General features: G+C 41.7%; 3 protein-coding genes across 6 annotated transcripts in view; 2 read left to right on the forward strand and 1 right to left on the reverse strand.

Annotated features, from left to right (window-relative positions):
• Positions 1 to 2,302: 2,302 nt before the first annotated feature.
• On the forward strand, positions 2,303 to 61,061 carry mims2 (mitochondrial inner membrane scaffold 2). The gene is made up of 3 exons (XM_080205021.1): positions 2,303 to 2,650; positions 47,165 to 47,346; positions 56,470 to 61,061. Exons 1-3 carry the CDS (start codon positions 2,438 to 2,440, stop codon positions 56,696 to 56,698), a joined length of 624 nt encoding a protein of 207 aa, XP_080061147.1. The 5' UTR covers positions 2,303 to 2,437; the 3' UTR covers positions 56,699 to 61,061.
• Positions 61,062 to 61,532: 471 nt separating this feature from the next.
• Positions 61,533 to 85,212, reverse strand: aurka (aurora kinase A). The gene is made up of 8 exons (XM_080205020.1): positions 85,151 to 85,212; positions 82,709 to 83,018; positions 79,678 to 79,735; positions 76,889 to 77,080; positions 71,488 to 71,626; positions 70,701 to 70,849; positions 63,284 to 63,458; positions 61,533 to 62,493 (listed from the first exon to the last, which is right to left on the reverse strand). Exons 1-8 carry the CDS (start codon positions 85,190 to 85,192, stop codon positions 62,305 to 62,307), a joined length of 1,254 nt encoding a protein of 417 aa, XP_080061146.1. The 5' UTR covers positions 85,193 to 85,212; the 3' UTR covers positions 61,533 to 62,304.
• Positions 85,213 to 93,563: 8,351 nt separating this feature from the next.
• znfx1 (zinc finger, NFX1-type containing 1) overlaps positions 93,564 to 144,179 on the forward strand; it is a 51,272-nt gene continuing 656 nt past the window's right edge. Inside the window, exons 1-14 of one of the 4 annotated variants that reach the window (XM_080205022.1) lie at positions 93,564 to 93,969; positions 101,989 to 102,127; positions 105,202 to 107,109; positions 109,493 to 109,624; positions 117,363 to 117,511; positions 117,601 to 117,744; positions 119,115 to 119,226; positions 123,186 to 123,418; positions 124,519 to 124,658; positions 126,986 to 127,140; positions 128,604 to 128,749; positions 135,561 to 135,671; positions 138,089 to 138,184; positions 139,666 to 144,179. The exon at positions 139,666 to 144,179 is cut by the window's right edge and continues 656 nt beyond it. In XM_080205022.1, the coding sequence (XP_080061148.1) occupies positions 102,004 to 102,127; positions 105,202 to 107,109; positions 109,493 to 109,624; positions 117,363 to 117,511; positions 117,601 to 117,744; positions 119,115 to 119,226; positions 123,186 to 123,418; positions 124,519 to 124,658; positions 126,986 to 127,140; positions 128,604 to 128,749; positions 135,561 to 135,671; positions 138,089 to 138,184; positions 139,666 to 142,098 (5,883 nt within the window). In that variant the 5' untranslated portion in view covers positions 93,564 to 93,969; positions 101,989 to 102,003 and the 3' untranslated portion in view covers positions 142,099 to 144,179. Of the gene's footprint in view, positions 93,970 to 94,243; positions 94,326 to 94,408; positions 94,660 to 94,928; positions 95,102 to 101,988; positions 102,128 to 105,201; positions 107,110 to 109,492; positions 109,625 to 117,362; positions 117,512 to 117,600; positions 117,745 to 119,114; positions 119,227 to 123,185; positions 123,419 to 124,518; positions 124,659 to 126,985; positions 127,141 to 128,603; positions 128,750 to 135,560; positions 135,672 to 138,088; positions 138,185 to 139,665 lie in introns of those variants that run through there. The other 3 variants (XM_080205024.1, XM_080205023.1, XM_080205025.1) reach the window with 3 other exon arrangements.

Here is a 144,179-nt window from a genome sequence, read left to right on the forward strand (position 1 = left end):
AATACAGGGATGTAGCTTTCTTTGATCTTTATGCCGCATTTGATTGAGGAGGTAGCAGAGAGTTTTGATTAGGGCAATGTGGTGGATTGACTTCTAAAAGTGTTACGTCAAGTAATGGGCTTGTCAGCAAAGTTAAAACCCATGATGGCTTTGGCATTGGCAGCACGGATACAAATTGGTTAATGGGAACCAGAAATTGTGGTGAAAGGTTTACGTTTGGACTGGAGGAAAGTTCCCCAGGGGTCAGGACTAGGTCACTGCTCTTCATGATTATATGTTAATATATATAGATTTGGGTGTACAGAGAACTATTCCAAAATTTGCAGATGACCCAAAACTTGAAAGTGCAATGAACAGTGAGAAGAATTGAGATAGACTTCCAGAGAAATTGGAGACTGGTGGAATGGATGGATGCATAGCTGAGGAAATTTACTGCAGAAAAGTGTGAATTGATACATTTTAAAAGGAAAAATTAGGATACAGATTTATGGTAATTGGTATAAGAATCAACAGCGGTGCAAGAAAAAATGTTTTTCACACAACCAGTGGTCAGTATTTGAAATGTACTGTCTGAAAGAGAGATTCAGTCAAGGTTTTCAGAAGGGAATGCTGTATGAAGGTAAAATAATTGTAGTAGTAAATGGAAAGGGCAGGTGAGTTGGACTAATTGGATTGTTCTTGTGGAGACTCCAGGAGTTGGATGACATCCTTCTGTGTTGTCCCATGTTATAATCCCAGCACTAAACCACATGTTGCAATTTCCTACTAAGCTATCAGGAAGCTGCCATAGCAAAGTTTCTTCTACGAAAGTCAAACATTTGACACTGAATTTAGTTGTTCTGAATTAATGGGGGCCAATGCTCAGGCATCAGGACTCATGCCGTCTCACTGTTATGTAATGATGTTTGCAGACATGACATGCTCAGATGCCTTTCCAAGGTGAGAAACCATGCACTGCATCTTGTCAGTTAGCCAATTTTTTTCTACATGATTTCTAGACAGTTTTCCTGCACTAACCTATTTCTAAAAGAAAGATATGGTATGGTCACATTTGACCTTCCCTTTCATTTTATAAGATCCACTTTGTTTATGACCCTTCATTCCATTTCTTAATTTAATAAAAACAAACATAATTCAGGAAAAGAAGCTTTCTTGAGACTTGGAAAGGCATGCCTAATGCGCCACATATAATTTATGCCCAAGGGGCAGGATTCTAACATACACAATTGCCCCCCTGCCTCCCAGTAGCTATGGGAAGTAACTGCCCTCCCTGGTGCACATCATCTAGGACTGTGGGGAAAAACAAGGCATAAGGTAAGAAAAGCAGTAGATGTCATTGAGTTCCTGGCTGTCCCCACACAATTGTTTTTGTTTGTTTTTAAATCACAGATGTTATCCAACTCACCCGCCCTTTCCAGTTAACCATTGTTTTCCCTACATGTGCCATATCACCTCAGCTGTTTCTGTAGTGTAGTGTTTGTCACGTTCGCCTCCCATGCGATAAGCCACCGGTTCAAAACTGAGTAAAAAACATTCAGGAGCAGCATGTTGGCAGAGTGGTTAGCACTGCTGAATTTCAGCATCAGGGACCAGGATTCAATTCCAGGCTTGGGTCACTGTCTGTGTGGAGTTTGGACCTTGCCCCATGTCTATGTGGGTTTCCTCTGGATACTCTCCTTTCCTATCACACTCAAAAGACGTGCCTTATCTAATTCCCTTCTGAAAGGAGCCATTGTTCAGTATCCTCAAAGGTAAACACAGCGATTAACTTGAGCCTTCCTTTTTGCTGTTGTTGCAATCTCAGAATATTTTCTGGAAGGCAATTCAAAGAAAGGGGATATTTTCTTCCGTCAGGAAAAAGTACCAATAGATCAAGAACAACTTCTTCCCTGCTGCCATCAGACTTTTGAATGGATCTACTAAATGCTAAGCTGATCTTTCTCTATATTCCAACTATGACTGTAATATATATTCTGCATCCTCCTTCTTTCTTTCTCTATGAGGGGCATGCTTTGTCTAGCACATAAAAGACACTACTTTTCACTGTATACTAATACACGTGACCATAATAAATCAAATCAAATGCCTTTCAGTCTCAAATAGACAGCAAAAAGACAGTAACTTTGAGCACATTTGTTATTTCTATCTGTTTTTTCTTGTTGTTTGTGCCTGGCTGGCAGTTTGCGATCTCATGCTGGGCTAGGACTATAAGCGTGTGCAGGATCGCGGGTGTCAATCAGCAGAGGTGCTGGCCAATGGGATAGCGAGAGGGAGGGGTTGGTGTGAAACTGACAACAGCTGAATCACGAGGAGTGCACAGACAGCAGGAGTGAGGATCAGTGTGAAAGCAGTGCTCTATTCCTGGCTGAGAGAAGGCAGGAGAACATTGCTGCTCAGAAGTGGGGACAGACGGAGAAGGAACACAGCCCCCCTGCAAATGCTCTCACCCTTTCTCCAGCAGTCCAGGCAAGGCTGCGTCTTGCTGCTGCTGCACGGATGCCTCGGGAGAGGAGCCAGCCGCGCCTGCCGGCTCGCAACAGCTGTCAGGACGGGAGCCCGCACCGGCGGAGGGGACCGCAGCTTCGGGGAGCCGGTTCGGGAGCGGTGGCCGGACCGCCGCCGCCTCGGCGCCTTAAGAGGGCAGTGCACGGTGAGCGAAGCGCTGACGGTCACACCGCACCACATTCAGTCACACTCACTCATTCACAGTTATTTACACATTCACACTTACAACATACACACAATATACGATACTGATTTACAAAACATATAAACTCACACAATACTCATTCACACTTGCAACGTACTCACAACACGTTCATACTTACAGCGTACTCAATCCTGGCAACACAACAAAACAGGAGGGGTAGAAACAACTCCTTGTTTGCTTGACATGTGAACCTGCGAAGGGTAGAAAGTTAATGTTTGTGTTAAACGTTAACAGCTGGTCATTTTTATTTTCTTTGATGGAGAGGGGGGCCAAAAGAAGAAAAAGTCAAATCTCTTCCCTCCCAATAATTTTCAGCCTATATGGATTTTCCTTTACTCCAGCTACAGCTATTTCTTTAACCAAAAAGTGTTTTTTTTAAAAAAAACAACAACGGCTGGAGAAGAGCCCTGGGAAAATGGTACAGCTGACTTTTGGTAAGCGATACTTAAGAGTTGTCAGCTATGGCCCGGCTGGTCAGGGAGGTTGAGCGGATTGGGAAGAGGATGAGAAGTAAAACCCCGAGGACATCTCCAGCAGCCTATAAGTGAAGATTACCCTAAGGGAGGGTGGAGAATGCTTTCCAGATTTGGGACCACGTTTAAGGTGTGGCTTAGTTTACTGTGTTTCCTTCTTCGAAAGCAGAGTATAAACTGTTTGTAATGGGGATTGGGGGCTGGTAGAGAAAACAAATGTTAAAATTGCAACGAAATCCTTGATTACTTTTCTAATTTGCTGGAAAATGATGCAGAATTAATAGAGTATTACAGTTTTGACATCCAGGATTGTGTTTTTTTTTAATACAAGATCATCTGAAGTCACCATTTGCTTTATGTTGAAAAGAATGTCTGCAGTGCATAAAAAAAATTATATACTTTGCATTGGTTACTTGCAACAGGAAAGTGAGGTGTATTTTCTTGGCAAATTGCACTCCAATCTGTATGAAACTTTGCAACAACAGCCTAGTGCTTGTCCTGTTTATGGTGGAAACATTGTGCTTTTAGAGAGAGATAGGCTTATTGGAAACATTCAAGGCCCTGGAGGTTTGTAAATGACAGGATACGAAGGGAGCATTGACTGAACAAAATGGTAATGAAGTCTATCACTGAGAGATGACAGATGGAACATATAACCAGAGTAAGTGAGAACAGACTGATGAAGATTGTTATCTCATTATATGTAAAATGACCAAGGGCGAGGTTATGAAAACGCTGGTTTGTATTATGAGGTTTAAGAGTCCATTTGTTTTAATTGTATGGAAACTGAACGGTTCAGCCCTGATAGAGGGGATTGATGTGATTTATTTGGCAATCTGAAGGCAAAAAAATCCATAAACCTTGGCTTGAGATAAGAATCAAATGATTTGGTGTGGTTGCCAATTTTACTGTTTCATGATGTGATAGCAGTGATCACACGGAATACTGACTGCAGAATTTCAAATGAGGTTCATGGATAAGATCACAGGGAATAGGAATCATCATAGAATCCCTTCAGTGCAGAAGGAGGTCACTCGACTGAGTCTACACTGACCACGATCCCACCTAGGCTTTGTTCTCATAACCCCACATATTTATCCTGCCTAGGGTCAATTTAGAATTGCCAATCCACCTAACCCACACATCTTTGGACTAGGGGAGGAAGTCAGAGCACCCAGAGGAAACCCACTCAGATACAGGAGATTGTGCAAATTCCACACAGACAGTGACTTGAGGCTGTAATTGAACTGGAGCAGAGGTAATCTTGTGTATAGTCTGTCAAAGCTGCTCCTCTATTTCGTACAGTCATGGCTAATCTTTGGTTTGGACCTGTATTTTGTATTCAGTAGTAAAAACAGAAAATGATGGATAACTTCAGCAGTATCTGCAGAGAGAGAAAGACAATGAACATTTTGAGTTTATCCAGCACTTGTTTTATTTTGGGTTTTCCAGCATCTGCTGGAAATAAAAGCATTTGCAACCCTTTGGAGTCAAATTCCAAAGATTCACAAAGTGAAGATATGTTTCTTCAATCCTAAACGATCATCTTATTATCCTAAGATTGTGCCCCTGTGTTCTGGATTCCCTAACCAGAGAAAACAACCTCTTGGGCTCTCTCCTACCAAACCCTTTCAGAATCTTGTATGTTGCATAATAACCCAGAAATAACTTGATACAAGTTCTTGATTTGAACTAATTCATCTCAACACAGACTGTTCCCAGTTAATGTCTAACCAGAATGTTTTCAGGCATGAAACAGTAGTACGGTAGATCCAAAACAATTCAGACTAAAGTACTGAATCAATTACAGCTTTTAATATAATATAAAACAAATTTGCAATCAGTTTATCAATTTACTATAAAAGGAGTATCTTAAGGTTATTCAATAACTGTATATTTGTATTATGTACTCTAAAAGACAAAAAACAACAATGACTCACAGGCATTAAAACTGTAGGAGAAAGAAATAAAATCATGTTCCATTGAGTCACAATAAATTACTTATCACATTTTGTTTTGGGATGGGGGCATTCAAGTGCTTACGCTTAATTGTGGAAAATCATAGCCATTGTGGGATTGCAGACACTGGTAATGCCACAGATACCACTTGAGTTAGCACTGTGAAAAGTGGGGGGGTGTGAGAGAGAGAACCTTTACATGAGCTGGTCCATGTGAATCACGATGAGGAATGAAACATCTGCTTGAAACGACAAACAAAACATACCACCCCTTTAAATTGAGAACAAACTGAAAACTGTATCCAGTATTAAATGGTAGTAGAAGAAGCCCATAGTGGTAGAATAAGTAATTTAGAAATAGTAAAGTTGTGTCGGATGGATTGGTCAGTACTGACAGCAGAATAGATTAGAGATTTGTATTGTAGTTAAGTGGTCTGAATGGATAGATCTAATAATAAGCTAAGTTGACATATTACTAAAGCCACACATATTAACTTGACCAGTTGCTTGAGGAATGAATCCAATAATTGAATCTATTAATATTATTTTTCATGAACTAGTGCTGCAGTGATCACAATATTTTGAATATTTCCAATTATGCAAGGCATAATGTATACAATTTTATCATCTGTTATGCTGTTACTAAATGGCAATGCTATGCCCTGGATTCCAAATAAAAATTAATTTAACGAGTCTTTCCTTTTTTCAAATTGTTGGGAAGGAGTTTTAAGCCTGATTATACTCTGTACTCACTCATGTCACTCCCACCTTTCAGTGTCTTTTGTGTTGGAAGTCATGAATTAAGTAACTGAAGCGTCTAGTTCCATGTGAAACTCATGGTCCATGAAATTGATCTCCCTTGTCACATGAGAATTATGGCTCTGGGGGAGGTAATTTAAAGAGAAATGATTAGTCAGCTGTGATGTGCTTAATCTTGGTGACTGATGATTGGTGGATAAAACAGGATGAAGTGTTCCGGGTCAAAACGCATAGCTTTGGATGGAGCAGATTCCGTAAATTTATGTTTGCAGGTTTCTTGAGGCTAAATACATCGTGTGCGCATCAGCAAACGAGGAGCTTCCATCAACTGCTGCCCTTTGTCAGTTAGGGTCATACTGGGAATGCTGTAGTTGGCTTCACTGTCAGTGGGCTAGGCAGGACAGAGATATGGCCAAGGTTCTGGTTCCTGATTACTATTTATTAATTCTCGGCCACCCTGCCTGCTTCTAACTATGTATACAGATGTCAGATTTGGACAAGATTGTGTTCACTGTATGGTGATGCAGCATAACACATTTTACAGAAAACTGGTGCCTTTGGACAAGATGGCAACATGGTGCTGTTGATGAAACATCCTTTCCATATGTCATTGTTCCCAGGAGAAGAAGATAAAATCAAATCTTGTCTGTATATTTACAACTACTGGACCATAATGAAAATCAATAACCACCTATCACAGCAGCAAGCTATAACATTTGTCTGAATTTTTTTTCCTTGACTTGCCTAAACAACTCTAATTATTTCAAGATAAAACCATATGCAGTTCTATGTATTTACATTAACCAGTCTGAAATAAAAGACATAGTGAGGGTTATTTCGCTTGAGAAACAAGTGCATATTGTTGAAGCAAAAATTATAAAGAGCTTTGCAATACAGTTATAGTTATTTAGCTACAGTAAACCTAGCAGATCCTTCAGACATTGCTCATGCTAAAGAAATGTGTGTACTATTTTATAGTTACAAGTTTTGGCATCTACATAGCCTTTCCTAAATGACCTGCTTTGAGAACTTGGAGTAAATGGCTACTTTGAGAAAAGTTTTGTTTTGCTAACATTTGTGTGCATCAGTTAAAAGCATTAACTTTAGTTAAGCTGCCAAATAAAATATCTTATTAAGCATGCAAAAACATGTGCAACAGTTTTATAGATATGTTTCACAACATGATTAAACCTATAATTAAAGCAAAATACAATTTTGGGCCTATATTTGAGGGGGAGACAGTGATGGATAATTTTCTTTCCCTACGCTTCTACATTACAAGAGTGTAGTTGTAAATCATTGGCTGTTAAGTGTTTTGGGATCTCTGGTGTAATGAAAGACTTTATACAAATTCAAGTCTCTTTCTTCACCTACAACTTTATCATCCAAATCATTTATGCAGCAAATATTGTGTAATCCATTTGTTTGATACATTGAAGGGTAGATGAAGTGATTGTATAGTTTGGTAAAAATTTGGCACATTTGTTCAGAAGTAAGATGTTCAGCCATTGCTTAGTGCCTTAAGTTCTGAGTCAGAAGGTCATGAATTCAAAGTGCGTTCAAGAAGCTTGAGCACACAAACAAGACTAACACTCCAATGCTACTCTGTCGGAGTGGAAAATGAGGCCCTGACTGTCGATTGGGTACTGGGGCCTCAGCTTTTTACCATTTATATAGATGATCTGGAGGAAGGAACCGAGTGTAGGGTGTTGAAATTTGCTGATGACACCAAGATTGGGGGAACGGCAAATTGTGCGGAGGGTGTGGAGAGTCTGCAGAAGGATCTAGATAGGCTGGGCGAATGGGCCAGGAAATGGCAAATGGAATTTAATGTTGGCAAGTGTGAGGTGGTCCACTATGGTAGGAAGGACTATTACTTACGTGGCGAAAAACTGCGGCAGGCGACAGTGCAGAGGGACCTCGGGGTCCTTGTGCATGAGTCGCAAAAACCCAACTTGCAGGTGCAGCAGGTGGTCAGGAAGGCGAATGGGATGCTGGCCTTCATAGCGAGGGGGATTGGATATAAAAGTAGGGAGATCTTGCTGCAGCTGTATAGGGCATTGGTGAGGCCGCAGCTGGAGTACTGTGTGCAGTTTTGGGCGCCACACCTGCGCAAAGATATTTTGGCCTTGGAGGGAGTGCAGAGGAGGTTTACTAGGCTGATACCGGAGTTGAGGGGGTTGAGCTATGAGGAGAGGCTGAATAAACTAGGCTTGTACTCGTTAGAGTTTAGAAGAATGAGGGGAGATCTCATTGAGACGTATAAGATGATGAATGGGATGGATAGGATAGAAGAGGTGGAGAGACTCTTCCCGCTCAAAAAAGACAGTAGGACTAGGGGGCACAGCCTCAAGATAAAGGGGGGGCGGTTTAGAACGGAGTTGAGGAGGAACTTCTTCACTCAAAGGGTGGTGAATCTCTGGAATTCTCTGCCCGTTGAAGTGGTGGAGGCTGCCTCGCTAAATATTTTTAAGACGCGGGTTGATGGGTTTTTGATAAGAGAGGGGATTAAAGGTTATGGGGAGAGGGCGGGAAAGTGGAACTGAGCCATGACAGATCAGCCATGATCTTATTGAATGGCGGGGCAGGCTCGAAGGGCTAGATGGCCTACTCCTGCTCCTATTTCTTATGTTCTTATGATTTGGCTTCTTCTTCATGGCTCCAAAATGAAAAGAGTGGGGGAGTTCTGCCTGTAGGATGCTGGCCAAAATTTATCCCTCGACCAGATTCATCAATGAAACACCTCTGATCATTCATCGCTTTGCTGTTTTATTTGGAACTTGCTGTGTGTGAATTGCCTGCTGTATTTCCCTATGTTGCAATAGTGGCTTCACATTTTTAAACATTGACTGCATTGGATGTAATGTGTGTTGGGATGTCCTGAGGTCATGGAATGCAATATTTGGATGCAAGTTATTCTTGAGGTTTCTGCACATCAGGAAGAGACTTTCCTGTAATAAAATTACTGTAAAAATCAGGCAGTTGCACAATGGAGCAGCATCAGTTGACATGGAATTGGGCTGAAGACAGTGCTGAAGCATGCATGCATTTAAATCTTCAAAGTTAGTGCACAATGGAGACTAAAGGCATGGTTGGGCGGGATTAATTTGCGTGCTGTAGGTGATCCAGTTGTAGCTACAAGTGCTAACTGAATTTGTTATATTTATAATCCATGTAATGAGTCATTTGAGTTAATTTATATTAAATTCATTTTTGGGAACCACTGGTTGGGCCAGCATTTATTGACCATCTCTAACTGCCCTCCATTTCAGAGGGTATTTGAGAGTCAGCCACATTGCTTTTAGTCTGGATTCGCGTGTTGGCCTGAACGAATGAAGATGGCAAAGGACATTAGTGAACCGGATGGGTTTTTACGACAATGGTTCCATTGTTGTTGCTAGGCTTTTTAATTTATTGAATTCAAATATTATCACCTGGCATGATGGAATTTGAACCCTGGTCCCCAGGTCTTCCCCTGGGTCTCTGAATTATACCAACAGTACCACTGCGCAGGGCTAATGTTTATCCCTGAACCAACATCACTTTCAAAATAGATTTAGCTCAAGGATATGGTGGTTTGTGGGATCTTGCTGTGTGGAAATTGCATTGCAGAATCCTTCACTGGGCATTCCCAGTCTGTGTGGACCGGGAGTGCTGTTATCAGACTGACCAAACAGCCAATTGCATTTTAGGATTTTCATTCCCCTCTCACCCAAAAGGAAGTTTAAAAAGCACTAACACAAACATTTTTTAACATAACAAATTGAAGAATGGGAAAGGCAGGTGGGGTGAAGGTAAAAGCTGAAATATTCTGGGAAAGCCTTTGCAATTTTTTTGATTAAGCACTGCATTTTTAAATGTACAAATGTAAAATTTAATTTTCAATTCCCTTCTGTTGCTCGTTAGATTTGTCTAACCATGTCAGTGTTAAACTTAGTTACAGTTGTTTGAACAAGCTGCAGTTTTTCTTTGAGGTTTGCAACAGTGATGTGGTAGCAGGGAAATTGCATTTTTACTGATAGTGGCTGTGGGGATGGGAGGGCTACAGTGCAGCATGTGTTTAAAGTCTTAGTGTATTTATTAGTGTCACAAGTAGGCTCACATTAACACTGCAGTGAAGTTACTGTGAAAATCCCCTAGGTGCCGCAATCTGGCACCTACTTGGGTACACAGAGAATTTAGCATGGTCAGTGCACCAAACTAGCACATCTTTCGGATTGAGGGGAAACCGGACCACCTGGAGAAAACCCATGCAGACATGGGGAGAACATGCAGACTCCACTCAGACAGTGACCCAAAATCAAACCCAGGCCCCTGGCACTGTGAGGCAGCAGTGATGGACTAGAAATTTGTGATTTGAAGTTCTGGTCAGTTTTGGTGAGGTAATGATGATAAAATGCTGACAGCTCACTTCAGCGTAAAAGTCAACTCCATGGCTTTTGGCCAAAGAAAAATGGCCTCAAAAATCTGATTTTTACATAATCTTTTTAAATAGAGCATCGTAATACTTTTTAATTTGAGGTGAAGAATCTAGTGCCTTCAGTAGCCAGAGCAGTAATGCTGACACGCAATGACTGTGTCTGTCATTATATGGGTAGTATAAGTAGCAAATCAAATAGACGTATTACCAGAGAATAGCGTCAGCAGCACGTTGTGCGGTCTGACCTTGAGCTCAATATGAACAGTTCATCCTTAGCTTTTATGAAGTGCATCTACTTCTATGCCATCCAACATCTAACCAGTCCTGCTGGATGGTTACAAGCATGCACTTTCTTGCATTTGTACATCTGGCAAACTGATGGCAGGTCCTTCACATCAGCTGTATAAATACAGTCATCTGATTTATTTTTAGGTTAAATAAGCAGTGCAGATGGATTTCTCTGCATCTTTGTGTCAGTTTCTGATTGCCTTTACAGATGTGGAAATGCTGGCGTTGGACTAGGGTAAACACAGTAAGCAGTCTCTCAACATCAGGTTAAAGTCCAACAGGTTTATTTGGTAGTAGAATGCAGAGTCGCTGAGCAGAGACTGATAGCCAAGTTCCACACATATGAGGACGGCCTCAACCGGGATCTTGGGTTTATGCCACACTATCTGTAACCCCCACTACTTGCCTGTGTGTGCAAAATCTTACTAACCGTGTCCTGGCTGGAGACAATACACATCTCTTTTTAACCTGTGCTTAACCCTCTCTCCACTCACATTGTCTGTACCTAATAAGACTTGATTAGCTGTAAAGACTCGTATTCCAACCATTATTTTGTAAATTGAGTTTGTGTCTTTATATGCCCTGTTTGTGAACACAAGTCCCACTCACCTGATGAAAGGGCAGCACTCCGAAAGCTAGTGACTTGTGCTACTAAATAAACCCGTTGGAGTTTAACTTGGTGTTGTGGCACTTCTTACTGTACCTTTACAGACCCAGTGATGCTATTTGCAATGCAGAACATCTTTGGAATGCTTTAATTTTGTTTTACACAATGTATGAAAGAGGAGTTCTTACTCCTAACTTTTTAAAGCAGGGCATCCCAGTAATGATGGCAGCCGCTGTGCTTGTTTGCAAAGCTGAAATGATGATTGCTCATCAAGACAAAGTTGCACCAGAGAAGTGTTGAGGCAAGATTTAATACATGACTGGCATGAACTGCAAGGAATAGAGAAGTCTTGCTACGTGAAGGAATTTCCAGACTTTTAACTTTACCTATTAAGAGTTTTAGTTTGTCACTGTAATCCTGAATTGGCTGGAAAACCAGGAAGTAAAATCATGCAAGTGCAGAGTCATGGGTGTGGTTATAAACCAGCCTTTCAGGAATGCTTTGCGTTGCAAATACCAAAGCTGGGTTTTAAGGCTCAATCAGAAACAGATACGAGCTGGCTGTTTGTGGAAACATGAAACATTTGAACAGTTTTGACAACAGATCACGTCAGGCACCATCATGTAGGAGCTTAAATAAAATGCTGCGCATCAAAAAAAACGTCAAGATTGCTCATTGGACATCAAAAGGGAATTAGATTATTATCTAAAAGGACAAATGCACGAATTAAGGTTGAAGACATTCCAATGGCACTAACTTGTTTGCTCGTTTGGAGAGCCAGTGCAGATATGATGGGCTTTAGCACGAACAGTTCTGTGATAAGTGATCCAATAGAATCATAGAGTCTCTTCACTGTAGAGACTCTTTCAGCCCATCAAGTCTGCACTAACTCTCTCTCGAATTCTTTGCAAGGTCCCATCCCCGTAACCCCACGCATTTTACCATGGCCAATCCACCTAACTTAATGGGTGGCACGATGGTTAGCACTGCTACTTCATGGCACCAGAGACCTGTGTTCAACACCCAGCTTGGGTCACTGTCTGTGTGGAATTTGCACGTTCTCCCCATGTCTGCGCAGGTTTTCTCCAGATGCCCTGGTTTCCTCCCACATTTCTGAAAGAATGCTGGTTAGATGCATATTCCTGAACAGGTGCCGGAGTGTGGCGACTCGGGGAATTTCACAGTAACTTCATTGATGATGGACGAACATCGATGAGGACCTTGACACCATTAGTCATTTTAAGGCTGGTTTCGGTGTGTCTGAAGATGACTGATCAGGCCAATTCGGACATCGAATGTCCTGGCACATATTGGACAGACTTGTGTAGGCACTGTAGTTATTGCACTAATGGCTCAGGACATGCGCGGCTCAGGACATGCGCAGCTCGCGCCTAAGTTGTGCTTCAGCAATACACCTTGCTTCGTAAGCTTGACAGCCTTTGTGGATAAGGCAGTGCCACGTAGGGCGGTTTTGCACCAGTGTTTTCCCAGGTGGTCGTGTCAATGTCAAGCAGCTTCATGGAGGCTTTGAGTGTGTCTTTGAAATGTTTCTTCTGCCCTCCATGGGAGCATCTTCCAGCAGAGAGTTCCGCAAAAAGGAGCTGCTTGAGTATGCGTTCATCTGACATACGGATGATATGACCTGCCCACCAGGTCTGCACTCCACAGCAGTGTGTGGACTGATGGTAGACTTGCTCTAGAGAAAACTTCAGTGTCTGGGACTTTGTAAGAACATAAGAAGTAGGAGCAGGAGTAGACCATCCAGCCCTTCGAGCTTGCCCCGCCATTCAATAAGATCACGGCTGATCTGAAGTGGATCAAGACTTTGTCTTGCCATCTGACGCGTAATATTCTGTGAAGGCAAATCATGTGGAAATGATTGAGCTGAATTGTATGCCTTCGATACACAGTCCATGTTTCACAGGCACACAGGAGGGTAGTGAGTACTGTGGCACTGTAGACCCAGTTTTGTTGCTGGGCTGATTCCTCGATTGTTCCCATACAGTGGAGTGCAGTCTACCGAAAGCAGAACTTGCCTTTCCTATTCTGCAGTTAACTTCTGTATCAATAGTCACTACTTGGGAGAGGGTGCTGCCAAGATAAGTGAACTGGTCCACTGCCTGTAGTTTCCGCCCTTTTAATTGTGATTATGGGTTCTTTGTACGGTGCATGAGGAGCAGGCTGGTGCACGACTTCGGTCTTTTTAACGTTGATGGTGAGTCCAAAGTTGTCACAAGCCGTGGAAAATTTGTCCATACTGACTTGCATCTCTGGATCTGAGCCAGCGTACAGGGCTTGGTCATTGGCAAAGAGGAAGTCTCTCAGAACAGTCTGTTCCACTTTGGTAATAGCTAGAAATCTCCTCGGGTTGAAGAACTTCCCATCCACTCTGTACTTGAGGCTGATTCCAGCAACACTGTCCTGGAAGGTATCATTCAGCATGGCAGTAAACATCATGCTGAACAGTGTGGGTGCGAGCACACAGCCCTGTTTGACGCCATTGGTGATTGGGAATGCCTCGGAGGATTCTCTGCCATCCAGTACTCTGGCCATCATGGAACTAGCGTAGCATCTGAATGAATTTTTAGGGGGGCAGCTGAACTTTGACATGATCCTCCACAAGCCTTGTCGGCTTAGAGTGTCAAAGGCTTTCACGAGGTCAACAAAGGTTGTGTAGAGCTCGCGATTCTGCTCCTGACACTTCTCCTGAAGTTGATGTGCAGCAACAGTCATGTCAGTAGTCCCACGACCTTTGCAGAAGCCACACTGACTCTGGAAGCAGGCCCAGCTCTAGATGAACAACCAGACGATTTAGCAGGACTCGAGGGTTTTTCCTGTGATGGAGAGCAGCGAGATTCCTCGGTGGTTGTCGCATACTTACCGATTGCCCTTCCTCTTGTAGAGGTGTATGATGGAAGCAGCTTTAAGTTCCTGAGGAATGAATCCTTGCTTCCAAAAGGACTGGAACAACTTAGTGAGCTTCTCGATAAGTACAGGACCAGCAGCTTTATAGATCTGTGGATATGGCATCTGCCCCTGGGGCTTTGCCACTGGATAGCTGGCTGACAGCTTTCATAAGATCATAAGAACATAAGAAATAGGAGCAGGAGTAGGCCATCCAGCCCTTCGAGCCTGCCCCGCCATTCAATAAGACCATGGCTGATCTGTCGCTGCTCAGTTCCACTTTCCCGCCCTCTCCCCATAACCCTTAATCCCCTCTATTATCAAAAACCCATCAACCCGCGTCTTAAAAATATTTAGCGAGGCAGCCTCCACCACTTCAACGGGCAGAGAATTCCAGAGATTCACCACCCTTTGAGTGAAGAAGTTCCTCCTCAACTCCGTTCTAAACCGCCCCCCCCCTTTATCTTGAGGCTGTGCCCCCTAGTCCTACTGTCTTTTTTGAGTGGGAAGAGTCTTTCCACCTCTATCCTATCCATCCCATTCATCATCTTATACATCTCAATGAGATCTCCCCTCATTCTTCTAAACTCTAACGAGTACAAGCCTAGTTTATTCAGCCCCTCCTCATAGCTCAACCCCCTCAACTCCGGTATCAGCCTAGTAAACCTCCTCTGCACTCCCTCCAAGGCCAAAATATCTTTGCGCAGGTGCGGCACCCAAAACTGCACACAGTACTCCAGCTGTGGCCTCACCAATGCCCTATACAGCTGCAGCAAGACCTCCCTACTTTTATATTCAATCCCCCTCGCTATGAAGGCCAGCATCCCATTTGCCTTCTTGACCACCTGCTGCACCTGCAAGCTGGGTTTTTGCGACTCATGCACAAGGACCCCGAGGTCCCTCTGCACCGTCGCCTGCTGCAGTTTTTCGCCCCGTAAGTAATAGTCCTTCCTACCAAAGTGGACCACCTCACACTTTCGTGACTTCATTGCAGTGTTAATGTAAGCCTTATTTGTGACCAATAAATAAACTTTAACCTGTACATCTTTGGACTCAGAATAAAGACCTGATAGGCCAGAACTATACAATTTTTAGTTCTGTTTTACATTAAACATGACTCCCTCATCCATTGATGTTGATGTCCTTGTCATTTGAATCCCTTATTTAATTCAAAAGGCACAATAAATAGTGTTTTTCAAAACTCTGTTCCCAAACTTCTTGCTGACCTCAGTGGCCTTGTGCTTATGTTTGCAAAGCCTGCACCTTCCTTTATCATTTATTGCATTAAAAAGCTTGCTATCCCATGCAGATTACCAGTCTGCTATCCTGCATTACAGATGATATTAATTAAATGTGTAGGAATAACTTTAATAAATAGTAGAAAGTACTGCGTGCAGTACTTTCTTTCAAATTTCAAAAACAATTTGGAGTCAGTGAAACTGCTGACTTGTTTCTGAATGGACATAAAATTGTCCCTGATTATTTACTTCTGACTTCAGCATGATCGTGGGATTAGTATCCCTGAATGCAGTGGTCGATTTGTGAGTTACTCTAGAGACTATTAGAGGCTGATAATTGAATAAACTTGAATGCAGTAGCATTGACTCAATCTCTGAGTATCACAATGTGCAGTGACAGGTATAATTTACCCTGGGGACATCTATACTGGGTGTTGATTAGATGCTTTTAGTGCTAAAACATGCCTGAATTTAACCAGTACTACTGCATACCTCAAAGCTGTCAGTGCCATCTTTCTAAAATAGAGGGTGTATATATATTTTGTGGAAAATTTCACTAGTTTCCAAATGGGGATACACACGATGACTGACTTAATCGCTAATGTTATGGTGTCATAAATTAAGTTGTCATCTTAAGTTCAAACTAATGAACATTTTTCAAAATTTCATATGCCTGACTTTAAACCAGTGTGACACACTGAGCAGTTTTGGATCATGCAACTTCAGATAATTAATTGGCCTGAATGATTGTGCCTTAGTTATCTTTTAAAATTTAAGACCGTATTTTCTGCTAGGAAAATAAATTATTTACTGTTATTTTCTTTTAAACAGTCTGCCTCCAATCACATATGCATCATCTGTTCCATGAGGTAATTTGACCATATGGAACAGATGAAGCCTATTTGATTAGACTACACTTACTGTTTGTGCCATTGTTAGATCTGTCAGATACTGTTGCTAAAAGCCACTGAGCTGTTGCTGGGGTGAGAAAGAGACACCAGCAATAACAGTGAACCTGGGAATTGGAAATTTCAGTCATGGGGATAGATGAAGACAGTTGGCCTTGTTTCCCCCTCGAGGTGGGGGGGACATTTTGGGTGAGATTACTCAAGTTTTTGAGATCATGAAGGCAGCTAATAAAAAAAATCTTCACAGTGGTGGAGTTGAATACCTGTGACGTGAGCTGAAAGTCGCTGATCAGATTAGATATTGCAAGCCACGTTTTCACCCAAAAATTGTGGCATTCGTTGCTCAGACATTCAACAGACAGCATAACAATTTTGTCCATTGAATCCGTTTGGAGGAGTGGAAAGGGAGAAGAGGGGTAGCTCACAGGTAAATTGGGAATGTTGAGGCGGCGGGTAGGTAAGTCAGGCTGCACCATTAAACAGGGATATGCTTATTGAAGCTAATAGCTTTGATTCTTTTTAAAATGAATGCTCTCTAGATTTGATTTAAAAGGGAACGTTTGAAAATTCTTCGATTTGATTCGGAATGTGCAGCGATGCCTTGATTATCCGTGGGAAAGAATAGTGTGAACCAGTATTTGTTTCAGAGCGTGGGTGTCCCGGTGGTATGGCACAAAAGCTGTGAGATAAGTATGAAGGTTTGGCATTGCTCTTACAATGAAATGTTTCATTGGGAAAAGGTTGCTGATAAGCCTGTGAGCAGAGGATGGCTGCCTTTAACACTCGCCTAATACAAATAGAAGCTGGTTGGTGCTAAAAGGAGCAAATTCAGCTTGCTGGCTGGGACGTGTGGTAAGTCTGCATATGTGGGCATGGGAAGATATTGTGGGTATGTGACATGAGGAATGTGTGGCATGTAATATCTAGGCGTGGGAAGGTTTGGCAATGTGTGGGATGAGGGGAAGTTTTGAGTCGACAGACTAGCTAATAGATAAATGTATTACCTGCTGATCTGTCACCTAGAGTAGTGGTGGGGAGAGGGCGTCACGTGAGGACGTTAACAGCCAGAGTTAGAGACTTTAAGTTCGGTGCACAAAAAAAAATTGCACTGTTCCAGGTGAACTTCTGTGGTAACAAGGTAGCGCAGCTGCATTTCACCTAGGTCTTTGTTGTGGTTTTCTGTTGTGGTTATTGCGTCACTTACTAAAACTGTCTGGCTGTCTCTAAGATTGAAACCATGATAATAACACTGGCAAAGCATTGTTTCACTTTTGGCCTTCTAATGTTGAGTTCTTGCCTCCCCTCGGTGTATTTTTCAGCTGGCTGTCAATGTGAAATAAAGAAAATCCCCAACTCAACAATGTGTTTTTAATCATTCTTGATTTGTACTGAATTATTGCTAATTACCTGGGAATTTTTTTAACGGTTAAATATATTTACAAGTAGTTTAAACCTGATTGGAGAAGGAGAAAGTGGACCTGAATATGCCTTGGGGGAAAAACTGAAATGCTAAAAAACATTCTAAATAATCAAATAAGTTTCAAATTTCAAGGCACAGCTATTCTTCTTCTGTCTATTGAGCTAAAGTTGATGTTGAACTGTGTGGATCAAAAATAGCAATGTATCATGTATTCAGAGATCAAAGTTTTAAACAATAATGGGCTGTTTGGTGCTCTACAGTATGTTACTAATCACATTGAACTGAGTTAGGACTGGAGGCCGATTGATCTGAAGAGCAATGCTGATCCAATTCAGGGCTTTGAAAGATGCAAATTGAGAAACCGTTTGCTTAGAAGCCACAGGAGATGATTGTTTGCTGAAAGAGAGCAGTTGAGGGGAATGCGCTTATGTTGTTCTTGTGTGGTCTGTGATCTGTCTAAGAGCAGCATCTGGTCTTTCAATGGTGGTTGTGGGAGTGATGCCCTGCCCTTCTCCTTTACACCAGTAACTAGTTCCAACACTACTTTTAAAGCATTAAACTGCAGAATTATTTTGACCTTTTTATGTCCTGAAGCATTAACTATCTAAATTATTTCCTTTTTTTTAGAGCATTGAATTCTATTTCTTTAATCATTGCTGAATAATTAAGAAAATATTGACTCTTTATTTATCCATGCAGTGACTTTTATATCTTCTTCAATTTTGCCTTTTTAACTGTTGATCTTGTATTTCTGGGTACCTCCAAATATGCTTCCCCCACCCCCCCCGGCATCTCCCTGATTATCATTCTGGCTGCTATGCCTCAACTTGAGGGCTGGAATTCTCTCCGTAATCTGCACCTTTCGTCCTTTCGAAGACACACCTTAAAGCCCACCCCTTTGGTCCCAGTTTTGCCCATTATTTCCTGTAATTCAGTGTCAAGTTGATGAAGATCCTATGAAGTGTTTTGAGGTATTTTACTAAATTACAGATGCTATGCAAACGCAAGTTGCTTTGTTGCCTATTTCCTCTTGATTTACATAACTAGGTTTGTGTTTTTTTTTGTCCAATTGTATGCTCTTGAAGCTGGATCTGGTGAGGACATACTGATAATTTATAAGAGTCATTTAGCACAAAAGGCTTTTTGCCACAGCCCAATACCCCCCACCACCACTGGCTGTCCCATCAAATGCTACATCGCATTCCCCATTGAACTTAGTAGTGGAGCCATCGACCTGTATTCACTGACTCACTCCTACTTATGTGACCAGTGTATACACAAATTTTAGTTATCTTAATGTAACTTTACTTGTTTTGTGGAGGAGGCCTAATGATTCCAAGTTTAAAGCCTGCTCCTGCTGCCACAGATAAGTCACATTTCTAAAATTATATTTGCTGTCTGGTTTTTGTGTGGGGGAATTTTATCTTCCCACATTCATAATTCCAATGTGCTTACTGCTTTTAAAAGTTTTTTTTTTCTGGTGCACAGTAACTCAATTTTTTTTAAAAAAATTATCTTGTGGTTGAGTGTCGCTTGCATCTGTTGTTGGCAGTGGCTGTGAGAACTGATAAGTTTGTTTAGTGGTTTCCAGTAGAATTTTACAACAAAATAAAGAAGCAAGCAGGACAGCATTGAAGCTGCATTATGAAGGTGGCTTACATCTGCCCAAGCTTTTGGTAGTGGAAAAGTTTATGATGTCTGTTCAAAACTATACTATACAGCAGCGGAAAAATCAAATAAGTGAAACTGAGTTAAGGAGGAGCTACAGAGTTTTCTATTTATTTCAGATGAGGTCTCACAATTGCTTTCTGTAGAATGATATTGTGCAGAAGGAGGTAGCTCTTTGAAAATATTACACAGCTGGTGATGCAATGGTAATGTCACTGGACTAGTAATCCAGAGGCCCAGACATGAATTCAGAACCCATCATGACAGCTAGCAGAACTTAAATTCAACTAAAATTTAAACAAGAAATTGAAAGCCAGGCTCATTAATTGTAGTAATTAAATTATTGGTAATTGTAATCAAAAGATCTCATTCGTTCATGTTTTTTGGGGAGACAAATCTGGCATACTTATCTGGTCTGACCTACAAGTGACTCGAGAGCTACTGTAATTAACTCTTAGATGGCCTAGTGAACCACTCAGTTGAAGGGCAATGGGCACATCTCATGAAATAAATAAAAATCTAATTAGTTTAATTGTCGAGTTCTGTCTCCATTAGCCCTGCACTTTTCCTTTCTTGAAGTACATATCCAATCTTCTTTTGGAAGTTAATGAATCTGATTTCTGATTCAGCACTCTTTCTTCCAGTGCATGCCACGTCGTAACTCATTGACATTCAAAAATAAATATTACTTTCCCTCTAAATTTTCCGATTGCTTTGAAATAATGTCCTTTTTACTAGTGAGTTCCCACCAGTAACAGTTTCCCTTTAATTATTCTGACAAAATCCTTCATAATTTTAATATTTCTATTAAATCCCCCAACTTAACCTTCTTGGCTTTAATAAGAACAATCCCAATTTTCCTAGCCTTTTTACAGTTGCTTTTGTCATCCAGCAACTGTAGAAGCAGCTCTTCCTGCATGGCATTATGGAGCGAGGAGGGTCATTAGGGAATAGTATTAATCATTGCACAAGTGTCATCTCAAGTAGTTTTTTTTAGCTAAACTCTGCGGAACCGTGGCACACTGGTTAGCACTGCTCCCTCATAGTGATAGGGACACTAGTTTGATTCCAGCCCAAGGTGAGGGTGTGGAGTTCTCCTGTGTATGAGTGGGTTTCCTCTGGTTGCTCCAGTTGCCTCCCACAGTCCAAAGATGCAGAGGTTAGGTGGATTGGCAATCGTAAATGCGCAGGGTTGCAAAGATAGGGCAGGGGTTGACCTGGGTAAGATGCTCTTTCAAAGAGTCAGTGCAGACTTGATGGGAAGAGTGGCTTCTTTCTACATTGTATTTCAGAGGAGATAAAACAAAATTTAACATTGAGCTACATGAGGGACAGATGACAGAATATTTGATTAAAGAGGCCAGTTTTAAGGAAAGTCTTAAAGAGAGATAGAGATGCTTAGGCTTAAGGGAGGGAATTCCAGAGCATGGGACCTGGGCAGCTTAAAATATGGCCATCAATGATGGAGCAATTAAAATAGGGCATGTGCAAGTTCTCTCAGCCTTGGGAGATCAGGGCTGGCCCAGAGAGATCTGGAAGGCCAGCAATCAGGTTGGGGTGGGGGCTGGGGGGAATCAGTAATCCAGCAATGGGGCTGACCAGCAATCGGGAACCAGAAGTATTAGAGGGTTATAGGGTGGAGTAGAATGCCTGAATATGTAGGGGTGAGACCATGGAATTAAAGAAAGGAATTTAAAAAATTGAGGCATCTATAGGTCAGCAAACATGGGCTGATAACAGAACAAAACTTCAATTGGGATACAAGCGGCAGAGTTCTGAATGAGCTGATCCTTATATAGGAAGGGAGGTAGAAAACAGTCCAGGAGAACGTGGAATAGTCAAATATCGATACATCGAATTAGGCATGAACGAGGATCTCTGAAGCAGGGGTGAGTTGAGTGATGTCACTTAGGGGAAAGTAGGCACTCTTTGTAATGGAGTAAATATGTGAATGGAAGTTTGCTTAGGGTCAGGTACAGCAACAGGACTGCTAACTGTCTGTTCCATTGCAGGCAGTTTCCATTGGAATTGATATATAGGAGATGGGGTTTGTGGCGGAGACGAAAATCAATGGCTTCAGTGTGTAGTTGGAGGAAATACAGGCATGCGTACAATAATACCCAACTAACAAGGACTCCCCTGGATTGATGCTATTAATTAGTGGGTCCATGTTCTCCTACAAGGGTGGCAGTGGTTAGTGCTGCTGCCTCACAGCTTTAGGGATCTGGGTTCAATTCCCAGCTTGGGTCACCATGCGGAGTCTGCATGTTCTCCCCAAGTCTGCGTGGATTTCCTCCAGGTTCTCCAGTTTCTTCCCACAATCTGAAAGACATGCTAAATTCTCCCTCAGTGTACCCAAACAGGTGCTGAAGTGTGGTGACTAGGGGGATTTTCAGAGTAACTTCATTGCAGTGTTAATGTAAGCCTACTTGTGACACTATTAATAAACTTTAATCAATCCTCTGACAACTTCTTTCTTTTTTTCTGGGATATGGGTATCACTGGCATTTGTTGTCCATCCTTCCTTGCCCTTGTGGTTTAATCAGCGTTTTCAGTTAAAAATCAACCAGGTTGCTGTGGGTCAGTATGCATTTAGGCCAAACCAGGTAAGGGTGGCAGATTTTCATCCCTAAAGAGCATTAGTGAATCAGTCGGTTTTTACAACAAGTGGTGATAGTTACGGTCACTCTTAGTAAGATCAAGGGGGCGATTCACCAAGCCTGTTGCAGTGCAATGGGCCAGGAGGTATAAGCAGAAGCCATTTAACGGCCTACCCGCTGGGTGTTGCAGCCTCCAGGCGTCTCCGGGGGCAGGATTTCTATAGCCGTCTTGTCTCATTGGGATAGTGGGGGTCAGGGTGATCGGGTTGGCCTGGAGAGGTCCAGAAGACCAGTGGTTGGGTTTGGGGGTTGGGGGGTAGTGGGTTTAGTAAGCCAGCGATTTGGGAGGCTGGCAGTATGGGGCTACTACACATGTGCTGATCCCTGCTCTGACAGATTGCTCATGTGTAATGGCCGCTCAGTGGGGCCCCTTCCCATCAGCCTCTTGGCAGGAAGAAGCCTCCACCCCCAGATTTTCAATGTGATTCATGTTAGGGCTCTCTGCAGTGCTCAGTGTGGGAGATTCATTTTGAAAACCCCACAGGAGTTATTTCAATGCTTAGAATCTTTTTGGGAGAATTGCCCCCCACCCCCGCCTCCCCACCTCCAACTTTCAATTTCAGATTTATTAATTGAATTTAAATTCCATTAGTGGCCGAGCAGAGATTTGAACTCGTGACCCCTAGAGCTTGGGACCTTTGGATTATGTGCCCTGTGATATTACTACTTCCGTCTCCCCTTGTAATCACAGATGAAACTGGTGGACTCTGCTAGCACAATAGATACTCAACAATCTTTAATGATGGTTTAATTATTGGAATATGGCAGTTGATGCTTCCAGGTATTTTTGGTCTTGAGAGACAGTAGTGAGAACATGCATTTATATATTGCATTAACATAGAAAAATACTCCGAGCCATTTTCCTCATGACTGTGTAGAACCTCTAGTGGGTCTATCCTTCTGGTAGGATAGTGCATCCCCAGGGCTGGCAATGGTGGTGTCTGGTCTGAAGGGTATGTCAGACTGTTGCTCGATTTGGTCTGGGACAACTTACCCAAATCTGCTATAGATGTTAGTGAGGAGGACTTTGTAAGGTTGGCTGCACTTGTGTGTACCTTGTCATGTTTAGTGCCTAGGTTGATGCCAAATAACCCATCCAGTTTTATTCTGGTTAAACCTTTCTGTAGTGGCTTGATGCAAGTGAATAGCCTGCTATGCCACTTCAGAGAGCAGTGAAGTGTCAACTACATTGCTGTAGTTCTAGGGTTGCATGTAGGCCAGACTGGGTAACAATGGCACGCTTCCTTCCCTGAAGGAGATGAATGGACCAACTATGTTTTTTACACCTATCTGGAAGAATCATAAAAATTTATAGCATGAATGAATGGAGGTCCTTTGAACTGTTGAACCCATGCCAGCTCTCTGAAAGATCCATTCAGTATATGTTACAATCCCAGCTGATATTGGACAAGTCAGATTCCAGAGTGTAACCTTGCTTTGTAGACCCTAATTGTTTAAGAAACATTGGAGTTCAGGTACCGAGTATGTTCACAAGAGTCTGTCAGTGCACTTTTAACATAGAATAAAACATTCATTTAACAAGAAGAATAAACTATATTACACTACTAGACACAAAGGTCAGCACTAACACCAGAAAAAATGCTTCAAGCTCCAATTATTCCTTTTATCCCAGCAATGCCCTTATACTCACAATGCCACTGAAGATTTACCACTATCTTAACACCACAGTTTTTTGCTTGAGCTAGTCCACTTACAAACAGCGCTTTCTCTGGTGGAGTTTTAAGCTTTCACTAAATGTGTTTTCCATAGCTGGTATCTGTCCCTGGGATAGCCAAAAAAAAGGATCCAAACTCACTGTCACTTCAGTTGCAAAGCTAACACATCAGTTCCCTCAACTCACTTTCCCAGCAATTTTGAAAGATTTCTTATGAGAGAACTCAGAATTTCTGCCTCCAATCTCTAACATGTTGACACTGCCTGCCTGCTTTTCTGCCTTTCCCTGTGTCCTCCTGTGCCTGTATGTAGGCGATACTACAGTTTTTTCCACTTGTTTTTCCGCTCCCCCCCTCCCCCGCAAAAATCATTAAACTATTAACTCCTTTGTAACGCTTCTCCTCACTTCTAAAACCTCATTCAAAATGCATGTATCACAGAATCACTGCACTACAGAAAAAGGCCATTAGGCCCATTGATTCTGCACCAACCTTTTGACAGATTATCTCATCCAGGCCCTCTCCCCTGCCCTGTCTCTGTAACCCCACACATTTCCCATGGCTAACCTACACATCTTGGGACACCAGGGAAATTTAGGATGGCCAGTCATCATAGCTCATAGATCACAGAACCCTGTAGTGCAGAAAGAGGCCCTTCAGCCCATCGAGTCTGTACTGAACACAATTCCACCCTGGCCCTACCCCCATATCCCTACATATTATACCCAGTAACCCCCTCTAACCTACGCATCCCTGGACACTAAGGGACAATTTCTTAGCATGGCCAATCAACCTAACCCACACATCTTTGGACTGTGGGAGGAAACTGGAGCACCTGGAGGAAACCCACGCAGACATGAGGAGAACGTGCAGACTCCACACAGTCACCCAAGGCCGGAATTGAACCCGGGTCCCTGGCACTGAGGTGGCAGTGCTAACCATTCTGCCACTGTGCCACACCATGTGTAAATATTGGCACAGACTTATCAGTACAAAGTTCAAAAACACCCTAAATGAAACTAGAACCATGTTTCACTTTTCTTAACACAATGAATTAAACTTGTATATTGTTTCCAACGCTAACCCCACTGTAGCTAACTTTGTATTCTAGGTATATTTAATAAACTCAATTTAAATTCCTCAGCTGCTGTGGTGGAATTATAAGCTCGTTTTGTCGACCATTAGACCAGGGCTCAGGATTACTAACTCAGTAATGTAAGTACTATGTTGCCGTACACACTCGTAAAACAAGTGCAAAATGCTGGCAATCTGAAAATTCCGGAAACACTCGGGCAACATCTGTAGAAAGAGAACTGGAGCTCATGTTTCCGATTGGCCTTTCATCTGAACTCGCTGTTTGTTTCCAGCATTTTCTACTTTTACCTTGTACGGGAAGAATGGTCCTGACTGGACCAGTGTGTGTACATTTCTCATTAGTTGAAAACGGTTAATGATCTGAAACTTCCATCAGTTCTCTTATTTATTCGTTGGTCCAGGGATATGATTCTCAGTTTGGGCTTTATAAAATAAGAGCTTGTGAGAGGTCCTGGGTTCAAATCCTGTTTTCAGCCCTTAGAGAGCGCTACTTCTGTGGCACAGTAGTAAGCACTGCTGCCTCAAAGCGCCAGGTACCCAGGTTCAATTCCAGCCTCGGGTCACTGCCTGTGTGGTGTTTGCACTTTCTCCCTGTGTCTGCATGGGTTTCCTCCGGGTGCTCTGGTTTCCTCCCATAGTTGAAAGTTGCAGGTTGGGTTGAATGGCCATGCTAAATTGAATCCTAGTGTCAAGAGGTTAGCAGGTAAGTGTGTGGGGTTACGGAATAGGGCCTGGGTGAGATTGTGGTCAGTACAGGCTCGATGAAACAAATGGCCTCCTTCTGTACTGTAGAGATTCCGTGATATTTGTTTTCTTCACATGTGCCCAAAAACCTTTCCATTGTTAATAATCTTGCGTTTCTCAAGTACATGATTTCTATTTAACTAGGATTTTTTTGTTGGGTTACCATTTTATGCAGATATTGCTACAATTTAACTGACATGACCACCAATTGGTCAAAGCAACTTTGTAAAGAGCTATATATTTAAAAGAGCCACCAGTCTGATGGGATGAATTGGTTCCTACATTGCTGCTATCATTCCATGATATCAGGCTTTTAATCCAGAATATTAAAGTACTTTTCAACATGTTAACTGAGTTCTGCAGAATCCTCTGCCGGAAGGTTGCCCTGAAGATTGGAAGAATTTGCATTTTTTTTTCACTTTGGTCTGACCTTCTGTCCTGATCAAAGTATAAAGTTTTGTGCAGGAAATACTTGTTCCAACTGATCTCTGCTTGTTAGGTCAAGAATATGTGCCAACTTGAATGCATGTTGTGTGTGTTGTCTTTTCAGAGCTTATGTTGTGGTTATGTTACTGGGCTAGTATTCCAGAGGCTTAGGCTCATGGATGGCAGCTGGGGGAATTCAAATTCAATTAATAAACAAATCGGGAATAAAATGGTAGTCTCAATTATGGTGACCAAGAAACCACCAGATAATTGTTTAAAAAAAAACATTTGCTTCAATGTCCTTTAGGGAAGGAAGTCTGTCATTTTTACCTGGTCTGGCCTAAAGATGCACAGCAGTATGGCTCAACCCTTAACCGCCCTCTGCAATGGCTTGCGATTCAGTTGTTCAATTAAAGGATGGGAAATAAACATTGGCCTTGCCAGTGACACGCACACACATGCTGTTCTTGTGTTATGCTGAGAGGCAGTATCTGGTTCAGTGGTGCCTTTATCATATTCTCAGTTCTACTAAGAGTCACCCTTTTGTTCCTCCTGTTCGTTGCTTACATTGGCATTACTGAGACACTTGGTTTCTGTATACGGTATCCAAGTGGTTCTACTAAGTGGAGGGGTGGCACTCAGGTGGTAGTGACCTTCTGACTGTTGTCATGGTGACATGCCTGAAAGCACAGCTGCCAGGTATGGAGTGGAGTCAAGCAGTCAAATGGGTCACATGCTGTTCACTGCTAATGGCATTGGCACTGAATCTTGACTCAACAGAAGCAGTACATTCCCAAACAAATGTCATTTCATAGGACTAAGAGTTGCCCAACTTGCTTTTAAAGCCCCTTTTCAAAAAAAAGCAAGCAAAGTTTTGTTGGCTGTCATGGATTTGGCAATCTGTATAATTCACACTGTTTGTAAATGTCATGTCAAATGATATTCTCAGTGTTGACAGCTCCTAACACAAATGACAGCTGAAGGAACGGTGGGGAGATGTACTGTCCAGTTTCAGACAGCCAAAGACTGTTGCATGGAAATATGTGATGGATTTATTTGCATCTTTACATTATGAAGTACATGGCTGTAGCATATACCAAAATTGGATGATCAGATTATTGATTGCTTGCTGACCTATGTTGGTTCCTAGTCCTCCTCTGTCTATATTTTAGGATTCTTATCTTCGTTTCCCAACCTTTACACTCAGATCTCTGACTTCCGACCCTCTGCAATTTCTGCATTCCTTTAACTCTGATCTCTTGTGCATCCACCACATTCTTTACCTCATCCTTGATGGGCCTTCAGCTATTGAGGCACAGCATTCTGGAATTCTTTTCTTCAACGTCTCTGCTCCTCTCTTTCTAAGACACTGCTTAATAGTTTCCAAGATGCTGCTACTTCCTCGACCAGGCGTTTGATCCTCTGTCTTCAGATGGCTTGTTAATTTTTGTCTCCTCTGACTGTTACGTTAAAGATGCTATATAAATGCATATTTTGATTAATAATCAGGCAATCAAGGGTGTTAGATGATTTGAATAGAAACAATGTGCAGGGATTTGGGTAAAGGATAAAGGACAGACATGGCACGAAGTCGTAATGTTCACTTGGCAAGCCTGTACAGACCAGATGGGTAAATGGCCTCCTCCTGCACCCTAACAATTCTGTGATATGTGTTGGATTTGTGCCTCATCGTCCTTTACTGACTGTTCCCATGCAATAGTGGTACAGTTAAGCCTGACTGCTTGGAAACCCACATTTTGGTCAAATGCGTGAGAATATATTCATGGCACTTCACATATTTCGTGCCACGTGCTGTCTCCAACTCTTTTCACAACGGCTAAGGACTCTGGAAAGTCTAGGATAAATTCTTTAGACAGAGCATCAAATACTTACAATTTGCCCAGCCTCTTTGGATTTTGTATTAGACACCTGCTGTTGATAATTATATAAAACATTTCATGGGATTTAACAGGCCTAAACCAAATGGTTTGTGCTGGTCTTTATGCTCCATATGATCCTTCTGTACCTGAGAATTTATAATCTCCCGCCAGGCAATTGGACCAGTGTTCCATGAAATAGACAATGCTGCTCCTTCTTATTACTGAGGTACAGAAGTAATACACAATTTTAAAATTCTTAGAACTATAGAACTTGCATGTCCCCAGGATGTACTGAAGAGTTTGGCAGGCAATAAAGTTTTTTTTTCGAATTGTTGTGTCAGCAGCACAACTTGTGCATAGCTAGACCCCACAGCAGCAAATGATAATGCTGAGATAATCTGATTTAATATTGGTTTGAGGAGTAAATATTGGCCAAGTCACTAGAGATGATCCCTCCCTATTGTTCTTTGAAATAGTTTCCTGGGTTTCTTAGCAACAATCTGTGAGTAGGCAGTTGAGGCCTTGGTTTAATGTTCCACCGAAAAGACAGCACCTGCCACAGTGCAACACTCCCTCAGTCTATCCCAGCATGTGAAGACAGACTCCGGTGGATTGAGCTGATGAGACCAATGGAAGGTCCAACGGTCAAGAAGGCAGTCTCTGTAGGCATCGTGGAACTCGAAGAGCAGGATAAAACATAAAAGACGTCCTGGTCATCCACTGCGCCTAGTCCCATCTCCAGCTGTCTTGACTCTTGTCTTGCCACTGGATCTAGATGGGAATTGGGAAGGGAGAGCGTGGCTGGCGCTGCGCAACTCTCCCTCACTTTAATCCAAATCAAGCACTAGTCTCGACACCATCATCCCTGACCTGTTCAACCCTTGAAGTCCTGTGGCGATGGACAAGTGACAAAGCAGCAGGTGTGGATACACTGGGAGCTGTAGTCATGGACCTGTTCGCAGGCAGCTCAGGTCTAATGGTTGTTTTCCATTGACTGAAGCAGAGTGAAACTCGGTATCTACTGGGCAACTGAGCGGTCCTCTTCAGGAATGCACTGCTCACTTCGGTAGAATGAGAAAGGGGCTAGAAAAGGTGCCCTAAACATTGCCTGCTTCACTACACCCTGGCCAGTTTACCGTGTCCCATCCTGCAGTTGAACAAACAAAATAAAACACATGGTGACATCGCATTGGCACTTGGAACGTGCACACGCTTTTGGACAACCCTACAGCAGACAGACCAGAGAGAAGAACAGCTTTAGTTGCCACAGCTTGCAAGATACAACATTGACATTGTAGCCCTGAGTGAAACTCATCTTGCAAACATAGGTCAGTTGACCAAAACTGGAGGTGGATACACTTTTTTCTGGAGCGGTTGCGGCAGTGATGAGCATCGTGATGCTGGAGTTGGATTTACCGTCAGGAGTCACCTTGTTCAGAAACTTGATAGTCTACCCAAGGTGTGAATGACTGGCTTAATGACATTACAGCTTCCGCTACAGAACAGAAGTCAAGCCACCCTGATCAGTGCCTATGCCCCCACAATGAACAACCTGGACGAGTTAAAAGACAAGTTCTACGAAGAACTAAATGCCCTAATATCAGCAGTGAGCAGTACCGACAAGCTGATCTTGCTTGGCGGTTTCAATGCAAGAGTAGGGTGTGACTGTGCAATCTGGCAGGGATGATGTGGATGTGCTGGCGTTGGACTGGGGTAAACACAGTAAAAAGTCTGACAACACCAGGTTTCTGTAAACTGTAAATCTGTAAACTGTCTGTGCTTTATATGCTCTGTCTGAGGCCAGAACTCTCCATTCACCTGATGAAGGGACTAACCCGAAAGCTAGTGAGTGTGCTATCAAATAAATCGGTTGGACTTAAACCTGGTGTTGTCAGACTTTTTATCTGGCAGGGAGTCATTGGGAGGCATGGAGTGGGCAAGTTTTAACAGTAACAGCCTAGTCTTAATGAAGACCTGTGCAGCACATGACCTCCTCATCACTAACACAACTTTCCGTCTGCCTATCCACAACAAGACCTCTTGGATGCACCCCTGCTCGAAGCATTGACATCTTATCAACTATGTCACTGTCAGGAGAAAAGACAGGCAGGATGTCAGAGTAACCAAGGCCATGTACGGTGCTGACTGCTGGACAGATCACAGGCTCATCCTCTCCAAAATGAGGCTCTGCATTTTGAGACCCAAGAGGCAACCACAAGGAAGCAAGGTTATGCAAAGAATCAATGCGGCCAAGCTAAAGAACCCCAGCATAGCTTCAGCACTGGCTGAAGACAGAAATCAAGCTTGCTGATTTACACCTTGCAGGCAGCACTGAGGACGACTGGGAACGCCTCAGGGATGTTATCCATACATCTGCACTGAAGATGCTCGGGCCCTTTACCCACAAGCAGCATGATTGGTTGGTTTGATAAGAATGATGAGGAGATGCAGGCTCTACTTGTTGAAAATTACTGTCGTCTTCAGGCCTGTCAGAATGACCCGCCATCAGCTGCCAAGAAAAATGCTTTTACCAGTGCTTGCAGGATAATCCAAAATAAATGGCATAAAATGCCTGGCTGGGCGCCAAGGCAGATAAAATACAGAGATATGCTGACAAACGACTTGAAATGGTTCTACGAAGCCCTCAGTGCTCTCGACGGACCGCAATCTCTTGGGAGTTTCCCCCCTCCTGAGTACAGATGGTACAACTCTCATTACAGAGAGGGCTCAGATCCTGCAGAGATGGGCTGAACACTTTGAAGCCATCCTCAACCGGCCGTCATCTATTAACGATGAGGCGATAGACAGGATTCCCCAGGTCGATATCAACAGCACCATGGATGACCCAACAGTAGTAGCCGAAGTCACGAAAGCTGTCAGTCAGCTATCCAGTGGCAGAACCCCAGGGGCAGATGCCATACCTGCAGAGATCTACAAAGCTGCTCATCCTATACTTATCGAGAAACTCGCCCAAGTTGTTACAGTCCTTTTTGGAAGCAAGGATCCATTCCTCAGGAACTTTAAAGATGCTTCCATCGTACGCCTCTACAAGGGGGAGGGCATAGGCAAGTATGCAACAACCACCAAGGAATCTCGCTGCTCTCCATCACAGGAAAAATCCTCATGTCCTGCTAAATCGTCTGGTCACTCATCTGGAGCTGGGCCTGCTTCCAGAGTCAGTGTGGTTTCCGCAAAGTTCGCGGGACTATTGACATGATTGTTGCTGTGCGCCAACTTCAGGAGAAGTGTCGGGGGCAGAATCGTGAGCTCTGCATAACCTTCATTGACCTCACAACGCTGTCAGCCGACAAGGCCTGTGGAGGATCATGTCAAAGTTTGGCTGCCCCCCAAATTCATTCAGATGCTACGCCAGTTCCATGATGGCCAGAGTACTGGATGGCGGAGAATCCTCTGAGGCATTCCCAGTCACCAATGGCGTCAAACAGGGCTGTGTGCTCGCACCCACACTGTTCAGCATGATGTTTACTGCCATGCTGAATGATACCTTCCAGGACAGTGTTGCTGGAATCAGCCTCAAGTACAGAGTGGATGGGAAGCTCTTCAACTTGAGACTTCAAGCTGTTACCAGAGTGGAGGAGACTATTCTGAGAGACTTCCTCTTTGCCAATGACTATGCCCTGTATACTGGCTCAGAGCCAGAGATGCAAGTTAGTGTGGACAGATTTTCCATGGCTTGTGACAACTTTGGACTCACCATCAACATTAAAAAGACCGAAGTCATGCACCAGCATGCTCCTCGTGCACTGTACACAGAACCCATAATCACAATCAAAGGGCAGAAACTATAGGCAGTGGACCAGTTCACTTATCTTGGCAGCACCCTCTCCCAAGCAGTGACTAAATAATACAGAAGTTAACTGCAGAATAGGAAAGGCAAGTTCTGCTTTCGGTAGACTGCACTCCACTGTGTGGGAACATCGAGGAATCAGCTCAGCAACAAAACTGTCTACAGCGCTGCGGTACTCCACTACCCTGCTCTATGCCTGTGAAACGTGGACTGTGTATCAAAGGCATGCAAGACAGCTCAATCATTTCCACATGACTTGTCCTCGCAGAATATTACGCATCAGATGGCAAGACAAAGTACCAGACACTGAAATTCTCTCGAGCAAGTCTACCATCAGCCCACACGCTGCTGATGAGAGCACAGACCCGGTGGGCAGGCCATGTCATCCATATGTCAGACAAGCGGGTACCCAAGCAGTTCCTTTTTGGGGAACTCTCTGCTGGAAGATGCTCACATGGAGGGCAGAAGAAACATTTCAGAGACACACTCAAGGCCTGCCTGAAGGCACTTGACATCAACACGACCACCTGGGAAACATTGGCACAAAACCACCCTACCTGGCACTGCCTCATCCACAAAGGCTGTCAAGCTTACAAAGCAAGGTGTATTGCTGAAGCACAACTTAACTGCGAGCTGCGCAAGTCCAGAGCCACCAGCGCGACAACTACAGTATCTACACAAATCTGTTCAATATGTGCCAGGACTTTCTGTGCCCAAGTTTAGTCTGATCAGTCATCTTCGCACAGCCTCAATGACAAATGGGGTCAAGGTCCCCATTGATGACAATGGACGAACAACACTCCCTCCAGGACTGCACTGGAGAGTCTGCCTTGATTTTTGTGATCAAAGTGGGAGTTGGACCCAAACCCAGCAATTCCAGCAACAGTAACAACTGAGCCATGACTGACTTTACAAACAAATGGATTTTATAGAGGACAAAATCAAGTTCTGCTTGCTCGCTGAGATTCTGTAAAGTGATAAGCGAAGACTCCATTCACATTTTACATAGCCGTGCTATCAATCAAGATGAACAACTAGCATCAGAAGGAGTTCTGAGCGCTGGTTTCCACTTCAGGTCTTCCTGTAGGCAGCATAATGATGGAAAATTAATGTTGATACTGTTCCATCAATACTGCCCTTGTTAGTAGTCATCTATTTCATAATAATAGAGTTGAAAACACAAAATGGAATGAGACGCAAGTTGGTTAATCCTGTCTGTCATTATTCAGTACTTCCAATAGGTCTCGAGCATTGGTTGAGTTGATTCTTATACTTTCATAATCAAAATTAAATAGGCTATTAGGCGATCAACTTGTTTTAAGCAAGCGATATGGAAAATGTGCAACTGCAACCTTTATTACGTCACCAGTTAATACATTCCATTTTGGAGGAAAAAAAGTGTCTTGGGAAAACTATTGTTTTAGTTTTGGCACAGAATTAGGGATTGCAAGTCCTCATTGGATCAGCCAGATTTAACATTACATTCTGACTGGGTGGTTCATAGGATCTGTCTGAGTTTGTTTTTGTCTAAAGATATCTGTTGCACAGTTTAATTTTGCTAAATAAGTTGTGGCCTCATTATTCAACCTGTCACCGCATAAGCCAGAGCTGGAACGTTATTCCTAATGTGTACAGATTAAGGGAAAATTCACTGTCCCTAGTTTCCTGTGTTGTGATAGCAGGGCCTAGTGAAGTATATAGTTAACAGTATCTTGCACTGCACTAGTCTTGGGAGGCAAGTTAACATAAATACCATAATTTCAGAGCCACTTTTTGGGCAATCTTTGTCCAGTTCCTAAGCAAACAGAACACCTCATGCAGCAAGCCTCACGGACCTGATTAAATTGCAAAGAATGTCCAACCTTTTTGATGGATCCTGGCAGCTGATTTTTTTTTTGTGTGAAGTAGACTTTACTCGAACTATTTGATCTACTTTTCCAGTGTGTACCTGGTGGGATCACCTTCAGTCTTTCAATAATTTTACATCCTTCACGCATCACAATTCCCTCATCTTACACTATAAAGATTAGGGAAAAAAGTTTCTTATTTCAGTCTTGTGGCATCCACCATGTTATGCTTTTCTTGCTGGCAACAACAGGCTAGGCCTGGGCTGTCCAGGTTATCTGTCTGTGTGTGACATGTCTTTTCAATGACAGAATTTGTGTTTTCTCACTACCCCGATCAGTGTTTTGTTTTGAATGTGAGGAGTGTGTGTTTCCTCTTCCTCTGAGAGAAAGTTTAAAAACACAATGGCCCACTCACTCCACATCTCATGCAAAGACTAGATACAGGCAACAAAAAAAAGGTGCAATTGTCTCAGTCTCCTTTCGTGAAAGGCCTGTAGTTCCTTAGGTTGGTCAATTTAGGTGAAGTGAAAGTCTTGCAAGTAGAGGTTTCTCAGTAAGTTAAGATGGCGCTTATTGGTGAATTTTCAGGAGGTTGGAAAGTGGCTGCTCTTGAAGGCTGACCTGGTTGGGGAGAGTCCTTTTCACATTTTCATGGTATTGCTGCTTAGTTGACTGCAGCACTCTTAAGTGTTGCTGATATATTGTCCAGGTCTCACTGAGCACAGGACTGTGGTGATGACAATGGCTGTGGGCAATAAAACTGTTGACGTGATGGAGACCTTTGTTCTCACTTGCTACCATAATTTGTAGAAGGCTAAACTGGTATAACTGATCCAGTGCTGTATCATCATGTCACTGCTGACCTTTCAAAAGTGGTAGCTGCAGGAAATATGGGAAGTGCTGAACATGTCCTAGCATCTCTCTTTTTTAACATGTGGGAAGTGGAATATTTGGCCAACCAGGCACAGATTGATAAGATTGCTGTTTTGATCGCGTTTAAGGGCAGACAGAATTTCCATAGAAATGATACAGCACAGAATGAGACTAATAGGCCCATCTTGTTCACACTAACCCAAAGACATCTTTCTTTCTTTTCCCATCTTCCTGCACCAGCCCATAGCCCTGGAACTTACAGCACTTAAGGTGCAGATCCAGGTATTTTGTAAGTGCTATCCATGGCCAATTTTTGTGTGATTTGCAATTTTCCCAATCGTGCCCCCATATTTAAGTCCAGATCGTTAATCTCTAAAACAAACAGCAGAGTTCCCAACACCGTGCCGTACAGAAGTTCACTTGATGTAGAGATGCCAGAGTTGGACTGGGGTAAACACTGTAAGAAGTCTCAACACAAGTGGGATTACTATTAAATAAACTGGTTGGACTTAAACCTGGTGTTGTGGAACTTCACTTGAAACAGCTTTCCATTCACAAGGGCATTCATCAAACATTACCCTTGTTCCCTGTTACTGAGCCAACTTTGGATCCAATTCGCCATGTTCCCTGCTCCCCACGGGCTTTTACTTTTCCTGTTTACAGAATTGAGTAATGTGTCTCATGGACATTTTGGGTGGGATTTTATGGCCTTGCTCATCCCGAAACTGTAAAATCCTGCCTGAGATCAAAGGACCTTTCCATCATACACCCCTCCTCTGCTCCAATTTCCCATAGCGGGTGGGATGGTAAAATCCCAGCCCTTAAGTTACACTAATATATAAAATGTGGAGATGAATCTTATTCAAACAATAGATATTCTATCAAATAGATCATTTATCTTCTCATTGATGCTTTTAAATATTTAGTACGTTGTCCCCATGTAATAGTTCCAGATGAAGCTCTTGATAGCACTGTGTCAGTAAGACTTATGAAACCTACCAACTACCAAGTAATTGCATTTGATGTGGCCATATTCTGGCTTAAATTTCAACCTAGCTGCTGGATGTTTTCAAATACAAACTGCTTAAACATCTTAAAAAGGCTAAGCAGTGCATGGTATTAATGGTGTTCTACTACCAGCTGGACGATACCTTCAGTAGATTCTAGTTACTATCTAATTAAAGTGAATTGTCGACCTGCAGGGTGCTAGCAAGCTTATAGAAATACTTCATCCTATAGCCAATCCCGTCAAACAGTTTAGTAGTCTGGAATTAATGTAATGGTCTTTGCAGTACTGGTTTCTATTACAGACCCTCTGTTCACTGTCTATACCACTTGTCTATGTAGGGAGCACTGTGGGTGGCAGAAATATTATTCTTCGGTCATTGTTGATACTCAAAGTACTAAGTTAATTGTGCCAGCTCATCAGTCGGAATTGGAGAGCTGTAGGACCCACAAGTTATTATTGGGCCTTTGTTCACTGATTATCTTTTCTCCAAGTGCAATATTAAGAGAATGCTACATGTTGTAGCAGCTTGGGTAAAATGGAATCACTGAAAGGAAACCAACCAGAGACAACCATATACACAAATACAGCAAACAAATATATATAACCACAAATACAAGCACAGCAAAGTGACATAAAAACTGACAGAAATTGGCATAAAAGCAAGGTACGCTGGAATTAGTGTAGTCCAAAAAACACAGACAAGTCTGCCTGGAGACAAGCCCTTTGCAAAGTTTGAGGTCAGAGGAGTAAAAACTGAAGATGCATCAGGGCACGTTAACCTGTGTAAAAGGACAGTTATACATTTCCTGAGAAACAAATCACCAATAGATACAGGGTCAGGCATGCAACCGTAATACAAGAAGATTTGATGCATATTAGAAACTGAAACTGAGCATCTAGCTGTGCTGCACACAAGATACAAAGGGGTTCACCACTGAAACACATTAACACCCATTGAAACACATCAACAATGATGTGAAACTAATTAGACCAAAGCCCCTGATAGGCTAAATCCTTGGAAGATTTCAGAAGGTAGCTGGACAGGTATAAGAAAGTTATGCTAGCAGCATTCAAGAGAACACCTCTCTCCCAGAAGCACATCGAGACACGGCAGCGACAAGAGCAGCTCGCCTCCAGACTTGAGATCAACACACTGACAGAATCATGAGAATTTCTAAATAACCAATTAGCTAGAAAGATAGAATTGTTAAATTGTAAAACTTAAAGATTTACTGTTTGGAGTAAAGTTGTGAATTACTTATGTACTATTGGTTTGTGTGCATGGTCCTTTTGCCTGATGTATACAGAATAAAATCTATTATACACAATGAGTAATTCCACAGAATATTAAAAACACCCCGGACAGCAAGGTGACTTTCCCAAGTGCTACTCTTGTAAAAGTGTACAAGCAGTAGTTAACTAACTACCTTTTATGTGCCAAGGGATAATCCTACAGTGGAGATTTGTATAAGGTAATGGAGATTTGTAAAATGTGGGGGAATGTGTTTTATAAAACACAAACATTTTTTAATCCAAATTATATTCTGAATAAGGCTTCAGCCAGTTTGAGAATATATAAAGATGGCAGAAGGAGATACGGATTGGTGAGTTTGTTTGTACCAATGCTTATCATTTTGAAAATTCATTATTAGAGTAATTAAAAAAAACTGTGGATTGTGCTGGCACATGTTTCCATCAAATATAAGCCAGTATGAAATTTCAGTCTTTGAATTTGAAGTGTGCCCCTTGGAACTGCTTTTGTATTGCAAAAAATTGAGCAGAATTTATTCTGAGGTGATCTAAACAATTTGAACTATATACAAGACAGGGAGGTACAGTTTGAGTTAACATTTATATTTGAAAACAAATCTCAGTTGTATATCAAAGCTCATTGCCTGGGTGCTGCAGTGCTAGGGTACTGCCCAGACATAACCACCTTCTTCCCCTTGGGGTTGTACTTACCTGTGCGTTCCCAGTGGGGACCGTTTGCTGTGTCCCCGTATGTCAGGACCTATTGTAAGCCCTGCTGATGTGGTATGATGTGGAGATGCCGGCATTGGACTAGGGTAAACACAGTAAGATGTCTCAACATGAGGTTAAAGTCCAACAAGTTTATTTGGTATTACAAGCCACTTCTTTCGGAGCGCTGCTCCTTCATCAGGTGAGCGCTGCTCCTTCATCACCTGATGAAGGAGCAGCACTCCGAAAGTTAGTGGCTTGTGCTACCAAATAAATCTATTGGACTTTAACCTTGTGTTGTGAGACTTCTTACTATGTTATGTTATACCAGCTTGGGAGGAAGAGAGGTGGGGGATTATCCTAACGTGGGGGTTGATACAACACTAATGATATTCAAATGTATGTTAATGATGACTTTTTCATGGTGAGAACCTCTGTTATTGGCAGGGGCAGGGACTATCTCAACGGGAAATCCCGGCAGCATAAATGCCATTTTGAGACTTCCATTGAATTCTCCACCCCCTTCAGCTTTCCCATCCACCAAAAACAGGGCGGGGGTGGAGAATTCCCCATAATCACTGATGTCATGTTGGAAATGCAGCAGCCTGTTTTCATTAAGCAATGTGAGAATGACCATCTGGTTTGTTTCGTGATGTTGGTAGAGGGGAAAAAAAAATTGAAGCCGTGTTTCATTACTGAGCCTGATTCTGTGATTTTAATATCCTAAAATGCATTTGCAGGGTAGCATTAGTCAGCACTTGATTGAGAGAGCTATAAGCTGGCTACAGAGAGTTAGCAGCTTCATGCAGAAATTTGCCAGCCAGCTTTAACAAAATTTGCTGTGAACATCTCTTACTGGAGAGACTGCAGTTGTTTTTTTTTCTCTCTGCTTTCAGTAAAGGTAGATGAATCTGGCTGATTTTAAAAGGTAAACTTCTAACTTTACAGTCTGGGACAATAATGTCACTTGCACCAGTGCACACATCAAACTCCATCTTCTGAGTGTTGACGGTGCAGCTGCAGGATCGTTCGAGTTACCTGATGACCTTTGTCGATGAGTCTTGGAATCCTGTTACGTCTTTTATTTGAGTCTTGATGGCAATGTTAGAAAACTTTGTTTGAAGGGATTATAGTCAGTCCCTAGTGTAGTCTCCAGCCATTAGCATTACTAACTAGATTATGCTAACTGTTTTCACTTAAAGGATTATTCCTCCCACATTTTCAAAGCAGCTTATATTCTTGTATAATGTTGAACTGATGTCTGTGGGCTGCGTGGGAACAGTTCTGTGAAATTGAACTATAAATCTCCAGTGATCCTTTTCTTTCACCCCTTTTTCAGTCTGGGAGCTGTTGTCATCCAGTCTTTGCTGTAATAGGAAAAAATGTGCACCAACAGCCCAACTCCACTTGGGTGTATTTGTGATGCACACTTGAGTACTTTCTAATGCTATTTGTTTATGGAATAAATCTATGTTCTTCCATCACTTCGGGTCGGCATGTTTCTGAATGAATTACTCTTCATCCATTATGTTAACCCAGTTTAATAAGAAATGGTTCAGCGTATCACTTATCTCCCTGGAGTTTCATCTGACCTGACTGACGTACACTCCCAGATCTATTCATTAAACTTGTGGCTCATATTTTTAAAAATATTGGCAGGCAGTTGAATTGCCTGCTTTATTTGTATTCCTGTGCTTCGGGAGCATGCCTGCTCCAAAGGGCCGCCTTCAGACTGATTACAGGCAGGGCAGTTTGTTTCCAACAGAGCCTGTATTGCTGGGAGCCAAGACAGTGATTGATGTGGGATATACCAACAAATGACCTGATGGTAATGGCATTGTTAGTCATGAGTGTCTTTGAGAGATTACAACTGTCTAGCTTTCAGTGGTATATTTTCTCTATAAAAACATGTATTGATGGAGTAAAACCTGCCCCCTTTTGACCCTGCCTTGCTGCTTCTGCGCTTTGTTGCCTTGCTCAAAAAAAAATTGAAGTGCTTTGAGTATTTTATTATTTAGAAGCTGCTATGTAAATGTATGTTGATCAGAAAGGTCATTTTTATTATGTTGTAAAAAAAGTGAAAGAGCTTCTGGACTTTCGAACGCTTTTCTTTATGATGTTGTGAGATTTGTTTTCCCCTGTTGCAGGAGTTTGTTATTACTTTGATCATAGTGGTAGGGGAATGTTTTAATTATGTGCGCATTTTCCCACCAGCTGTTTTATAGTTTGTGTTGAAACCTTCTGATTATGTCTTCAGTTCTCTCTGCCTGAAGGCAGATCTGACCCACAATGCTGTGATCTCTACCATGGGGAAGTGGCGGGGGGGGCAGGGGGCAGCAAGGTGACAGGCTCTGAATCTGCCCCAAATGCAACAGGGACCAAGCCCTGTGCTGTTGGTATCAATCTCACCAGCCAACCGGCTCCCCAAGGAGTCAGCTGTTGTGGTAGCCAGCACCTAAAGTTAGTTTGTTTTTATTTATTAGTCACAAAGTAGGCTTACATTAACACTGCAATGAAGTTGCTGTGAAAATCTCTGTCGCCACACTTCAGGTACACTGAGGGAGAACGTGCACATTGATGTCTGGAGCTATAGATAGTTATGGTAGAGGCTCCTATTTTCTTCAGAAATCTCTGCTCGTGAAAGGATTTTCAGGTTGATACTGAACTTGTATGGCTACTTTGAGTGCACCTCTTCCTTGATGGCCACATCCTGGAGGGGGATTTGAACCTGGTGCTACTGTCTCTGAGACAGTAATGCTACCAACTGTGCCACAAGACCCCTCTCAAGACTCTCAAGATTTACTTAGAATTAGAAGAACAAAACAATTGCCAAAAATGGGTGATTTCAGCAACTTAAAAAAATGAAAATGAGTCCTGCCCCTCCTGAGGGTGATCTTTTGATTTGATTTATTATTGTCACACGTTACTATACAGGGAAAAATATTGTTTCTTGTGCACTATACAGACAAAACATAGAGAAGGAAAGGAGAAAGTTCAGAATGTCATGTTACAGTCATAACTAGGGTATGGAAAAGATCAACTTAATGAGGTACGTCCATTCAATAGTCAGGAAAGAAGCTACTCCTGAGTCGGTTGGTACGTAACCTCAGACTTTTGTATCTTTTCCTGACAGAAGAAGATGGAAGAGAGTATGTCTGGTGTGCATAGTATCTTGATTTATGCTGGCTACTTTTTATAGAATCCTACAATGCAGAAGGAGGCTATTCGGCCCATCAAGTCTGCACTGACCACAAACCCACCCAGGCCCTAGTCCCCCTGACACTAAGGGGCAATTTAGCCTGGTCAGTCCACCTAATCCCTACATCTTTGGCCTGTGGGAGGAAATGGAAGCACCCGGAGGAAACCCACGTAGAAAAGGAAAAAACAGACAGTGACCCAAGCCAGGAATTGAACCCAGGTCCCTAGAGCTGTGCGGCAATAGCGCTAACCACTATGCCACCGTGCCATTCTTTTCTGAGACAACAGGAAGCGTAGACCAAGTGGATGGATGGGAGGCTGGTTTGCATGATAGACTGAACTTTGTTCACGATCCTCTGTGGTTTCTTGCAGCCTTGGACAGAGCAGGAGGCATACCAAGCTGTGATACAACCAGAAAGAATGCTTTCTATGGTGCATCTGTAAAAATTGGCGAGAGTCATAGTGAATATGATGTAAATTTCCTTAGTCTCCTGAGAAAGTAGATGCGTTGTGGGTTTTCTGAACTATAGCATCGGATGAGATTGTTCATGTAGGATATCTTTTGAGTTCTATATGTACTGGCTTTAATGGGGTAAGTTTCAACTCCCTTAATCAATGAATAAGTAATCCCTCCCTCGATTTGCCCCATTCCACCAAAACAAACAAAAGTATTTTGTCTGACGGTTATTAGCATGTTTGTTACCTAGTTTACTATCTGGAGATAGGCTGTGAAGGTTTCATGCACTCTTGGTCAGTCCATACCCATAAGTGAAAATGACAGGTCAGAACCTCAGGCAAGTCTAGAAGAATCAGCTAGCTTGATACTTTCTGATTTTTGTTTTCTACTCTCTCTCCCTCTGTCTCTCTGTCTCTGTCTCTCTGTCTCTGTCTCTGTCTCTGTCTCTGTCTCTGTCTCTGTCTCTGTCTCTGTCTCTCTGTCTCTCTGTCTCTCTGTCTCTCTGTGTCTCTGTCTCTCTGTCTCTCTGTCTCTCTGTCTCTCTGTCTCTCTGTCTCTCTCTCTGTCTCTCTGTCTCTCTGTCTCTGTCTCTCTGTCTCTGTCTCTCTGTCTCTGTCTCTCTGTCTCTGTCTCTCTGTCTCTGTCTCTCTGTCTCTGTCTCTCTCTCTGTCTCTCTCTCTGTCTCTCTCTCTGTCTCTCGATGCAGACTGACATACTGCTGGTTTCCAACATTGTTGTTTTTGTTGCTGATGCTCCCTTGTGTTTGCGCTGGTTTTTAGTCAAGCGGCAGACTAGACTAATGTAGTTTGTTGTGGTGATCAATTTTAAGATTTCATTCTTAATGCTAGGCCAGCATTTATTCCCCATCCCTAGATGCCCTTGAGAAGCTAGAAGTCTCCTTGAACCACTACAGTCTGAAAAACAACAACAAAGAACAACCCAGCACGGGAAACAGGCCCTTCGGCCCAACGAGCCCTCGCTGCCATCTTAACAAAGCATTTTCCTACACCTACCTTGCCCCATGTGTATGTGAATGGTACCCCTATTGTAACCAGATTCAGGGGAGAATAGTGTAGGGACAATTTGGTACACCAATCAGCCTAAAAGCACATCTTTGGGGTGTGGGAGGAAACCGGAGCACCCGGAGGAAACCCACGCAACCCCAGGGAGAATGCACAAACTCCCACAGACACTGGCCCAAATCCATGTATCTGCACAGCTCGCAGTGATGGACACCACAACAGCTCAGTGACTATCTGCTGGTCCAGTTTTAAGCTCACACAATGACGTGAAGTACTAGGCCACTCTCGAAACATCCAAGAGCAGCCCACGCACGACCCACCGTGTGCGTGCCCTTCGTTTGACAACAAGGTGGACCGACACACCTGTGGATTAAAAGAGACAAAACATTAACATGTAGTGTTACATTTCCAGTATTGTCCCGAGGCTCTGACCCTTTTTAAAACCACTTCCTATAACCATCCATCCCTGTTTCACTCATGTGCCTATCTAAGTAAAACTAAGTCCAGCGTCCACCACCTTACTTGGTAGCGCATTCCATACCCCCACGACCCTCTGTGAAAAACCTCCCTCTAGTATCCAAATTGTACTCTCCCCCCCCCCCCCCCCCCCCACCCTTAGCTCGTGACCCCTCGTGATATTTGTCTGCAATCTAGGAAAAAGCCTGCCACTGTTGACTCTATCTATACCTTTCATTATTTTATACACCTCTATCAGATCCCCCCTTAATCTCCCTCTTTCTAAGGAGAAGAGCCCCAGTTTACCCAATCTTTCCTCATAACCCAGTCCTTCCACACCAGGCAGCATCGTGGTAAACCTCCTCTGTACTCTCTCCAGGATCTCCACGTCCTTCCGGTAGTAAGGTGATGCAGTACTCCAAATGCGGCCTAACCAACGTTCTGTACAACTGAAGCGTTAGACGCCAGCTCTTATACTCTATACCACTTCCTATAAAGGCTAGCATTCCATAAGCTTTCTTCGCAACCTTCTCCACCTGGGTTGCCACCTTCAGAGACTGGTGCACTTGCACTCCCAGGTCCCTCCTGCATTTCTGTACTCTTAATCGGTCTACCTTTTATCATGTAACTGCTCCCTGCATTATTCCTTCCAAAATGCATCACCTTGCATTTGTCAGGATTAAATTCCATCTGCCATCTATCTGCCCAATACACCAACCTATCTATATCCTGCTGTGTCACCTGACAATCTTCCTCACTATCTGCCAATCCTGCCATCTTGGTGTCATCTGCAAACTTGCTGATCACACCACGTACGCCCTCTTCCAAGTCGTTTATATATATTATGAAGAGAAGAGGTCCCAGTACTGAGCCCTGCAGCACACCACTGGTGACAGACCTCCAGCTAGAAAAGGACCCTTCCACTACTACTCTCTGTCTCCTGTTGCCTAGCCAGTTTTCAATCCATCTAGATACCTGTCCCTGTATCCCATGTGCCTTAACCTTTTCTACCAGCCTACCGTGAGGGACTTTGTCAAACGCCTTACTGAAATCCATATAGCTGACATCAACGGCTCACCCATCATCACCTGTTTTTGTCACCTCCTCAAAAAATTCTACCAGATTTGTAAGGCAAGACCTCCCCTGAACAAAGCCATGTCGCGTATCCCTAATCAGATCGCAACGCTCCAAATACTTATACATCCTATCCCTAACAATTTTCTCCAACAATTTTCCTACCACTGATGTCAAACTCACTGGCCTATAATTACCAAGGTTATCCCTACTGCCCTTTTTAAACAGCGGTACCACATTAGCTACCCAAGACGTGTTGATTAGGTGTTTTGGCCATGCTAAATTCTCCCTCAGTGTATCCGAACAGGTGCTGGAGTGTGGTGACTGGGGCATTTTCACAGTAACTTCATTGCAATGTTAATGTAACATACTTGTGACTAATAAATAAACTTTAGTTTACTCCCTGACGCATAGGCACAGCCTTGTGCTGTTAGGGAGAAAGTTCCAGGATTTTGACCCAATGACATGAAGGAACAATATATTTCCAAATCAGGATGGTGAGTGATTTGGAGGGGAGTCTCCAAGTTGTTGATATTCCAAATATCTGCTGCTCTTATCCTTCTAGATGGTAGTGGGTCATAGATTTGGAAGGTGGTGCCTGAGAAGACTTGGTGAGTTCCTGCAGTGCATCTTCTAGATGGTACACTTTGCTGCCATTTTTCATCGGTGGTGGAGGGAGTGAATGTTTGTGAAAGGGGTACCAATCAAGCACGCTGCTTTCTCCTGGATGGTGTTGAGCTTCTCGACTGTTGTTGGAGCTGCACTCACCCAGACAAGTGGAGAGTGTTCCATCAAACTCCCAACTTGTGCCTTGTAGATGGTGGACAGACTTCGTGGAGCAGAAAATGAGTTACTTGCTGTGGGCTTCCTAGCCTTTGACCTGCTCTTACAGCCACATTATTTATATGGCTAATCCAGTTCAGTTTCTGGTCAATGGTAACCCCTTAGGTTGTTGACAGCAGGGTCTTCAGCGATGGTAATGCCATGGGGTGATGGTTAGATTTTCTATTGTTAGACATGGTCAACGCCTGGCACTTGTATGGTGTGAATATTACTTGCCACTTGTCAGCCAAAGCCTGAATATTGTCCAGCTCAGCTTCATTTGAGCATCTGAAGAGTTACAGATGACATGGTGACACTGTTGCTTCACAGCGCCAGGGACCCAGTTTGATTCTGGCCTTGGGTGACTATCTGTGTAGAGATTGCACGTTTTTCCCCCCCAATGTGGGTTTCCTTCGGGTGCTCCAGTTTCCTCCCACAGTCCAAAAATGTGCAGGTTAGGTGCATTAGCTATGGTAGGTGCGTGGGGTTATGTGGGGGTAGGTTTATGGAGGAAGTAGAGACAAGTCCTTTTTTGAAAAGAATTCATTCATGGGACATGGTCCTTGCTGGCTGGCCAGCATTTACTGTCCATTCCTAGTTGCCCTTGAGAAGGTGGTGGTGAGCTGCCTTGCTGGGTAATGTGCTCTTTCAGAGAGTCCATGTAGATTCGTGGGAATCTATCATTGTATGGAATGGTGCAGTCGTTGATGAAGCAGCTGAAGGTGGTTGGAACTAGGACAGCTGGGCTAAAATAAATGTGAACACAAAAAATCAAGAAATGAATATCAGAAATACTGGGCAGGTTGAGGGGATTGAGCTATGAGGAGAGGCTGAATAAACTAGGCTTGTACTCGTTAGAGTTTAGAAGAATGAGGGGAGATCTCATTGAGACGTATAAGATGATGAATGGGATGGATAGGATAGAGGTGGAGAGACTCTTCCCGCTCAAAAAAGACAGTAGGACTAGGGGGCACAGCCTCAAGATAAAGGGGAGGCGGTTTAGAACGGAATTGAGGAGGAACTTCTTCACTCAAAGGGTGGTGAATCTCTGGAATTCTCTGCCCGTTGAAGTGGTGGAGGCTGCCTCGCTAAATATTTTTAAGAAGCGGGTTGATGGGTTCTTGATAAGAGAGGGGATTAAAGGTTATGGGGAGAGGGCGGGAAAGTGGAACTGAGCCACAACAGATCAGCCATGATCTTATTGAATGGTGGGGCAGGCTCGAAGGGCTAGATGGCCTACTCCTGCTCCTATTTCTTATGTTCTTATAACATCAAGCAGAAAAAGCAGCTAACAAAATTTTAGAGATGCCCTGACAGCTCCTTCAGAACCGTCACCACTTCCATTTAAAGGTACACACTGACTTGCAATGTGTTTCCAGCATCTTCCATCTTTGCTTCAGATTTCTAGCATCTTTGTTTTGCTCTCTGAAAGCTTTAAGCCCCTTTGGATTAATGACTATATTTGTGCATCTAAGTTATGTGCATAGTCAAATAGGCAGTAACCACGACTGACTGGCAGTTGGAGCTGGAGTGCCACTCTGATCCTCATTATTAAGCTTGAACTCCAACTGCTCCTTTCTCGCCTGACCTTTCAACTCAGGCTTGGCGAGAGCAGTATAGTGTAGCAGGTTCCTGACGTCTCCTGTCCAGGGCAGTCTAGTCAGAGGTAAGGAAGACATGGGTGCTTTGTCACGGCACTAACTTCTGTAAAGCAGGTAATTTTAAAGGTCCAGCTAGCTTGTGAAGCCAGAGAGAGGGTAAGTGGTTAGGATTGGTTGGGGAAGTGGGGGGTGGGGTGGTGGAAGCAGTGTTGGGGTGGTTAGTGAGTGGTCAGGGGTAGTTGAGGCATCTACTCTGCCAAACCCCCTGAGAATCTTGTGCCTCAATAAGGCCGCTTCTCATTCTTCTAAACTCTACAGGGCCAACCTACTTCAACTCTCCTCGTAACCTGGTCAGCAATACTATAGAAGACAATGGAAAACCACTGCCGTATTTTGTCAAGCATTATCAAGGGCAAATCCGATGGAAATCCATAGTTGCCAATGCCCTCATAGGGCATGATACTTGAGGGAGTGCTGCAAGTCTTTCAGATGAGATGTTAAACCGAGGCCCCATTTGCCCTTTCACGTAGACGTAAAGGATCTCGGTCAATATTTCAAGAGGATTGGGAGAGTTATCTCTGGTATTCTGTCCAATATTTATTCCTCAGTCAACATCTCAAAACAGATTATCTCGTCATTATCATTTGTTTCTAGAAATTTGCTACTGTATGTTATAAACGTGACAACCCTTCAAAAAGGATAAATGTCTATAAAATGCTTTGGGATGTCCACTGGTCATGAGAGGTGCTATATAAATGCAATCCTGTTCATTCTTCAAAAGATAAGTTACCTTAAAAAAAAATCCCTACAGTGCTGAAGGAGTCCATTTGGCCTGTTGAGTCTGCACCAACTTTCTGAAGGAGTGTCTCACCCATGCCCACCCCCACTCTGCTCTATCCCTGTAACCTTGTGCATTTAGCCTGACTAATTTGCCCAGCCTGCGCATCTTTGGACTACGGGAGGAAGCCCATTTAGATATGGGGAGAAGGTGCAAACTCCACACAGCCAGTTGCCCAGGGCTGGTATTGAAACAGGTCCCTGGTGTTGAGGTAGCAGTGCTAAGCACTTCACCTCTCTCTTGTCTGCACTTCTTTCTCCTTGAAGCAATATGTGACCACCCTTTGAATACCTACATGTCTTGAAAAACCTTGCTGAATTTTATAAGCTCGGTCCATTAATAACCTTCATCCTTACTATGCCTCCTCAGAGTGCGAGCAGAGATGGAAAAACTGAGAAAGAAGCCAGAAGATTTGACAATAGAGATGGCAAAAAGCTCAGCAAGTCTCAGCAGCTGAAACAAGTCTTCAAAGAATATGGAGCTGTAGGGGTTGTATTTCATACTGGAATATCGCTGACCTCACTTGGAATGTTTTATCTGGCGGTTTCAAGGTGAGTCTGGCAAAGGATATGTTTTAAAAGTGCGATGAGTACTGGAAATACTAGGTGTGATTATAATGTGTTATTGTTTTCCACCTCTTCCCACCCCACCACCAATTGTCTATAAGGCAGTTATGAGTATCGGATACCAAGAAATGTCATTGCTAAAGTAACTACTCTTCACCCATCAGGCTAGCTGTTTAAATCAGTGTCACAGCTGAGTCTGATCTTATGCTCACCTAATATCTAAGTGATAAGAGACAATGGATAGAAGTCTTCTGAATACTATCACATTCCCTAGTTGAGTTTAGCTAACTTGGGTGATATTGTATTGTGAGCTACCGTCTGCATCTGCCTCTGTTTAAAACATGCACACAAAAAGCCAGCTGCCATTGTGCAGTCACCTTCACTGGCAGACAGTCTCAAGCCCGAACTCAGCAGGATATCTTAAGCTGCACTTTTGCAGGGCTGCATCAGTCCATGATTTTGAGTCTCTGAAGTCTGTTACTGTAGGAATATTCAATGGACATCACCATAGCATCTATCAGTAGAAGCACTTTTGTAGGAACAATGGCAAGAACTTCTTTGCATCAGAATCTGTTGTAATTTCAAATAAGCTCATGATCTAGACTGACGTTTCAATGGATCATTGCTATCAGAAGATGTTCTTTATGTGAGAGTTTAACTGAGCCCCCAGTCTGTTCAGGTGCACAGGAATGTTCATATGTCACTATTTGAAGAGGAGGGAGTCCACCAATATTCTGACCAATGTGCTTTCCTGAACAGTAGTTAGCAAGTTATTCAACCAGTTAATAGTGCCTGTGGTACTTTGTGTGTAGGCTAGATGATGGGTGTGCTTTTGGAACACTGACAACACTGACTTCAAAAGTGATTCATTGATTGTGAAGACTCTACAGAAATCTCACTAACAGCACTGTGGGTATATTTCCACCTGTTGGACTACAGCAAGTCAACAAGGCAAATCACCATCACTTTGGATATGGGCACTAAATGCTGACATTGTTAACAATGCCAATATCCCATGAGCAAATTAAGACAAACGTATATAGAATTACATAGCATGCACGACACAGAAAAGCATTTGGCCCATCCCGTCCATGCCAGCATTTATGCTCCACTCGAGCCTCCTCCCATCCTTATGTCTATGATGAAGTGGATTATCATAGACATAAAAAGGCTCAGTATAAATAGAAATACAAGTTCTGTCTTTTCAAAGTAATTAGTGCTCCATCATTGATTTCTCTTCCTAGAACAAGCCAATATGCTGCATGGTTTATAACAGAAAACATTTTAAAAGCTGCAAAAATCTACTCCGTATTGAGAGGGTTAATTGAATATCAGTTCATGGTTAGAAGGAATGCGTACATTTTTAAAGAAAACTTTTTGATTTTTTTTACTCAGAATTGGAATTTTCTTCCTGTTGACTTTTCTCAGTGCTCTTTTTTTCCCCAGAAGGCACCCAAGAATGTTGTGTACATTTTTCAAAGTGGTGCGACAATAATTGTCTCTCTCCCATCCTAGTCAAGATAATGACGCAGTTTTTTTTCTTGTCAAGCTGTGGCAGTGTGGAGTTCTGTTCCTCAGCCTGTTGTGCATCCTGGATCTGACCATCCCACTCTTTTCAAAACAGCTAATTTACCACATTCCTGATTATCGTGCTGGCACCTGCCACTCAAATGTTTTAACATTAATTACTTTATAACTTCATGACTTACTGATTCAGTGTAATTTTTTTTTTAAAAGAACAAAATCCCACACTTCTTGCCAAGCGTATTGAATGGCCACATTTGGACTGGATTTCAAACAATTGCAGAATTCCACTAATTCTTGCATTTAGTAGGAAATCTAATTTTAATCACGTGAAGGGAGGATTTATATTCTGTCAAGTGGTAATTTTTTGCTCCTTGTTAGTTTCTAGACAATAATGAGATTTTAAATGGCATCCAAGTGGCAAAAACAATTTGTTTGGGGTACTTTTGTCTATTTGTAAGTAAAATAGTCTGTTCAGTACAAGTTCTTTTTACCCTTCTGTTCTACACACCTTCCCTGTGTTTTTTTTAAATTTTTACTTCATGCTTACAGTAACAACGCCAGTGCTTAGAGTGGATCGGGCAGATTCAGATCCATTCCTTGCTTGTTCCAAGAAGTAAATTCAAATTCCAATTGTATCCAATTCATGGTTCCCACAAGAGATTGACAAGATCAGTCATTGCACCCCATCTTGAGCTTGATCCGATGCTTGATCTTAGTCCCATTTGGCAATCTGCCTTCAGGCCTTAATTGGTTGTTCACATATACATAGCTATCAGTCTCCAAAGTTAGGGTTGGACATACTTTACTCTGACCAGATGCCCCTTGTGGCATGGAGCTCCCACATCCTGTGCCATTACCGTCCAGTGTGTGGTGGACAAGCCTGGGTGAATTGCTGCAGAACATCTTGTATCTGCTATACACGCAGCTGCCACTCTACCAGAGATGGAGGGAGTGAATGTATATGATACAGTTTCAAATAAGTGGCTGCTTTGTCCTGGATGGTGTTGAGCATTTTGTGTTGGAGCTGCACTGATTAAGACAAGTGGAGAGTATTCCATCACACTCCAGACTTGTGCCTTGTAGATAGTGGACAGGCTTTGGTGAGTCAGGAGGTGAGTTAGTCCTCTGCGGAATTCCCAGCCTCTGACCTGTTCTTGTATATTGTTATGGCTGGTCCAGCTCAATTTCTGGTCAATTGTAACTTCCAAGCTAATGGGAGATTTAATGATTGTAACGCTGTTGAATCACATGAACATACGAACTCGGAGCAGATTAGGCGTCTTGCCCAGCGGCCACCTTCACCATTCAATAAAATCATGGCTGATCTGATTGTAACTTCAACCCCTCTTTCCTGCCTACCCCCAATAACTTTAACCTCCACCCCACCCTTGTTAATCAAGAATCTAACTAGCTCTACCTTTAAATATGTTCAATGTTCTGCTTCTAATGTGTTTTGAGAAAGAGTTCCAGAGAGTCACGACCCTCAGAAAAAAATTTCTCCTGTCTGTCTTAAATGAGCGACCCTTAATTTTTAAACAGTGACCCCACAGTACTAGATTCTCCGATAAGAGGAAGTGTTCTCTCCACATCCACCCTATCAAGACCTTTCAGGATCTTAAAGGTTTCAGTTAAGTTGCCTCTTATTCTTCTAGATTCTAGTGGATACAAACCTAACTTGTCCAACCTTTCTTCAACAGTCAACCTGTCAATTCATGATATTAGTCCAGCGAAACGTCTTTGAACTGCTAATACATTTACACCTTTCCTTAAATAAGGAGACCAATACTGCTCACACTACTCCAGATGTGGTCTCACCAATGCCCCTTACACCTGAAACATAACATCCCTATTTTCTATTCGACTCCCCTCAGAATAAGCAATAACATTAAATTAGCTTCACCAATTACTTGCTGTGTCTGTATCCTAGCCTTCTGATTTATCACTAATCAGTGACAGAGATGGTCATTGTGTGACACTTGTGTTGCATATGTTGTTTGAGACTTATCATTCCAAGCCTTGCTCTATATGGACTGCTTCAGTACGTGAGGAGTTGCAAATGAATCATAGAAACCCTACAGTGCAGAAGATGACCAATCGGCTCATCGAGTCTGTACCGACAACAATCCCATCTCAGGCCCTATCCCCACAACCCCACACATTTTACCCCACTAGTCTGTCTAATTTACACATCCCAGCATATTATGGGCAATTTAGCATGGCCAATCTACATAACTCACACATCTTTGGACTGTGGGAGGAAACTGGAGCACCCGGAGGAACCCCATGCAGACATGAAAAGAACGTAGAAACTCCACACTGAGACTGGAATTGAACCCAGGTCCCTGGAGCTGGATGTTATTGAACATTATGCAATCATCAGGGAACATCCCCACTTCTGACCTTGTGATAGAAGAAAGATTTGTTGCTTGAGCAACCAAAGATGGTTGGGCCTGGAAAACCTCTGCAGTTTTATCATGGGGAAAATGATTGGCCTACTACCACCACAAGCAATTTCCTTTGTGCAACAAGAGAGATTTCCCCCTGATTCCCATTGACTTCAATTTTACTAGGGCTCTGCAATGCCACGCTGTCAAATGCTGCCTTGATGCCAAGTCTCTCACCTCACCATCAACCTTTTAAGGCTAGAGGAGGTGATTGAAACCAAAAGGGAAATCACCCTATGGGAACCACCACAAAGGGAGTTTCTGTTTAGTAGTCCTGTTTATTTCTTTGCCACATTTTCCACTGTTTCAGCAAAACCACATTCAGAATTTGCCACAGTGAGGAACCCAGGATCAATTTGTTCCATTTACGACTGCATTCCTACCTGGAACCATTTTAATTCTGCTTTTTGCTAGTTAAAGGTGAACACTGAGCTGCATTGAGCTGAGAAGTGAGTCATATACATTGCTGTAAAAATCTCCCTGCTTGCTTTTGAATGAAGCTTTGTCAGGGTGAATTGCCCTTCACCCTAGCGCTTATTCACCACCCCCTGACCCCAACCCACCCTATCCTCTCAAGTTGCTTTGTGCCTGACTGGACTTTCCAAATCCTAGGGCTGATATAAAGAACAAAGTACAGTACAGGAAACAGGCCCTCTGAGCCTGTGCTGCTCATTGGTCCAACTAGACCATTCGTTTGTATCCCTCCATTCCCAGGCTGTTCATGTGACTATCCAGGTAATTCTTAAATGATGCCAGCGTGCCTGCCTCCATCACCCTTCTTGGCAGTGCATTCCAGGCCCCCACCACCCTCCGCGTAAAAAAAAACATCCCTCTGATATCAGACTTATACCTTGCCCCTCTCACCTTGAGCCTGTGACCCCTCGTGATCGTCACCTCCGACCTGGAAAAAAGCTTCCCACTATTCACCCTATCTATATCCTTGATAATTTTATACACCTCTATTAGGTCTCCCCTCATTCTCTGTTTTTCTAGGGAGAACAACCTCAGTCTACCCAATCTCTCCTCAAAGCTAAGACCCTCCATACCAGGCAACATCCTGGTAAACCTTCTCTGCACTCTCTCTAAAGCCTCCACGTCCTTCTAGTAGTGCGGCGACCAGAATTCCTGGAGGCTAATGATGCACTTCAGTTTCTTAGGCGCCCAGTGGTTGGGGAAGGCCTGAAGAGTACCGGGCTCCCTCTCCAAGGCCACTCAGCCACGAACATAGCCACTGTGGAGGCATATATACAAGCAGCTGCCAAATATTGCATGAACTGGGAACCATTTCTAAAATTGAGAAGCCTGGGTAAGGGGCCAAGGCTGATGCACAAGTCGTCACCAAGATTGAAAGCAGTAATAAAATTCCAATATCATTTTATCAGCACATTGCGGCAATGGAGTAATTTTAACTTTATTAAAAAAAAGGTCAAGGACTAATTTGTTTCTTACACTCGAAACAAAAAAGAAGAAAATTTGGAAGGTGTAAAATGGACTGCTAATTTGCTGTGACCTTCCAAATAATTACTCCCAGTGGAAGTTGAGTAGTAATCATGGCTGTAATCATATTGCATTACATTTTGCATGGTAGTGTGTAGCCAAATCATAGAATATAGCAAGAGGCCCAGTACATCTGTGCCAGCTTTTTGAAAGAGCTATCCAGTTAAAGACATAACTGCTCAAGGTACAAAAACTTGGGAGTATTTCATAAGGTGACAGAACAGTTAGTACTGCTGCCTCACAACACCAGGGACCCAAGTTCAATTCCAACCTCACTTGACTGCCTCTGTGGAGTTTGCACGTTCTCCTTGTGTCTGAGTGTGCTTCCTACAGGTGCTCCGGTTTCCCCCCCAGAGTCCAAAGATGTGCAGACTAGGTAGATTGGCTGTATTGAATTCCCCCTTAGTAGCTTGGAGATTAGCAGGGTAAATATGTGGGGTTACTGGGATGGGGCCAGGATGGGATTGTCTGGGTGCCAGCCTACTGGGCTGCATGACATTTTTCTGTATTGTATGGATTCTGTGAAGTGATGTTGATTATCCCCACTTCTGCAGAATATTATTGTATCATAAAAATAAATGGTCTGCTTAATTTGGGTTTGGTGTCATTCTCGTTTGTTTCTTTCTCTGGCCAATTGTCGTCTCTCCTTTTTTCAACTGGATATATTTTATTTTCATTCTTTTTATTCTCTCTCAAATTAGGCTAACAAAATATTCTAATCTTAAAAAAAAGCCTGAAACAGTTGGAATCTCACTTGAGAGAGCCACTGGATAGTCTGGGCAAGAAATGGTAAATAGTGCATTGATAAATAACGTTCTGCCAAAGTTGGACCAGAACAATATTGCAGGTGTAGTGTAAAATGAGCACTGTTATACATTTGACATGTTTAACCTGGAATTGTTCAGTGCTGACACTGGGTGGCTAAAATGAGAAAATGTTTGATTATTTCTTATCTTGCAAAAAAAACTTATGAAAATAAATAATACAGGCACACACACTATAACACTCAATCACTTAATCAGAAGTGACAAGAAATTAAGCAGCGAATACACTGCAAGTAATTACTGAAATGAGCCGCTTCACTGATTAAGCAATTTATATGTTCTAGACTAGTCACAGATCTCTTGTAATATTTACTCTTTTTAAACCTTTTAATAAAAACAGAACAAAGTTTCTTGGTTTTTTGCATTTAGAATGTGTTGCTGCCTGTTATCTAGTCATGTATATTAAACTAATTTTTTACATTTAATTTTGTCAAAATTCATAAGTCAAATTGTGACTAATTCAAAATCAGTCACAAGTAAGGCTTACTTTAAAACTACAATGAAGTTACTGCGAAATTCCCCTAGTCGCCATATTCTGGCATCTATTTGAGTAAATGCACTTTAACCAGTACGCCTTTCAGACTGTGTGAGGAAACTGAAGCACCTAGAGAAAATCCATGCAAGACACAGGGAGAACATGCAAACTCCACACAGACAGTAACCCAAATTGAGGATGGAACCCAAGTTCTGGTGCTGTGAGGCTGCAGTACTAATCACTGTGTATTTCATAGATCCAAATGTTTTTGTGGCTTGAAAATAAGATAGTTTGTCTTGCAAGCATTCATTATAATTAATGAATGATTAGATCAAAATTGGTATTTTTAGACCAAAAAAAGCTATTTAATTCTATTTTCTCTACTTCCTTGAAAGGATCCAAGTTCACTTCAGGCTATTATGGGGTATAGGAGCAGGACTGGGCTCTTTGGCCTTACAAGGATTTCCACTGCATATGAGGAGTGTTTTGAAGCAGAGAGATGTCAAAGGCCCATGAAAGCAGTGTTGTCAGCAGGATTATGTGTCACATAAATAAGTATTTGGTAGGCAAGGGAATTAAGGGTTATGGGGAGAAAGTGGGAAAGTGGAACTGAGCCACTTCAGATCAGCCATGATCTTATTGAATGGCGGGGCAGGCTCGAAGGGCTAGATGGCCTACTCCTGCTCCTACTTCTTATGTTCTTCAGTGGCTATAAAAGGTCTCATGGCACTATTGAAAGACAAGCAGGAATTCGGGCACTTCTGGTGCCTTGGACAATATCATAAAAAGAAATCATAGAAATCCTACAGTGCAGAAAGATGCCATTTGACCCACTGAGTCAAAACCAACTATAATCCCATCCAGGCCCTAACCCCATATACTGACATATTTACTTGCTGTGCATCTCAGGACACTAATTTTAGCACAGCCAATCAACCTAACCCACACATCTTTTGGACTGTGGGAGGAAACCAGAACACCCAGATGAAATCCATGCAGAAACGAGGAGAATGTGCCAACTCCATACAGACAGTGACCCAAGCCGGGAATCGAACCCAAGTCCCTGGAACTGTGAAGCAACAGTGCTAACCACTGTGCTACCATGCTGCCCAATACTTATCCCTTAACCAATATCATTGAAAGAGATTATCTCCCATATTTCATTGCTATTGGTGAGAGTGTGTCATATGTAAACTAGCTCCTGACTCCATTTAAAAAGGAGGCAGCATGGTCGCAAGCACTGCTGCCTCAGTGCCAGGGTCCCAGGTTCAATAATGGCCTCAAGTCACTGCCTAATCCACAGTCTCCCTGTTTCTGCCCACAGTCCAAACGTATGGGTTAGGTTGATTAGCCATGGTGAATTGACCCTAGTGTCAAGGGGATTAGCAGGGTAAATGTGTTGGGTGACAGGAATAGGGCCTGGTGGGATCATGGTCAGTACAAACAGTGGGCCAAATGGCCTCAGAATTCTATGAAAGGCACAACCATTTGGAACTGAGATGAGGAGGAATCTTTTCTGCCAAAATGGCCTAGAATTATGGAATCCTTCAGGGCAGAAGGAAGCCATTTGGCCCATCAAGTCTGCACCGACTATAATCCCATATAACTGCACGTATTTACCCAAGCTAGTCCCCTGACACTAAGGAGCAATTTAGCATTGCCAATCCACTTATCCTGCACATCTTTGGACTGTGGGAGGACACTGCAGCAAACCCACACAGACACAGAGAACATGCAGACTCTACATGGACAGTGATCCAAGCCAAGAATCAAACTCGGATCCCTGGCAGTGTGAGGCAGCAGTGGTGGTGGCATAGTGGTTAGCACTGCTGCCTCACAGTGCCAGAGACATGGGTTCAATGCTGGCTTGGATGACTGTGTGAAGTTTGCACATTCCTTTTCCCCATTGCTGCTTTACATCTACTGTGTTTCAACTTCAAGCACATTAACCAAGGGAAGAAAAAGTTAAGTAATCAAATTTAAAGGTGACAACTAGGATCAGATGGCAATACTGAAAACCCTGATGATAATCAGGATGAAACAAAGGTTAGGTTTCCAACCCACTTGCTGTGAATGGTCGAAGTTGAGTATGAATTTGCAGATTGTACAATTTTGCATTAATGCTCCCAACACAAAGTCAGTAATTTAATTGGTTCTGAAAACATTTGCTATTAAATGGATAGAATGGTTTGTCATGCATAAGATAATAATGCATAAAGCTCATTGTTTAGTGACTGAAAGCTTCCAGGCATCAAAGTAGATTAGAAATCAATGAGTTATTTTAATGGCTATATTCTTCACTAAGTTCATGTATTTTTGACTCTAACCTTTTGTTTTTCAGTGGTGTGGATGTGGCAGCAATCCTTTACAAAGTGGGATTTAATGAAGCTGTTGTGCAGTCCAGAATGGCAGCCGGCACCAGTACCTTTCTGCTAGCATATGCTGTTCACAAGGTCTTCGCCCCAGTACGAATGAGCATAACTTTAGTTTCTGTGCCATTAATAGTGAGGTACTTTCGCAAGATTGGGCTTTTTAAGGCTTCCCCTTCCAAACCACGAGGAACAATTTGAGAATCATCAAGATTACAGACAAGGATCTAGATGTGAAGCTTTTGCTCCTTAAATGAATGCAGTATGTGAAACTTATTAGGCAGTAATCACCTTAAGCTTCAACTCTGTTTGCTGTTTGAAGTTGGTTGCCATTACATACTGACATAGTGTCAACCTAAGCCCTATGCAAAAGGGGATCTTTTGCATAACTACAGCCTAGATTTCAGTAGCTGCTGAAGAAGTTCAGTCCCAATGTTGGGTTCCTTTTACTTCTGATGTAAATCTGCTGTTTGAAGCAAGGCAATATAACTTAAAAAGCATAGTTAAGAAAAAGTACACAAGAGACAACTACAATTGGCCAAACAGTAAATGCAAATTGACAATCTACTACTTGAACAAAGGCAGTTGAATTGTTGACTTTTAGCCCAAGGAGGAAAATAACAGCTTGTATAAAAATGGTTTCATATTGTTCAATACTAGAATATCATGGTTTCTCATAATGGGGGATCTTCTGTCCTAGCTTGAGAGTGTCAGCTCAGTTTTCCCAATAGTGAAGTAGGAGCAAGTTAATCTGCTGTATAACATGATATAAAAAAATCTGAAAAGGCTTTGATCAAAGAGCAAATTTTCCCTATGCTGTAATGCATTTCCCTCAACATACTATATAAACAGCACTGGAATGTCCCATCTAAATCATGGAGAATAATGTCTAGGATTGATTGCTCTCATTTCACCTTCAGTTAACCAACAAAAACTTGTGGTATAACTTCAAGGTAGCTGCTGGGGCAGTGTAGCACAGGACGTGTTCACTCATATAACCAACTCAGCCTATCTTCAGGAAAATAGGAAACATGCCCCATTTCAAAAATAGTTATTCTTCTCAATGCACTGTGACCAAATTAGCTATCACTAAATACAGCATGTTTTGATAAGTTCACTTATTCTAAATTCTACCTAAACCATTGATGAAATTTGATACTACTCAGTAGGACCACTGTCTCTCTACAGTTTTGACACTTTGCATTATGTCTCCATTTGAATTACACATTCATAGACAAACAGAAGAGATGGAGGTTGGCTAATTTGTTACCTTTGTGGTAGTAACAGAAAACTCATTTGATACAAATCATTCACACCTCACCAATCCATTTTTTGGGATTGAAATTAATACTGCATACCAATAACATTACCCAAAAATCAATTCACTTAGGGGTGTTGTGTGCTGACTGATTTATTTTTCCAATCTGCTGTTTTGAATAAGGCCATAATAGAAACAGTACACATATCCACTTTCCTACCCTTTCCCTGTAACATTTGATTTCCTTACTGAGTAAAAACCTCTCAACTGTAACTATACATGAGGATTCTGCCCCCACAGCTGGGGTAAGGCGTTCAGACACTGCTGTCAAGAAATTCCTCATCTGAGTCCTTGGTACCCCTTTATTCTTGAGCCTATGTCCTCTGGTCTTACATTCTGCCACATGGGGAAACTTTCAGCATTTATCCTGTCAAGCTTCTTGAGACTATGTTTCAATAAAATTGTTTACTGCAGCAAATAAAGTAATTGAAAAACTGATTTCTAAAAGAAAAGTTCAAGTCAATAAGCAATAACTTCCCAATAAGAGGATGAACTGGGACCAATGGAAACTTGGATACCATCTGCCTTACATGTAGGGTTAGCACAAGTATATGAAAATACTTTACCATAAATCATGATTTGAGATTTGACTTGATACCCCAGTTTGTATGTCTTTTTCAAAAACTATTTAATTGACTCAAGCATGTGGAACCCCAGTGAACTTCAAGTTTAAGTAGTAATTTGATTAAGTGAAATGTACTAAGTAAAATGTGTTGTAACCTTAAATAAAACCCAAGTCCAGGACACTTGCTATTTAAAAATGCTGGTAAATGACAAGTCTAGGTGTGTTTAAGACCTGCATTTAATCAGTTCACAATGCTTTTTGGCCAGTTAATGTAATAGCCTACATAGACATGCTCAAACTATTCCCCACTGGTCAAGCAGTTGATTCATAACAGGTGATTTTAAAACAGACTTTCAGAAATGAGTTCCCTGACCTGAGTGCTTCAGTGCCATTCAGGGAATTTTTTTTTCCTGGTTATAGTTACTCCTGCTTTATTGCAAGTCTATAATTTGAGCCTGCCCCCTCCCCACCAGAATCTGAAGCCTAGGATGATGTGGCAGTGCCATTATTGGCCTGGGATGGGCACAGTAAGAAAACACCACCAGATAAAGTCCCAACAGGTTTGTTTAGAAGAACTTTTTTTGTGAAGGAACAGCACTCAAAGTGCACTGACCTGTTGAAGGGGCAGCACTCTGAAAGCTCATGATTCCAACTAAACCTGTTGTACTTTTAACCTGGTGTTAGAAACCTAGAATAGAAAACAGTCAGTGAGCCTGCTGCAAACTAGCAACCAGTGGAGAAAGGTCCTCACCTAATCTGAAGCTTCAAATGATTAACAGATTCTAGGATGGTTGTAGGTAAATGCAAATCACCTAAAGCAATATGGATTCAGAATTCAATGGGTAGATAATATTCCTGAAATGTTTTGGAACCCTTCATTCTGTGTATTGAGAATCTTTGGAAGTTTCCATTAAATAGCAAGTAAAGGATATGAAAGATGAATCAAAACCAGAATCCTATACATTAAGTAGGAAGAAAAAATAATATGGGACCAAAGTATAAGATTGATCTGCTTGCCATCTGACTGCAAATACAGTATCCATTTATTTCAAGTTATCCCTCCAGGTATCGTAGTTGGTTAGAAAATGAAATGCAGCTCTTAGACAATTATGCAGCCAAGGACATTTCTGGCCTTTAGTCAAGCAAATGGGTATTAACTGATGGAAGGGGGGGGGGGTGGTGGTGGTAGGGAAATAAAGGAGAAATGGTGGTAAGAACAGTTAAAAAAATGCTCTTAAAAGTGGACAAAAACTCCAGCTTAAGTTCTGAAAATGGGAAATTACTGATTGAAACTAGGATTTACTTGGCCTTACATTGTAAGGTTGAAATGGCTCTGCTGAGGTGCGTAACATTAGATTCTTTAAATTGGCCATAGGTAAGTCATGTTTTCACTTGGTGCTAATGCATCACACTCATGGATACCACCAACCTGATACCAGAAGTGCAGTGTTCTTTAAATATTGATGCTATTACTAATGAACAGAAATTGAATGAAAATCCAAAATTGGGTGTTCCTGTACTACTACTGGACATGAATTTTCAAACATATAGACCATTAATACTCCATACATAGAGTAATAAGCAGATAATTTCCATTTGTGCTTAATATGGGAATTGGTGCTTTAGTGGAGCAAAAGTGGCAAGTTTTAGGTCAAGCACTTAGAAATCCTCAGGGCCAGTGCATTAGATTTCAGATTGCATATTAAACTTTAAATTACAATAGCCTTGGCTAGCTATTGTCTAAAATGGCTAGAAAAATTTAAAATGCATCACTAAATAAACAGGATACCTGTAAATTTGACATGATCACAAAAACCACCAAGTAATAGTGCTAATGATCAGATGTTCATGTATGGTTTTTGGATTTATGGATAAAGGACACTTTACCTTAATGGCCAAAGAAAATGCTAGGCTACAGTAGCAAATAAGACAGTAGCTCAAGAGATTACATGTTAACCTTCATTCTTAAATGTTCCAAGTTTTGTTAGGTAGCTGTTGGTTCAACTCTTTCCTCCCCTCCTTACCCAATGCTCAAATTGATCTTAAGACTGGGAAAATTGTACTCCAAATACATGCTACATATATGCTACTCCATGGGATTTGTTAGTGCTCAGCACAGGTAGAAACAAACGCTAAAACTAAAACAAGGTTGCAGAATAAAGCATTTAAAACACAAGGGATGGGCAGTTTAAACCTACCACACTACTATTCATATGCCTAAAGCCATATGTTGACAATACAACCTCCACTGTGAATGTTACAGCTTGTAGAACCAATATTTTACTTATGGAAATGTTCAATATTTTTAATTATGCATTTTGAAATGATTGTTTAATAGGACCCCTTAGAACTGAGCTATAGCTAACCTGTGAATAGTTTCAGTATGCTTAAAGCAATGATCACAAGCCAAATGTCATTTTAACATGAGTTTAAATCAGCAAGAGTAAAACTAGTTAGTGTTCAGCTTTGTGAATTAGCCTCAAATGTAATGCTTTGTTTGGTTTGTGTTTATCACCAAGTAGATGAAGATAAGTGTTACTTGAAAGATTTATATTTTCAAAAAAGACAAATCTAAAAATACCTGTACAGTAGTTTATATTGAAAATCAACTCTAGAAATTTGGGAAGATATGTTTATGTATATGAAACAATTCTTTATTCAAATAAATTGATTAAATGTGATGCTGCTTCCTTCGTTGTTTTCTAGAAGATTGTAAAATTGGGCTGGATCAATCTATAGGAGATTCTCATCTTGCAAATACATTACTCAAAATTAATGTGTTGCACTGAAATTAGAACAGATTTTCATTGACATTTAGATCCTGTCTTACAGCCAACTCCAAATTGAAAGCTAGGTGAGCAAATTCCACACTTTCAATTTTGCTATTAGGTTTAACTATTTTGTCCACCATGACTGGTCAAAAATAAAGCAATGTTGGTGTACAAAACCCCTTCAGTAACTTTGAAGCTATGGCCAAATACTTAAAATTCAAAAGCAACCATGATGATTCTCAGATTAATTAGAGCCTAAAAGTATGTTCCTTTTACAAATGATTACAATCAAATCCATCCATCTGTGCCAGTTAGAGAAAGTATTCAAATACATTAATTGGAGGATGTGCATGTGGGTGACAGGGAAGGAGGAAAAGCATGTTTCAAAAGCTAGACTTTTATTAATGTATAAATCATCTCAACTTGATGGATATTGTAATCAGCTATAAAATAAAGTTGATACAAAGCAGGTGATTAAGAAACTGCATCCATATCAAAGTTCCTAAATCTCCATTTTCAAATCAATTCTCTGATCGTAGACTTTTTTTGACAAGTATTTTGCAATTGTAGTTTAAAGAACTCCTTTGCTACACAAGTAAAACAGGACAAGTACAACAGGACAGTTAGAGATCAACATGGAACAGGAGTGTAATTAACTATATTTACATACAGTTAAGAGGATTGTGACCTGAACCAGAGCAAGTTGACTACATATAGCAAGAACACACCCTTCTGGTCTCAGCAACCAATCCAAATTAGATCCATGACATTGGCACTTTTAAAAAAGGAAAAGTTCAAATTTGACTGGCCCATTAACCTGGTGTGACAGTTAATTTACAGCAACTGTGTTCTTGCAGTTGCAAAATTCAGTCACATCACAACTGGGAGTTTCACTTAAAGTTAAGATTAGTGAATTACACCATGCACAGTGAAAACTGATTAAGGTGAACCTAGACAATCCCAGAGTTTAGTACAGTACAGTTTATAAGAGGTAAATTAAGAAATTCACCATTTTCTATTAGCCAGTTGTCTGCTGACAGGAAGTAGTAATATTTCAGCACTCAAACCCAGACAATAGTGGCTGGTGGTGGTCAGGAAAGTTATTGCACTGCAAAGTCTCAAAACCAACATTTCCTACATCTTCCTGTTGTGTTTATACAGTGGGAGCAGATGGTGTCACAGGTTCCTTCTTTTGGCTGGCTGTTTTAACAGCATGCTTAATCACCCAGAAATGTTCAAGTACATCTTTCAAAGGTAGCCGTTGGTTGGGGTTGTGCTTCAGCAATTTAGTGATTAGATCCTTTGCACCCTCTGTTACAAAGGGTGGAAACTTAAGGTCAACCTGAAAAAGATACAGCACAAGTTAACTACACTATACAAACAATACCTGAACCACAGTATCACTTCTGTAGCATCTATTCAACTGCTCAGCAAATCACATGGTAAGTGAAACATGCTCACAGACAATTAAAAATTCTTCTTTTCCTCTTAAATTCCTAAAGGGCAAGGGGAATTGCTGTAATTTTAGATTGTTGCTTGCTAGTAACTCAGCACATGATCATTTGATTCAGGAAAATTCAAGCCCAATCCGGTTCTCAATCACCCACATAACCCCTGGAGACAGAGTAGGGAACTTGGGCAGGAGAAACTTGGCTAAGGCCAGAAATACATCACATTTATCTTTTGTCCAACCCTTTGGCAGAGATAAGGGAAGGACTGAACCAGAAACTTCCTTATGCACACAAAAGCCATTTTCAATTGGAGTCAAATGAAGTGAACATTGCCATATAGGTTTAGAAGTGATTTGCAACACTGGATATCCAAATCCAGTATAACCAAAGCAGCAGATAGATCAATGCATTGATTAGGTGCAGACCCCAAAAATGCTAGTTTCAGCCTTATTGATCCTTGCATATATGCTTAGGTTGTATGCAGCTGAAAAGTGAATCGGAATTCCTGCAGTTCCAGAGGCCATTCAGCTTAAGTCTGCACCAGCTTTCCTGGGACTCTTATGCAGGCCCACTTCATCCCCATAACCCTGTGCATAGAATTATAGTTGGATCATGCAACCATTTTTTACTGAGCTTCAGTTGTTGCCATTGGAAGCTTGCATGTTTACCCAGGTCACTTACTTTAGAAATTCTCCTAAAGGTTTCTTGACGATCTGCTGCTTCAAACGGAGGATGTCCTACTAAAAATTCATAACAAAGAACACCAAGACTCCAAAGGTCAACTTTTTCATCATGCATTTTCCCCTCGATCATCTCTGGTGGCAGATAGTCCAAGGTACCACACAATGTTGCTCTTCTATAAATAATAGAAGATGAAAGTACCTTTTAACATCTATTATCCTTTAAAAACAATATAATCAAAAATCTTTAGTTAACCTTCCAAAATAATGATCCAGGAAATTTTATGTTAGTATGGCCTGAGGCCTAGGTGAAATACCCATTCCTTTTGCACCGGTCTTGTCATAAGTTTAAGGCAAAGTCAGGTACAAGCACAAAATGTGCAAGTCATACTGATGAGAGAAATACAATCAAATGCCAAAATGCTGAGGCACCATAGATCAAGGAAAGTTTTACAGCTTTATAAAATATTGAAAAATTGGAGGACTAAGATAAATCAATTGAAGCCCTTTGTGCATAGAATATTGAACTTTATCACAACAGAACTGATCAGAGGCAGAAAAGTCCTCACCATGAGATGAGATCTGTTGTGAAGAATGCAAGTAATGAGTTAGTCAGCAGGATGGGCCCAGATTAGTTGATCAACAATACCAACTGATAAGCCAATTCTAATGCTCTAGTCATGCATGAAGGATAAAAAGCTTGAAGGCCAGGCAAAAGGCAAAAATCCAGGATTAAACACTCCAGAAGCAGACCTGAATTGGGACTTTTGAGCAAGTAACCCATAAGCAGGCTTGATCAACTGGAGGATATTCCCATAAATGTAATGGGATATTTAGTAATTAGTAGACTAACAAAGTATGAAACTTGTGGTCTTGGTTGTCTTGGTTGTACGGGTAAGGTGTAGAACAAGTCAGAGAAGCCCTACGTAGCAGGCTGTTTGAAACTCCATGTCATAATTTCAAATCAGCGCATGTCAAATTATCTGCAGTAATCAAATTATTTACTCCATGTGAGGAGTTAAATCAAATCTTTTCCATTGTTTAGAATCAGTAATCCATTCACATCAAGCCTAGAGTCATTGAAAAGAAATTTGTTTCAAGTATTTCAATGCCAAATCAGCTAGTTTTGATGTCATTGTTTCAGTTTAAATAACCAATTTAAAAGTCTGGTGAACACATTACATTGTGAAGATGAATTTAAGAAACTAAATCAGTCTCAAGTCCAAATCTGAAAGCAAGGCATGTTGAAATCAGATTCTGCATGATAAGCTATGCTGACAATGAAGTTGAATGGTCTAGGAGAACCACATACACAAGGGAGAATATCTTCACTCTTCCACATTACCCAGAAAAAGGGTCAGTTCATACCTGTTGCCCTGAAACAAACAATTTAATGGATAGGTATTGGCATTTTTAATTGTCTACTTGGAGATAAGTATTGGATGCCCTCTTTAAGCACAAAATATTTTATGCTACAGAGATTGGATACATTCCAAATTAACAGATACTCACTTAAGGGGTGGCTGCCACTTCAATTCTACAAGCAAGACCCAAAATTCAGTCAATTGTAGGAAAAGTTCCCAAATATCTGAATTACTTCACTCTCTTCAAATGTTGTTAGTTAATACTGCTGCCTCACTAGGGACCCAGGTTCAATTCCAGCTAGGTTGTGTATGGAATTTGCATATTCTCCCAGTGTCTGCATGGGTTTCCTTCTAATGTTCTGGTTTCCTCAGTCCAAAGGTGTGCCTGTTAAGTGGATTCGCAGTGTCATGGGGACAGGGCCTGGATGATATGTTCTGTCAGTGCAAATTTGATGGGCCAAATGGCCTCCATCACTAGCTATTCTATAATTTGATATTGGGACAAAGGTCCAAGGTCTGCTATAATTTTGCAGCAAATGAGGCTAGTTTCAATTATACATTAATACTCATCAAGGGCAGCATGGTGGACTGCTGCCTCAACACCAGGGACTCTGGTTCAATTCTTAGCTTGTGTCACTGTGCAGAGTCCACACAGACATTCTCTATCAGTTTCCTTCCACAGTCCAAAGGAGATGCTGGCCATGTGAAATTCTCCTTCAGTAGACCTGAACAGGTGCTGGAGCAGGGCAACTAGGGGATTTTCACAGTAACTTCATTGTACTAACATAAGCCTACTTATGACATTAAGATCAATAAAATTATCTACCCAAATTGATCACATGCCAGTGTGAAATTGTCTCATCATGCACATTGTAGAGTAGACTTACAGGACCAGTCCAGTTAGGTCCCTTTGGCAACTATATCAAAATCAATTGGTTGATGTAGTTTTCCTTCATAACTATCAAGGAAGTAATTCTGCTACTCACTAGTCTCCCTACCTGATTAATATGTCTAGTCAGTGATCCAATAAAAGGTGTCTGCCTTAATGTTTCCCTTTGTTTCTATAATTGGCTTCCCATTCAATTTTGACTCAATCACCTCCTGATATGATATTCTATTGTTTAGTTCAGGATTATTTGCCCTTGTTACTCTAACCATATGGAACGCATTTCCAGAGACCCAAAAACATTGAACCCTGGCAATCAGTGCAGGAAATAATTGCTACAATTTTATATCCTTTATTTTTCAACTTCTAACTGATTGAAACTATTGGAATTGTAATAGAAAACTGCTTAAAAATGCAGGGCTACATTCCCAGGTGAAGATGATAATGTACATTTCTGACAATACCTCTCCCTTTATGAGCATCTGGATTAAAAAGGCACAATGTTGGGTATTAAAATAATAGCTGCCAGACAGGCCCACCTAAAATCTCTTGGAAATGCACAATGGACAAATTAAGGCAAGGTTACCAGCTATTGGAGAGAGAGACACTGCAAGTGGCACAGGTGGTGATTTTCAGTCAGTCAAGGAAACAGGCTGAAGGCCACTCTTGAAGTAAGACTGTCAAAGTTCAAGAGGCCAACTTTACATCTTGTAATAATGGCCACATTATGCCCAACTATAGAAGAAAACATCCAATCTAAATTGGTCACATTTGATTTACTTTCTTTGAGGCATAGATTTCAAAGAACAATTAGCTACACAAATTGGAAACAAGTATTTTATTTCATAAAGTTTGTGTTTGCTAGAGCAGATGGGGAGGGTTTAAATTCATATGCCCAGGGGATGGGAACTTATGCAAGGAGGGAGCAAGGACAAAAAAAAAGAGGAAAAAAAGGAAGAGTGATAGGCAGAGGAAAAAACCAAGGACAAAATTAAAGAGTCATCAGGGATGAGAATTGAATGTCCCAGGGTATTCAGTGTTGAGGAAGGACAGGCATAAGGGAAAAAGGTGAAGTGGTGCTGCTGGTTAAAGAGGAAATTAACATGATTAGTGAGAAAGAATATTAGCTTTGACAATGTGGAGTCTGTATGGGTAGTGTTGAGGAATACCAAGAGGCAAAAACTAGTTGGTGTAATATACAGACCCCCAAACTGTAGTGATGTTGGGAATGGCATTAAACAAAATTGGATATGCATGTGACAAGGGAACAATGATCATGGGTGATTTTAATCTGCACATAATTGGACAAAATCAAATTAGCCACACTGTATACAGGATTGTTTTCATGATCATATGGAGGCACCAACTAGAGAGCAGGCCCATCCCTAAAAACTGAATTCTGTGTAGTGTAATGAGAATGAATCATTACCAATTTAACCCCCTTAGGGTAGGGCAACCATAACATGAACTTATCAAGATAGAAAGTAGTTGAGTGCTGAATCTTAAGGAAAAGAAAATATGAGGCATGAGTTGGTCTTGACAGTTTGGGGAGAGTTAAAGTGAATAGGCAATGGCAAACATTCAAGGAACACTTGGGGAACTGCAGCAAATAGAACTAGAACACTACAGCACAAACAGGCCCTTCGGCCCACACGTTGCACCGATCACATCTATACCTACCAAGCCATAGAACTATCTGTAACTCCCAATCCCATTAGATCCCACATACTCACCCAGAAGTTTTTAAAAGACCCCAGCGAGTTCGCCTCTACCACCACCGATGACAGCCAATTCCACTCACTCACCACCTTCCGAGTGAAAAACTTACCCCTAACATCTCCTCTGTACTTGCTTCCCACTGTCCTCTCATAGCGACCATTTCAGCCCTGGGACATAGCTTCCAAGAATCCACCCTATCTATTCCTCTCAACATTTTGTAAACCTTTATCAGGTCACCTCTCAACCTTTGTCGCTCCAGGGAGAAGAGACCTAGCTCCCTCAACCTTTCATAAGGCATGCCTCCCAATCCAGGCAACATCCTTGTAAATCTCCTCTGCACCCTTTCAACAGCTTCCACATCCTTCTATATGAGGTGGCCAGAACTGTGTATAGTACTCCAAATGGGGTCTGACAAGGGTCTTATGAAGTTGCAGCATTACCTCCCGACTCCTAAACTCAATCCTTCAATTAATGAAAGCCAGTACACCATACGCCTTCTTGACCACATCCTCCACCTGCGAGGAGGAATTAAGAGTCCTATGGACCCAGACCCCAAGATCCTTCTGCTCTTCACAACTAAGACTCCTACCCTTGATCTTGTACTCCTTCATCCCATTGGGCCTGCTAAAATGGATCACTACACATTTATCTGCGTTGAAGTCCATCTGCCACTTCTCTGCCCAGTCTTGCATCCTATCTATGTCACACTGCAACTTTTGACATCCCTCCAGACTATCCACAACACCACCAACCTTTGTATCATTGGCAAACTTACTAACCCATCCCTCCACTTCCTCATCCAGGTCATTTATGAAAATGACAAACAGCAACAGGTTATTCCTGTCTGGCACAAAAGCAAAATGGGCAAGAGGGCCAATCCATGGCTTACAAAGGAAATTAGAGATAGTATCAGATCCAAGGAAAATGCATAGATTGGCCAAGACAAATAGGTCTGAGGATTGGGAGCAGTTCAGAATTCAGTAAAGGAGGATCAAGCAATTAAGGGAAAAATACAATACAAAAGCTTCCAAGGAACATAAAGATTGACACTAAGTTTCTATAGATACTTAAAGGAAGAGGTTGGTGAAGACCTTACAGAAATGGGGGAAATGTATGATAGGAGGACAAAGAAATGGCTGAGCAACTGAATATATATTTTGATTCTGTCTTCACTAAAAGGGGACAAATCAGATACCTGAAATGTTGGAGAATGTAAGAGAGAACTGAAGGAGATCAATATTAGTAGGGCCTGATAATCTACATCCGAGTACTTAAGTGGCTCTAGAAATAGTGGCTGCATTGATGGTCATGCTCCAGGATTTTATAGATTCTGGAATAATGCCTGCAGAATAAGGGTAGCTAACTCACTCCTATATTTAAAAAAACAGGGAACTAGACTAGTAAGCCTAGTATTGTAGTGGGGAATTTCTCAAATCTATTATAAATGACTTTATAGCAGAGCATTTAGAAAGCAGTGGCAGGATCAAACAGTCAGCATGGATTTATGAAGGGGAAATCATGCTTAACAAATGTTAAAATTCTTCAAAATTGTAACTAGCACAGTTGACAAGGGGGAGCCAGTTGATGAGGTCATTTGGACTTTGAAAACATTTGGCAAAGTCCTGTATCAGAGATTAATCGAGATTAAAAGGGTATGAGGTGGGAAAGAGTTAGAGATGGATAGAAAACTGGTTGGCAGAGAGGAAACAAAGTAGGAATTAATGGATCCTTTTCAGATTGTCAGGCAGTAACTAGTGAGATGCCACAGGGATTAGTGCTGGGACCCCAGCTATTTACAATATATAATGTCTTGGATGAGCACACAAAATGTAACATCTGTTTGCAGATGATACCAAACTGGGTGTGAGGGTGAACTGAAGAGAATGCAGAGATCCTCCAGCATGATCTGAACAGGCTAATCAATGGCAGATGCAGTATAATTGGATAAATGAGGGTATTCACTTGTAAGCAAGAACAAGGTGGCAGATTACTATCGAAATGGCTGTAAGTTAGGAGAGGGAAAGTGTGCAGCAAGACCTGGACATTGTTGTGCACTAGTCACTAAAGACAAGCATGTAGGTGCAGCAGATAGTATTGTAAAGGCAGCGAACAGCTTCATTGAGGGGGGTTGAGTGTACAGGAGCAGAGATGTGTTGTTGCAATTACACAGGGCCTTGGTGAGGCCACACCTAGAATATTGTGCACAGTTCAGGCTGAGTCCAGTGATGGCAGGACTGATGTATGAGGAGAGATTGTCAAGGTTGAGATTGTTTTCACTGGAGTTCAGAAGATGAGGAAGAAATTGCAAAGATGTAAATTCTAACAGGACTAGACAGTAGATGCAGGAGGATATTCCTGATGGTGGGGGAAGTCCAGAACTAGCAGTCAGTCTGAGGATTCAGGGTAGACCATTTAGAACAGAGCTAAGGAGATATTTCTTTACCCAAAGAGTGGTGAGCCTGTGGAATTCATTACTACAGGAAGCAGTTCATGCCAAAATATTTAATGTATTTAAGAACTGGCTAGATATAGCACTTAAGGCAAATGGGATCAAAAGGTTATGGGGAGAAAGCAGAATTAAGCTAGAGTTGGATGATCAGCCATGATCATGATGAATGGTGAAGCAGCCTTGAGGGGCCAAATGGCTTCCTCCTAGTTTCTATTTGTGCCCAAGAACTGAATGTTTGACATCATGTATTAGTTTTCAGGTTTAGTGGATAATAAGTTTGCTGACTTGAGAAACCTGATTCAATCGGCTTCTCATTGTTCACATCCAAAATAGATTCAGAAAAAGCATATCCTTAAACTTCAACATTGTGACCAGTTAAAGGAGGCTGAGTAAAAGGAGAGCCAGTTTACCCCTTGTGTTGTACTTCAACAGGATGTAATACTTCCCACTTACGATCATGCTTTGCACGAAACATTTTATCACAAGGCCAAAAATCTGGATCCATTGTTAGATTTCAAACAAGTAATTGGAGACTGCAAGTATGCTGAATCAGACTTCTGACAGCGACCCAAATAGTCAGTCAAAATTAGCTTCCTCAATTCTCATTCACACTTTACTCCCTCACCAGTTAAAGGTTCTCACATGGAAGCTCATGTCACATGGAAACCTACCAATACTAAGTGCAAGTTGAAAATTAAGAAATGTGGAGCCATGAAAGCCAAAATCAGAACCTTTAACAGCTTGAAGGAATATTGTAGCCCAAAAAACATAGACAAATAGAACTGAAGTGTAATCAACAGGCTGGAAAATAACTGGGCTCCTAAAAGTTAGTCAAGTCCCATCATTTGCAAAAGCTAAACAAAATTGAATGTTTTTTCAAAAAAATCAGTTATGCACCCAATGCAATGAAATGATTAAGCTGACAGGATACATCTATTCTAGTATCAGAAGGCAAAAATTACAGGAATTTATGTAGATATATGCCCATTAAAATTAGTACCTGGATGCTGGAGCATGCACAGACCATCCAAAATCTGCAATCTTCAGCTCGCCATTTGCTCCAAGTAATAAATTTTCTGGCTTAATGTCTCTATGAATCACTTTCTTTGAATGACAGTATACTAGTGCATCAGCCAGCTCAGACATGTACTGGAAAAAGGATAAAAGGTTATAAAATTGTTAGCTGGTAGTACCTGCAGAATCAAATCTAATAACTCATTGGGATTACGTGGATATAAATCCTTAACCATCCTGATTTTAGTCTACATGTTGTTCAGCTATTAAATAGCATGCAAGTTAGAAATAAGCCAATTCTCTGCATAGATGCTGCCTGACCTGCATATTTGCAGTATTTTTCCCACTCCTAGACCTCTCCAGCTGCCACAGAATTTTGCTTTTTTGTTTAGCAGCTGTGTGCCCAGGAAGAGATAGTGATGTTTGAACTAGCATAGTGGGCTCCACGCACCAAGTCTTAGACCATACACAATTTCTGATCTGTGTGGAGTTAATCAGGATAGGAGAGCAGCAATAAAAAGGACATAATAAGCACTGCATTGCTGGGTTTAGTGAATGAACAATGGGAATGGCTGAAGGCAGTTGCAATCCAGTTATGATCACTAAAAAAGCTCAGACAGTAGTAAGGGTCTTGAAGAGTGATGCCTCTCCAAGTAGCTGGTTAGGTATGCCCCAGATTACGAGTGCCAGAGTAAAAATTAAACTACAACCTTCATATATTTGTGCTGATTGGAATTCCTATTTGCGTTCCAAGAACAATAGTTTTCTCATACCATAGCACTTCGCCCGTCATCAAATTTTCCACATCGTTGCAGTTCTTTGTAAAGTTCACCACGAGGAGCATACTCCAAGATCAAATAAACTCTAGAATCATCATGGAAGTAGCCAAATAGTCGTAAAATATTTGGATGCCTGCGGAAAGAAAACATTCATCAATACAGCTGAAAATGCTTAATCACTATTTCAAATAGTGAGTTGAACATACAGGGATAGAATGGTCCTCATTTCATGTATGGCTCATTTGAAAAAACTATACTGACCAGGAATTTCAAAAGGGAGTTGCCACACCCCTGGGTTAAAAAACATTGCAGGTTTCCGGAAATGTTGCTTGCCCAAGGCTCAAGACGAAGTGCCTCAAAAGCCTGTAAAATTCTTCGCGTATGACACTATGGGTCATGTGATGTTCTACCAGAAATGCAACTACTTTAGTTCTAAATGCAAACTTGTCATTAAATGTATCATTTTTCAACCATACAATAAATAAGTCTCAAGCAGACAACTATTTTGATTGTGCTAGACATTCTGGAATTTGGCTGCTTAGACCTTTGAAGTGTCCTCTTTCTTAAGAGCCTATTTTGATATCAGTTTCAATTGGTGTTGGAGTTTTAGAAGTTGAATCTGGAACTGTCTCAGTTCAGAGATTACTACTTGAAATTTCCAAAGTACTAAGTTTCACCAAGGTGAGTATCTGGTCTGTGATGTTGCCAAACTCATCTGCCTGTACAGTGCAAGATGTTAGGCTGGTCTTTGCTTGGGTAACAGCAGGTTATGCCATTTTTCATTGGAGTGCAACTTCTAGCTAGTACTTGTTCTTTCTGAAGAGTCCTGTTTCCTCCCAGCAATCTGCTTTTTGTTGTTGACATGTCTGAAGTATCAGGTGGCATCAACAGGCTAAACATTTAGCTTTCTTTTTAAAGCTGCATTGCATTGGTGGACTTTGTTGCAGGCAGGTGTTCCTGTATCAAGAGGTTATTTGCTTGTCCTGGCAGTGTACCTTGGGTCCTTTAATGCCTGTATGGTACAGAGATAAACTGTTGTGTTGTGCATTTCCTTTCAAGTAGTCTTCAAACTCCTTGGAAGGAAACTGTACCCCATTATCACTTACTATTTCCTCTGGTCTACCAAATATTTCATCCAGCTTAGTATTGTTTGGATGCTGTGGATTTCACAATCACCATTCTGGTCATTTTGTGTGTACATAAATTACGAGGAACATATACTCCTCCTCTGGAGGAGTGTAATCTGTGCACTTGCTGACATGGCTGTTGACTATTCAAGGATATACAGGTTGGGTTGTAGCAGTGGAGTTCTTAGTTTCGCACAAGACTAACATTGTTCCACTTTGATTTGAGTATCCAAACCTGGTTATCAAGAAAAGCTACATGCCTGTTCCTTCATTCTCACCACATCTGGATGTCCTTCAAGGACAAAGCTGTTCAAGGATTCTTCAACACAGGCATGGAAGAATAATCACCGATTCCCCATAATGAAACTCCATTGTGGACTGTCAGCTCAAGTCTTGTGAAGTACACCTTGCATGTACTTTTGACATCATTCCATTTTAGGACAGTTTCCATAACCTTTCCCATCACTAGATGTGTTCTGGTACACTATTCACTTCAGAAATACAGGATGTCAAAAATTCTCTTCAGGTTCTTTGATTTGCAATGGCAATCTTGATAAAGCATCAATGTACAGAAATTTCTATAGGTCAGTTTTCCTATTGACTAATTTACAGCTCAAGATTAATTCCCCCCAACCATGCTTGACCAAATACAGCAGGAAATTTCCCATGGAAAATATGGAGGCAAGTCTGCTGCTTGCCCATTTACAGTGGAAGCATAATTATAATTGTGGTACAACCTCTTGTACATCCCTGAACAAGATTTAATGGTTTCAATGGCAGTTACTTTAGATTAGAGATACAGCAACTCTAGTATTGACCTATATTTTGACTAGTTTACCACTGAGTTTTGCAGATATTCAAAAATAGAATATCCTGTACTGAAAAGATGCCTAGCTTCAGCTCTTGAATTTATCTTGGCACATTATCTTTGACTGTCATCTTGTGCATTTTTGGTATAGCAGTTTACTGTGTCCAGCTTGCTTTGGCAATATGGCCTTTTATGCCACAATACTTGGTTTTCCCTACTCCAGCATTCCCCCAATTTATGCACATTGTGTGAATGCTTTTAGTTTTGCAGATTTATCCCTAGGAGTCTCCATTTTGTGACTCAACCCCACCCCTCCTTCTGCAAAGCCTCTTGCAGCCAACTCCATTGACAGTGCATTTCTACTTTTGATTTCAAATTGATGTACTTTGTGAGCAGCTTTCTCTGGATAGTTTCATTCTGGAGTCTACATACCAACCCAGAGTACCATTGACTGTCACATCAAATTTGCAATACTTAGCTTGCCAGAAACTAAAATGCTTTGGCCTTCATCCTGGGTTCAGCAGTGGAAACTAAATCTTTCTGCAACAGGAAATGCTTTAAGATCTTTGTCAATTCATTACAGGTGTAACTCCTGACTTTGCTGGATGGATTGGGCCTTCTAGTAATGTAGAAGTTTTACATCCCACCACATGGAGAAATGTTGCAACCTTCACCCAAAGGGTTGTGAATCTGGAATTCCCTGTCCAATGAAGCTGTTGAGGCTACCTCATTGAATGTTTTTAAGGCAAAGCCAGGTCACTTTTTTTACTGTTCAAATACAAGGGTTATGATGAGCAGTGGATAAGTGGAGCTGAGCCCACAAAAAAGTATGATCATATTGAATGGCAGAGCAAGGTTGAGGGGCCAAGTGGCCTACTCCTGCTCATAGGCTCTGGTATTGATTTGCTTGGAGATATTACTGGGATCTAGGAGCTCCAAATCTCATGATCCTCATTGCATGCATCCATAGCATCACACCATTTCAGTAACCAGCTTCTATACTTCCTTCAGTTCCCCCCTAAGTTTGGATTAGTGAGATTTTTTTTAAACCCCTAAATCTCTTGTACAATGCAAGAGAACTCCCCATCTTAAATATGCCCTATTTGTTTCTATTCCACATAAAACAGTAGTGGTGGTTTCTGGTTGCTTAGTAGCATTTGCTAAATACGAGCTTCAGGTAACTTAAAAAGCCATGACTGGTCTCTTCTACCTACATGAGGCAGCATGATTGTTAAGGGGAGGTCATGTCTCATGAACTTGATTGAGTTTCAAGGAAATTAGTGATGATTGATGAGGGTATGGCAGTGGATGTTGTCTATTTGGACTTCAGTAAGGCTTTTTTGACAAGGTCCCTCATGGCAGACGTATAAAGGTGAAGTTGCATGGGATCAGAAGTAGTGAGATGGCAAGGTGGCTACAAAATTGTCTCAAAGAAGACAGGGTAACAGTGGAAGGGTATGTTTCTGAATGGAGGGCTGAGACAAGTGGTGTTCCTCAGGGATTAGTGCCATGACTTTTGCTGTTTGTAATATTACAATGGAGGAAGATATAACTTGTTTGATTAGTAAATTTGTGGATAGCAATGAGGACCAGAGACAGATTGGTTGGAGACTTGAGTGGAGAGATGACAGATGGAGTTTAATCTGGACAAGTGAGGTAATGCATTTGGGAAGGTTTAATACAAATAGGAAATATACAGTAAATGGCAGAACCCTGAAGAGTATTGATAGGCAAAGGGATCTGGGTATACAGATCACAAAGTGGCAATGCAGGTGGAGAAGGTAGTCAAGAAGACATACAGCATGCTTACCTTCATTGACCAGGGTATTGAGTTTAAAAATTGGCAGATCATGTTGCAGCTTTATAGAACCTTAGTTAGGCCGCACTTGGAATATAGTGTTCCATTCTGGTTGCCACACTACAAAGATGTGGAGGCTTTGGAGAGGGTACAGAAGAGACTTACCAGGATGTTGCCTGGTATGGAGGGCATTAGCAATGAGAGGTTGGAGAAACTTGGTTTGTTCTCACTGGAACATGAGGTTGAGAGGTGGCCTGATAGAAATCTACAAGGTTATAAAAGGCATGGACAGAATGGATGGTCAGAAGCTTTTTCCCAGGTTGGCAGAGTCAATTACTAAGGGGCATAGGTTTAACCAAGATGTACGAGACAGATTTTTAATATACAGAGTAGTGGGTGCCTGGAATTTGTCGCTAGGGGAGGTAGTGGAACTGGATACAGTAGTGACTTAAGGGGTATCTTGACAGATAAATGAATAAAATGGGAATAGAGGTATATGGTCCCCGAAAGGGTAGGGGAGCATGATCAGTGCAGGCTTAGAGGGCTGAAGGGCCTGTTCCTGTGCTATCATTTTCTTTGTTCACGCTACTTAATAGCTTGGAGTGTAAACTTTTGGCTGTCCCTTCAACATGAAAATGCTCTGACTGCTAATAATTAATGCTGTCATACTATGTTTCTAGTCTGGTTTGTATATTGTAATTCATAACTGTTTCTAAACAGTGCCATCTAGTGGCTGGTACTATGACAGAAGCACCAGAAGTTTTCAAACCAAAACAAACTGGTAGAACAGAAGCTGAAACACAGTTGGCTGTTACTTTCTCAACCAGCACATGTAATAAACACACCTACTGCATTTAGCTCCAGATAACAACCCTAGTTGATCATGAAGGATCAAAGTTGTCAAATCAGGATAGCTAAACCAATTATATGTGCTCACTAGAGTGAAAACTTTACACCAACTGAAATCTCAATTTCCTGAAATGAATCTTTGGTTATGGAAGACAGGGTTTTTAACTACTAACCCTGCTAGAGCAAGGAATCATGTGGCATGTCCTATTAGGACTTTGTGACCAAATCTCTGTTCAAAATTTGTGTGCTGTAACCTGCTAGAATTGCAAGCTGATTAACATTAGCACATTTGACACTTGAACAGCAAAATCAAGTTTACTCCATAACCAGTGACACTTAAGGATGGAGAAATAAAGGGAAAACGAAAGTATGGATTGAGTCAAATCAAATACAGAAAAATAGAAAGCTTTAAAACAGTAAATAGCCAAACAATTGACTACAGATTGAAACATTTGTTCCTTTTGAGAAAAAGATTGATAGTTGTTCATACAATGCCATAGGCCAAGGGAAATTATACCATTTGTGCAAAACAAACAGTATGCATCAACCAAAGTCTACATTTGCAACTTCTCAATTGAATTGGTTGCCAATTTTCATATCAATTACTGCATACATTAAGTTATTTGTCCAAGATCTGATTCAATCTTACAGCAGAGTTGTTTAACTGCCCAAACTGTCTATGGCAGGCATTCTATAAACAAAGTGGTACTAAGGCATGCATCACTGTACTAAAGGAACAAGGGCCATAAGAGATGGATTAAGGGCTTATCCTGTCCACTATGCACATTGACAAAGAAAAATTAAGTATAATACCTGAGATGTGACTGGATTTCAACTTCTCTTCGGAGTTGGTGTTCCACACCAGCCTTTTCAAGTTGTGATTTAAAAAGCACTTTCAGTGCCAGGATAAATCTGGATTGTCGCTCACGGGCCAAGTACACATTTCCAAATTTGCCTTTTCCAAGTGGTCGGCCAATTTCAAAGTCATCCAAACACCATTGCTTTCTAAGAAATAAAATTGATCACACATTGGATTGTTCAGCATTCTTGAGTCTGAATTTTATAATTTCAGAAATTGATGTGCTGTTCCCTAAAGGCCAATAGCACCACAGAAGAGACTGAAGTTAGTCATACAGAAAAGGCTCTTCAGCCCATCAAATGTGCACTAGATATAACTACCAAAGTGCACTAATCCCATATCCTTGAAAGTTACATTTCAAGTTCTCATCCAAATATTTTTTCTAGAGGTTGCACAGTTTCCAACCTCCACTACTTTTCCAGGCAGAGCACTCCAGATTCCAACCATCCTTGAGTGAAGCTGTTTTCTCAAAACTATGTCCCCTCCCCCAATCAAGAGAAACAGCTGCTTCCCACTCACATTTGGCTCTAAAGAAAACTACCCAGTTTCTTCAGCCTTCTATTACTACCCTGTGTCCTGTCAAGCCAGTTCCTGATCCATCTTGGCAAGTTTCCCTAAATTCCATGTGCTTTAACCTTCAGTCTCCCACATGGGACCTCAAAAGCTTCAAGAGCCAAATAAACTACATTAACTGAACTTCCCCAATTGACACGTGATCACATTTTCAAAAAGTTCTAAAATTTGTTAAGCATGGCCTCCCTCTGACAAAGCCATGCCTTTGGACATTAATTCTTCCCAATACTTCCTGACATGAGACTTGCCTGTGTTCCATCTCTACCACCCTTGAAAAAGTGGACCCCCTCCCCTCCCCCTTGGACAGAAATTAGAAATGTGTCAGAGCCCCTGCAGTTTCTTGTCTTGCCTCCACAGCAGCCTGGAATGGAATGCATCCACGCCATAGGTCTGTTTAATCCTGTCAAAGTCTCCAATATCTTCCCATTTCAGTGCAAGTTCCTCAGTCCCTTTTCCTGAAAAAAATTTTCCTTTTCCAGAGTGAAGGCCAAAGTGAAGTATTCAGTAACACCCTTTCAATATCCTGTGGCTTCACAGATTGACCACTTGCTCCTAATGTATCCTACACTTTCCCTGGTTAACCTCTCTTCCCTTTAATGTATTCACAAAATCTTAGGATTCTCTCTAATCCTGTTCACAAGTCATTTTCATGCTCCCTTTCCACTAAGGACTTCAAGTTCCCTCTTGCACTTCCTATATTCCTCCAAGATTACAGCTTAATTGCTCCCTCTGGGCTTGCTAAAAGCCTTTGTCTTCTCACCCAGTCTCAAATTGCCCTAGACATCCATGGTTCCCATATTACAGAACTTGTCCTCAGCAATCTGGAAAACATGTTGTTTTGGTCAATGTATTCACTTGCATCAGGCAATTTTTTTTAAAACTGATTCACCTATGCATCTACAAACATTCAGCAATTTCTCCAGATTTTAAGAGAAAGCTATGAGGAATAGAGCTGCCCTGGTAGGATTTTTCAAAAACCTTGAGTAAATAATTAAAAATGGGCGAGAGTCATTATTCATACTCTTGCTAATACCCTGCAAAATTTTTTGGGAAATTTGACAACTCCTTGGTTGGAATTTTCCAGCCAGTGGTAGGAACCCGTGATCCCATTGAAGAAATTTTAATACCTACTGGTCCTCCTTGCAGGGAAACCTACAATAGGGGCAGGCAGAGGGGCTGAAAAGTTCCAGCTCTTAGTCCAACTTTTTAAAATAAATCAGCCAGTTTAGGCCATTCTTACTACTGCCAAGGATGTTCAACATGAGTGGAGTGGATCGAAGGCATTACAAACACTTTCCAGTGGTATTAATGAATTGTATCATCACAAAATGTTTAACTTGCAGGCTGAATGCATTATTTGCATGGTACACCCATAACCTGCACATGTACACCAAGTAAGACGTCTCAACACCAGGTTAAAGACTTGAACCTGGTGTTGAGACTTCTTACTGTGTTTATCACAGTCCAACACCAGCATCTTCACATGTACACTACAGCACTAACAGTGCAAGAGGAGCCATTAGGATAGGTGGCCAAAAGCCTGATCAACAGGTAGATTTTAAGGAACGCAAAAGGATGAAGGGTAAAGGCTGAGGATATTCTACGGTTTAGCGTCCTGGCAGATAATGTGCAGTTCTTCATGAATGTAGAAGCACAGATCTTGGAGGATCATAGGACTAGAAGAGGAAAGGGAAAGACAGTTAAATACATGGCCACAATCTCAGTGACAAAGTTTGGAAGCCCCTTACATTTGTTGATAATGGTGGGGAAGTTCCAGAAGACAGGCTGTAATCTAGGAACAGAGTTGGCTTTGCACTCTTGAATGATCCTGAAAAGCAGCTTTGGCTGAGAAGAGGACTTGATATAGTACTGTTACAGGTCAACAATATCTGGTGATAAATGAAGCAATTATTTGCCATAAACAAACTATATAATTGTGAACAAATGGCCTAAGACCAAGCAGTTTGGAATTTTCCCTCTCCAACTGTGGACTGTGTGAACAGAAGTAGTGGGTTCAGAGGGGGATATGAATGGTTCAAGATGATCAGGGAGAACCTTATTAATGATTGACAAAATGTGAGTAGAAGCCACATGAGTAGAGGGGTCCATTATGGAAATTAACAGTTTATATGAGGGAGAAATTCTAGAGTGGAGACTAGTTGAAACTTACTTCTTTTTCTTCTCACTTGCATTATGACAATCCGTCGATGCATTCTCAGCAGGTTTTCCTATTTAATACAATAAAATCCATCCATCATCATGTAGTCTACAGTACTAATACACACAAACCTCCATTATGAAATAACTATTCCTTGACTCCTTCCCCAATTTGGTTTTAACATGGCCTAATAGAACATGTTCTGTTAGGTACAACAATTCTGATATAACTGCATCACTATTTGTCCTCCCATACATTCCTCAAACATACCTTCAGCAAATAATGCACTCTTTACATGTGCTCAAATATCCTTCATCTAGGATAGATCACTCAGACCCAATATTCCATAGCAAGACTCAAATTCCCAATTCTATTCAAAACAGTCAAATATCTGCATTTCATTCATCTCCTAAACTGGGGGAAAATGAGGTGCAACTGGAACAACGCATCTTTTATATTCAACATTCATTGAACTTTCAGGCCAATATACATTCAGCTCAGGGGATAGTTTTGGCAGTAATAAAAATTGCAAGTTGTTTGTAAAATTCCATCTTTCTCACTGATTGTGGCATTTTGCACAAACAGCAACATTCCTCTCTGGTGAATTATGAGCAATTAAAATACTACCATACAAAATACTTTTCAGCTACTTTTTAATAAAGATGAGCTTTATTTTCATGACATCACCAAGAAAACATTTGTTACCACAGGTGAATATCATATCAGCAAGTGATTCATTTGTACCTCCAAGTGTGGCAGGAGTGTTTGCTGGGTTTATAAATATATCCAGCCTGAACTATATGAACAGCTAACTTGGATTTTTTTGCTGATGAAAAAGGAGCAATGAGAAAAATCAAATTTTGACCTAATACTTTGATTATTCATGCATTGTGTAAAAATGTTACTGATTTTCAGTGTACTTCCCAGAATGGCAGGAAAACATGGGTGGCAGATAGTTACTAACATTAACATGCACTAACAGATCAAATTCTAGCTTTTGTTTTTAGATGAAATGTGAAGTCTTACTTATAACAATGATGCTAGACTAGAAAAACATTTGGTTATCAGGCAACAAAACCTCAAGGGAGTTCTTTTGCTGTGCTCAACCCAACTACTGTATGAACCAATAAAAATCTGACAAAAGCACATCCTTATTGATAAATCAACATTAAGTCAGACAACCTCAAGGACAGGGTTTCCTAAACTTTTACATGGTGCAACTCCACTTTAATGCTTCAGACTGATACACCAGGGACAAGGTGTGCAAGAAGTTCAATGGGAATTGCTCAAGCTGCACTTTTTAAATGAATACTATCACTTTACAGGCTTTTTTGCAGCAATTAGGCTCCAAAGATCTTTGATTTATTATTGTCGCACGTATTAAGTGAAAAGTATTTTTTCTTTCATGTTATACAGACAAAAATATACCAGAGAAGGAAATAAGTGCAGAATGTAGTGTTAGTCATATCTACAGTGTAGAAAAAGATCAACTTCATGCAAGGCAAGTCCATTCAAAAATCTGACAGCAGCAGGGAAGAAGCAGTTCTTGAATCAGTTGGTACATGACCTCAGACATTTGTTTTTTTCCCCCTAGAAAAAGGTGGAAGAGACAATGTGGGAGCATGGGATCCTCAATTATGCTGGCTGCTTTGCTGAGGCAGCAGGAAAGGTACAGTCAATGGATGGGAGGCTGGTTTGCATGACAGATTGGGCTACATTCATGACCTTTTGTAATTCCTTCAGTTCTTGAGCAGAGCAGGAGCCTTACCAAGCTATGATACAACCAGAAAGAATGCTTTCTGTGGTGCATCTGTAAAAGATGTTGTAGCTAAAATGCCAAATTTTTAGTCTTCTGAGAAAGTCTGTTACGTCACCACTAAAACAATTAGCTCTATAGAAGCTTGAAACCCCAAAAAATCTCATCACTACTCAATTTGAGAAGCCTAAAGCACAAAAGGCAACGTTTCTGACAATACATATATAGAGAAATCACAGTAACAAGCCTTCTAAAAGCTACAACATTTTCAACTTTTATAACAAAAGCAGGCAAAGCTTTCCAAGTATCAATTTTACACAAAAACAAAATTGCAAATCAAGACAGTGTCTTTATGTGTATTGGCCTGAAAGTTCAATAAATGCCAAATATGAAAGATGCTTTGTTCCAGCTGCAATTCATTTTCCCAACTTAGTAGCTGAATGAAATGCAGATAATTTGACAGCACAAGAATACAGTAATAGTGTGGCATGATCTTGTGAAGGCAAGTCCTATTCATAATTTTCAACATCAACTATTTCCTGTGGAAGCATCTTTCATATTTTTAAAATGTCTTTTGGCCAAGAGGTATGGGAATTTTGCTCATCACAAGCTTCTGGAAGGTTCAATTGTATCACTGTTTGGTGATGGTTGAGGGGCTCCACCCTGAATAGCCATACCCAGATAGCATACATCTGTGCTTGAATCTTACTCAAAGATGGAATAACTGGACAAATTTAATGAAAGAAAGCTGACAAAATAAGTTATCCAAACTTTGAGAAAAAGGCATCTAAATGTCTTTTATTGCATAGTGATGGTTTTCGCATGTCCAAAACAATCTGGTTGGATGATTCCAGTATAGGTCATGTGACCCAAATCAGCTTATCTAAAGAATCCGACCAGGTCAGACTACAGAAGAACATGCAAGCAGCAGCTAAAGGCTTTACATCAATCACCAAGAAGCTTTAAACTGAAGTATTTTAAAAAGCCTCCCAGTCAGACTCCAAGACACCCAACTCCAATTGAAAATAAATCTGATCTACGTGCACCTAACCTCATGACCTGCTGAACATCTGAGGGAATTCTGCAACAACCAATATTACTTCAAATATTTTGGACTCAGAACTACAATTCAAGAATGGAAAAATACTTTACTGGACCGCACTGACTGATCTTCTACAATAAATCAAATATGTTAACTATAAAAACCATACTCCATACAAATTAGCAATTATTGGAGGACAATATTGTTAACATTCTATGCCATATCAGTTTTAGAAGTATACATACCATCATGTGATGCCTCAACAGGTTGTGCACTGGTTTGCTTTCTGGGAGGTTCAGAAATTTGTGGAACTTCTGCTTTTCGGCAAGCCTGCTTTTGGAGTGGCACTTGCCCTGTCTGTTTTACTTGATTTGTTAACACCTGACGCTTTATTGGAGCTGAATTGGCAGGCAGAACCAATGTTTGAAGAGGTAAATTTTGCTGGCCTGCATTACTTGAAGACACGATATGTTGTGCTGACAAACTTCCAGCAGGCGGTCTTTGAGCATTTTGTTTCAATTCCACAGTACGTCTTGGACCATCCAAGGCTGGCATCTTCAAAAACCAAAAAAGTATTTTCAGACAATGGATACTCAAATCATTGGTGATTTTCACAGTAACTTTGCTGCAGTGTTAATGTAAACCTACATGTGACACAGACTATAAAATCTTTAAATGATTATTTTTCCTTTACTATACCAAATTCTCTTTCCTGCCTCTGCTGAAGTGACTCAGCAAGTTCATTGGCACTGTTGATGAAAATAATTGAAGCAACTTGAAATATTCCAAGCAGGGATCATTCACAAGTCTTTCACACCCAGGGACTTCAAATTTCAGTTTTTAAAAAGATATTTGATGCAGATTTCATAGCCAATTCTATATTTTGGGTAAAGTAATTCTAGAGACATGCCGATACTGACTGATATTTAGGACGGAGTGGTTAGCACTGCTGTCTCAACACCAGGGTTCCATTTCAAATTTAGGTGACTGCATGGAGTTTGTGGTTTCATGATTCCATGGCTTAGTGCATCCCAATATGCAAAACAAATTCCATTTGTATCCGAATACTTATGCCTCCATATAAAAGGAATCTTAAGATGGTACATGAATCACATGGGCAGAGCTTCAGACACCACCACAGTAGGGTCCCCTAGACAAATGCCCACTTTGTAAATTATGCAAAATTAGTGCAAGTCAACTTGCAACAGCCAGTACACAGCAACTCATTAAGTAATGGATTCAATGGGAATATCAGGAGTTACATAAGATAGCAATAGTGCTCACAACATGGTACAATTTAAATTGAGCTTGTTACAGACAAAAACAACAATTTGCAAAATTAAGTTTTGGTATTGAGGTTGGGGCAGGGGGCAGGAGAGTTCTGGCCAAGGTGAACCAAACAGCTACTAGTGGAGAAATCTAGAAGGGCTTAGGGGATTCAAAAAGGAAATGGGGAGAGTATAAGCCCAGCATGCTTCCTCTAAGGCAACAGGAAGGAATAACAAACCTTGAGAATCATGATGACCAATGATATTCAGGATATGATGAGAAGGGAAAAAAGCTTTTAGAAAGTATGACAGAAGTACAGAAAGTGTAGCTTAAGAAAGCAAGGGATACAAGAAACCTCTGGCTGGGAAAGTAAGGAAAATCCCAAGTATACCATGGGAACAGATAATCAGGGAAAGAGTAGGGCCCAATAGAGTCCAAGGGGCAATCTGAGATTGGAGCAGAGAACATTGGTAGAGTGCTGAACAAATACTGCACATCCATCTTCACCCAAGAGAATGAGTATGAAGGTATGGAATTCAGGGGGAGACTGCAAGGTTCTTGAGCCAATTGACGTAGGGAGTAACAGGGTATTGGCAGGCTTAAAAAGTGGACAAATTTCCAGGTATGGATGAATTGTGTCCCACTAGAAAGTTTGTGGAACAAAAAGGACCACAGCATGTTTGTCCCTAGATCTCTAGAAGGACATTTTAGAGGAGTGGTGAAAAAGGCACATGGGACACTTGCCTTTATCAATCGAGGTACAAATTACAAAAGCAGGGAGGTCACATGTGCAGCTAGAGGAAGGATGTGATTGCAGTGGAGGGGTGAGGGGGACAGGGTGGAGAAGATTCACCAGGATGCTGCTTGGCATGGTACATTTAAAATTATGAGGCTGGATAGAGTGGGGTTGTTTTCATTGCAGCAGAGAAGACTGAGGGGCAACCTGATCAAGGTGTACAAGATTATGAGGCAGAGAGTGGATAGGGATCAGCTGTGCCTCTTTGTTGAAAGGTCAGTCACATGGTAACATAGGTTCAAATGAGGGGGTCTGGGGAGATGTTTTATCCAGAGGACAGTGACAGTCTGGAATGAACTGCCTGCTAGGGTGGTAGAGGAGAGTTGCCAACATCCTTTAAAGAGCACTTGGCATGTCATAACATTCAAGGCTAATGGCCAAGTGCCAGTAAAGCATTTTTCACTTGTCAGCACAGACTGAGCCAAATGGTCTCTTCTGCACTGTATGATTCAATTATACTGTACAGAAATTGGCCATTCAACCCAACATGACCATGCCAGTGTCTACACTCCAGCCAAGCCTCCTCCCATGTTTGCTCAATCAAAATTCACTGTTCAAACATCAATGCCCTTCTTTCTCAATTGTTAGCACTTCATATCAGTTTAACAGGTGGCAAAAATACCTTTCCAGCACGTCCTCCTTGGCTCACAAACTTTTTCTCCATTTGTAATCAGAAATCCTGCAAGCAGTAATTGAAAGTTGCCATACTGTTAGAATTAGAACATTCATTAGAGAATATACAAGTTATTTGGAGAACAGGAAGATGTAGAGGTGAATGTCCACAACACCAGTTTTCTGCAATATGTTTACAGCTATCAAATTAAGCTACAATATTCTCACGACTTTTCCCAATTGTCTTGTTCCAGTAAGTTATAAAACTCATTACTTTATATTCTATTGAAAGGCAACAAAAGAGCTGTCTGAGAATTACCCAAATTCTCTTTCAGACCAAAGCACTGTCTCAGGAGGTAACAAAAGGAACTTCCCAAACTGATGTGGACTTGATACCTTTTCCAGAAGCCAATTCAGAAAAGGATACTTTCAAATCGAATGGTCCATTCAGATACAAAAGGCACTAGCCATCTCAAACACAAGACATGAAATCCATCACAGGATATATACATCAACCTATGTGGACTTGTAAGAGGTAACACAAACAGCAATGTTTGTTGCCTGCTTTCAGAACAGCAACAAGCTGTTCTGCAGACAAATTCCACTAAAAGCCATCAGCCTCCTAAAAGCTATCCAAGAAGCCAGGGTGAAAAACAGCAATACCTCGATAGGGTAGACTCCTAATAAAAGGAACTTTCTCCAGTCTGTTCCAATTAAGTGTTTGCCAGAGAAACAGCCCCCTGGAACTTCAACTCCTAGAAACCTCAATTTACTAAGAATCTTTCACCATACAAGATCTTCACTTCAAGCAATGGCCTGCCACACACAGGACTGAGATAATAACAAGTTGCAATTACTTGTTCTATCTTAGCTGTATCCAGGGTGTAGACTGAGTAAGTGAAAGTTCTAGAGCAAGCTTGCAACTGTAAATAATCTATATTTTAAAACTCAAAAGGTTGTTGCTGAAATTGGGATAACAGCAAAACATCATAAAAAATATTAATGAGACAGCAAAAGGGACACAGAATCCTGTGAAATACAATGGGGAACTGGGACAGTGCACAGTTTCCAAGAGAATGTGTCCCTGTGGAACAACCTACAGTTTCCTCAAAAGTCCACAACAAAAATGCCCTCCCCTCACACTCATGAAAAAGAAACCAAGCCCATAAAAATCAGATTTGGTGAATGGAGAAAGCCCAAATAGAAAACCTAAGGCAAATTCTTCGAAGTGTTGCACAATAATACTCCCTCTGCATTTTATTTGAGGGGGGGGGGGGGTGGCAGAGAGAGATAAATTAATCCATATTGAAATCATCTTACTGGAAAGTGCCACTTTGCAAAAGTGAATAGCTGTGTTGATATACCACTTTACATTATGGCAACAGATATCCCCAGCCCCAAGCAAGAGAACTTGTCTAATACAACCAGAGCTTTTTTTGGATCATCTAGGATTAATATTTCCAAGGATCAATTCCCAGACATCTCATGCCAATTTCCACAAAAATGTAAAGATACCAGCTTATAACTGACATCAGCAGCAGTCTATCAGCAGCTCAAAGGCAAAAACAGGGCTATTAAAGGTAGATTATAATTGTGAAAGGGTTGAAGTGTTGCTGTGAGGATATAAAATTTCTCAAATAATCTGAAATCACAAGTATATTGGTCCTGGGATCACCTGGACTGATATAAATGAATGACAAAAACATTCAAGGGCATTTTCAGGGCCCAGAGAAAGCATTGCTTTGGGGAGTATCCAATAAACAGGAGCTTACTTCCTGAAGGGAGACTCAGCAACAGTTCAGATAATGGCAGATCAAAAACGGTTGTTACACCACAGCAGGGAACAGTCCATGTTTCAAGGACTGACTGCACTGCAACTGATACAAAATACTAGAATAGCAAGGTAAAGGCAAAATACTGTGGATGCTGGAATCTGAAACAAAAAAGTGCTGAAACATCCCGCAGGTCTCTGTGGAGAAACAGAGTCAACGTTTCGAGTCTGGATGAGTCGAGTCTGAATATCAAGGCTGTGGGGACAGTTACAGATATGGATCCTACTTTCCCCAGGAGAACAGCAGCTCCAATTTAGGGAGGTATAGGAACGAACCCCACATGGTGCCTGCATCATGAGCTCCAGCTCAAAAAAAGAGCCTCTCGCCCTTAGAAGGACATCTCCCATGTGCTGCTGCCATTTCCAGACAGAATTATACTCTGCCGGGGGGGAGGGGGAGGAATGAGACTGACGCTTTTCAATTCGAGGTTACCAAAAAAAAAACAAAGCCGTTCAAAATTTATAAATCTGAATGTTACTAACGGACATGTGATAAAACCTGACAAGGATTTACTGGTTATACCAGAGGCTATTTCAGAACATTTCCCACCCCCGCCAGTGCAGGATCATCACTGCATACAGGGAGAGACAGGTCTTGCTGGGCCCTGAACAAGGAACCTTGCAGCTCATGGAGAGAGGAAGGTTGTGACCTGGAAGAGGGCACCGCATACCTTCAGTTCACGCCAGGCGTCCCCCGCACACAAAGCGCAGCGAACCGTGTTCCAGCTCACTTGAAACGGCTGCTTTTTTCGGGCTGAGCGGACAGTCTCTAACGAGCCGCTAGCACCGGGCCCCTCACCTGAAGCGGCTACTGGCTGTGTACCGGCCGGGCTGGGCGGACAGTCTCTCGCGAGCTGCGCCTGCTGCCGTTTAAATTCAAATCCACCGCATTTTCAATCCATTTAACAAAGCCCGCGCTCCGATTGGACAGCGCCGCTGCCCGCCCCCCGCTCGCACCCCATTGGCTGGTCGGCAAACCGTCGGACGCACACGCAGGCCTGTGACGTCAGCGCGCACAGCGCGTCCTGCAGCCCGATCACGGTGACCCACTTCCCTGTGGGTCGGCAAATGCACCCGGAAGCTGCACAGCAACACCCGCCCCCGCAGTTAGAAGGCGCACAACATCAGGTTGAAGTCCAACAGGTTTATTTGTAGCAAACACCACTAGCTTTCGGAACTTGCTGATCCTTCGTCAGGTGGGTGGGAGTTGTGTTCACAAATGGGGCATAAAAAGACACAAACTCAGTTTACATGAATAATGATTGGAATGTGAGCCTTGACTGCTAATCAAGTCTTAATGTGAGTGAGGAGAGCATTAAGCACAGGTTAAAAAGATGTGTATTGTTTCCAGACAGGACAATTAGTGAGATTTTGTAAGTCAGGCAAGTTGTGGGTGTTACAGATAGTGTGACATGATCATCACTGCAACCCCCCACACCAAACAGCAGTGTTGCTAATCTCCTGGAGGGAAGGAAATCTGCCGTCCTTACCTGATCTGTTTTACATGTGACTCCAGACCCACAGCAATGTGGTAACTTTCAACTGCCCTCTGAAAGGCTCTAGCAAGCCACTCAGTTCAAGGGCAGCAAAATACTGGTCTTGCCAGCAATGCCCATGTCCCACAAATTAATTAAAAAATCAGCCGGGGCCCGCTGCCCTTCTGCCTCTAGTGTTCTTTGAAAAAGATACCTACTTAATTCCATTGTTTGTTCTTTTACCCACCTTTCAAATATTTATATGTTTGGCTTTTAAAAGCTTTCATGGATTCTGCTTCAGTAATTGTTTCTGGTAGAACATGAAAACAGATGATCTTAATTTTTCCCTTTCCACTGGTTACTGATAAGTTTAAACCAGTTTTGTTTTTCTTAATGTTCAACTACATTTATATGTTTCTTATGTCAGAAAGGAAGAATCAGGAACTGGTTGTGATGAGATATGAACTCTTTCATTTAGTTCTGATGCAAGGTCACCTTAACTCTGTTTCTGGTTCTCTCCCTATAGATACTATCCAACCTACAGCAGGAAAGGATGTCCCGAGGCATGGTACATTGGGGAGACCATGCAGACGCTATGATTACGGATGAATGAACACTGCTCGACAATCACCTGGCAGGAGTGTTCTCTTCCTGTTGGGGAACAGTTCAGCAGTCACGGGTATTCAGCCTCTGATCTTCGGGTAAGCGTTCTCCAAGGCGGCCTTCACGATACACGACAATGCAGAATCACTGAACGGAAATTGATAGCCAAATTCTGCACACATGAGGACAGCCTCAACCGGGATCTTGGATTCATGTCACACTATCTGTAACCACCATGATTTGCCTGGGCTTGCAAAATCTCTCTAATTGGCCTGGCTGGAGACACTATGCATCTCTTTAATCTGTGCTTAACCCTCTCTCCAGTACGTTGTCTGTACCTTTAAGACTTGATTACCTGTAAATGCAAATCTGTAAAGATTTGCATTCCAACCAATATCTTGTAAATTGAGTTTGTGTCCATGTATGCCCCGTTTGTGATCACAACTCTGACTCACCTGATGAAAGGGCAGTGCTCCGAAAACTTGTGGCTTGTGCTACCAAATAAACATGTTGGACTTTGACCTGGTGTTGTGAGACTTCTTACTGTGGGAGGAAACCAGAGCACCCGGAGGGAACCCACGCAGATGTGGGAAGAAAGTGAGAACTCCACACAGACAGTGACCTTAGGCTGGAATTGAAGCTGTGCCCCTCACGCTTTGAGGTAGCAGTGCTAACCACTGTGCCACAGTACCTTCATGGTGGATAGACTAATAACATTCTAAAAATACAAACTAATCAAGAGGCATAAAGGAGAAGGAAATAGATCCAATACCTATCACTATAACTAGAGAAAAAGTACTAGGGAAACTTATGAGTATAAAGGCTGTTAACAACCTATTATTATGTTACATGTTTTCTCAACGAATAATAAAATAATTTAAGTATTTATTGTTTTGTACAGTGCATTGTACGTGTTGTTAGATAAACCAAAGTTCATATCCAATCATATAGTTCTTTGTACTTTCATGCTTACTATTTGTCAGACTTACGCCTTTCCTTGCCAGACAACTTGTGTCACTTAGGATCGGATATGTTGCTGCGTATGGGTTGGTGGAATACCTGGCACATGATTAATTAGAGAAGTGGGTTTTGTAGGTGTAGATGAGATTATGGGTGTAGGATCAGCACATGATGAGCAGCTTTTGTGTAGAGATCAGCATCAGAAAATGTACTCTCCTCCTGGCTTTGACTGTGAGATCGGTTTACCCATCCATCATCAACTATAACTTTGGCAGAAAGTTATAGAGACCCCAAAGAAATTGTGTTAACATTGCTTATGCTGTTTTTCCTGTGTTTTCCATTGCTCTTGAACCAATGAGCAATTCAAGGTTCATTGCTCAGTGATCAGGCAGGAGATCCTCCTAAAAACCATTTCTATGTATTTTTAAGGTAATCTACAGTATCACAAATTTGATGTTCTAAAGCAAAGTTCTTGGTGGGTCTTTTGGCATTAAAGTTATCTTCTGACTCCATGGTTTATGACACCTCTCAGAGCACAGGTAATTAGTCTGAAGTGCATGCTTTCACAACCACCATTTGATGATGTAGTTAACTTCAATATAGAATGCAGAAGATTTCAAAAACAGAAAATGTTGGAAAATCTCAGCAAGTCTGACAGCATCTGTGGAGAGAATAGAGCCAACATTTCAAGTGTGGGATCATTCAGACTTGAAACATTAGCTCTATTCTCTCTCCACAGATTCTGTCAGACTTGCTGAGATGTCCCAGTATTTTTTCTGTTTTTGTTACAGATCCCAGCATCCACAATATTTTGCTTTTATGCAGAAGGTTTCTGTGTTGTGTTCTTGTTTGTTGATGCTGCATGAATTTGCCTTGCAAAGTTACATTGTTACAGAGCCCACAGAGATTGAAGGGCCACAGGTGCAGCAAGGCAATGGAATAACTGAGAAGAAGCAACCCTCTGCTGATAGCTAGAAAAATATGTGCAACTATTACACAAGAGACCACCACACCTGAAAATGTTTTAACAGCTCTGTCTTCACGATGCCCATAGTGTCCAACACAAGACGATGAGAAATAGAAGCAGGAATATGCCACCAGGGCGTTCAAGCTTGCCCTGCCATTCAGTGTCATCATGGCTGATCTATGCCGACTTCAACTCCTTTTAGGTGCCATTTCCCCATAGCCCTATATTTCTCTATCTATCAAGTATTTATCCATGTCCACTTTAAATACTTAAGATGATCTGACCTCCAGTACCCTTTGGAGCAGAGAATTCCAGAGAGTCACCACCCTGAGAAGGAATTCACACATCTCAGTTTTAAATGACCAACCCTTCATCTTGTAGCTATGTTCCATTGTTCAAGACGCTCCCACTGGTGAAAACATCTCTCCATCTACTCAGTCAAGCCCCTTCAGGGTTTTACATGTTTGAATAAGGTCACCCCTCACTTTTCTAAACTCCAAGGAATACTGACCTAGACTATTTAGTCTTTTGGTAGGACAACCTTCCCCTCCCAGAAATTTGGACATCCTCCAAAGTTTCTATATCCATTTTGGTAAGAGGACCAAAATTGTATGCAGTATTCCCGGTAAGGCCTCACAACATCCTGTACAACTGCAATAAAACCTATTTTTAAACACCAACTCCTGCCATGTCAACACATGTCAGTGTGTCATCTTTTCAACCATACTCAAGATCTACGTCCATTTAACATGATAAAACCAGCTTTCAAACTTTACTCAGCACATTCACTGAACAAACAGAAACTAGGACGTAACTATATTTTGAAATCTTCAGACATTAGCCAGAATTTTACTGCCCCGCATGTCAGGAGAATTGGAGCAGGCATGGAGTGGACAATGGAAAGGTCTGTTGATGTTGGGTTGGATTTTACGTTTGCGCGAGGCTGTAAAATCCCACCCATTGTGTAACTACTATTTTCTACGATATAGTATTCTCTTTGGGAAAGGGATGTAAAACACAAGAATAACACAGTTATTAGGCTGTTGGATCTTTTCACACCAGATCTGTACTTGGAGAAATTTAATAATTTGTCAGTATTTTATTAAGTAATTTATTTGGGAATGACAGCTTAATCCCCCACACCCCGAAATAAAATGCACATCCAAATTACATTGAAACATTTTAAACTAAAAATTAAATGCACATTTTATATTGAAAAACAAAATGATGTGCACAAGATGGGTAAAGTTTTCTAGCCTTGGTCAATATTCAAGATGGTGCCAGAGCATGTCGACTTCTTGTGAGCTTTCCCCAGCATACTCTCAAATTCAATCTTTTACTCTATGCTCTTGAAACTTTACTTTAACTCTTTTAAACTATCCTATATTTTGCACCCTATCCATTCCTTCTATGTAACAGCTCACAAGAAACAATACTTTACACTGTATCCCAATACATGTGAAAATAATAATTCAACGTGAAGGGTATTTTCTTCATCAGAATCCGTTGCTTCATCTAGGTGCTTCCTCAGAGACACAGACCTGTTAGGTGGCTGTGTATTAATGGGAGTTTCCCGAAATGGAGTTGACCCTTGCCTCACAGCAGTTGACAGCCCCAAATTAGATTAGCAACAGGTTACAGCAAGTATACAAGTACCATGTACTGACTGTTGCCATAGAACCATTGAATCCCTACAGTGTAGAAAGAGGCCATTCGATCCATTGAGTCTGCACAACTTTCTGAAAGAGCATCTTTCCACCACCTCAGCCCTGTAACCCCATGCATTTCATTGCCATACCGATGATCATAGAATCCCTATGGTGTAGAAAGAGGCCGTTCAGCCCATCAAGTCCGTACCTACTCACTGAATGTATGGGGGATTGATTCTCACCAATACTTTAAATTAGTTTCAATCCAGATGTAGTAGAGATCAGATGCTTTCTTGCAGTCCAGAGAAGGATAGCTTCTAAGCTGCTCAACTGCATAGCTTTCCTCCTCAAATGGATTCCTGGTGCAACCAGAAACATCACTAGCGACCCATCAGAAATTGAGTGGCCATTATCTTATTGCTGTTTCTGGGATCCTGTTGTGTGAAAACTGTCTCCTGCATTTCCAACAACAGTGACTACATTTCAAAAGTATTACATTCCTTAAAACTCTTTGGGAATATACTGAGTCCATGAAACATTCCTGATAAATACAAGATTTTCTTCTCTCTCTCGCCTTTATTCAATGGACTGCAAAACAATCAGAGCTAAAAATTAATACTTGCTTAGACCAGTAATTAAAAATAATACAGGACCAATGGCAGATCTTAACATTATGAAAACACAGATCAGTATGGAATAACGTTGGATATGGTTTATTTTTCTGCAATGCTTTTCCTAAATTAACAACCAAAGGATTAACAATATATGTACACTCAATTTCGCGATGACTGTATTTTCGGTTTCTGATTCGTTTCTTCAGCACTTGGTTCATTTTGCCTGGCAACTGTGTTTTTTTTAGGCCACTTCTCACTTCCCTTTAGCAAGATGGAGTGGTAGGCTCCAGCTAGATGTCCCTCTCGCCTCCGGGCACGCACAAACTCGCCTTTACTAAGCTGGCTGTCCTGTGACTTCAGCGGATCAGGTGACTTGCCTCTCATTTCAGCCTTGGTGTTCTCTGGGGTCAGAAACGAAACCTGGTGGAGTGGGTGCTGAACGGGGAGGGGAGTTAGGTATCTTCATATATGTGTGTGTGTGTGTGTGTACAGAGAGGGGGGGAGATCGGACAGCAGCTTGAGCAGGGAGAGAGCCCTTTAAACTAACATCGCCGGAGTAGGACAGACTACAATCGAAACAATTGTGTGTTTTTCTTTTGCCTGAAATGACATTTTGTTCTCTATAAATGGACCCGGTTCTCTTCATTGTTGTCGCCATCCTCGGGAGCAGCAGCATCTCGGTGTGAGCCAGAGGTGAAGGGAAAGGGGGAGAAGCAGGAAGAAAGCAAAGGTAAATAAAACAAATAACCCTGCTCGGCTCATTGAAGGAGCGAGTCTGAGGGCGACAACCTGTCTCATTTCGGTTCTTGTAGGCTGGGGTGCCGAGAAGTGGGGGTGGGGGTGGGGGTGGGGGGTGCTGGCCATTGGATTGCAAACGTTAGCGACAGTGTGGCGAAAGAGGGCAATGGATACATTCCCCCCTTTCCTTCAGCACTGACAAGCCAGGCTGTTTCTGCTCCCCCTCTCCTCCCTGAATTCAGCAGTTCAGTCCAACTCGTTCAAGGAAGTGGAGTCTCCAAAGACGATCCGGAAGTGTAATTGTGTTTATTGAGCAGTCATTGTAAGAACAAGCCGACAAATAGCTGGGTAAATGTCCCTTGCCTCCTCCACCCCCCCCCCCTTCCAAATTCCCGTGTCGTGTTATCATTTTTAACGTGGGATGGTCCTTTGTACAGGAGAGGTAGCCCATCTCTCGGGCTGTTGGATGCTGTCTACCGATAACCCCGTCTCCTTTGAAGCTGATGTCAGGAAGAGAGCGGGGTGGGGGTGGAGATTGGTGACCCCATTTCCATTCCCCAAGCGCTGATCTGCTCTCTACTTACCGTATGCTGCGTTTTAACCCACTTGTCTAAAACGTTGACCGATTGCCTAAGTGACAACAAAATGCTGTAACTTGAGCCAGCGTCCACAGATTGCGGAGGTATTTATGTATGGAAAGGGGGTTGAAATTCTTTTCGGGGCTAAATCATTTTAGCAAACAAAGTGGCGACAAACTGAAATGTTCTATATTTGTACTCACAAGCATTTTCTCTGTTCCCCTTTTTAGCGAAAGCGCTGTCACAATCAGTGATGTTATTTATCCGCCACCCCCCCCCCCACCCGTTTATTAATGCTCCAGTCCATTGCTTCTTTCTGCCTCTAGGTAATTTCACAGTAAATCGCTCTGGAACAAACATGGGGAAAAATATGGGATCGAAACAAAAAGGATCATTTTATTACGAGACATGGAGTACGCCCTTCACTGCGAGGCGAGGGGGAAATTGAGTTTATTGATCAATTCCTATTTGTTATTGAAAGTTGACTGACATTTAAAACAACCCTTTGTCAACCATGACGCAAAGACATTTCAACGACGGGGAATTGTCAGTATTAGCCACTTTGTTTTAATACTGAATTAATGTGGGAAATGGAGAATGGATAAAAGTTCAGTGGAGGCTGTTAATGTTCCGTGAGAGCATGTTTTTTTTGTGCTTCAGCCGGAGATAGAGCAGCTTAGTTTGCTGGGACTGGGTGGGGGATTTCTGTTGTGCATGTTGTGCGTGTGTGCTGTCAGTCAGACAAGATCAGTAATTGTGCGGTTTCGTTTTATGTCTGTAGGCAGAGGGGAGTGAAACTGCTTCATTGGGTCCTGCTGACTCTACACCTTATTATTGTAAATAATTTAGTAAGTTTCGTTTCCCTCCCTCCGCCGCAGATTGACATCTCATTGTCTTATTGACCACTTTGCCACAAATACGGCTCCATCGTGTGGTGATCTAAGCCGAATATCTGTATCAGTAGACTGTTGTGACATGTCTGTGTATTTTTCTTCTATTTTTGTTGCCGCTTTCTATAGGGAAGTAGCCGGCACTTTGTACTGGTACCTCCCTGAAACATCAGGTAAAGGCTGAATCATACCATATGCTGTTATTCTGAGGGGGTTTTAAGCGTTAAGTGGTGTGTCAGTCGGCCTGGGAGAACTGCATAGATAATATATACAAAAGTTTTATCTCAGTTAGACGGTGACGTGATACAAATGATTTCAGCACATGGGATGGTCGGAGGTAGTTTTGAGCTTTGCCATTCGCAGTTATGTCTGTGTTACCGAGTTGAACAGTAAAGCTATTCTCGTTCTCATGCACTTCCTGATGCTAAGTCAACAGCAGTTTTTCAAGCTGGGCACCCACACTGCCATCTATGCTGGAGGTGATGGATGGCCTCCCTTGCCCTACGGTTTGCGCGGAGAGTATGGTCGGAGTTGGAGAGGGAGAGTGTGTGTGTACGCTTGGGATGGGGAGGTGCGGAGAGAGGCGACATAGGGCGATGTGCACTGAAAGAATGCATTCAATCATTTCATCTCATTTCAGCACCCAGCTCAGTGGCTCATGACACTTACAGTTCTAATAAGCGTTACAAAGATAAATGCAAGAATTTATTGGCTGTAATTTTCCTGATACATGGGATAATAAAACCTTGCATTAACGATCAGGTTATATCGTAATATTGTCAGATAAGTAATATCATTGAATGGCAGAGTAGACTGGATGGGCCCAATTTGCCTCCTTCAGCTCCTATATCTTATGGTCTTAACATTAATTTCATTTAAGAATCTTCAGTTACCATATGCTCAGCCATGTAAAATGTTACTAGATGCTAGATTTTTAAAGAGACACAATTCATATTTGGAGCTGTATTAATTTGTAATGGATTTTAATAAAGGAAATCAGAGAAGGTGCCCTACCTAGATTGGGTGGGAGTGTATTTAAACATTTCCCTCTATTGTTTAGAATAGTTGGTTCAGATTTACAAAGGTATTTCATAATATGATACTGTTCAAGGGAGGATCCAAGTATTACATTTCAGTGAAATGCACTTCATTGCAAGTGAGAGAGAGCAATGTTTTTCTTTAAAGTCTCAGTTTAATTGAATAAATTAAAAATGACAAGTACTATCATCTTGTGAAGTTTAATTTTCCCAGGAAAATCACAATATATTCACCACATCAAGTCAGAATGCCTCAAAATATTCCACGCTTTAGATTTGTGACTATATACAATGCAAGCAAAGTTTCAAACTCACAGCAAAACTTAACTGAAAAGCTTGAAAGCAAGGAATTAAAATTGTAAACGATGGCTCACACTTTAAATCTGCGAGTGCATTATGGAGGAATTCATTTATTAAAGTCTTTGTGTAGATTTTCAGAATTCAGAACCCAAACAAGCAGAAACAGAATCCCGTTGCACTTTCTGATCACTACTTGTGATGTCAAGACATAAAGACTTGCAAGATTTTATATTCGATGTCTGATATGTGTTCAATTATTGATTGCCATCCAGGATGACATAAATAGATGCTGGAATCTGAAACAAAAACAGAAAGCACTGGAAAATCTCAGCAGCTCTGACAGCATCTGTGGGAAAAGAACAGAGCCAATGTTTCAAGTCTAGATAGCCCTTCGTCTGAGATGAGAGCAAAGACAATCAGCAGAGATTTATACTGTTGAGGTTGGATGAAGGGAGTGTAAGTGAGAATACAGAAGACTGAGAAGGTGCTAAAAGTGTCCAAAAGTGCGTCAGTGCACGAGAATGGCAGAATGCAGGCACAGATTGTTAAAGGACTGTCTGAAAAATGTGGTAGTTACACTGAATGGGGCTGTGGGGGGGTGGGGGGGGCAGGCTGCAGGAAGGAGAGCTGGAATGGAGAAATGAAAAAATAGAAGTGAAAAAGAAAGCTGATAAAATGGATGATGAATGAGATAAAATTAAGCAAAATAAAATATAGAGAAATGGTGTGAAGGTTGAGGAGAGAGTTTATCTTCTGAAGGTGTTGACTGTCAGCATCTGAGGAACACTATTCCAAGAACAATTGGTATCTTCAGGAGAAAAAAAAGTAAGACTGGGGCAATGAAACTGGAATTCAACCATGTGAACATTGCATCATCATAAAGCATAGGAACAAAAATGACATACAACAAATTTAACTTTCCGTTCCCTCCATTTAAAAGAAGCTTAACTCCTTGCTTTTTGGCTGGTTAAATAACCTGTCTGGGATATATCCTAATAATAGTGCAGTCTTACAATGTCTGCTAGCTGTCCAGTATTATTCTCTGTGGCATTGAAATCATGCTGTAATTATGGGCTGGATTTTCATGAAGTTGGGGATACTTTATGGGACTTTAAAATGGGGATTCCCAGCCCCATTCTGGTGTCCCTAAATTTCACCAGCACAGCATAACGTTGCGAGAGGGAGCAGGTCATGACCTGGTGCCCTGCACTCCAAACCTGGCTAGCTCCATTCTGAGGATGGGCATCGCCTAGCCTCCCCAGTGTTCATATTGTTGGGCCAGTTTTTCGAAGAGGGGTTTATGTCTTCTGTCAGGTGGTTTACATGAGGGAATGTTTTGAAAGGCAAGTTAAAGGTATCTTAACAATGCTGTCCACCCCTATGCCAAGCTCTGCCACTCCCCCCACTTCCCCGGTCCCTCATGCCCTCCTTGTCCATTCAGTCAGTATACAGAACCTGTGGACACTACAGTAACAATAGCATGCCTGGGAAAACTTTACTGAGTAACAAGTCTCACAACATCAGGTTAAAGTCCAACAAGTTTATTTAATAGTAAACCCACTAGTTTTGGGGGTTTGCCCCTTCGTCAGGTGAGTGGAGAGTTCTGGTCACACACAGAGCATATAAAGGCACACACAGTTTACAGAATACTGAATGAGTACTCACCTGATGAAGGGGCAAACTCTGAAAGCTAGTGGGTTTACTATCAAATAAACTTGTTGGACTTTAACCTGGTGTTGTGAGACTTCTTATTGTGTTTACCCCAGTCCAATGCCAGCATCTCCACATCAAAACTTTGCTGAAATAGTGAACCATTTATGATTTTTCACTTTCCTAAAGAAAACTTTTTACTACCGCCTAATAAAAGTGCAAATCATCCAGACATTTAAAGCATCAATAGCAGAAGCTACAAGCATTCCACACCTTATCTTGTGTAAAATAAACATTGTGCACTCAGCAGAATAGATCAAAGAGAAATGGCTGACAATTAAGCAATGTTCTCCCTTGGGAGCAGTAATGGCATTCATCAGTTTCAATAGAATATTGGTTGCCTCTGCTGGCAGCAGCCTCTGGTCTGGATGCAAAATCCTTTGATAGGGCTGCAGTGAAAGCAGCTTTTTAAAAGGAAAGTAGAATGTTACAATTGAATGATTTTTTAAAACCTTTACCACACAGACTATTGTTGCCATAGGGTTTATTGGTTCCCTGTACTGGATGTATTGGCATGAAAGTGCTGTTGTTTGGTGTGGAGGGTATGAAGGGCGATGCAGGGGGTGGGGAGGTGATACTGGAGAGGCATTGCTTGGCATGGAAGGTTCATAGGGTGCTGGCAGCATGGGTAAAGGAATGTAGGATGGTTTGGAGGCCATGAGGGGCATGAGAGTTGGGAAGGAGGGTATAAGGGGACATGGATAGGGCATGGGGACTATAGGCGGGAGGGGGGAGGCAGGTCAGGGAATGAGGATTGCAGGGCTGTTTCTTGATTTATTGATTTTGTTATAACTGGGATGCCGACCCAGAACAATAGGCCTTTTAAACAGGCTACTTTAGTACTACCAGTCCCTGTGGCTGTCTCCAAAGTCCCTCTGAAGTGGGGAGAGGTGGAGGTGGGGGGGGGGGGGGGGGGGCACAATTCCAGTTATTACATCACTGAATGAAAATCCTAACTTCTCAGGCACTTTTTCCTGAGGCAGGACACCAAGCTGGGAAATTTCCCTACCTTGGGGGTAAATATACTGCTTTATACGTCAACGTGTTGTGTTTGCCTTTTTTTCTCCTATTTGAATGGACGTGTTTGCATCAAAATCCTTTGGAGAAAGGAATTGCGATGAGTATTCATCGGCCTTAAAATGATACTGTGTAAACAGCCTTGGTAATATTGAAAATGGAACTGAGCATGAAGATCTGTAGTTGTAGAGAACTAGTTTTTTATATGTAGTATTTCATTGTACTAAATACAGCTGAAATAAGAACTTCAGTAATGTACTGGTATTGCTTGTAACAAAGCAACACTGCTTGTGTATTTGTAGTTTTATGTTCAATACTACTGTAGTAATAAAGAGTAGCAGTAGCTGTTAGAGAAACATTGTGTAGGCACTGTTTACACAGTCATCAAGCAACAGTTCCTTGTTTTAATTTATTAACATAAAGTCGTCATGACTACACCAGAAAATGAAATCATTGCTTTGTTTTGAAAGTATTGAGTGTAGAAATGAGGATCCAAAATGTCCTGAAAAATCCAACCATGTTCTTATACAAGTGTTCCCTTGCATCACAAAATGCAGATTTTTGTTTAACCATTTGCACAAATTGTAATGGTAGCATAAACAAAAGATGTGATCATCACCATTGATTGTTGCTGTATTTGGTTGCAAGGATCCAAGGCTGAGGAAGCTTTCAATTGAGGTCTCTGAAACCTTACCCATTCCCATGCTCCTTGACATCAATTCTTCCCAGAATGCATGTTACTGATAAATAGTCCAGTGCTGGACTAGCTGATCGCAATCTAGATGATTGTTGAGGCTGAATTATGTTCAAGGAATAGAGGAAAGGCAGTCAGGGTTGCTGGTCCTATTGCTAATGAGTGACTCATGCTAGTAAGTCCGTGCTTTAACATCATGACTCTATAATGCTTGGCAAAGATGCCTTATATGGCCAGATAACATACTCCCACTTGCCGTTTTAGAATCACAATGAAGATTGTGCTATCAGATGACAGTTTGATTGTGGTGTCAGAGGACAGTTAGTTGGGGATGCTGAGTAAACTGACAAATAACAAGGAGTTCTTTGAAGGCCTACTTCAAATATTTGGCAGTTCCTAAGAAGGAGAACTAAAATTTACAGGAGAAGGTTACTTCATAATCCATGAATGGCTGTGCTGAATATAAGGATAATCTTGGACACTATATTCTGTCCAAACTTTTTGTGGCACCATTGACTCTATAAATGTCAGAATTACAGACCTGGTTCAGGGAATTTCTGTTGATCAAGTGTAGTATTGACACGCTGCACTTGGTTGAAGTCATTAGGTTACATTTTAGCTTCATTTGAAGCAATTTTTTAAAGCGGCATCTCGGCCTTTTGGCTAAGATGCAAATGAGATCAAGCCTTGGAGGAGGAGCTATACCAACTGCAATCAGCTTGGATCATGTAGATCAAGCCCAAGACAGGAGGTGAGAGCCCTGTCTTGTCAGCTTGGATCGGGAATGTCTCAACTTGTTGAGACTCTGAATCGAACTTGATTTGATTGAATTGGAATAAAAAACAAAAAAAAAGTATAATGATTATTTCCCGAGCATTGAATTTATTATTAACCGTTAATCTGAATGGGAATTGGTCAGCAGTGTACTCTTGTGGATTGCAGTATAAGTAACGCAACTCTCCTTTGAGACAAATGTGAGTCTCTTGGCTGACTGTAGCATGATGTGAAACAAGGATACTCTAATTCTTTGATTTATTGAGTCATACTTACAGTGAATTGATTAAGAAAACATGTGCTCAACTTTATTACGCCATAGAATTAATTTCTTAAAAGAACTAAACAAAGACTGCTAAGGAAAAGCTGCCTGGAATCAACAGCTAAAGCATTCCTGAATATTAGATTTGAGTTGTCCCCTTCAATCTAATAATGTACACCTATAATTTAAATAACAGATATTTTTTGGTAGATTATTCATTATAATATTCACTTCCCACCAACCTGCCCCAGTGTTCAGTTGTTTAACTAAATAGCTAAGCCGCACAGGTTGGGAAGCGTGGTATGCAATTGCTAGTTATCTATTCTCAACTAGACTGGTAGACAGAAGGGACATGGGAGAGAAATAATTGGCCTCAATACCTGTAGATTGGAAATAGAATATTGGTCAGTATTCCAGCTGCTCATTGTTGGTCATTGAATGCTGCTGAAAGTCTACATTCAGGCAGATTGGGAGAAGACAAATTGGATTTGGTTATGGTTGTCCTTTAGTCAAATTGGTTGTTACCACTCTTGATCTAGTTTTCCAAATAATTATTACCACTTGACTGAGATACCCTCAGCAATGAAGACAGCCCTCAAGACAGGGGACAGAGAAAATAAATGAGAAGGACTGTAATTATCCTCTTTCACTCTCATTGTGAAACCGTGTACTCACATCAGGCCTTTGCGGAAGGTACCACCTCTTGTTGCAATGATAATGCATTACATAATTGCTTGATGTCTTCATAGAGCAAATTGTTTCAAATGGATCCTGACCGTTGGCAAAGAGATCACCACCGATGGAGGGGCCAAGAAACTGAGCTGGACAACCCAAACAGAAGAGCAGCTACAGCGGAACGGTCAAGACAAAACCCGAGAAGAGGAGATGGTGAGAGAGATTATTAAAGATTACAGACCTTTCTTGCAATCCATGAAGGATGTATATTTCATCTTGTATTTTCCAGTGCTATTTCTTTCACCTCTCTGTCTTACTGAACTATTCAACACTTCCCAAGCTAGGAAGGCTGGTAAGTGACCTGCTATCAAGTTCTGACGAGTGTGACTTTTAGTAAGCTGCCTGAAAGTGCTTGTGAACAGCATGCAGTTTATTGCCCTCTAATTCTTCTGTCCTGTGAGGAAACATAGGACCTCATCTCTACCCTTTGGATTGCAATAGAGATTGGGAACTTGCTATGTCAGAAGTTGAGGGTTACATTTAGAGCCAGCTCTCACATGGCTCAGCTCAGTGTTAGTTTGCACAGTTATATTTGAGCGCTTCAAAAGGTTTGACTTTCAATTAAAATTTATTGTGCAGTTTCTTTCGTGGAGCAGAATTCATTTCCAGTGATTTGAAAGTGAAGTGTTATTGTGTTCCGAAAGGGAGTGAGTATGGTGAGTCAGTTGTTGATTGTTCTCTCCCTTCCTGTGAGGAAACATTTATATTTATCCTCTGACAGGGTCTCCTGTGGCAGTTTAAATCCATTTCCTTGTTGTGTACCTTTAACTCTCTTTGACTTTTGTTTGTCTTTAAATTTTTATTCTTCAACGGTTAACTTTTCTTTCTCTTATTTCCTTGATTTATACATAAGCCTTTATGGCAACAATCTCGGTATTAAGGGATCTGTTTCAGAATAAATGCAGGATGTGGACAGAGACTCCCGAGTTTGTAAAATTAACCATTAACACATCATACTTGAATGTGGCTGTTTGTCACCTTATGGTTTATTAACAGCAAACCTAATGAAAGGCAAGCTTGGTCTACATAAAACAAGTTCTACTTAGGACATGCCAAAAGGCTTAAGAATGCATTGGTAATGTGAAGGGTCTACTGGGTGATGGGAAGCTGCAGATGGTTTAAATACCACATAATTTTGTGAACTTTAACTTTCATCCTGGATGACCTTGACCTATGATTTCTGTAGTTCTTATTGGAATTCTATTTTGTTTGCTTAACTCTTTTGTTTCCTCACTTTCCACTTCTTTCCTTCCTGGAAATTGCTGCTCGAGTTCCTCAGGGTGATGTCCTAGGCCCAACCAGCTTCTTTAATGACCTTCCCTCCAACATAAGGTCAGACCTTCAATGATCATTGCACAATGTTCAGCACCATTCATGACTCCTTAGATAATGAAGCAGTACACCTGGACAACATTCAAATTTAGGTTGACGAGTGACAAGGGACATTCATACTACAAAAGTATCAGGCAATAACAATCTCTAACAAGAGAGAAACTAACCATTTTTCTTTGACATTTCATGAAATTATCATTACTGAATCTCCTGCTATTCACACCATAGGGTTATCTTTGACCAGAAACTGAATTGGACATGCTGTGCCTACAAGAGTAGATCAGAGGTTGGCAGTAACTCTGCAACACATGATTCACCTCCTGATTCCTAAAGCTTGTTCATCACCTACAAGGCATAAGTCAGGAGTGTAATGGAATACTCTTCACTTGCCTGGATGAATGTAGCTGCAACAACACTCATGAAAGTTGACACTATCCAGGCCGAAGCAGATTCAATTGGCACCCCATTGACCACCTTAACCATTTACTCCCTCCACCATTGATGCACAGTGGCAGCACTGTGTACCATTTACAAGATGCACTGCAGGAAATCACCAAGAATCCTTCAGCAGTACCTTCCAAACCCATGACTGCTACCACCTTGAAATACAAGGGGAACAGCTCCTGAAAGTTCCCCTCCAAGCCACGTACCATCCTGAATAGAACTATATCATTGTTCCTTCAAAGTCACTGGGTCAAAGTTGTGGAACTACCCGCACCCGCCACCACCCCCCCAACCCCCCTAACATCACAGTGGATGTACCTGCACCACATGGACTGCAGCAGTTCAAGAAGGCAGCTGACCATCACTTTCTCAAAGACAATTAGGAATGGACAATTCTTCTGGCCTAGCCAGCAATACCCGTACTCCTGAAGGAATAAAAATAAATGATGCTCATTTTAAGTATTAGAGAGTGATAGTGCACTTATCACTAAGTCTGAAGGTTATGAGTTAAAGTCCTGTTCCAGGACATGAGTGCTTAACCTAGGCGTTGGTCTATAATGAAAGAGTGATACTTCATCAATGGCCCTAGTCTTTGGGTGAGATGTTAAACAGATAACTTGTCTACCCGCTCAGGTAGCACTCATTGAAAATGAGCAGAGAAGTTTTTTTGTTGCACTGGCCGAATTTCATTCTTCAAATACCAACAGCAAACCAATTTCTCTCCTTATTTTTCCCATTGCTGTTTGTGAGACCATCCTGTGCAAAGATTAGCTGCCGTTTTTAACCAAATAGCAGTCAATACGTTTCTAAAGGACCTTGATGGCCACAAAGCATTTTTAGGTATCCTGAGGGTGTAAAAGATACTACATAAATGCAAGTCCTCTCTTATTATTTCTCGTCATTTCCTTTTACTTTCTTTTCATATCTTTTATAAAGGTGCAGACACCTTCATTTTGAAACAGCAATATAGGTGTTAGACATGATCCTCAATAAATATACTGGAAAAACTCTAGTTTTAGCCCATGGGTCAAATGGGTATTTCTGCATTATCTTTATTCTGTGAATTTAAAGAAATTACTTTTTGCCCATTTTGTCAGACTGCAGTTCAGATCTGAGAGAGTTAACATTTGCATAACAATTCAAAGCAGTAAGTTAATAGTAAACCATTCGCAGCTGGACTATTAACTAAATGGTCAATTCTACTTAACTTGTATAATGCATGCTTGGAACAGCAAATAAAAAGGGCTGGATCTTACAGAACTAATGAACTATTACATTTATGAAACAAACAATTGCACAGAGAGTCTGGGGAGAAGCTTTTTAACGTTGTTATTCAGTTTGCAATGAAAACAAGTGCAAGAGTATCTAAGGAAGCTGGTGTCAACACACACGGCCTTAACAATTTGACTGTAAAAAATTCATCCTTTCATGTTTTTTTTTAATACCTTTAGCTTCTTTGGAACGTCTTGAACTCCGAGGACGGCGACATAATGCTAACCAGAGAGATGCTGCTGGACCAGCAGACCACAGAGATGCACCACAACCCAGACGTGCCCTTTCAACACCCAGGCAAGCGGAGTTGCTAGCAACTAGAGAGATTGGAGGAAGGAACCAAGAATGGAACTTTAATCTCAATCCCAGACACGCAGAAGGGAGGCAAAATGCTGCAAGAGCAAATCGAAATCCAGCTGGAAGAGCTCCTGTTGTCCAGGGAAATCGCCAAGCCCCCCAACAGGGCAGGAGGGATCAGCACAATGAGCGTAGGAATGAACCATGGAGGAGGAATGACTTTCGTGAGGGTGGTAGGGGCAGGCATGTGGAAATGCAAGGAAATCCTCACTTCCAGAGAAGGAGGCCTCAAGAAGTAACTAAAGAGGAACATGCAAAGGACAAAGAACCATTCGTGAGGAAGTTAGGCTACAAAACAATGGAGGGCCTTTTGGACAAAGAACCATCTGAAATTGTTATAACTTTAGCCTATGGCTCTTCCCTAAAGGATTTATTAAGCCAACAACTAAATTCAAGTTTTGTCCAGCTAATTTGTAAAGTCTTATGTAAGGCCTGTAGGTCCAAGACTGACCGCCAGAGCATTCAGCATCTGCTGGGTATTGTAAAGGACTCTTTCTTTCTGAAGGTTCAATTGCCTCACTATGTGGTTCAGATGAGCACAGATCCAATGCCTTTGCGTAGGCAGCAATACCCTGAATATATTGAAAGCATTCTGTTCTTGCTTCAGGAATTGGTAAGTATTTTTCCAGCCAGTTCGGTTCAAGAGATGTCCATGATGATTTCGGTTTTGGATCCTACGGTGAACACTCTGCGAGCTGCCGGGATTTCGATTGGTGAACACATTGAAAATAGTTTGGAGAAAGTCAAAAATATAATTCATCACCTCCAAGAGAGAAAACGAGATGGAACTCTTAGAACAGATACACATATGTTGATAGACAATCAAGAATCTGGTCCTGAGGACAACTACAGAACAATGACCATATATCCCACCTACAATGAGGTGCATTTGGAAGAGAGACCATTTCTGCGACCAAATATCATTACTGAGAAGTATGCAAATACTGAAGTGTACCTTGATACCCATTTCCGTCTTCTGAGAGAAGACTTTGTGAGACCTTTGAGAGAAGGGATCTTAGAGTTGCTTCGGAATTATGATGACAAAGGACTGAGAAGGAGGAAATTCGATGATATTCGAGTATATTTCAACACCCGCATCCTAGTTCCACTCTGCACATCCACTGGTGTAGGCTACAAAGTCCAGTTTGACACAAGGCCACTGAAATTTGTCCGGTGGCAAAATTCAAAGCGTCTGCTGTACGGGTCTCTCGTGTGTATATCAAAGGATAACTTTGAAACTTTGCTGTTTGCAACTGTGTCAAATCGGGATCCTGTGGAGCTCAAAGAGGGCATTGTTCACCTGTCTTTTAATGTGCGAAGCCGACACTTGTTGGCTGAGTTGGAACCTTCAGATTGTTTCCTGATGGTTGAAACAACAGCATATTTTGAAGCCTACCGCCATGTTCTGGAGGGATTACAGGAGATCCAAGGAGAAGATGTTCCTTTTCAAAAGTATATTGTAGACTGTAACACAGAAATCCAAGTTCCAAGATACTTGACTTTCAATGACAGCTATGATCTTGAAGCTCTAATGAATAGAAAATCACAGGGTTCTGAGGAAAACACCGAACAAACCTTTGAATCTTTGCAAAGGAACAGCAAAGTCAATGTCCTGGATCCTGCGTCATGGCCTTCAAAGGAAGAGCTGAACCTAGATGAGTCACAGATGCAAGCTCTGCAGATGGCATTGACTAAGGAACTGGCTATCATACAAGGACCTCCTGGGACAGGTACACTCAAACAAATAGCATCTGAATTTTAATGGATTAAATAATTAAAACTATTTTTATAATTTCTTAATTCTTGTCCAATTTTCTCCCTTCTCTCTTCCTGTGTTAAAGATATTTAAAGAAATATATTGAGCAGTTTATCACACCTCATTGAGTGAGTGTCGCTAAGCTGTAAAATACTGGTGGGGCATAGGAAGTGAATGCCAAACCTGCCTCTGTTCAATACCCATCCACAATTGTTTCCAGTTGTGGAGCAATGTCCAAACTAGAAGCCATAAATATAAGTAGTCAATATGAAGTCCATTAAAGAATTTGGGAAAAGCTTATTTACCCCAAGAGCAGTTAGAATGTGGGGCTCTACCAATCTGAGTGATTGAAATGAGTGTCTTGGATATATTTAGGGAGAAAGGAAAAAGATCATTGGAAGAGATGAAGTAAAAAGGGAGGAAGCTGGCATGGACAATAAACCTGTTGAGCTGAATGGCCTGTTTCTGTGCTATAACATTCTTTATATGTAATTTATAGTCATCAAATAGAATCAGAGAATCCCAACTGTACAGAGGGAGGCCATTCGGCCCATCAAGTCTGCACTGACAACAATCCCACCCTGACCCTATTCCATAACCTTCATTTACCCTGCTAACCCTCTTGACACTAGGGTCAACTTAGCATGGCCAATCAATCTAACCCACACATGTTTGTACTGTGGGAGGAAACCGGAGCAACTGGAGGAAACCCACACAGACATGGGGAGAATGTGCAAACCCCACATAGGCAGTGACCCAAGACCAGAAACAAATTTGGATCCCTGGTGCTATGAGGCAGCAATGCTAACCACTGTGTGACCATTTTGCCATTTTATAACTTATATTTATAACTTCTTTTAACATTTTATAACTTATTTTCATCTAATCTTATATCCTATTAATGTTGTTTTATTTAACTGTCTATTGTCTAATTCTAATACTGCCCCTGTCAATATGGGTAGCAGGAGAATCATTGAAATTCAACTGGAAGAGGCTAGCAAAGTATGTGGGATCAGTGGTAGGGCATCTTATTTTCCTCGGTCCAATGGGCACCTACATCTCAGACTGGAAATTCTGATGCCGTCTACAGTGGTAGAAATTGGTTGGACAATGCCCTGTTCAGTGCCCCCAACTTTAAGAATACTTGTGAGGTGAGAGGCATGGTACAATTTCAATTTGCCTGCCTGGATGGAGAAGGTATAGGGACAGTTAAAAAGGAGAGACTTCACTATTGATTCTGATCCCACTCCACAGGATGGTCACATCACAGTTTTTGGTGATGAATAATGGACCTTGCCTCAATCTGGTTGGATCCTCGTACGTGTACACTGGAGGGGGTCAGTATACCATGGTGTCCTTTTGACTGCTGTCTGAGCAGAATACCAACCAGCTGATTGAAAACTGCTCCAAAGACTGAACATGCAACATTAATGAAGTAATGAACTTTCTTCAATGGGACCAGAAGGAGCATGACTGCTTGAACATGTCACACAAGCAAAGTCTTGGCCTCTCCTGCTCTAGGCATCTCTTTCCCATCTTCCTGACCCTGAGATGCTGTTGAGAGCTGATATTTACCTTATAGCCAATGTGTGACCTCAAATCAAGTTTTAACCAACTGAATGCCAGCTAGCTGCTTAATTCTGCTTACTTCAGGCGGGTAGTTAATTGGCTCGATGTAAATGAAGCCCAAGAGTTTAAAATATAGCCCATGCCTAAAACTGATACTACAGTGTGGAATTGACGCTTGTCTTGCCTCCGCCTGTCTGAAAACCAGTTAAAACACTCCCCCATACTGCCATTGTAAACGACAGTTGATAGCTGGGTTGAAAGAGATCAGCATTGATACAGTGTGAAAATAATTCATAGCACCTTGTTTGACTTGTATGGGATATGGTGCCTCAGGATACATTGAGCAGAACAATGAAATCCAGAGAGTTTTGTTTAGGCACATTCAGATGGGAAAGGGGTATATTAATATGATTAATTCTGAAGCACCATATACAAATGACAGTATGTTTGCGCTGTGCTCGGATTGCTTGCAGTTTTGTGGCACACAGCAAATAAACATCCAAATTCAGCGCTAACATGTAGAATAAATCAGAAGAATGATTGTTCCAGTTTATTTTTCTAATTAGGCAGAGTAAACAAAAAGGCATCCCAGGTAAAGGACCCTAGGGGTCCTTTACAAAGTTATCCAAATTCACGTTAAGTCTTCTAATAAATGTTATATTTTAATGTATCTATATCTTCTGAAAAATCTTGTAGTAGGTAAATACAACACTGATGATATAGTCTGTAATAACCTTTAAAAGGTTTTCTTTAAACTTGGCTAAGCAATGCCAATTTATCATTTGTAGGAAAAACCTACGTCGGGTTAAAAATTGTGCAAACGCTGTTAAAGAATGAGTCAGTTTGGCAGCGACGGTTAAGAAAGTTTCCAATTCTGGTGGTGTGCTACACAAACCATGCACTAGACCAGTTCCTTGAAGGTAAGGTTTTGCCATCCATCTGTTTGACTTTTCTTAATATTAAGCATTGAAGTTTTATTCTAAGCTGTTAATTTGCTGACTATAAACTTTTCCATTTTGAATTGAGTTGCATTAATTAACTTGGACATTTAACCAAAATGTTGTTGATGCTGCCTAGTTGTATCTTTTTATAATAAACGTTAGGGAATAATTGTGCTGTAGCTCGTGATGTTAATGTTGTCCTTATTACAGTGTGTGTTTTATGTCTCAAATCTATTCAATACATTGTAGATAGTAAAAATAGTACAGGACATTGTCAATAGTAATAATATGTCAAAAGTAATTGCAAATGTATCCGAATGAAAGAGGAGCATGCTTCACTCATCATTTATCAGTTTAGGAGTGCCGAATGCATATACATTGCAATCAGCCTTGCATCAGTTACAAGCTTGAGACGTAAGACTGAAATTTTGCCACACAGTTGTGAGTGTGCAGTGAAGGGCGTGAGATGGAGAAGCAGCTTGTTCTAACTCCATCGTCAAATAGCATCTCACAAGACTCTGCTCTAGGGACAAGAACATTGAAACTTTATCTCAATTGCTTGTGTAATACAACTCCAATTAATGATATGATATGGTGAAATGAATCACTTGTCCAGACATATTTTGAGTATATCTCTACAAAGCAAATGATAACACTTCAAAAATAACCCATTGTATGTAATTGAGACATCCTGAGGAATTGTAAGCCATTTTAATCAATTTGAAGTTCTTTCTTTGACCATTTACTCACAAACACTTTTCTTGCCTGAATTTACCTCCCCCTCCCGAAAGATAGTAACTTTTTAAAAGTTTATTTATTAGTGTCACAAGTAGGCTTACATTAACAGTGCAATGTAAAAATCCCCAAGTCACCACACTCTGGCATCTGTTCAGATATACTAAGGAAGAATTTAGCTTGGTCAATGCACCCAATCAGCACATCTTTCAGACTGTGGGAGGAAACTGCAGTGCTTGGAAGAAACTCACAGAGATATGGAGAGAACATGCAGACTCCACACACAGTGACCCAAGCCAGGAATTGAACCGAGGTCACTGGCACTGTGAGGCAGCAGTGCTAACCACTGTGCCACCATAGGTACTAGTAATCACCCAGTAACTAATTATCTTCCCTGAGCCTGGAGAAAATGCTGGCAGCCTGTTTCCCCTTTGAGGGGAAAGAGTTCTGGATTGCACTCCCAATCCTATGTCAGCAGCACCTATTATTCAAACATATTCCACACCCTACTATAATAATTTATGCTTATGTAGAGATTCTTGGCTATTTTCTATAATCCTTACTCATTCTGTCAAGAATGTACATAATTTTGGGTAATTTATAATGGAGTGTGCTTATCTGCAAATCCTTTTAAATTATAAGCACATTTTTTTGAGTTTCTGATAAGGTTCTATTATTTAGAAAAGCCAGTAACCATCAAGGGAGTTATTTACGTAAATATAACATTTCCAGTAAAAATGCTCTGCAAGTTACTTAGTTTCATAGGGTTGCCAACTCTGGTTTGTTTTCCTAAACTTTTAATCACGTGGTTTTTGCTACTGTTTACACATGTTATTATATTTCCGTTGTGTGTGTGTAAATACACCAAGCCCTAAGATTTAAGGATACGTAATGTAGCAATAAAAGCTGTTTCGAAACTGTATCTACAGTCTCGAATGGAATATGAAATAAATAAATGCTATTGCCTCAACAAAATCATCGCTATCAAATCTTATAACTGAAGTTTTACCACCATTTTATAACTTTTTACAATATACAGCAAGTTATAAATAATAAATAAAACGAAAGTGAAACCTTTTTTAATTGACTGATTTCCCTCACCTCCAGTCCAGATGAAGCTGAGCCCTCAGAGGGAAATACCAATGCTGCATAACCCAAAGACACAACAAGTTACACAACAGACCTTGACACTGGCTGACAGGGACTCTCCTTCAGTCAGTTGTATTTTTCCCTCTCCTTCCCTTCCTCCCCCAATTTATATTTCCACCCCCTGCCCCATCCCTTCCCCCCCCCCCCACCCCCGCTCCTCCCCCTCCGTCCTCCGTGCTCTCCACCTAAGTTTGTGCATTTCTCTTCTATTCCTCTCTTTTTGGGGGATACGTTATCAGTTCATGTGAGGCAGGAACGTGGTGGAGGTGGGGTGTGCTGGTAAAATTGCAGGGAACTCTGGCTTCCTGATTATGATCTGACATGACAGGACTTTTCTGATGGCGGGAATGCTTATGGACAGACTGCCAGGTACAAGAATCCAATTTCAGTATGCAAAGGAGCAATTAAGGGCCATCTTACCAAGCCTACCAGAGGCTTTTATAAATTCATTTATGGGATGGGGCCATTAGTGGTTGGCCTTGAGAAGGTGTTGGTGAGCTGCCTTCTTGAACCACCGCAATCCTTGAGGTGAAGGCACACCCACAGTGTTGCTAAGGAGGGAGTTCCAAGATTTTCACACAACGAAAGTGAAGAAACTGATATATTTCCAAATCAAGGTGATATGTGACTTGGAGGAGAACATCCAGGTCGTGGTGTTCCCAGGTATCTGTTGCCATTGTCCTTCTAAGTGGTAGGTTTGGAAGGTATTGCTGAATTGGTAAGTTCCTGCAGTGCATCTTGTAGATGGCACTCAGTGGCCTATGCATCAGTGGTGATTAAAGTGAATTTTGTGAATGGTGTGCCAATCAAGCAGGCTGCTTTGTCCTGGATTGTGTCAAGCTTTTTGAGTGTTGTTGGAGCTGCACTCATGCAGGCAAGTGAAGAGTATTCCATCACACTCCTAACTTGTGTCTTGTAAATGGTGGATAGGGTCTGGAAGTCAGGAGGTGAGTTACCCACTGCACAGTTCCTAGTCTCTAACTTGCAGCCATAGTATTTATATGGCAAATCCACTTCAGATTCTGGTCAATGGTAATATCCAGGATGTTGATAATGAGGGATTCAGCGAGGGTACTGGCATTGAATCTCAAGAGATAATGTTTAGATCCTCTTTTGTTGGAGAGGTTCATTGCCTGGCACTTGCATGACATGAATGTTACTTGCCACTTTTCAGTCCAAGTCTGGATATTGTCCATGTCTTATTGGATTTGACATGGACTGCTTCAATATCTGAGGAGTTTTGAATTATGCCGAACATTGTGCAAGCAGCAAACATCCCCATTTCTGACCTGTTGATGAAGCAGCTGAAGATGGTTGAACACTATCCTGAGGAACTCCTGAATGTGGTCATCCTGTCAGTGGCAGTACAGGAGGGAAGATTTTTTAAAATCAAAAACGAGACTGATCACAGGCTAAGAAGGCAGTGGTCCCCAATGATTTACTACAGTAGTTACCCTTCCATCATTTAAAATTTTATTAAAGTGTAAGTGGTATTGGGGGGCGGGGGGGGCACTGTTCCTGGTAGTGCTGCTGAGTTGTCAGCCCTCAGATTGGTTGAGCAGCTCTCAAGAGTAGGGGGGAATCCCAGTGGCAACTTATTAATGAGCTGCTGCCAGTAAAATCGAAGAGGGAAGTCCTGCAAGCTAGCTGTGCGTGTTGCTGATGTCGGGACACCAATTAAATTGTTTAAATTCTGTCCCGTGTTTTTCTATCTATCTCTCTGTCTCCCTGCTTCCTTCCTTCAACCCCATGCCCCAGTTGTCCAGTTATCTGTCTCACATTTTGAAATGGTCCATGAATTTTCCTCAGTGAATAGCTACAAGCACGACAACAACAACTTGCATTTGCTATAGAATCTTTAACAGAGCAAAATGCCCCATGGTGTTTCACAGGAACATTATCAAACAAAATTTGACATCAAGTTACATAGGGAGATATTAGAATAAAGGTAAGATTAACGGAGTTTCTTAAAGGAGAGAGGCAGAGAAACAGAAGGGTGGGCCTTTCACAGCTTTGGGTCCAGACAGCTGAAGACATAGCTGCTAGTAATGCACTGAAGAATATCAGAGGTGCACAAGAGACAACAATTGGTTAAGTGTAGATGTCTTGAAGGATTAGCACTAGAGAAGATTACAGAAATAGAACAAAGAACAACCCAGCACGGGAAACAGGCCCTTCGGCCCAACGAGCCCGCACCGCCGCATCACCCTACACCTATTCTACCCTGCATGTCTACGAATGGAACCCCTAACTTAGCCAGATGCAGGGGAGAATAGTGTCAATTTGGTAAAACCAATCAGCCTAAGAGCACATCTTTGGGGTGTGGGAGGAAACCGGAGCGCCCGGAGGAAACCCACGCAACCACAGGGAGAATGCGCAAACTCCCACAGACACAGGCCCAAATCCATGTATCTGCACAGCTAGCAGTGCTAGTCACCGAGCTGTTGCGGCGCCCGTCTACCGGTCCAGGATCAAGCACACACACCGACACGAAGTACTAGGCCACTCCCGGAACTTCCAAGAGCAGCCCACGCACGACCCACCGTGTGCATGCCCCTCATTTGACACGAGGTGGACCTCCACCTGCGGAATAAAAAGACAAAAACGTTAATCTTACAAGCCTGCTTTTCCGGTGTCTCCCGAGGTTCGAACCTTATTTAATAGCCCCTACCATAACCCCCCATCTTCGTTTCATTCATGTGTCTATCTAACTGAACCTTAAACGAGTCCAACGTTCCTGCCTCCACCACCCTACTCGGTAGCGCGTTCCACACCCCCACAACTCTCTGCGTAAAGAACCTTCCTCTCACTTCCAAATTATACCTCCCCCCCCTCACCCTTAAATCATGACCTCTCGTGTTTGTGCCCAGTCTAGGGAGCAGTCTCTCACTATTAACTCTATCTATTCCCTTCAGTATCTTATATACCTCTATCATGTCCCCCCTCAATCTCCATCTTTCCAAGGAGAAAAGTCCCAGTTTCTCTAACCTTTGCCTTTGGGGAGAAGTGATGTCCAGGAGTGTTTGGAAAACAAGGATGAGGATTTTAAATGGAGACCAGGAGCTAATGCAGGTCAGTGAGCAGAAGGATTTTGGTGAATGGAATGGCGCAAGTTAGGATATTGATGGCACAGATTGTGATGAGTTAAAGTTTATAGAGGACATAAAATTGAAACTGGTCAGGAATGTGTTGGAAATGTCAAGTCTGAAGGTAACAAAGGCAGGAATGGGAGCTTCTGCTGTGGGTACGGAGTCAGGCAATGTTATCTAGATCGACTTGGGTTTCATTTTGGGTCAAGTATGACATGTGGCTCCAAAAGGTCAGCTTCCACCTCAATGTCCAGGGAGATGGATAGAGTTGGTAGCTACGTAATGGTGTATGTGACAGGCCTTTTGGCACTTAGTTGGAAAAAACATCTGCTGCTCTAGAATTGGATATGTGATCAAGAGCATGATAAATTAGAGAGAGTGGAGGGCTTGAGAGAAATGTGATGGTGAGATAGAGCCGGCTGTTGTCAGTCTGTATGTGGAACCTGATAATATTTATAGTTGATGTTACTAAAGGGCAGCATTTGGATAAAAAACAGGAGGGGGTCAAAATGGAATCTTTGGAGCCCTGCCAAGGAAGGGAAGTCAATGCAGGTGATTCTTTTTTTAATGACTGGTTAATGACGAATTAACCGAGGTGAAAGTAGTCCCACCCCCTGTTAGACCACGGAGGAGACATTAGACAAAGACAAGTGGAGAAATATATGTCAGAACTCTACAGCTCCGCCCAACCCAGGAATCGGAGTGGGCAAAGGGTGCACAGTGCTAAGGTCTGTTGACCTAGGGTGGGATTTTCTGGTCTCGATTCAAGTGAGGCCGTAACATCCCATCCATATTTTGAGAGAGTCAGAGTCACAGGCTGTCATTTCTGATAAAGGCTGTTTCAGTGCTATTTATATAGATATGATATTTCTAAGTTGAAAGTTTACAAAATTTTTAAAATCCATCTTGTAGCCAGCGCTGAGAGCAAAGTTATGGATTGAAGCCAAACCAGTCAGGCTGCTCTGTAAAACATCACCTGTCACAAGATCAGACAGCAGGAGTCCAACAAGATTGTGTTAAGGTGACACATTTTATTCCGAAAGCAGGAAGGAATTGTTGTCGGACACCTTCACTCAGGGGCAGTGACTGACTTTAATTGACCAACTAACTAATTGACAAGGAATGACAAGTCAACCCTCAATTTTCTGTCCAGAGATTCCTGAAATCAGTTAATAAGAAAAGATGGCTTGATGCAGTAACAAAAACAGTGTGATGTATTTTGTTCTTTCTGTTTTGGGAGGGATTGAAATGAAACTAAAGAAGTGTGAGATTTACTTTAAGGGATTGTAGCTTTAGTTGTTGACTGCAAAATAACACAATTTAATGATTTATATATGGCCTCATCTGAATAAGGTGTAGAAGCTTGCAGAAGTGTAACTGAGTTTATGATTTACAGTTTGTATAACAAGGGCGTCACATTTTTACTCAGATGGCTTATAATTTGATATAAAGCAGATTCGGTGAACTCCAGTTTGTGAAGAACATACCCTACCTAAAGGTTTTGACATATTTGCTTTCAATACTCTCAAAAACAGTCAGCAACCATTTGACACAAAATGCACCTATTTGATTTGGGGGCCCCCATCTCAGGTTATAAATTCTCCCTGCAACTCCCCCCACCCTCATCTCCCCCAGCATCAGGGTGTAAGCTCTTTGTCTCCCCTCAGTCTCAGATCCTATATTCTCCCCATCCCTCACCTTTAGTCTCAGGGCCTACATTTTCTACTCTCAGAAATCTCAGGATCTAAACTCTCTCTCTGTCTCTCTCTTCCCCCTGCAGTCTCCAAATAAACTACGCCCCACCGCACCTCCCCCCCCCCCCCCCCACCCACCTCTACCCAACGCACACAACCCTCTGCACCTTGGCTCTGGTCTCCTAATTCTTTCTCCACCCCACCCTTCCACTCTCCAAATTCTTTCTCTCCCCACAGCACAGCGTCCACTCGGTCTCTCCCTCTCTCCAACTCCAGTTTCTAAATTTTCTCATCCCTACGTGACTAAAGTGACCTTTGAGTGCAGAAAATGTAAAATGACAGCTAAATACTTGCTTTTGAGCATAGTTGGTGTCAAACGAGTGCAAATGAATGCTGTTGAATGCAATGATGTCAAAATTTTCCGCAGGGATGTGTTTGCAAAAATGAACTTTTGTTGCTGCTGAACCCAAGGGAATGTTTAGATTAGACCTAAGATTTGCAATATCTGTTGTTTTTAATTTTGAAAATGGTACAGAAAAACTATACACCGTATGATTACAAACCTAAATTTAATGAAGAGATAACATAAATGAGGAAATATAAACTTGGTCTTCGTTCCATTATCCAGCCCCCAAATCAGTGGGATATTGGGAACAAAGGCAACATAATTGGGCAATGTGGTTTACTGTCTCATTTTTACTTCAACATTATTTTTTCTCCTTTCATCTTGTGGCTTTTTAGATCTCGGCACAGGTGAACACCTAAAAAAAAAGACAGTTTCTTCTTAGTTTTGAAACTTTAAAAGGTCCCATTTTTCAGGTAATACTGTAGCAGTCAATGTATCACTGTCAGAATATTACAGCAGCCTGTGGTGGGCACTTGCCCCTGGCCAGTAGGGATCCTACAGGAAGCCTGCTGGGCCTGACAAAGCAGCTCCACCCTGGAAAGTGTATCAGGATGGCGTACGTCTTGCCCTGATCCTCCTCTGGGTGGAAGTGGAGAATCCAGGGAATTATAAAGTTAATGTATGTGTGTCTTTTTCATGTTCAGGAATCTATGGATTTTTGCACACTGGCCTGGTTAGGGTGGGTGGAAGGAGTAACAGTGAATTACTGAAAAGGTTCACCCTGAAGGAACTGAGGAACAGCAGAGATTTCAGAAGAAAACTTCCCCAACACCTGCGAGGCGCCTATTTTGAAGTAAGATTGTACTCTAATGCTGAAATCTCATGATTTGGAATCAGTATTAGCAAAACTCACTGAGTTATTGTAAACTGTAATCAATATAGGTGACCAACCAGATGAGGGAGTCAGAGCAGAAGATTCGGGCAGCAGCACAGCACTTGGAGTGCACGACACAAGGGGTTCTTCATGAGCAGTACTTAGAGAAATACATCTCTGCAATGCATTGGAACAGCCTGCAGAATGGACTGGTATGATGGCACAAGTAACCCCCACCCCTCTGCAACTACATGCCACCATTTTCTCCCTTCTGATCAGTACAGGGTCTTTTTAATACTGTTTTAGGTAAAATAATACCTCAGAATGTTAGTGAGTTAAAATACAGTGTGATTTTTATTTCAAAACTCTGGCATACATTCCAGAATTTTGGGAGAAGCTATCAGACTTCGCATAGAACGCAAACACAAGTGGGTATTTATACGTTATGAGCTCCAGCAGGAATCACGATTCAAAGTTCCAATTCCTGCCAGACCTCCAGTTCTTCCTTACTGGGTCATGATGCAGCCCCAGAATTAATCAGGAATTACAGTCCTGCAGTCAGGACACAAGAATCCCTTCTACAGCAGTACCGGCATCCCTGTCTTTGAAGTTAATTGTGCAATCGTGGCTGTCCCAGCAGGACTCTTCCTGTTAAAAGCTGGTATCGTGATCTGCCATCAGCAGCTGTCAAAAGTCGGTATCATAAACTACCAATTGTGTAACGAAATATAACTAACACAAATAGGTAAGATTTGCAAAGTCTACAAAATATCAGTCACATTAAACTATCTGTCTTTATAAAAATGAGAGTTAAAGCATGTAAGACACGAACAAATAATGGATTACCAGGCTTCTCCCAAAATTCTGGAATAAGACGCCAGAGTTTTGTAATAAAAACCACTGTATTTTGACTCACTGTCTCAGAGGTATTATTTTACCTACAACAATACATTGATGAAATGTGGTTCTAAATGCTAGCAGTTCTTCTGCCGCTGGAATTCTACCGCCCTACCTGCTGTGGGAATTGGAGCGGGGCGTACAGTGGGAACGTCCATTGACGTCGGGTGGGACTTTCTGGTCTCGGATTGAGCAAGGTCGCAAAATCCCGCCCTGTGTTTTGAACAATTGGACAATCTTCAGATGAGCCTAGTATTTTAACATTGGCATTTTAATTAGAACTATCAACATTAAACCAGTACATTTCATGTATCTTCTAGCGGAGGTCACTGGTTGGCATCAGGAACAGACATACTGAGCTATGGTTTCCCTTTCTACTCTATGGACCTGATAGCTAATTTTTATAAATCCCTGCTATTTGCATTGGTGTATTTGTGTGTTAATTGATTAACTTTAATGTGCAATTTAAAGTTGGAGTATGATAAACTGTGCTTTATCTGTTGTTGGTCTAAGGTTATTCTGTGTTATCAGGATGTGCTAACACAGTTAAAGTCTGACACTATTACTTGTTTGAAATGGTTGTTTGAGGTTTTATAAAAACTGCATGTCAGGTATGGTGCTCAGACATGAAGTTGATGTTGGAGAATGCTTGATCGTCTCACTGAATATTTTAATGTTTCTATAGATGTTTAATGATTATGGAGGAAGGTTTTCATTAATCTTGGAGTGGCTGGGCCTTGGGTTCATGAGCGTGACTACAATTCCTGGAGCAGATCCTCAGAACATGGAAAATGCAGGTAAAGGCTGCCACTACATTCAGAATTTCTTTTTAATTATTTACTAGATTGTTACTAAATCACAAACAGTATCACCCTCCATTACTTCCATTGACAGTTCCTCTTTTCAACAGTATTGTTAAGTACTTTACATAATCCCCTTTATTTGGAAAGGCTGAAGAATCTGGGTTGCAAACTTATTGTCAACTTTGATCCTGTCACTCTTAAAGCGCCTGTCAGAATACATCATTAGTTGTGGTGAATTATTCTGCGAACATTTTGTCTGCTATCCCTTAATTGGATGTTTCTTCTGATGAGATTTTCAGAAAAACCCCAAACATCTGTAATAAAAACCTAAGTTCCATCTCGGTCTCAAAATCTAGATCGATTACGGATAAGATTGTGGCTAAATTCCTCACCGACTTTGTGATCTTGTTGCCTCTGCAATACCTAAAGTCATGACTTTCCTTGGTAGGAAGTCCAGATCTACCCCTAATTGGAAGGACTTCAATTCTTCTTGGCCAGGACCAAGCTGACAGTCAGCTCACTCCTACAATGTAATGTTTTACTTTTCCAGGTACACTACTGAACCTCACCAAGACATTGGGAGTCCTTTTCCCAATTTTCATAGAATCCTCAATTTTCATAGAATCCCTTCAGTGAAGAAGGAGCCATTCATGCCATCGAGTCTGCACTGACCACAATCCCATCAGGCCCTATCCCCTTAACCCTACATATTTACCCTGCAAATCTCCCTTATGTGAGAGTCAATTTAGCATGGCCAATCAGCCTAACCTGCACATCTTTAGAGGGTGGGAGGAAACTGGAGCACCCAGAGGAAACCCACACAGAAATGGGGAGAAGATGCAGACTCCGCACAGACAGTGATCCAAGCCAGGAATTGAACCTGGGTCTCTGGCCCTGTGAGACAGCAGTGCTAACCATTATGCCACTGTGCCGCCCTTAACAGACTTGCTTTATTCTTGACATCAAGATTTGGACTAATTAAGTGAGTTTGGGTATCATATGGTAACTTGGATTAAGGATTGGTTAGTGGACAGAAAACAAGAGATGAGGAATGAACTGCTCATTTTTGAGTTGGTAGGCTGTTAAGGGTGGGATGCTGCAAAAATAATTGCTTGGGCCTCAGTTATTTGTAGTCCATGTCAAAGGCTTAGTTGAGGGGATTGAGTGTAATATATTCAAGTTTGCTGATGATACAAAAGTAGGTGAAAATGTAAGGTGTGAGGAGGACACTAAAAGACTGCAAAAGGACAGTTTAAGTGAATGTGCAAGAATGTGGCAGATTGGGTGGAATGTGCAATTATCCACTTCGGCAGGAAGAATAGAAGAGCAAAATATATTGCAACTAGTAAGTGTTGTTGTGAAGAGGGATTTAGATGTCCTTGTACATGAATCTTGTTTGTAGCCTTGGTCTTATCTTTGACCCCGAGATCAGGGTCCAATCATATATCTGTTCCATTACCAAGATTGCCTGTTTCTACCTTTTATAACATTTGCTGACTCTGACCTTACTGCTGAAACCTTTAACTATGCCTTTGTTACCTCTAGACTGGACTATTCTTTACTCATGACCAGCTTCCTCATTTATTGTCAGTAAACCTGATGTCATTCAAAATTCTGCTGCCCATGTCCTAACTCGCATCAAGTCTCACTCACCCATCATCCCTGAACTCGCTGGGCTGCATTGGCACCTGGTCAAGCAAGACCTCGATTTAAAGATTCTTACCATTGTTCTCAAATTTCTCCGTGGCCTTTCCCCTCCTTGTCTTTGTGATCTCCTCCAACCTTACATTTTTCCGAGCTTTCTCTGCAATTCTGGCTTCAGGAACGTTCCTGCTTTTTATTCACTCCAACATTAGCAGCAGTGCCTTCAACTGATTGCGCCCTAAGCTCTAGAATTCCTTCCCAAAACCTTCCCACCTCTCTTTATTTCTTTCTTAAATTTTCCTTAAAACTAAATTTTGGTCACCTGCTCAAAAATCTCTTTATTGAGTCACAATGGCTACAATGCAGAAGGAGGATTTTCAGCCTGCCATATCCATGCCGGCTTTCTGCATGGCAATTCAACCTACTCCAATTCCTTCACCTTTCTCCTGTAGCCCTGAAAGATTTTGTCTTCCGGTAATCATCCAATTCCCTTTTGAAAGTCACAACTGTATCTGCTTCCAACATGCACTCAAGCACTGCACTCCAAATCCTAACGACTCACCATCTAAAACAAAGATTTTCTTCACCCTGCCTGTCGTAGGTTCATTTCACAATCACCTATATCAGTGTCTTATGGAGCTTGACCCTTCTGCTAATGGGATCAGCCTCTACCTACTGTGTCTCAACCCTTCATGATTTTGAATAGCTCTATCAAATCTCCTCTCTACCTTCCTTTCTCCAAGGATAACCATGATGTGGAGATGTTAGCATTTAACTGGGATGGGCACAGTAAGAAGTCTCACCGCCAGGTTAAAGTTCAACAGGTTGATTTGGTAGCATGAGTTTTTAGAGCACTGCTTCTGATCCTGATGAAGGGGCAGCGTTCTGAAAGATCATGCTACCAAATAAACCTGTTGGACTTTAATCTGGTTTTGTGAGACTTCTTATTCTGTCCAAGGGTAACAGCCTCAATGTCTCAAATCTACCCATGAATTTGAAGTGCACAATCTCCAGAACCATTTTCTTAAATCTTTTCTGCACCACCTCTAATGTCTTTACCTCCTTGCTCTGACTTGGCATCAAACTTATGTTTGATAAAATCTGTGAAGTGCCTCAGAATGTTTTATTACATTAAAGGTGTTACCTAAATGCAAGTTGGTTTTGTTTGTTGTTTAATCACAGAATGTTAATAAGCAGACACATTAAAGAATCAGGAAAGTGAATGTTACATTAGACTTTATTGCCAGGTGGATGGAGTTTAAAGTAAGGACATTTTGCTGCATTATAGGGCATTAGAGAGGCCCCACCTGGAGCACTGTTTAAAGTTTTGGCCTCCTTACCAAAGAATGGATGTATTTTCCTTAGAGGGCTGCAAAATAGATGGTCCTGTGCAATGAGAATGAGGAGATTGGACCTCTAGTCTGTGGAGTTTAAAAGAATGAGAAATGTTCTCACTGAATCATATAATTTCCTGAGATGGCTCCACAGGGTGGATGTTGAGAGATTCTTTTCCCCTGGCTGGAAAGATTGGAAATCAGGGCAACACTTTCAGGATAAGGGATTGGTCATTTCAAACTGAGATGAGGAAAATTTCCTTCGTTCAGAGTCTTTGGAACTTTCACCTATAGAGGGCTGTGGATACTCAATCATTGAATATATTCAGTGCAGACATTGTTAGATTTTTTTGAGCACTAAGAGAATCAAGGAATGCGGGATAAAAGCATATAAGGTCCAGTAGCATCAGTGGAGAGAGAAACAGTTAATGCTTCAAGTCCATATGACTCTTTAGAAGAAGACTCTTCTCTGAAGAAGTCACATGAACTCAAAATGTTAGCACTGTTCTCTCTCCACAGATGTGGCCAGTTCTGTTGAGATTTCCAGCATTTTCTCTTTTTATTTCAGATTTCCAGCATCTGCAGTATTTTTGTTTTATTCATGGAACATGGGCGTCGCTGGCTGGCCAGCATTTATTGTCCATCCCTAGTTGCCCCTGAGAAGGTGGTGGTGAGTTGTCTTCTTGAAACGCTGCAGTCGACATGCTGTGGGTTGACTGTCAATGCTGTTAGGGAGGGAATTCCAGGATTTTGACCCAGTGACTGAGAAGGAACAGCGATATATTTCCAAGTCAGGATGGTGAGTGGCTTTGAGGGGGACTTTGCTTTTATTCAAAGGATATAAGGATCAAGAAGGAAAGTAGAGTTGAGATAGAAGATCAATATAATCTTTTTGAATAATGGAGCAAACTCAAGAGGTCATATGGCCTTCTCCTGTTCCTCATTTTAAATCTTTTTGCTTCTTTCTTTCTAAAGGTGAAATGCAAGAGGAAGTGGAGGATGAAGATGTAGAGGATGAGTTGATTCAAATCTCCGAGGAAGCAGAGCTTATCCAGAGAGAGAGAATGATTGATGATGATGAGCCAAAAATGAGGACTAAGAAGAAACAAGATGCCGATCTCAATGAACTGGCAAACACATTGTTAGCAATGAACCTTAACAAGCAAGGATCTCAGAGAGCACAGCAACAGGAGGAAGGTGGCTGGCAGGTAAAGGTTCTGAAATTTTAAAGAACCACTGCCATTATTAATTAGATTCTTCTAACTAAAGTTATCAAAAAATGGGACAGGATTTAATACTCCCTTGCTGGTGCATTTGAAGGTGGAAGCATGTTGAATCCAACAGGAGGCTTTCCTGCTGCCACCCTTAATTACAGTAGTGGCTAGGTGGCCTGAGGCAGTCCCTTACAGTAGTGAACAAATTGAGGCCATTAAGCAGACAAAATTAATTCCCACCAACAACCTTGTTCTACTGCTGCCTGCATTTAACTAGTGCCAAATGGTCAACCCAGCAGGTTTCCCTGTGAGGTTCAATGGCTGGCAGTGGGGAGCGTCCCTTTTAAAATGGTCCCTGGGCCCTTCGGAGGACCCCCAAAATATAATTCCCTTAGATTTCCCCCATCACCATAGACTCTCAAACTGCTGCCTCCACTCACTTCACCTGCCCCCAAATACCTACAGAGTTCCAATCCATCTTACCTCATCATCTGGCTGCAGTACCAGCAGTGGCCACTGCTCCCTCTGGCGCTACTATTATAGGAAGAGCTGTTGGCCTCTTGTTTGGGTGGTAGCTGTCTAAGATGAGACTTCTTTTCCCCAGGGGGATGAAAAACCCACTTCCAGCCTATTAACTGCTATGCTGCACAATGATTGTGGCATCTGTTCTACTCCTGGGCAGGCTCTTCCCCAAGAATGGGGACCACGCAAGCCATGTTATTCAACCCAAGAAATCCTGAGTCCTGATGTTGTCAACGATTGCTGTTGACACATTAGTACAAACTTGCCTGAGTACACCATGGCAGTAGATAACCTTGCCTGTCATCAGTGCAAGTTGGAAATGGGCGTGCTGTGGATGGAAGTTGGTGGGCAGTCTGTCTGTGATTTTATATGCAGGGTTGGATTTGATTCAGTGTCACCAGCACACACTTTGAAAACAGGCCATTGTAGAAGCGTTGGATCACATTTGTAGTTATTTTAAAAATTGATGAAGTATCTCCGCTACGTTGCCAGATGTCACTTATATTTTAAAATATCTCTTTTGTATGGTCATTTGGCCCTATGTTTAGCACAATATTCCTGTTTTTAAACAGGTACAACGCAACGAAAGAAAGAAAATGAAACAGAAGGCACAGGCAGAATTGCGGAAGAGTGGCGCGATGACTGCAGCAGAGGAGAGGGGGATTTTCAATATTTGGATGCTTTCCCTCAAAGACAGATGGCGCCTGTACAGGTCAGAGTCACACGCTCCTCTTTGATTTCCCTCTGTATTTCCTGTTTCAGTTGCCGTCCTTATTGACGCTGAACTCTTTGAGATTGTGATTTTTCTGTGATGTTTCTGCCATTTCTGTGAGCCATCCAGAAAGGTAGGAGGAGGACTTGTGCTGCAGTTAGTAATGTCCCTGCCTTTGAGTTCTGGGTTCGAGTCCCACCCAGGATATGATGGCCAAGAAAGGTGTGTTTGTAACGTAACCAAACGGGTTGAGCATCAACCTGCAAATCTTTCCAAATATGCCAATAGCTGATGGTGAGAGTGAGAGAGAATCCTGGTCAGTAATGCTTGATGTGGAGAAGGGTCCATCAAGCCTCTGGTGTCAGCTTAACGACCTGTTCCAGGAATTACTAGATATGGAAATAGACAAAAGACTGCCTTAGTGCACCACTTGGTGCAGGAAGAGAATTGAATTGGAATCCAGACAAGTACCTCCACAACACCCCATTGGGATTCTATATGGTTTCTTTTTTGTTTAATACTTGAAATTTATTTTTGTTTGATTTTGCTGTCAGAGAACTGAAGCTTGCAATTTCTGTAATGAGTGGTTAAGATTCAAAATTTGAAATTCGTGATATTGATGGAAAAACAACATTGAAACTTTGCATGATGTTCTTGACCTATGCTCATTAGTGAAAACAGTGTTATTAGTTTGGTGCCATAAGTTAATTTGATAGAAATTAATGTTTTAATTAAGTGGTTCTTGAAAGGTTCTTTTTATTCCTTTTAAGTTCAAAGGTTTTTGTACGTGATGAGATGCAACATGCTTTCATGTGTAATTGATGGGAATCTGATTTTAGAACTTGCCAACAGCACATTGAAACATAGGGATCCAAGGAACTCCCTTCCCAGAGAATTAAGATCTTGATAAAGGAGATGGAGGTGGACCTTTTCTTGGTCTAGTTTGGCAGACGCAGAAATCCCAGGCACAGGAGCAGCCAAAAATGTAGGTTTGGGCAGAGAAGCAACCTCAGATAGGATAAGAGCAGACTTCTGTAAATTATCCAGACAAACTTTAGCTCCAGTGGCCAGTAATTAGAATTGTACTTGAATTTCCACCGTGTCATTCACTTAGAATCATAGAATCCATATAGTGCAGAAGGAGGCCATTCAGCTACCAAGCCTGCACAGACTTTCTGACAACAATCAAACCCAGGCCCAATTCCTGTAACCCCACATATTTACCCAACTAACGTACACATCTTGATACTCTAAGGAGCAATTTAGCATGATCAATCCACCTAACCTGCATGCCTTTGGACTGTAGGAGGAAACCAGAGCACTCAGAGGAAACCCATGTAGACACGGGGAGATCAAGCAAACTCCACATAGACTGTCACCCAAGGCTGGAATTGAGCTCAGGTCCCTGGCGCAGTGAGGCAGCAGTACTAACCACTGTGCTACCATGCCGTCCTACTCCTTATTCCAGCATTGTATTGTGGGATTGTGATGTAAGGTGGAGTGTGTATTTGTTTGAGAGAACCTCCAGCAAATGTTGACATTTCCTCCCAGAAGAGGAAATACTGGCAATTTTGGTTTGCTTTGGAAAATTTCCCCATAATGTTTTCAATATTTTTGAACCTATGATTATTCCAATAGTGCAAACATATGAATTAGCAGCAGGGGGAGGCCATTTGGCTCCTTAAGCCTGTTCTGCCATTCAATAAGATCATGGCTGATCTAGCTGTAACTTTAACTCCATATTCCTGCTTCCCCCCAAAAACCTTTCACCTTCTTATTTATTAAGAATATATTTGCTCTGCCTTAAAAATATTCAAAGACTCTGCTTTCACCACCTTTAGAGGAAGAGAGTTCAAGAGACACCTTTCTGAGAGAAAACATTTCTCATCTCTGTCCTTAATAAGTGACCCCTGCTTCTAGATTCTTCCATAAGAGGAAACATCCTCTCCACATCCACCCTCAATTGTTTTTGATCAATTTGCCTCTTACTTTTCTAAACTCCAATGAATATGATACTAACCTCTCCAATCTTTCCTCATAAGAAAACTCTCCAATTCAGTTAGTCTAGTAAACCTTCTCTGAACTGCTTGTAATGTATTTACATATTTTCTTAAACAAGGAGATGAGTAATGTACACAGTGCTCCAGATGTGATCTCACCAGTGCCCTGTACAACTGAAGCAGGACCTCCCTACTTTTGTAATCAATTCTCCTCACAATAAAGGTTAACATTCTGTTAGCTTTCCTAGTTACTTGCTGTACCTGCATGTGAACCTTTTGCGAATTAAGGGTGAATTATAGCAATAATAATTCTTTTGAAAATTCTAGGTTGTGGTTGTCCATGTATCAGACAGATGTCCGGCGGCGGATAATTCAACATGAACAGCTCTACCAAGCAGCAGCTGATAGACTGGCAGAGCTGAGGCTGCAAGAAGACCTCTGGGTTCTGAAGGAAGCCAAAGTTGTTGGCATGACAACCACAGGTTTGATGTGTTTAAATTTACTACCTGTACTTAATGCAGATTATATAACGTTAACGTCAAAATGGTCAGGCATTTGCTTTAACAGCCTGTGTGTGGAGCTGGGTGAGGATGCAAGAAGGTCATTTCCTTAATGACTTGCATGTAACAGAAATGTAAACTCGTTCTTTATGAGGAGCTTTATGGTTTCGGTGAATAGTTTGCAGAAAACTTTCGTGGTGCACTTAGCAAGGAGGCCAAGGGTCATGTTCTCTTTCAAGATTCCATCTGAACTGGTAGAGAATGAGACACAGTCCAGCAGTGAAGCCTATTCTCTCATTTTCCAACTTGGATTTCACTGTGCTCCCCATATCGGCATCACTGCTGGCTGCATCTTCCACATCTGCAATCCTATCAGATTTTCTTCATGTCCATCTCAGTTACTGTTGTTTCCTGGGCCCACCGTGTAGAACGTGGTGGTAGTGTGAATAATGATCATGAGGTTCCCCCAGTGGATGGAGAGGGCCTTGCAAGTGACCTTCTCTCCCTTTCACATAACCCTCATTTACCTTTTGTACAGTCAAATCTCTTCTGAGGCCTAGAAGGGTGCCATTTCCCTGATCTCCCACACACTTCTGCTTTCCGTTTATCTCTCCTGGATTTTGTGACCAGACGTTGGAAGGCTTCCTTTTGGCGGCAACAGTTCTGTCAGGAGCCTACTGTGACAATCAAATAACCTCCCAACTGAGAGAAATGAGTCAGGGTTGAGGTCAAGTTGGGTGGAACTCTAGCCGAAAGAATAAAATCCAGCCTGATGAGTCAGATACATTCCACACAATGTTGCTGGTAAACAGCCTCAAACCTTTTACCTTCCTATTTTGGTTTGCATAGCTGCATATTTGGCACATGCCAATTGAATTTACCATTGCTTGACTATATCTATATGGATTTCAAAAACAAGGTAATTATTGCACCTTGTTGACAGCCTATATCCACATGTTGCACAGCAGATCAATAGTGTATCTACTTTTACATTGGGGTGGACATTGCAGCTTAAGGTCCCCGAAACGATTGTGAAATTCCTGTCTATTGTAAAGCTTAAGTAGATTTTTCCCAGTCATTGCAAAGAAAAATGAGCCAGAAAGCATAAAAGATATGAAATAAAAACATAATATGCTGTTCAAATATGTCTAAAATTCAGTAGATATGCAGGTTAGGAGGATTGACCATTCTGCTACAAAAAAATCTTATCTAAAGTTTCAGTTCGATGATCTATCATCAGAGCCGGAATCCTGATGAAAGGTCACAGGACTAAAATGTTAAACTTTTTATTTCTCTCTCAGTGGATGCTGTCTTAGACATGCTGAGTATTTCCAGCATTTTCTGTTTTCTTGTTAGCCTTTGTGCATCTGCAGTATTTTGCTTTAGTCCAAAAATCATGAGTCACCTGGCCCTGCAACTGAAACTTGAATTATCCATTGGAACAGGTGCAGCTAAATACCGGAAGGTTCTCCAGGAGCTGCAACCCCGCATTGTGGTGGTTGAAGAAGCAGCTGAGGTTCTGGAAGCTCATTTGATAACGACACTCAGCAGTGCTTGCCAACACCTTATTTTGATTGGGGACCATCAGCAGGTCAGTATAAGTTTCTCCTTCCCACACCGTTAAAGCGGCTGCTTATTTGACGATGTCCTCACTGCTTTCTTCAATCACCTTTCTTTCATTTTCATTCTCACAAACTAGTTTGCAGTGTTGGGGGGAAGGGAAGTTGAGGGGTCAGGAGGGGGAAGGTGCATATGGTGGGATGTGAAGCTGTTAGGATCATACACGTCTTCAAAGTCACCCTCTGTACCTCTGGAGTTGCACTTGTCAGACAGACTTGTACCTAAAGATCTCAGATGCCTTTGTGGGTATTGAATTGGTCAAAGACTGATCACGTTTATCTAATGAGCAAAGACTAATACAAATATCAGTTGTGGCTGGAATATGAACTCATGATGTTGGTTAATAGTTCAACTTTCTGTTGTTGGAATTGTATGTCTAGTTAATTCTTGTTCCATTTTTTGTGGAAACCTGTTCGCCATTAAGAGCCTCACAAGGTAAACAAGTATAACAGTTCACTTTACATGATTACATTTACTTTAGTCTTGCCAGTGTTCAGGCAATATAAACTGGAATGGCCACCAAAATCCAACATTTAGGACTGTAGACTTCCAGTAGGATATAGCTTTACAGCATAGAGGCTCTTTGATCCATCTTGTTTGCATAGGCCATCAAACACCTATCCATTCTAATCCCATTTTCTAGCACTTTGTCCATAGCCTTGTATATTGTGGTGTTTCAAGCGCTCATCTAAATGCTTCTTAAATGTAGTGAGGGTTCCCACTTCCACTGCCCTTACAGGCAGTGAGTTCCAGATTCCCACCACCCACTGGGTGAAAACTTTTTCTTCAAATCCCCTTGCCATAAATCTATGCCCCCTGTTTTTGACCCCTTTCCTGAGGGAAGTTTAGAACCTTAGTTAGGCTGCACTTAGAACCTTAGTAAGGCCGCACTTAGAATATAGTGTTCAATTCTGTTCACCACACTACCAGAAGAGGATACAGAAAAGATTTACCAGGATGTTGCCTCGTCTGGAGGGCATTAGCTATGAGAAAAGGTTGGAGAAACTTGATTTGTTCTCACTGGAGTGACGAAGGTTGAGGGTAGACCTGATAGAAGTCTACAAGATTATGAGAGGCATGATCAGAGTGGATGATCAGAAGCTTTTTCCCAGGGTGGAAGAGTCATTTACTAGGGCGCATAAGTTTGAGGTGCAAGGGGCAAGGTTCAAAGGAGATGTACGAGGTATATTTTTTATACAGAGAGCTTTGGATGCCTGGAATTCGTTGGCAGGGGCGGTAGTGGAAGCAGATACTGTATTGACTTTTAAGGGCATCTTGACAACACATGAATAAGATGGGAATAGAGGGATATAGTCCTCAGAAGGGTAGGGGGTTTTAATTAAGTCGGGCAGCGTGGTCAGTGCAGGCTTGGAGGGCTGAAGGGCCTGTTCCTATGCTGTAGTTTTCTTTGTTCTTTGAAATGTTTCTTCCTATCTACACTATCTACGTCCCTCCATAACATTGTACAGCTCAATCAGACCCCACCTGAACCAAAAGGAAGACAGCCTAGTCTCTCTTCATAGCTGAAATGCTCCAGCCCAGGTAACATTTTGGTGAATCTACTCTGTGCCCTTTCTTGTCCAGTCACATTTTGTACATCCTTCCTATAGTGTGGTGACCAGAGCTGTACACAGTACTCCAGCTGTGGCTTAACAAGTGTTTTCTACATCTTCAATAAAACCTCCCTGCTCTTATATTCTATGCCTCAGCGAATAAATCCAAGTATACTCATATGCTTTCTTAACCACCTTATCTACCCGTCTTGTTGCCTTTAAGCATCTTTGGGAATGCATCCTAAGGTCCCACTGGTCTTCTGTACTTCCCAGTGTCCTGCCATTCATTGTGTATTCCCTTGCCTTTTCCCAAAATAAGGCATCATCTCACACTTTTCAGGGTTAAATTCCATTTGCCATTGTAAACACAGATGCAAAATACTCATTTAATAAGTCACCTACATCTTTTGGCTTTACACACACATTGCATCCTTATGGACCCTACTCTTTCCCCGGTTACCCACTTGCCCTTAATGTATCTATAAAACACCTTAGGGTTTTCCTTTATTTTGTCCGTCAGTCTTTTTTCATGCCTTCTGTTCAGTCTCTTAGTTTATTTTTTAAGTACTCCTCTGCACGTTCTATACTCCTCCAGGGCACCCACTATTTTGAGCCCCCTGTATCTGCCTTAAGCCTCCTTTTTTTCCCTTATCCAATCCTGTATACCCTTTGACATGCAGGGTTCTCAGGACTTGTTGGTCCCACCCTTTTTACCTTTACGGGAGCATGTTTGCTTTCTACTCTTTCCTTTTTGAATGACTGCTCTGATGAGGATTTTCCCACAAGTAGCTGCTCTCAATCCAGTTTAGTCAGATCCTGTCTTATCCTATTAAAATCAGCCTTCCCCAATTCAGAATTGTGATTCCCTGCTTGCATCTTTGTCCTTTTCCATAACCACTTTAAATCTTACCAAGTTATGGTCGCTACCAACAAAATGCTGATCCTTCTACCATTTGCCCAGCTTAATTCCCTAAAACTAGGTCAAGTACCAACCTCTCTCTGTCAGACTTCCTACATGCTGGCTCAAAAGGCTGTCAGTTTTGGTCGCCGTACTTACGCAAGGATATTTTGGCCTTGGAGGGAGTGCAGAGGAGGTTTACTAGGCTGATACCGGAGTTGAGGGGGTTGAGCAATGAGGAGAGGCTGAATAAACTAGGCTTGTACTCGTTAGAGTTTAGAAGAATGAGGGGAGATCTCATTGAGACATATAAGTTGATGAATGGGATGGATAGGATAGAGGTGGAGAGGCTCTTCCTGCTCAGAAAGGACAGTAGGACTAGGGGGCACAGCCTCAAGATAAAGGGGGGGCGGTTTAGAACGGAGTTGAGGAGGAACTTCTTCACTCAAAGGGTGGTGAATCTCTGGAATTCTCTGCCCGTTGAGGTGGTGGAGGCTGCCTCGCTAAATATTTTTAAGACGTGGGTTGATGGGTTTTTGATAAGCGAGGGGATTAAGGGTTATGGGGAGAGGGCGGGAATGTGGAACTGAGACACGATAGATCAGCCATGATCTTATTGAATGGCGGGGCAGGCTCGAAGGGCTGGATGGCCTACTCCTGCTCCTATTTCTTATGTTCTTATGTTCTTATTTTAAGAATTCAGCTCCCTCTAAGCCACTCATACTTGCTAATCCCAGTTAAGATTGGGGAAGTTGAAATCCTCTATTATTTTTACCCTATTTATGCACTTTTGTGAGATTTACCTACATATCTGCTCATCTATCTCTCATCTTATAGTACACTTCCAGCACATGATTGCCCCCTTTTCGTTTTTAAGCTGTACCTATATGGCCTCAATTGAGGAACCGGATAAGATATTATCTTTCCTCACTGCAGTAATTGACTCCTTGCGACATAACCTCCACTTTTACACCTCCCCTTCTCACCTGGAGATTCTCTACCCTACATGAATGAAATGCCAGTTCTGCCCCTCCCTTAGCCATGTCTCTGTGATAACAATAATATCATATGCCCAGGTGTAAGAGTGTGTTATTCAGGCCCACACCTCCATCCCCATAACCCCATGCATTTATCATGTCTAATCCACTTAACCTACACATCTTTGGGGTAATTTAGCATGGCACCAGAAGTAATCCAGACATTACAACCTTTGAGGTCCTGCTTTATAATCTGCTTTACAGTCTGCTACCTAGCTCCCTAAATTCTTGCTGCTGGACCTCATCCTGTTAGTACCTATATCGTTGGTACGAATGTGAACCACGACCTCTGCTTGTTTACCCTCCCCCTTCTGCAGCCATTTAGTGACATTTCTGACCCTGGCACCAGGGAGACAGCATGCCATCCTGGAGTCATGCCTGCAGAAATGCCTGTCTGCACCATTCGCTATCAGTTCTCCTACCACAATTGCTTTTCCATTCTTACTCCTGCCCCCTTGTACGGCTGAGTCATCCAGAGTGCTGTGAAATTGGCTCTGACTACTCTCCCCCGAGGAAACGTCACTCCCACCATTTTCCCACACAGAAAAACAGTTCTTGAGTCAGATGCAATCTGGGGCTTTTCTTGCTGCCTGCTTGTCCCCTCTTCTTCTGACTGTTGATGACCCATTCCTTCTCTCATTGCATATCCTAAAGCTGCAAGATGACCATGTCTATAGAGTGCTATTCACAAGCCTCTCAGCCTCGCAGATGCACAGCTGTGCCTCCAACCAATGCTCAAGCTCTGAAACCTGGCTGTCAAACAGGCGGAACTTCCTGCAAATCCAGACTGCGTGGAGTTCTAAGTATTCCCACACGCTAAAGACCATGCAAAACAGAGGACTATCATAGAGTCATAGAGATATACACACAGAAACAGGCCCTACAACCTAACTCGTCCATGACACCTAGGTTTCCGAAACTGAAAGCATCCCATTTGCTTGCATTTGGCCCATATCTCGCTAAACCTTTCCTAGCCACATACCTGTCTAAATGTCTTTTAAATGTTGTTATTGTACTCACCTCTTCCACCTCCTCTGGCAGCTCATTCCATACATGCACCACCCACTGAGTGAAAAATGTTGACTCTCAGGTCGCTTTTAAATTTTTCTCCTCTCGCCTTAAACCTATGCCCTCTAGTTTTGGACTCTCCCACCCTGGGGAAAAGACCTTGGCTATTCACCTTATCTATGCCCCTCATGATTTTATAAATCTCTATAAGGTCACCCCTCATCCTCCTATGCCCTAAGGAAAAAGTCCCAATCTATCCAGCCTCCCTTTATAATTCAAATCTTCCAGTCTTGGTAACATCCATGTAAGTCTTTCTTGCACCCTTTCCAGTTTAATAACATCTCCCTATAGCAGGATGACCAGAACTGTATGCAGTACTCCAAATGTGGCCTTACCAATGCCTTGTACAGTTGTAATATCATGCCTCAACTCCTGTACTCAATGCTCTGACCTATGAAGGCAAGTGTGCCAAATGCCTTCTTTGCCATCCTGTCTACCTATGATGCCACTTTCAAGAAACTATGTACCTGCACCCTTAGGTCTCTCTGTTCGACAACACTCCACTAACTGTGGCCCTACCATTAACTGTGCAAGTCCTGCCCTGGTTTGTCTCACCAAAATGCAACACCTCGCATTTATCTGCATTACACTCCATTTACCATTCATTGGCCCACTGGCGCTATTGATCAAGATCCCATGGTAGTCTTAGATAACCTTCTGTATTGTCCACTACACCACCAATTTTGGTGAGGTCCACAAACTTATTAACAATGCATACTTTATACTCATCCAAATCATTTATATAAATGCCAAAGAGCACTAATCCTTGCAGCACACCATTGGTCACAGGTCTCCAGTCTGAAAAACAACCCTGTACCACCACCCTCTGTCTCCTACTGGCAAGTCAGTTTTGTATCCAGTTTGGCTAGTTCTCTCAGGATCTTATGTGATCAAACTTTACTGACCAGTCTACCATGCGGTATCTTGCTAAAATCCATGTGGCCAATATCTACCATAATATAAGGGCACCCCTCATCCTCGTATGCTCCAAGGAAAATGGTCCAGCCTATCCAGCCTCTATTTTCTATTTTCTTGGTCATACTTTCAAAATTCACTATCAAATTTGTAAGACACAATTTCCCATGCACAAAGCCATGCTGACTATTCCTAATCAGTCCTTGCCTTTCCAAATGCATGTAGATCCTGTCTCATTAGAATCCCCTCCAACATCTTACCCAACATTGACATTAGGCTCACAGATCTTACAGCTATTCCCTGGCTTTTCTCTGCCACCTTTCTCCCCAGCCATACTTTTAGTTGTGCTGTACAGTTTATACATATTATCCTCTTCTTCCATCAGATAGTACATTCTAAGAGAGCATTGGTGACCAAAGATGTCCATTGGATTGGTGCATGCTTGGTTTGCCATTACCTTCTGCTGTACAGCTAAACAGTAAACTTTCTCACTTTTTCTTCCTGTCATCAGGCTTATTGAAAGTGGAGGCTGAAAATCAACATTTTTGACCAAATCATGAATGCACCTTCCTGTGCTTCTAGCCCAGAAGCAGAAATATTACAAAGTGTCCCATACATATGACACTTTCTCCTGTAGAAAATTCAGGTCAATACTTTCAGCCATGAAGTGACAGTACTTAATTTTTGTGTTTCTTGAGGTTATAACTTCTTCAAATTTGCCAAGCTGCAGACTGTGTGCTTTTGTTGATGCCCACCCAATGGCTATAATTGAATGTTACTTTATGGGCGAGGTGGTGTATATTAGTTTTGTCACTGGACTAGTAATCCAGAGACACAAACCCCAGGACCACCAAAGCAGATGGTGAAATTTGAATTCAATAAAAATCTGGAATTAAAAGTCTATCGATGATTGTGATGCCATTGTCAACTGTTGCAAAAACCTATCTAGTTCACTAATGTTCTTTAGGGGAGGAAATCTGCCATCCTTACCTGGTCTGGCCTACACGTGACTCCAGATTCACTGCAATATGGTTGACTCTTAAATGTCCTCTAGCGAGCCATTCAGTTGAAGGGCAATTAGGGATAGGCAATAAATGTTGTCCCAGCCAGTGACACCCACAGCCCATGAACGAGTATTAAAAAAATGCTATTTGTGCATTTGAAACTACAAAGCAATTATTCTTTCAATATTTCCAGCAGCTTTGATGGATGTGGTGGTCTGATTATTGATAATGACCCAGTTATGTGAATTTCCTTGTGCTTTCTATGCCTCTTATGCCCAGTTATTAACACAAAATGCTTTCCTGACAGCTTCGGCCCAGTGCTACAGTGTACGATCTAGCCAGAAACTTCTACCTGGAAGTGTCTTTATTTGAACGTCTTGTAAAAGTCAACGTTCCATACGTACGACTAGATTATCAGGTGAGAATGGGTGAAATGCATCAAAAGTATTTTGACAGCCTCATTTCAATGATGCTGGGGCACAGCTATTGTTTAACTGGTTAAAAGGGTGACATTTTCTGCCATAAAAATAAGCATAAAATTACACGATGCTGTTTTCTCAAGAACTGGTTATTTATAATGTAGCTGATTCAGCCACGCAAGTGATAAACTGCTTGAAAATCTCTTCTGCTATTACATTAATCCTAATTGACTGTTAACGTGAAGGAATTTGTGATGAGCAAAATCTCCCCAGGCACAAATTCTTCCTTCTGTCAACAGGTATAAAATGCGGTATGAGAGACAGCTGAAGTGCATTGAATGATCTTTAAAGTTGTCTTGTTCAGAAATTCCCAGTCATTAAGTTCCCACAACTTCCACATCCACAACACATGTTTCAGTCTCGTGCTATAGCAACAGAGTCAGCCGACAAACCAAGAACTTAACCGAGGAACATCACTAACATCAAGGGTGTGATATGTGTGTGTGTTAGTGAGAGTGTGGACCCAGCATATACCGAGGCACTAGTAGACCTACTGTTGGTTACTGTTCCAATTTAGCTCATTAAAATGAACGACTTAGGTGGGATATTATTGTGATAGTGTGCTTACCCATTTGTAAAGTATACTTACTTACATATATTATGTAAATCGTTTTGTCATAGGAAGTGACGCAGTGTCACGTTATGGAGCAGCCATCTTAGTTGGTCTGCACAGTGAGCAGCAGTTGTAGAAGTCTTCATTAAAGATCTGTGTTCACCTTCTACGCCTGCCTTCAACTGGGCTTGTATTAGTCTGGAAAGTGATAGTGCAATATGGTGGCAGCTGTAATGAGCCAACCAAACTGAGAAGAAAACAACATTTAAAAAAGCATGGCTCCTTCTCATCTCTGCAGCCACAACTCGTAAAGCAACAGTTGCTGCTTAGCGAATAAAGGGCTGAGATAATGGCAGGAAGATTTCCAGAGATTGACTGGAAAACATCAGACTATTTTCAGACTATTGAAACAGGGGATTCAACAATACTTCCATGATCATGGGGCTCTGAATCCATAGAAGCAAGCTATCAAAGTTAGGATCACCATTGGAAGTGAAGTTGTGTGCAACCTTAATAGTTTTGGTCAGTCTGATAATGACCAGATGAATCCAGCCAAGCTATGGAGAAAATTGAAAAGCCATTTTAAGATTAAAGTGAATTTCAGGATGCACCAATGGATTTCATTTTGATTTGATTTATTATTGTCACATTAGTATACAGTAAAAAGTATTTTTCTTGCGCACTATACAGAAAGCATACCATATGTAGAGAAAGGGGTGAAGAATGTGGTGTTGCAGTCATAGCTAGGGTGTAGAGAAAGGTCAACTTAATGCGAGGTAGGTTTGATGGCAGCAATGAAAAGCTACTTTTTGAGTCGGTTGGTACGTCATCTCAGACTTTTGTATCTTTTTCCCGACGGAAGAAGGTGGAAGAGAGTATGTCCAAGGTGCGTGGGGTCCTTGATTATGCTGGTTGCTTTTCCGAGGCAGCAGGAATGTGGACAGAGCCAAAGGTGGGACAGAAAGCCAGCAACTGCCTAGGCACCCTCTTGTTTTCCCAGAAGTGGCTAAACCGTGAATTGAGGTGTAATTGCTGGTTGGTTGAAAGGAACTCTGGAAAACTACACCATCAGGACTGTCGTGGCCTGAAGGAGAGAAGGTTTGAGGAAGTGTGCCCTGCTGATGATAATCATACCCGTGAAACTCAAAGGTGAAAGCTGTTGTGGGATAGGACTTCTGACCAATCCTGCATGAATAAAGGACAGCATCTTGTGGAATTGTGTACTTATATAGTGCCATATTTATGTGATCAGGGATGGAAATACTTATAGGACTGAGTTAAACATTTCTTTTTTGCATCAACTATTTAAAATGAAATTTACTTTTTTTATTTGGTGTCATTTGCCCAAGGGAATCGTAAAACTACTATTTTCCACTTTCCCAGAACATACCAGTTCTGTAGCCAATATCTCTGCCTTTGCAAGCTTCCTCCGAACCCCAGGCCATCTCACCTATGAGAGTCGCTTCTTGCTCTTTTTGATGCCTTTCCTTTCGATCACCTAACTACCTACCTTCCCCTCCTGATTATTATAGTTGTCACATTTTTCTGCCACAATCACTTGGCCAGGATTCAAGCAGATGCTGACATACTGAGAGATTGAGCACAAATCAAGTTTCATGAATGCAAGATACTTAGAATGCTTAAGGGAGTAGCAGACTCCATTAAATCCAAGAAGATATCCATGACTGACTTCGATTCATTTCCCCATGAGCTTAATATCTATGGAATCTAAACTAGGTTGTATGGGGGAGGTTAACAATCGGGACAAAGTAATAATTCTGCCATTGATTTTATGTATTCCAGCATCGCATGAGGCCTGAAATAGCTGCACTTTTGAGTCCTCACATCTATGAACAACTGGAGAATCACCCATCTGTGCTGAATTATGAAAACATCAAGGTTTGAACTGCATTTCTACATTTGTGATTAGTCCTTTTTTGAGGGGAATGAAAGGAGTACAAAATGAATAGCATTTACAGTGGTTTCACTCTGATCATTGCAGTAGTTTAGTGATGCCGCTGAAACATTTGTGATTATGAAAGCTTTTGTTGACAACAATACTTGCATTTACACGGCCATTTCTCCACAGTCGCTGGGTCAAAATCCTCAAACTCCCCTCTGAGCAGTACTATGGTGCACCTAAACCACATGGATTACAAGAAGTGGGCTCACCAGCACTTTCTTTAGGACAATTAAAGATGGAAAATAAATAATTAACAAGACCCACAGCCTATGAATGAAGAAAATCCTGGTATCTTTAACATAATAAAATGTCCCAAAGCACTTCATAGGACATTATAAAGTAAATTTGACACTGTACCTCGTAAAGTGAGATTAGGGGAGCTGACCCAAGGCTTCTTTGGAAAGGTAAGCTTTAAGGAACATCATGAAAAATGAAAGAGAGAGAAAGAGCGGGATGTAAAGGTTTAGGGAGGAAATTCCAGAGCTTAGGGCCTGGACAACTGAAGGTATGGCCATCAGCGAAGGAGCAATTAAAATTGAGGGTGATCTTGAAAATAGATTTAAAGAAGCAATATTATAGGGTTGGAGGAGATTACAGAGGTAGGTTGAGGCCATGGAAGGATTTAAAATCAAGAACAAGAATTTCAAAAATAGAGGCATTGTTTATCCAGAACCCAATATAGGTTCGTCAATACAAGTGAGAGATGGGCTGGCCTTGGTAAAAGTTACCATGTGAACAAGAGAGATGACATCAAGATTATGAAGGGTAGCATATGGGAAACTGGCCAGGAGTGTGTTGAAATAGATGTAATAAAGTAGCAAGTGTGAAGGCTTCTCATGTTAGTCACTAGAATAACAAAAAATAGCTAAAAAATCTCCAAATCACATCAGATGTACATCCCCACATTTAATCCTGCATGCCTCATTCTAAAGCAGCCTGAATAACATAGGTTACAGGTGGCCCAGCAGGAAGCATTTAAGTTCGAGATTTTAAAAGTGCTGACCTGCAATAAATCAGCGCTGCCTGGCAGCACCACCACACTAAAGAAGTCAAGTATTTAATGTTGCCATTACTTCTTTATGATGCAGTGTATAGAATGGCATTGCCAGTACAGTTTAATTTCATGGGTGACAATACACCACATATTTGGTGGCCAGAACCATTTCAAAATTAAAGGTCTCAAATCTTTTGCAAAAGAAATGCCAGGCATCCCTGTTAGTTTCATTTGAGGTCTTCTCAAAGCATGGTTCCATAGTCCCTCAGTAAAACAGATACTTCCAATCTGTCTCTGTGTTGTCTGTACCAATGTGTTTTGTGTTCCGCATAACACAATTTTAGTTAGTTGGGGAATTTGTTGCATTGTCTTGTTTTTCCGTACTTTGTTTTAATCTCTCCTTTCACACAATTTTCTCCACAGGGCATCTCTTCAAACCTGTTCTTTGTAGAACACGATTACCCCGAAGAGGAAATCCAGGATGGGAAGAGCCATCAGAACCTGCATGAAGCCGCCTTTGTTGTAGCACTTTGTTACTATCTCATCTGTCAGGATTACCAGCCTTCTCAGATTACCATCCTCACCACCTATACAGGCCAGCTCTTCACGTTGCGCAAGATGATGCCGTCCAAGAAATTTGCTGGCGTGAAGGTGCACGTGGTTGACAAATACCAGGGAGAGGAGAATGATATTATTCTGCTTTCGCTAGTGAGGAGCAATAAGAAAGGCAATGTGGGATTCTTGCAAATAGCAAACAGAGTCTGTGTGGCGCTCTCTCGAGCCAAGAAAGGTCTTTACTGCATTGGAAACATGAGTATTCTAGCAAATGTTCCTCTGTGGAGCAAGATCATGCATACGCTGCGTGAAAAAGCCAACATCGGTAACTCACTGCTGTTGACCTGTCAGAATCACCCAAAAACAATGACCCTGGTGTCCAAAGCAGAAGATTTCAGCAAAGTGCCCGAGGGAGGTTGCAGCCTGCCTTGTGAGTACAGGCTAGACTGTGGCCATGTTTGTACCAGAGCATGCCATCCATACGATATGGAGCACAAGCAATTTAATTGCTTGAAACCCTGTCAGAAAGTACTTTGTAATGATGGACATAGGTGTGCAAAGTCCTGCTACGAGAAATGTGGCAAATGCCAAGTCAAGGTGGATAAAGTGATTCCTCAGTGCGGGCACTTGCAGAAAGTGCCTTGCTCTAAGAAGCCAGAAGATTTTGTCTGTAAGGAACCGTGTTCAAAAATCCTGCACTGCGGCCATAAATGTTCTGCAGCTTGTGGAGAAGACTGTGCAATCTGCACCATAGAAGTATCAATAACCCTCAAATGTGATCACGTCCAGGAAGTGGAGTGTTACATAAAAGAGGCTGCAAAGATTGGACGATGTGTTCCTTGCAAAGAAAAATGCACAATGCACCTGGACTGCGGCCACAGCTGTCCTGGATCTTGCCATCGTTGCCACGAAGGCCGCTTTCATGAGAGTTGCAAACAGCCTTGCAGGCGGTTGCTAATCTGTTCACACGAGTGCCTGGAACCCTGCACAAACCAATGCCCACCATGCCAGCGGCGTTGCGAAAACTTATGCAAGCACAGTAAATGTGGCAGGAAGTGCGGGGAGCTGTGCACGCCTTGTGTGGAGCCTTGCGAATGGGTCTGTCGGCACTATAGGTGCCATAAGCTCTGCTCAGAGCCCTGCGACAGGCCTCCTTGCAATAAGCCATGCAGGAAACTCCTGAAATGTCAGCACCCTTGTGTTGGCCTTTGTGGCGAGCCTTGTCCTAAACTGTGTCGTGTATGCAATACTGCTGAACTCACTGAAATCTTCTTCGGGAATGAAGATGAGCCCGATGCCAGATTTGTTCAGCTGGAAGACTGCTGCCATATTTTTGAGGTGACTAGTTTTGACCAGTACATGAATCAGGAGGCAGAAGACAATAACACAGTCATAAAGCTGAAGGATTGTCCAAAGTGCCGAATGCCCATCAGGAAGAATTTGCGCTATGGGACCATAATAAAAAACAGTCTCTGTGAAATTGAAAAAGTCAAGAAGATTGTCCAAGGAGATGCAGAGAAAAATAACCAACTTAGGAAACAGCTGGAGTCTGAACTGAAGAAGCACTCCATTATAGCTGAACAATTCCCAGAGCAGGATAAAAACCTGTCTTCTGCGCTACAGTCATCTCCCCTGTCATTACAGGGTCTGACTGTTATTGAGAATAAAATTGCATTTCTCTCCAGACTTGCCGAACTTAAACGTCAGGAAATGAGATTAAATTTTCCCCTGAAAGCCAAGCTCAATACTAAGTTGCTTGAGTGTTTGAAGTGGATAGATAAATCTCGAGGGAGGTTCACAGGGCAGGAGCTTATTGATCTTCAAAGTGAAATTCAGAGGCTAACATTTCTTTCTGATCTTTATGTGCGGCGCAACATGGCATCAGGCAGAAAGCTAGATTTTTCAACGGAACACGATATCGCGTGTGTGCAGAAGATCCTCGAGTGCACAAAAAAGTTCACTGAAGATGACGAGAGGTTTGTTAAAGAGAAAATGAAAACACTGAAGTCGGTTCTACCTGAAACTGGTCTTGCTATATCCGAGGCAGAGAAAGTGTTGATAGTGAAGGCAATGGGCCTTCGCCAAGGTCACTGGTATAAGTGCCCAAATGGACATGTCTACGTTATCACAGAGTGCGGAGGTGCAATGCAAAGAGCAAAATGTCCAGATTGTGATGCAGCCATTGGTGGTGTGAACCATGCTTTAGAGAGTAGCAATCAAGTGGCTTCAGAAATGGATGGAGCTCAATATCCTGCCTGGTCAGATGTTGCAAACAATATGTTAAATTTTGAAGAACTTTGAAGATTTTTATAAGGTTGATGGGCTGACTATGCTCATTGACTCCTATGCATTGAATCATTGGTGAGGAGAAATCTTGTACTGTTTACATTAACATTTTGGTAGCTTTAGCTGAACACTGAAGATCATGTTGCAACATTTGGACATCAGGCTTAATTTCTGAGGGGCTGCATCCTTCATTTTATCCTAAGCTCATGCAGGAAGAGATGTGTGCGGCTGAATTGTAGCGCTGTACCTTCTGGCTTAGTTTTCATATATAATGCATCTTAAAACAATTTTTATAGAATAGTAGATGATCATTCATGTATTAAAAATGTTTTAACCCTAATTCAGACTGGCATGTTTGCAGCTAATCATGCATTTGCAAACCCCAAAATTAGGGAATGGGTGGACCTCCATTATTAGTTGGGCATTCATACAATTCTTCAACACATTTACTTGCCTATAAAATGGGCCTTTTGTTTTCATTTGCAAAATAATGTTGCAGTAGTTTACTGCAGTAGTTTACTGCAAAAGAGCCAGAAGCATCTTCTCTTGAGTTAAGAGAAACTTAATTTTGATTTTACTCCTTACCGCCCCTCGCACAAATTAATGCCACTGTCTTTCTAATGGTCTTCCCATTGTTGGTAAGAATTCAGCTATCAATTAAAGCCATGAAAACTCTGCAGCCATTCAGATATTCTCCCACCATACCTTCAGTGTGTCAGCAACATCTGCTGAACACATTGGGGCCTTTCTACCCAAGCATACCTATCACCCTTAGCGGGTTTGGGCTGTGGTAGAGAGGGGATGTGAGGGACCCTCCTGGTAAAGAATAGGCTTGGCGCAGTCTCTCAGTCAGACCCACTGCCTTGGTTGGCTGAGGTAAACCTGGTCAGGTTAGGAGGAGCAGTGAAGTAGGCTGGCGAAGGTCATAGACTAGTCTCTTAAAGTCAAAAGCCCATTTTCTTTTCCTTGAAGTGGCATTTTTACAGGCAAGCTTCATCCGGATGCTTTTGGCTTTTCCACTGGATGGATATTTCAGCTATAACATTGACATGCATGAGTAGCTACCCTGATGCATATCAGGGAATGTCTCCTGGCCTCAGCAAGTTTTTTCATTTTTAACGGTGGAGGTTCCTGGCAGGTGAAGGTGTGATGGTCAGGAGCACAAATTGACAGGGCCTAGTTTTCTTTCAGCAAGTGATGCCTCTGGGAAAGGATCTTTTTTATGAATTTACATCATTAAAAACTAGAGCTGGGGTATCCAAACCATGTGGTCTTGTGGGACATTTAGGTGTATATTCTCACAGGTTACAGGGAGATCTTGAATTTTCGCCGGCCTTTCTGGCACATTCTTGATCTAAATTGATGGGTGTGTGACTGCTGGCCCAGAAAATAGCCTGGGATATTAACACATCAGTCCCAGACTTCACTTCAAGCTTCTGTCAACCTTTTTTGGAGCAGAACATCCAACTATCCCAAGCATGGCCTCATTGTTAAAATGATTTGGAGATGCCAGCGTTGGACAAGCTAGTGGCTTGTGCTACCAAATAAACCTGTTGGACTTTAACCTGATGTTGTGAGACGCGTGTTAAAATGCCAGGCACAGAAGGAGGAGATTATAATGTGTGGCATTTCGTCCACTCTGGCCTTGGTCATCAGATAGCTGCTAATGCTTAGAAGTAGACAACTAGCCTCACCAGGAGAGTGTGTGTGTGTGTGTGTGTGTGTGTGTGTGTGTCTCTCACATCTGGACCTGCAAAATAAGACATGCATTACAGGACATTTATTAGTACATTTTACAGACTAATTGTCAATATTTTATGTGGCCTTATAAACAGCTGACAAGCAATGCTTTTTGCTCCCACACACTTCATGTCCAAAGAAGATCCTTTGTGGCACATTTTGGCATAGGCTGCACCATGTAAATCAAGGCACCTTATTCTGATCCAAGGCCTCATTGAATTGAGATTCCCAAGAGATGCATCCTGACACTTGACCCAAGAGAAATATTTTCAAGCCAATCAAGTGTAAAATAAATAGCCCTGTTGAATTGAGAATATCATAGGCAGCAAATATTTATGGGTTTTAAAGTTATTACT

Source organism: Carcharhinus amblyrhynchos, chromosome 16, assembly GCF_965287045.1.
Source record: "Carcharhinus amblyrhynchos chromosome 16, sCarAmb.v2.hapA, whole genome shotgun sequence".
Taxonomy (NCBI): Eukaryota; Metazoa; Chordata; class Chondrichthyes; order Carcharhiniformes; family Carcharhinidae; genus Carcharhinus; species Carcharhinus amblyrhynchos.

Excerpts from the sequence above, each read along its gene's own strand:
- mims2 (XM_080205021.1), top strand. The coding sequence starts at position 2,438 with ATGCTCTCACCCTTTCTCCAGCAGTCCAGGCAAGGCTGCGTCTTGCTG. Across the intron at positions 2,651-47,164 it reads CCTTAAGAGGGCAGTGCACG|AGTGCGAGCAGAGATGGAAA; the intron begins GTGAGCGAAGCG and ends ATGCCTCCTCAG. Across the intron at positions 47,347-56,469 it reads TTTTATCTGGCGGTTTCAAG|TGGTGTGGATGTGGCAGCAA; the intron begins GTGAGTCTGGCA and ends TTTGTTTTTCAG.
- aurka (XM_080205020.1), bottom strand. The coding sequence starts at position 85,192 with ATGGAGAAAAAGTTTGTGAGCCAAGGAGGACGTGCTGGAAAG. Across the intron at positions 71,627-76,888 it reads GAAATCCAGTCACATCTCAG|GCATCCAAATATTTTACGAC; the intron begins GTATTATACTTA and ends TTCTTTCCGCAG. Across the intron at positions 63,459-70,700 it reads GTGCATGCTCCAGCATCCAG|AAGAGCAACATTGTGTGGTA; the intron begins GTACTAATTTTA and ends TATTATTTATAG.